This window comes from Sylvia atricapilla, chromosome 4, assembly GCF_009819655.1.
Source record: "Sylvia atricapilla isolate bSylAtr1 chromosome 4, bSylAtr1.pri, whole genome shotgun sequence".
Lineage (NCBI taxonomy): Eukaryota > Metazoa > Chordata > Aves > Passeriformes > Sylviidae > Sylvia > Sylvia atricapilla.
In genome coordinates this window covers 47162332-47299344 of record NC_089143.1, presented here as the reverse complement: position 1 = coordinate 47299344, position 137013 = coordinate 47162332, and the positions used below count along the sequence as shown (strand labels likewise).

The 137013-nt window shown below is 42.1% G+C and overlaps 1 protein-coding gene and 1 long non-coding RNA gene across 6 annotated transcripts; both read right to left on the bottom strand.

Moving 5' to 3' along the window:
* Positions 1–38148: 38148 nt before the first annotated feature.
* On the bottom strand, positions 38149–113746 carry ELOVL6 (ELOVL fatty acid elongase 6). 5 transcript variants are annotated; one of them, XM_066317821.1, is made up of 5 exons: positions 113656–113746; positions 113437–113498; positions 63606–63737; positions 42469–42620; positions 38149–40550 (listed from the first exon to the last, which is right to left on the bottom strand). In XM_066317821.1, the coding sequence occupies exons 2-5, from the start codon at positions 113448–113450 to the stop codon at positions 40126–40128; spliced, it is 723 nt and encodes a 240-aa protein (XP_066173918.1). In that variant the 5' UTR covers positions 113451–113498; positions 113656–113746; the 3' UTR covers positions 38149–40125. The 5 variants fall into 5 exon arrangements, with proteins under 5 accessions (XP_066173918.1, XP_066173916.1, XP_066173919.1 ...); XM_066317819.1 differs by having other exon boundaries at positions 113437–113732; XM_066317822.1 differs by lacking the exons at positions 113437–113498; positions 113656–113746 and adding an exon at positions 99335–99735.
* LOC136360513 (uncharacterized) lies at positions 97675–99234 on the bottom strand. The gene is made up of 2 exons (XR_010743467.1): positions 98990–99234; positions 97675–97906 (listed from the first exon to the last, which is right to left on the bottom strand). It is a non-coding gene; the product is annotated as an uncharacterized lncRNA (long non-coding RNA).
* Positions 113747–137013: the final 23267 nt, after the last annotated feature.

Sequence of the window (137013 nt, the reverse complement as noted above, 5' to 3'; positions counted from 1 at the left end):
TCTGTACTAATGAGGATTATCTGCTGCAGCTCACCTGTTGATCCCACCTTGAATATGGTAAGTTTTCATTGATATTTTATTTATATCTTCCCATAAACCAGTAAAATCCATGTAATCCTTTTTGTTCACATTTAAATGACTCTTAGGAATGCTGCTACTTATTCATCTGGAAATACTATCCATGGCTTCAGATTATGTTTTCAAATTGGTTGCCAAGATGTTCTTTTCAGGCTTTACATGCAGGTTAGTTGAAGTAAAATAATTAAATCCTGGAGGTTGCTCAGTTTTTTTTTGCTAAACTTTTTTTATAAAAAAAGCTTTTCAAAATTGTTAGAATTTCTGTGTATGTAACAAACTTAGCACTGATCTTAAATCCTACTGTTGTACTCTGACTTTTAAAAATGAAATTATCTTGTATTATATTGAGCTGTAAAAGAGGAATTTAGAAGCATATTGGGAGAAAAGAATGACAAGTCCAAAGTGAGAAAACCATGGGCCATTTTAAAGAGCAAAATGACTTCATTTAGTTCAGTAAATCTTTACTTGAAACTAGCATTTCAATCCTCTAAAGCTATTTTTTCATTGTAAGCGAGTGAGGAATGATTCATGCTCATTCATGAGCGACACTGGGGATGCAATGGTTCCTAGTCATAGAAATGCATGACACACCTACTTTTATATCACTTTTTCCAGTCACTTGCAGCTTTGCAGACAAAAATTCAGACAAAATTTTTCACCTAGCTGATCTCTTTTAGAATTAATACCTTCCTCCCCACACAAAAAACAACAACAACAAAACCCCCCAAAATACCAAAAAAACAAACCAAAATGAAACAAAAATTCTATGGAAAAAGTGGAAAGTTATTCAGAATGGGATTAATTAGGGGAAGGCTATGCCTTCTCAATATGTATCGTGTTTTTGTCATATTGAGAGTAATTTTATCTCATGTTGTTTCAGGATGATGCCTACAGAGTTCCATTAGTCTTCAGGACACACTTGGTGTTATTGCTTCACTCTCTGATAACTGGCCATCTTTATCTCTGTGCATGTGAAAAGAAAAGAAGTTAGTGGCATTAGAAGCCTCCCCCAGAGCCCAGGAATGCACCCCAAACACAATCTGCAGGGGTGATAGCCTAATTTGGCTTATGTTTCTCTGATCTTTTATTGAGAGTGCTGCTTAATGCCAGTTTTGATGTGGACCAGAACCAGCTAACTTTGTGAAGACCATTCATCATGGGATTAACTTTCAGGCACTCCCCAGTATTGAGGTTCAGATCCGTGAAAAGCCTTAGTCCCTTCTAACCAACCTAGGAATTGTTAATATCCTACAACTCTAACATTTTGGAACTTGACTTTTGAGGCAACTGCTGCAATAATCATGTATAAAGATGTAGAACTCTTTTTGTAGTGGGTCTGTGGCCACTGTCACCCCTTCCTTCTCAAGGTTAACACTTCTGGTGTTACAACCAAAATGCCTTCTCCTTGCCCACTTTCTCTTTGGAGAGGATGGTTATGGCTCTTCCATTCTATTAGGTGCTAGCTGAAGCTAGCCCAAAGCCTAGAAGGAATATTTACACTTCACAGATTAAGACCCTGTAGCCTGGCAGCTGTCTGTTTTCCAGGTAAGAAGTTAGGTTATAATCTCCAAGAATAATTTTAATCAGAGTCCTAGAACTATTTTTGCTTACGCTCGCTGCTGCATGCATACTGTTGCCTTTCCATGTATCTGGTTTTGTACCACTTCCATTGCTGGAGCTTCAGTTCACAGATAGTCTTGTCCGTGTTACCACTGATCTGTTCCTGTCAGCCTGACCCTCACTGCGGGTTTTGGGATCCTGTCTGACAGCCACTTTTCAGTCCATGTTGCAATATTGATCTCACCCGTGTGGTATTTATCCAAAGCAATTTGAATTGGTTACAAAAGAAAGTCAAAAGACACCGTGTAAGGGAATGACTCACTTTTATGTGAGCAGATATTGGAAACAGAACAGCTGGAATCCTGGTCCAGTAATAAGTTCCCCAGGTATCAGTATGATGCAAAAAATGAAAAGAATATTTAATAATTTATAAAATAATTAGCTGCTCTGGGATCTCTATTGATTAAAGACAAGAAGCTTTATGGGCTACATTCAGTCCACAAAACAGTGTGCACACCTAAATGGACATGATCTTTGTTAATATTGATTGCACCAAATAATACATTTGATTGTGATGTAATAATTAGAAAGAATGCACAGTTGATACTTCATGAGTCTATTAACAGTAGTTAATAATGATGTAGTAAAAGTAGTGGAAGTGTGTTGTGTATAAATTTATAATTTCTTCATTTAAAAAAAATAGAAATATTTACACTAAGATTATAAAGACCATTTTACTGTTTACTTCTTCTTTACAAAATAAAGTTGGACCCAGCTCCATGCAGCCTTTGCTCAATGTGTGTGCCTGTAAGTTAGTTAAGAAGAAGAAATGCATCTTTTAAATGGCTCTTGAAAGACAACTATTTGAAAAAGAAATCCATTAACTAATTCAGCCACATGCTGAACATCTCACTGGAGACCAAAATAATTAATAACTATGGGAGATCCAAGGATTCCTATAGCATTTGTATGAAATAATAAAAAAGTTCAAACATTTCCGCTGACCTAAGTGTTGCTCATTAAAGCTTTTAGTAGAGACCTGGATACAGTTGCATTTAAGTGAGGTGTTTGGAATTAAAATACAGATAAAAGGAAAAAGGTTAATCCAGGTCAAGGGAACAGACCAAAACTGGGATTGCATAAGATTATAGTATCTTTCCTCATTTCTCCAATGGTCAACAGCAGTTAGTTTTAAGTAACACTCTTCTCTGCAAGATCTCTTAAATGAGAGCCTAAACGTGGTATTAACTGTCCATTTTTTGGGAGTTGTCAGTGTCTTTAATCACTATACAATGTTTTTTTACCTCTAAGAGAGTTTTGTTGGCCTAAACGCAGAAATGTGCTAAACACCACCTTCAGCAGACAGAGATATATAACAAAACACCCCCTATTGCTTATTATATGTTGTAATCATAATAGTTCTTTTCTCTTTTCTCATACCTAATAATCTGTATGAATTGTAGGAAGCACATCAAAACACACTCTGAGCCCACTTTCATAACAGAGAGGTAACCTTGACCCTGGAGCTGAACACTACCAAATGCTGAGGCAGCTGGACCTGGATCTTGCCTTGTGGCTGAATATAGAAATAAACCAAATCTAAAGTCTTCATCCAGCCAGTGGTTCATTACTTCTTTTTCTGCATCTCGTATAATGTTCCCTCAAAATGCAGATCCAGGGCTGTGTGGCTGAGGATGCTGCTACCTTAGAGAGTGCTTGTGAGCACTCAGGAGCTTTTGGTTCTGCTCCTCCCTCCACTGCTGAGAGGATGACATGAGGCAGACAACTCAGCAGGTCCTTGCAAGCTTCCTCTCCACAAGAAGAAAAAAAGACATGGGAGGAAAGAGAGAGAGAGAGACAGAAAGAGAGAGAGAGAGGGAGAGAGGAAGAAAGACAGAGGAGGGATGGGGGAGGGAGGGAGAGAAAGCAGGACACAACAATTTTTGCCTATATTGTAATAGCTCTTGGTATGATAGTTGGTTTTTTAATCTTTGAAAGAAATTCCAACAGAAGGGCTACTCTTATAAACAAAGCTAACGTTCAAATCGGTGGACTTGGAATCAAACTGATTGAGATTTGTATTTCTGTCCTCTCCAGGGACAGACTAAAACCTGTTTGCAGTGGATGCAGTTTCAGCAATGTTTCGTTGGCACATTTTACATCAGATTTGAATCTTACCCCCTTCTCATGTTATTATGTGCAAACAAAGAGTATTGTACACCTTAACCTACCAAATATTTTATTTTAAAATTATGCTAATTAAGCTGTCTTGATAAAACCTCAGCCCTTTGTTTAGAGCCTTAGAGTCCAACTCAAATCTTAAAACTGTGCTAAACTGTAGTGTAGAGGTGAATTCACCCTCTGTTTATATATGTAAGCAGATCCAGATCTAAGATTTTAGAAATGCTTTACAGAAGTCCTGAAGCCCTGCACAAGCAGCTTCAATAAGCAAAACACAGGTATGTGTCCCTCAGAGTGTCCTTTAGGACAAAGGGAGTACTAGAAGCATTTGGATGTGTCAGATCCCCAGTAACACAAGGCACTGTGAAGTCTGGTTCAGGAGTCTTTCCAGTCAGAGTTCCCAGCCAAGCCCACGTGTGTCAGCTGGGGTGTATGCATGCCTGTGAGCCACCCAGCTTGCTCCAAGCAAAGGAGAGAAGGGTGGCTGGGCCCTTCAAACAGTTGGACAAATGACAACTGACTCGTTTTGAAGTCTTAGGAAAGAATGTGTGCTAGAGTGCACTAATACTGGCAAAGAAGGGAAGAGAAACGGATATGGCCAAAAGTTGGCAGACCTTCTCTTGGAATGCGAAGGAGGTGGCGGGGGGAAGCCAAGAATAAAAAAAGCTAGGTGTTATTCTTTCCACATGTGTTTATAGAAAAGGGATAGATTTCACATTTCACCTTTTTCCAGTTTAATGTGTATTTTTTCTTCTGGTTTGGTTTTTGTTATTTTTTTTCACCACCTATTGTTCTGTTACAGGTCATTCAGCCTTGAATTTAGATGGCTTAGTAACTCGGGTAGTATTCCTCTGCTTCCCATCTGCAAAATCAAAGGGTCGTGTTTGGTCACATTTGGTCATCTGAAGTATTTGCATTTATCCTGCATGCTGTGCATAGATAACAGGTGTCCACAGTTGCTTCCTCAAAAACATAAAAGCCAAACAAATGCCCACAAGGACTGGAAACAAATGGCAATGACTGGCAAGTTTTGAATCTCATCATAAAAGTTAAATAGGAGTTTATTTATTCTGTAAATGCTCTTGAAGAGACAGCGGGGATGGAGAAACAGTAGTTAAAGGCAGTGGTTAATCAGAACTGCCTTTCCTGAGACAAACCTAGATCATATCTCATGTGACATAAATTAATGTAAACTCTTCTTTGCAGGTCTCTCCTCTTATCTCCACTTGAGAAACTGCCATTTCTAGTACAATGTTTTGAGGCTCTTCCATATGTTTGTGTGTTTCTATCTTTACATTACCACACTGTGAGTTAGCTTAAATGGGTAACTCAATATTTTCTGTCCTATCAGGTGAAAGGGCACAGCAGTGAAACACTGCTTCAGTGTTTCATATGTTAGGTGAAAGCGTCCAACTAAGGGTGCCCTGAGCAGTATGATACATATTTCTTTAAAACTCCGAGAGGTAAATATAATTGTGAGTGTACAATTTGCCTACCTGGCTGCTGAATTGAGAAGTGACAGCAAGCTTGAGGTAGCATCTCCCTCTTGATAAACACCTATAATCAATGTTGCAAAAACGGAGAAGCTGGCTAATTATCTGCAAGATTTCCAGTCACAGCTCAAGTCCTGCAGTATATGAGATGTTCAGGGAGGTTTTGCAGGGGTATTTTTGGCCCCTTCAGGGTTTTCTGAAAAGTTATTTCTTGCAGAACCTTGCAGATCGCAAGAGTTTGGCTAAGCTTCAGAGAAGAATTATATTAATGTGTAGCATCACAACTGAAAGGAACCTTTGAAGGTTCAGATATACTTAAATACTCCATTTATTTTCTTGGGAAGGGTTTTGGGGCCAAATTTTTAATCAAACTTGTAGCTGACAGCATGACTTAGCTGCAGGAAAAGAGAAAACCTAAAGAACAAGGACTAAAATGAATGAGAGAATACCAGATATATTGTAGAACAATTACAAAAGACCCCTAAATGAAAGCTCATTTATTCACTAGAAAAGCTGATCAATTGAAAATTATTAAATGGAACAGTCAGAACTCTTTGCCCAACATTATTTCCACCACTTCATTTATGTGCATTTATTTTCTTTCCTTCTATAGATTTTTGATTCACTCATGAACAAAATTATTTAGAATAGATTTGCATTAAAAAAAGATTATTTTTGTTCTCAATTCTGATTGTTTTTTATTGGCAAAATCCCTAATGAGGTTTTAGAGAAAAGAAGCATTAAATGAATTTAAACAGAATCTTACAAAGTAATAAACCGTTCTCAGATAGGACTTAGATTTGAAAGTTGACTTCAAATGTGCCTGCTTTGTAGCATTAACATGTTGTGTAGACTATTAACAACGATGTTCTGTGTGCTCTTTTTGTCCTGCTTTACTACCACTGTTCAAGCTGCTCCATCAGAAAGATCCAGAAAGCAGAAATGCCCCTGATAATGTAATTTAATTCCAAACCATCATGCCTGTTGTGCTTATCTTTCAGTAGGGGCAGTGAGACTTTTAAAGAACCTGTTCACATCTGAGTTGCAGAAGTCAAACACAATGAGTTTAAGAAAGGATGGAGTTCCAGCTAGAACAGTGAATTTCCTGACTTCTGATTAAAACCAGATGCTCAATACTGTTATAACACAGAGTTTTATGGGTGAGTACAGAAATATTTTGTTTCATAAATGTGTGCTTTACAACAAATCTAATGGGAATTGTAAAGTAGTACCTCACAATATCAATGTTTAAATGTCCCAGCATAGCATATTGAAACAATTGCAGTTCTGTGCTCATGACACAGCTGAGGTGCAAATCCCTAGGCTGATACCCTCTGTAAAATGTGTCAGATGGAAGACAGAAACACACTCTCCCAGGACAATATTTCAGGGCCAAATGCAGTCTCTCATGGGATGTTCTTAGAGATCAATTTCTTGGGGCTATGAAAAATAAATGTAAACATTCTTGCAAGTGTCTGTCAGCATTTAGGGATTTGCATTATGTATAACTTCTGTCCATTCATGTCAGAAAGAAACACCACAGTGTGTCATACAGATTTTCCTATATTGCATGCTAAATGTCGTATGGGTGTTTTAATGGAGTTCGGAATAAACTCTTGTCTAGCTCAGTGTTTGCCTTCTTGGAAAGAATTAGTTGCACATCCATGTCCTTCTCCAATGGAAAAATCCATGTAAAACACTTTTTCCCCCACCCTTTATTTTTCCCTCACTATTTCCTTGTTCTGGAAACCTGTCCAGCCATGCAGCAGTAAAAGCAAAGGTACTGAGGGATGCACTCCCAGCCAGTGAGTGCTGGAGCCAGCTGGGTAGCTGTCAATCCAGCTGCTGTTTTCCCTCCCTGACCTGTTCATGCCAGTGCCAGACCCAACAGCTCATACTGGAGACAAGGAGGCTTTGGCTGCCTCTGGGCTGGCTGAGTTTGGTGCTTCAAGTTTTAACCCTGCGTTATGTTTTATAGCACAGGAAACTTTTGCCTCTGGGGTAAGGTAAGGCTGGGACCTACTGTATAAACAGTGGGCAGAGTGCCAAAAGGTGTGATTTGTGACTGAAAGAGCTCTACCTGCAAAAATTCCTCACATGAATGCATATACACAGACTAAACTTCCCTTTAATTGGGGATGGACGTGTGGTGTGCTGCAAACATGGCTTTCTCTGTCCACCTTTTTTTTTGCTGTTTTGCTGAAGCCACTCCTTCTGCTTTCATTGATATTTCCCCAAACCCATTGTGAACACAATCATATGAAAGCAGAATTCAAACCCACAAGGTTTCCTGTGAGCAGATGTTGCAACTATATTGTTCACTCTATAATGCTTACTCCAAATATTGGAAGAAGAGAGCTGACACAAAACATTAAGCACCATTTTTCTTTAGGAATGATAGTCAGGACAAAGTCACAACAAGTAAGTATCTACCTCATTTCAGAGTTACAGTGGTCAAAAGGTTGCTGTGGTTCACCTGTAAGGATCAATTCATAAATTTGGCATAATGCTTTTGTTCCAGTTATTGCTGATATGGCCGAGATCAGTAGTGCTGGAATGGGTTGGTGTCTTCAACTTTTCTCTTAATTTTTGTGCCAAGGAATCTGTACTTCTATAGGGAGTGAAAATGAAGGCATTATTTTGAAGAAAGTCTGGTTCATCCTGGGCGAGGTCCATCACTTTAACCTTTTGATCTGTGGAGGGAAAAACCTGTCCTTTCACTTTAGATCTATTTGGTGTTTGTGAAGACATATGGAGTGAGAATACTGGAAACCACATGCCCACATTTATCTGAAGGTTGAGGATTACCTTCCTGACAGGTGAGAAAGAAGTTGTCTCAAATCTCATTCAAATGTTTTCTTTGTTTCAGTAAATCTTGGAAGAGCGACAAAGTATAGCAAACATGTAATTTTGACATGAAAAACAGTCCAAAAGGGCCTGAAATGAAACCAAAATTTCTTTTCAGCTAGGCACAGAGATTGAGTGTGACTCTTTTCAAATGATCTTTTCTTGTGCATTGAAATTTTAGAGGTTGGTCTCTCTCCTTCTTTTGTATATTTTTAATTGAAAAAAGCATCATTAACTCTGCTAGTCTCTGAAGGTATTAAGTCTCTCTTCCTAGTAATTTAAAGCAACCTTTTTACATTAACTTAAACATATACCAGTGTCAACTTTTTGAGGGTCCTGCATTCAGGTATCAAGCTGGGGTGCTTAATAGCAGGACCTCAAGGAGAGGATCTTCATATTCTGTCAAACTCTTTCTGACTTTGACCTTAACAGAACAAAAATGACCTGAGGGACTGCAAAAATCAGTGTGATCTAGCAACTCTCTGTTCTGGTTCCATGTTCACCACTTAACTGCTCTTTGATGTTGGCCAATGAAGTGTTTTATTTCTGCGTCTCCTGTTTGTACCTCTCAAGATAATCAGCTCTCTGCCCATCTATGCCCTGCAGTCCTGTGCCCAGAGGCTTGTCCATGTCAACCCAAGGCAGGGCCAGAGGGAGATCACCCAGCTGCTGGGGCAGGCAGGGCATGGGGCTGGACCATGCCTCTTCTGGGATGAGAGCAGAACAGAAGGGTCTGAATCCAATGCGGTATAGCCTAATAATTCCCTTGCTGATACACAAATGGTAATAATAAAAAGGATGGGGTTGCTGCAGGATGCAGCATGAGTGTCTACGTAGAAAAGAGATCATGTGGGGTTTGTTATCCACCTATCTCCCACTGAAACTGACAGATATGTTCTTGGTAGGAAAGAAGTGTACCACTGAAATACCTATAAAATGATCATTTGCACCAGCTCACTAGTCATTTTGCAAGTTCTAATGTTAAACATTAATATATTTTGGTGAGTGTCACCTGCCAGCATATTTTTCATTAGTTTATAGGCTGTCACATGATTGCACTCAACACTTGAAAGTGATGGCATTCTGAGACTCATGGAAAACTGCTGTTACTTTGTCATCCTGTCCTTCCCCACAGAAGGTCCTTTTCCATTTATTGTACCATTTGAACTTGGGAGCAGTGTTTTACCTTGTTATGGATTTACTTAAGGCAGACATTGGTGTGATGGGGGTCGGTGACAGACTCTGCTCACAGCTGTGATGTCACAGCAACTTTGTCACCACTTCACTTCTGTTTTCAGCTTCTCTGGCATCACCCTTTAGGATACACTGGGGAAAAATAAAACAAATCCAACCATAAAGTTCTTATGTAAGCAAAATAAGATGCTGGGTTAAACTGTCTGCTAGAGCTGACTGAAAGCTTTGCTGTAAGGGGCAAGCGGCTTGTTGGAAGGGGGTTGGAAACAGTGTGGGGAGGAATTTGCAGGACAAGACTGTACATCTGTGAGCTCTGTGCAGGCCTCTGGAGACAGGGAGGAGGTTTCCTCTTTTATTATCTGATGAACATCAGTCCCTTTGGTCAGACTGCTAGGCGCCTCCCAGAGCTTAACCTCAGATTAGCATCTGCTTCACTTCAGTGTCTGTCTGATAGTGATATCAATAAACATCATCATCTTACAGTAAAAACTGATAATTAAATCTGTGCCTGCTGACTCACTATCTATTGTACCCTGGGGAATAATTACAGATAGTGAAGATTTAATAGATAAGGAAATATATTTTTTATATCACTGAGTAATGAATATGAAGCTCTTGTAAGCACAATTAACTGCATACAACATGTATCTATAGATCATATGAAATACAGCCAGAAGCAGGCTGAATATCCTTGTGCTGTAAGCGGGTAATTCCTGTTAACCAGATTTGGACCTGTTACACCAGGATGGTACCTACAGGTCTGATCCATCTGCTTTCTGCTTTGCAAAGACCTGGAGCAACTAAAAGGCATATTGGAGGAAAACCATGGGTAAACCCCCTGCCACATTGCACCTACATTTGCAATGAAGGGCTCTTGCCTCTCTAGTAGGGCAAGCCTACCATCAGGCTTTGGTTGGACAGACCTGCTCTTGAGCTGCAAAAATTTTTCTTGCTTTTCCTCTAGACTGCCCCATGGTGTCTGGTAAACAGTCTCTTGAAGTGATGCAGCTGCACCTCCCACCAGTGACAAAGGGGTAAGAAACATCCTGAAGGGAAGTGTGAGGCACGAAATGCTGTGAGCAAGGAGAGGACTGACAAGCACTTTCTAGTGTTACACGTGAGGCCCTGCTAAGAACTCAGCATGGTTCAGCTGGGAGACTCCTGGCTGGCAGAAACAGCACTCCAAGGGCCTTGTGCACAGTAGTGGCTGAGCATCCTGCTGAAACCAGTGCTCAGCCCCCAGGAGACTGAGGGGGCCATGCTCCTGTCAGCCTCCATCCATCACTCTCTGTCCCTGCTATGGCCAATGCCTGGCTGAACTGAGGAAGACCAGGAGCTGGAGAGGGCTCAGCCCCCAGCCTTGCAGAGGTGGGTGTTCAACTCTGTGCTGTCAGCAGCTTCTTCAGTGGTGCTGCAGGCAGGTTCAGAGTCTTAAACTGAGGGGTTTTGGCTGGCCTATTGAGAAGAAGGAATGGGAAAAAGAGAGAGAAAGGCAACACTGATTCCAACTCGGTGTATTCTATGATTCTATGATTTTGTTTCTCTAAACAGACATATTTGTACCTTCAGGAAAAGTCACTCTCAAGAGATGAAAATGCGAAGAGTGAATTGGAAGAATAAAACAATGTAACTGTCATAAGTAAGAGAAAATGAAACATCTTTCTTGTATTTTAAATCAAGTTCTTTCCTGCTGGTTTGGGGGGAAAAAAAAGAGCAGGGAATGTAAAACTGTTTGTGCTAAGCAGTAATTTAGAAAGTAATTTTTAGTAAGTTAAAGAGTAAAAACCCGATAAAATGCTTCAGCAGTGTGCACATTTATCTTCAGTCTATCTGTTCAAGAAGAGTTGGTGTAATGCACCTACCTAAGGTAATTTCTTCTGGAGATGGACCAAGAGACACAATTTAATCTTTCTGTGATTGGGGCACCATGTCATCAAAACCTACATTTTGGTTCACGTCTGAAATAGTGTGTGCAGGGTATTTGGGGTGCTGCTACCAGCTGGTGTACTGGAGCTTGCAGAACCTGTACCTTTGAATTTGGGAATCTGCTCTGCAAAACAGGTCACAGAGCCAGTCAGAACTGAAACTCTCCCTGGAATCTTTCAGTATTTAATACGAGGGTCTAAATTCAGTGCAACTTGAATTGTTTATGAGCAAGGATATTTAAATAACTTTTCTAGACATTCCTAGATTGTAATACTTTAAAAGTTTATTTAGATTTAATTAAAAAGCCCAAACACTGACAACCCCTTCACCCCAAAACCTCAGGATACTACACTACAGTGACTCTCAGATGATTAAAGCAGAGGGAGGTGAAATAGCACAGTGCTCTTATGTGAGAACACACAAAATAGGGATCTGGGGACTCATATTTAAGGAATCTTTAGAGAGCAGAGATAAGCTGTTACTACTTTAGCTGATCTCTTTCATTAAAATATGCACCTTTATCACAGATTAACACATATCATATTATTAAGCCATGATCCTGTTAATATCAAAGGTAATTTGGCCCTTGATGGGCTATCAATTCAGTTACAGGAATAATTTGTATTAAAAAATTATCTATAGCTCTTTGTGTACATTTAATGCAGAGATATAACCAGAGATCAGTGACTTGCACCAGTATTTTACGCAGTGCTTCAAACTGATGCCAATTTGGTAGTGAAAAGAGGAAAGACAATAGGACACATTTAAAGTTTTCACTGGCAGAAAAAAAATCTCCTTCACCAAGGTTTACACTAAAAGCTTTTGCTTTCACTTTTCCCAGGTGGATGGTCCTTGTGGTTCAGCCATGTGCATTAACCCACTCAGCTGTCCAAAGGTGTCTGTTGAGAGAAGGGAGAAACTTATACCCTCTCCACAGACGAGAGAGGGGACACTTGAGCTTTGTTTGGCTTAACCTCTTTATCAGGGTACTTTGCATTAGGAAAAGAAACTTCGTGTTTATTGGTAGGTGAGAGTGGCAAAAGCTTTGGGGAGACTGTGGGTGGTCTCAGAGTGTCTGAATTTTGAATCATGCCTTGCTGCAAATTCATCCCACAGAGAGGTCCTAGGCAGCTTGGAGGGAGCCAAGAGTTCCTTTCAAGAATTTTGAGCACATGGAGGCACCTTCAGTCTTGGCTCTCAGGGGCATCCTCACCTATAATCTGGGGTTAGGGCACCAGGGGATACACGACCCCATCCTGGCTTCTGCTGAATTTGATGCCTGGACAAGGGTTTGCCCTTTCTCTGGGTCCTGCAAGCTGCTGTTGAGTTTTGCTACAGAGCTGCTTTGCAGGCCAGAGAGGGGAAGCTTCTGCTTAGTGGCCTTGGAGGAACCTGCTAGGAAAGGTGGTCTGTGGCATGGTGGAGCCCCATGGGCAGCCAGGTGGGCTCGAGGCAGCTGGGCAGCATACTCAGGGTTGTGACATCCTTCCTCTTCCTGGCAGGGGCTGCTGAGCCATGCAAAAAGATACAGAGCTGGCCAGTGCAGGGCAGGGCAAGAGAATCCCAGGGAGCTGGGATTAGTTGGGTAACTTGTGCCAGTTGCTTTGAACATAAGAAGAGATGAAAAATGCTAATTATTACTATGAGGTGTCTAAGAGCCCTTTTTAATTTACTGGTTGATGTTTTTTGTATTGTGGATTCATAAACAGGCTTCTGAGAAAAGGGACTGCTATTTTTAAAATTTAGAAAGTAAAATTTTGGGTTTTCCAGTGCTGTCTTTGAAAAAATTATATAATTGCCCAACAAAAGTGAGACCAAAATTAATGGAGTAGGACTTACATTAATGTAGCAGAGCCATCTTACAGCCTTTGTTCTTTGAGGCATTCTGAAGTACCTGGAAGTACAGAGATCATCCAGAAACTATTCTACAGTATCTATGTATTTTAGTTATGTTTCTTAAAGGAATGATCTAATTTCTGTACAGGAATGTGTAACTAGAGGGGAAAAAAAAAAAAAAAAAAAAAAAAAAAAAAAGAGGGATTTGGAGAGTTTGGTTTAGAAAGAAGTACTTTTTCCTGCAGAAGTTGAAGATTTGTGCTGGGCTCTGTGTGGTAGCCTAAGAAATTTTTCGGGAAAGCAGGGGCCCACTGAGCTGCCACCTGGGTAATCTGTCCATGAACAACCAGAAGTTAACTGTAACTGATAAAACAGGCTTTAAATTGCCAGGGGGTTCAGTGTCCCTGGTTTTCAGAGTATCTTGCAGAAAGATCAGGAACGAGGCTCTAAACGCCATTGGAGTCTTGTCATGTAGTTTTTATTTGTAAGATAATCATGCGCTGGAGTCTGGTTTTGGGTATTTGTACTCAGTGTTAACATCTCCTTTCATTTTATTGTCCAACTCTTTTAGATGTGAGGTTTTACATGGATTAAATTAGGATATAACAGTTGTTTAGTCTTCTGTTCAAAATAAGTGCATTAAAAGGAAAGAAGCTTTAGCATTTAAATGAAGGGCAGGAAGGAGTGCATACCCAGAGGGGCTGTCACTTCAGATAAGTGTGAAAGCAAGTTCTGTAGCAAGCAAACAGTGAGAGCTGGTTTCTTCACGTGTTAGTTTTGTTCATCACTCAGTATAATCAGGAATCCAGGAACTGTTCAACCTGACTCAGAAGAATAAAAGCTCTTTTGAAGCATGCTGTATAAGAATGCTGATAGCTTTTCAGGATTTATTACATACCTTGTAATAGAAAGGAAAAAGATTACTCCAATCTGCATTCAGCACATAACAGTAAACGCTAATGTTGTTATTTACCATCTTCTAAAAACATTTACATTCAGTAATGACATATGGGCCTGGATGACTGGGTTAATCTTTACTCCTGGATTTATGAACCTGTTAACAAGGCTCCCTATTCTCTCTGAAGGAGGGGGACATAAACACTGTAATTTAGTCATAAGGCTTTTGACCTTGGCACTATCTATGGGACTCCTTGTTGCTCACCGAGGATGTACAGCAGTACGCTTAAAAGTCATTGCAAAAATTGCTATGAACATTGAAAAAAAATATTTTGCTATGAATTAACATTTGAGTGAATTTTGGCAGCTACTTCATGTCTGGTTTTGTCTGTTCTCTTGTACAAAACTTTATCTGGAATATCTGAGAGGAGTTGCATTCATGCTCTAAACGCAAAAGTATTCAGTGAAACAGAAATACATATAAACTACACAGTTACTCCTGCTCTCTCAGCCAAGGGCTGGAAGCAGTCCCAATCATTGCCCATAATAGCTGAGCAAACCTCAGTCTGGAACATAAAGTATTTCTTTGCACTCTGACTTAGTAGGTAATTATAAATTTACTTGTTTAAGTAATAGATAAATTAAGCAGTTGCATAGATGTTGGCAGAATGGTGTTTGCGAATAGAGTTTTGTAGAACAAAATAATTCTTTTGGCAGTGGTGGAAAGCAAAATACATTCGAGAAAACTACAATTGGTCTCAGATATTCTGCAGATGGAAAGAGACTCTCAAGTCATGGGATGTGTTATTTGTTGAGAATCAGTTTTTCCAGCTCCAGTTGTGGATGAAAGAGAAAATTTAAACTGATTAAAAATTACACAGAGCTGTAACGTTGATGTTTAAACTTCAAGTAGGTGGACGCTCAGAAATGAAGAAGAGCCATTTCCACATGGCTGATTTGAGATAATGACTAGGGATGAAATCCCTTTGGCACAACCTTGGTTTGAGCAAGGAACTGCTTGGAGGGATTGAAAGAGCCAAATTTATGGAGTGCATAGGGAGAAGGAGAAGACAAAAGTGTAAAGTTAACTGCACTGTTTCAGACCTCAGCAAAACCTCTGGATGTCAAGGAGATGCATTGTGAAAGCTTTGGTCACACCCTCTTCTGCCAGATATTTCTATTATCTCCTGTTTCAAGAGATTTAAAGAGGAAACTTTGGAAATGTTGTGTGAGCTAACACTGCTGACCAAGATTTGTGGGGGTTTTTTTGTCAAAAATATGGCGAACTTTAAAATTAAACTTTGGAGGGGGTTTTATAGATCTGTTTGATTTCCACATGAGTTCAAAGATTGGCCATCAGGGACAGACTGTGACTACAATAAGAAGGCAGCAAACACTGCCTCCTATTTTGTCTCAGAGGGGTAGGATGTTCACGTCTGGAGCAGAAGGCCTCTTAAGACTGCTGTGTTAATCTCTTTCAGGAGACACCACTGTACCTGAGCCCTTGCAATATTAGAGTATTTATCTTTGAGAAGGTCTGATAGAGCAGGATAGTTCTAATATTCTCATTTTACAGATGATGGAATCAGGAAGAGAATGTACTGTGACAGAAGCATGTTTGAGGCAGAAAGGTGTATCATTATCTCACAGTTTACCCACATGGAACACATGTTCCAGGAAATAAGTAGTTTGGGGGCTCAGATTGATATACTGATTTAAAATGTGTTTTCCAAAAGAAATCAACATTATTTATTTTCATTGCTTTCCAGGTGTGCTGGTTCACAGTGAGTAGTTTGGACAGTTTTATGGACTGCTCCTTCTCCAACCCTATGATACACTTCCATGAAACTATGCCACCCCTTCCACACTTAAATCACTCTCTTCTCCCACCTCTGAATGCCTCTCTGCCATTTTTACCTGCACTAAAAATGTTGGTTACATTTCCTGTTGTACTAATTACTCCACCTCCAAAAAAATTTAGTTGTGAGCTTTCTTTGAGTATCTTGGCTTACACGCTTTCAACTTGAATCTTCACAAAATTACAAGGCTCCTTTCTCCTCAGTCATGTGATTCAGCAGCTTTTTACTCTCACCTCTCAGTGGTTTGCAGACCTTTCCCCTCCAGTTCTTCCCTCTGCTCACTGGGGATGCTTTCTCTTTTGTCTTTGTGAGGTGCTGTCACACAGCTCCAGCAAGCCATGTGTGAGAGAGATTCATTGCAAACTAATGATAGGCCCTGTGTTTATTTGAGTTGCTGTCATGTTTAGTCTCCATCAAGGCAGAGTGAGTGGCTGCATCACTGCCTCTCACTTATGAGCTTGTGCTAAATGTCATTTTCAGCATGTGTTATAAAACACCACATGGTGAAGATAAGCCATTTTCTTAGTTCTGAAACTTGAAACCGCTGTCACCAGACACTGGAAAGAGCCCTACATAGGTTGTATAAATGACTGTTATAGCCACCCTAGATGCTGAAACCCACCAATTTGTGCCATTGTTAACTGCTTAAGCAGAAGTGCCTGGCAGGAAAATTCACACTGACAGCACAGCATAACTTGATTTATTATGAAGTCAGGTGGTAACAGCATCCAGTTTTGTCCAGCAAGCACCCACAGCTTCTCCCCCTCCTGCATGTTAAAAGGTATTTCTGCTGCAGACAGCAGCTCATGGACAAAAGCCATATTGACTGATGCTCTAATGCATTATTGAGTAGCTGGACAGGGTCATCCCTGGGTGCAGCTTAGATATTGGGTGTGGCAATAGTAAGGAGAAGGGGCAGTTGGCAAGCTTTCATTGGAGTCAAGATCCAGCTGAAAGGGGACAGCTTGTGATGATGGTGCTTGTCTAAAGAATCAGATAGGCATGAGAATATCAAAGGTAGCTGTGGAGCTGCTTTGTCTTCTGTGGCTCATGAGTCAAGGGGACATAGACAACACTCAGCTAAACTAGAGCAAGGAAGCTGGGATGCAACACATTCATTTCTCTGTAGCTCTCTGAACAGAGTAAATAACTCTTCAACATCATGTTTAAGGAAATAATAGTCTTTACTGTTGCTCCAGGACTTCTCTGATGCTGAACGATTTCACGGTGTCAGTGTAGCCTGCTAAACTCACTGGGACACTGGTTTCACTCCTCAACCTTCCGACATGTCGCCCAGTTTAGGTGTTCCTCAGTATTAAGAGGACAAAGATGAAAGGATTGGCAGTACTAAACATCTCTTGAGGAATGGCATTACCCTCCAGGAGGTAAAAACTTTCATTGGCAGTAGATCAGGAAAAAGCCTGAAATCTGGTGATCCTGCATACTTTGAAGAAAAGGCGTTCTGTCCACCTCACGTGTGGGACAGGTAAGGTGTATGTTCATCCATGCTGTGTTTTAGAAAACCCCTCCTGCGACTGACATTGCCTCAGTCATGGCAAGGGCTCCGCAGAGAAGGGCCGGCTTTGGAGGATTGCTTTGCTGGCTGGGTTTTGGGAGGAGGCGGTTTGCGCCGCCGGCTCCCTGCAGCGCTGTTTGCCCGCCGGGAGGCTCCAGCAGAGGGGGCTTTGACACAGAGCAGAGGCGCGCAGGAAACACCGTCTGCCCAGAATCCACTTACAGTACCCAGCATGTAAACACAGCCATGGGCTTATTGCATTACATTTGCCACGCAGGAGACATTTCCCATTTTTATTTGTGGCTGGGTCAGCCATCTGATGCAGAATTGTTATGTTTGTTCACAAAATGTTCCTCTATTGTCTCTCCACCAGTCGCAGGATGTTTCAACAACTGCTGTAAAATACGCTCACACTGATGAAATGCAGCAGCAGTGAGATGATCTTGGAAGAAGCAATTATACAAAATCTCAAAGTGTTTTAGAATTACATTTATGCAGCATCTAGAATTGACCCTTTATAACAAAGACTCTGACGTCTTTTTTGATTGTTAAGTTAGATTCCTACACATGAAAAATTAAAAGCCCGTGAATTAAAATTGTTCGTCTGTGCAAGCAGGGCCTCGGTGAATAAGAGAAGCATATGACCTCAATTTTGACTGCTGAACACCCATTCCTTTCAGCCAGCCCCACGATGGGTGCATTATCATCCTCAGATTTCATTTATAAGAAATCTGCTTTACAGTAGATTTAATGAAATCTAAATAAAGCTTTACAACAAGTCTTAGCTCCCTCTCTAGCCAGATAGTCTCTGTGCAGAGCCATGACCAAGCTCTTCCTTGCCTATGACTTGCCTTTATCAGACATTCACCCATTAACACTTTTTTAAAAAGCTGATTATTTTCTTTAATGCAGAAGCATATCTGAGTAGTGGCCAAAAAAAAGAACGTATTTTCACATATTTCCAGCATGGTTGAAAGTTTTACATAGCTAATTTTGGGTGCAGAGTGAGAAATGAATGTTCTGCTAAGGTGGCTTTGACTCTGGAGCAAGCCTGGCTATTGATATTCAGATATGATTTCCACTGGCTTTGTCTGTCACTGTGCAATGTGTATTTTGATCTGATGCTTGTAAGTGAATAATTTTCTAAGACTTCTATATCTTGATCCATAAACAGCAGTAAGCATTGTGGGTAGACTCATCTCAGCATTTTACTCTTAATTTTTTTGTACTTGCTAGTTTTGATTTGTGGGGGTTTTGGATTTTTTCTTACAGTAAATGAAAACTTTTGACTTGAACTGTTTTGCAACCTGCACTGATTCCTCAAACAGAATATTATCAAATAACATTCAGGAAGGAGAAAGTATGATTTAAGAGACAAGTATTTAGAAAAATATATTTTGATGACCAAGTAGGAGGAAAAGAAGGAGAAAGGTGTGGGACATCCTTAAAACTCTATCAAGAGAACTGTGGGAAGGCCATGGCTCCTGCAATGTCTAAGTGTAGATTGGGAGGTGAAATCTACATTCCATGAGAACTTCCTCTGCAACTCTCAGAGCGACCATTTTTTTTCCTGAACATTTCTGTGAATTTGATTTATTATCAGTTTGGCAAAACATTTAATCACAAGGTTTATGTACTGATGGAAAAATCCAGGAAACTACCTGAGCCTTTGGACTCAGGATTCTGCAAGGCAGAGGAATTTATACAAGGGAATGCAGGTGAAATAGATTAAGTCTGTGAGCTGCTTACACAGTGAAGAAAGGATATGATGTCTAAACTGAGAGGGAATATGCTTTCTTGGGAACAAGTACTTGAGAAATTTGAATTTTTTGGCACACCTTAAGCATTTGACTCCCTGTGACAGTGTGAAATCTGGATTTGTATGAATTATTGCCCAGCCACAAAGAATCACAAGTTAGCACATCATAGTTTTTTCAAGTAATCCATATCTAATAGTGTTTCTCTTAGCTTCTTTTTAAGGACAAATTTTTCCCTCCTATTAAGGCATGTCCAATATCAGTAGCAAAACTCCACAACTTCCTGTGTGAGTAAATAAGTAACTGAGCTTTATTCATTAAGCGTGTTTCTTTAATATAGCAAGTTTTCAGTGATGAACAAAGACTAAATTAATGGTAATTTAATATTGGAACCAATTATTCAGGTGCAGTCCCATGCTATCAAAATTGTGGTAGTGGTTTATTCCTTTTTCTTCACAATAAATCTCAGTGGGAAGACACCATTCTGTTAAAAAAAAATAAACACTAATCTTAAACTTTAACACTTGCTATTGGAAATCCATATAAATTCTGCCACCATCAGTGGTAGAGGGTCATCACTGGAAAAATACTAGTTGATTTTTAGAGAGTTACAGTTTTTCTATAATTTTGTGTATGTGACAGAATGATTGATTATGTTTTTAATACCATTTTGCCTAGTAGCCTCTGGAAGATTTCTTTTGGCGTTTTTCAGCAAGTTAAGTATACTTTCTTGGTCATATATAATCCCCTGGAATAAACCCCATCTGTTCCTATTTAGAAAGTGAATTTTACAGCTTTGTTATTGACCATACGACTTGGTAATTGTGAGTTTTATGTTTCTTAGCAAATACTTTGTACAGCTCTAACTTGGAAAAAATAATTGAGGAAAACCCATTGAGGGCTGCAATAAAAATCATAGCAGAACAGGCTTGAAAGGCAATCCAGTAGCTTGCTTGATTCTTTCTGCTGCAGGATAAGAACAAATACCTTTATAAAAATACTGTATTCTCTTATCACATTGTATCTTCCTAATACATTCTTCAGTATTTCCAGTGATGGAAGCACCACACCACAGCCTTGCCTGCAGCACACACTGCAGTACTTGTCTCCCTTTCCCACTACCCTATGTCTCACCTTGAGAGAGTGTGAGCTGTAAATCCTTCAGTCAGTCTGTGGATGCTTTGAAATATTATGGATGAGCCCCAAAAGGTCAAGCCACACATCTGTTTTAGAACAAAACACTCAGACTGACCTTCCTCAAAATGGTGGGTTTGCAAACCAGCATCACTGAAACGGTGAGGCTTTCTGATTTATGAAGAACCAGGAGTCTGATCAAGAAACACTATTTCATTTTAGCTTTTGAGTATGAGTGGAGAAAAATGTCCCCCCAAAAGCCTTTGTACATGCTATGAAATGAATAACAAAATGGCAACTTGCATAAATGTACACATTTATGTCTGAAAACAGGATTAGTCTCTTCCAGAGAAGGAGATCCTCTGTGGTTTGCATGCTTCAGCAAAAACTCTGTGAGTGATATTCCACAAAGTTTTGAAATTACTTGACAGCATAGAACAAGAGGTTCTGCTGTGCCAAATAATTTTGACTGAAAGACACTGGAATATTAAAAGCTATTGGTTCCCCTGAAAATTTCTGCCTTTCCCCAGAACATGTTTGTAAAGAATTAAGGGAAGCAGATCACTATAAAAAAAAAATCAAATTTCAGCCGATACATAAATAGTTAATCATTCAGAGTTAATCTGTAACCTAGGAAGAGCAGCAAACCACTGATCCCTGTTTGCTCTTTACCACACTGTGTAGTGGTTGTGTTTGGACAAATGGGAATAACTTTGCCAAGATTTTCTATAAGCTGTTTTTGTGGTTTGATACTCTAAGGGAAGAATTATACCACAATGAATTAAGAGAAGAGCTCAGGCTGTGTTATGTCTTGGTGTGCTGAAAGGATGCAACTGTGAGGATGGCCTACCCTCAGCGTTTTACATAAAACCAAACCACCTACATTTGGGCAACGAAAGACCTGACCACCTTGTAGCAAAGCCCAACCAGCCCTACATCTTAGAAGAGGCTTGCAAATGCTATTCAATGCAGGCATGAGGCATCTTCAGCACCTCAAGGTTTTCTGGGCAGAGTGTTTTCTAGAGCCAGAAAGTTCCTCCTGAATAAACCTCTCAAGCCTGGCACCGAGAGCAAAGACACTGGCAGAGGAAGAATTGAGAAATGTGTGTCCAGAGCCTGGCTGAGCTGGTGCAGCCCTGCAGTGTGGTGTTACTGTGTACTGCCTGGCTGGATTAAAATTGAAGCCCCACCCCCCCTTACCACTGCCCCAGATTACCCACCAAACTCGCACACTAGTGTGCTGCAATAGCCATCTGCTAGGAATAATAGCAGGACAGTGGATAGGTCTGGAAGTCAGATCTCCTCCTCTTTCTTACTCTTTTTCTGCGGATTAAATATAAAAGGATAACAAATCTTTATAAAACAGCATCTAATTTGCTGTTTTACACATAGATACTGTAGTTAATGCTGTGAATTCAGTTCTAGTAATGCTCTTTGATCTTCCTCCATTGGTAAGATTTTTACAGTCTCAACTGAAATTGAGTGAATTGTCATAGAATAAGGATTCTTTTGTCAGTTTTTAGCTGACAATAGACATTTAAAGCATTTTTTGGATCAATAATATAGTGCTTTTTTTTTTTTTAGTGTAGCTGCTGAAAATCCCTGTGGTAGTCAGGCTGTTAGGAAAGATATATTTGTTTCAATATACTTTATGTCAGATTCCTGGAAAATAAGTAACTGCACCATGAGAAAGAAAGAGGGTAGATTCAAGAGTCTGTCTTGTTGAAACCTCTGAGCATCCACTTTACTTTGATTGTGCATGTTCATTCTTTCTTTGATCACCTCATTAAAGATGGAGAAATGATTGATTTGCTTTACTTTGTTCTGGCCCTAACAACTTTGCAAGATCTGTGAGACAAACAAAGACTCCTCAGAAAGGAGAAGAAGGAAAATGAGAAGCAGAGAAAATGCTGAAAGGTCTCCGGGCTTTGTGAGTCGAAGCAAAAAAAATTGATTCTGACAGTTCTTCTTGTGGCAAAGCATAGACCTGCAGAAATTAAGTGTTTAACTTCTCAGGAGGTTGGTCTCCTGGCTGATGTATTGCCTAACAGCAATGGAAGCCATTCATGCTAGCCCACGTGCTCACCATGCTTGTACTGATCCTTTCTGCAGAGGGAAAGATCAAAGATCACTTTCTCAATTCTGAAAAAAAATTACTTAATCCCGCTAAAATTCCTTACATCACTGCATAACTGCTTGCCTCTCCTATGGAAAGCAATGGCAACAGGGGATAGCAATTTGTGCTAGTTGGTTCCCTGCTGTGAGATGAACTCAGGCTCCCTTGGAGGCCGAGCTCTAGTCGGAGTCTCTGCTTGCTCTGCACACTGCCCATCCCCACATTTATTTCAGTCTCAGTGTATCTGTCTTCCCACTGGCTGTGCAGGATTACAGTCCTAGAAGATTAGACCACTTCTGTCTTCATCATTTCATAAGGACTAGTCTGTCCCTTTGGGCTACTGACTTTCTGGGTGGCTCCTTCAAGGACAAGGTTTCACAAGGCCTTATTAAGATCAGTGTGTAATATTGATGGATGAAATGTCAATAAATCTTTAAAAAAAATTTAAGAGACAAAGTGACATTGAAATATTTAGTCCTAGTGAATGGAAAGAAGATTAGGGTTTTTCTCAGTTTAATTTTCTGAGTCTTCTCAAGGGCATGCCGCCATCATTGCCAATTTGCATTGAGTAAATAGTTCCTCATTACCTTCTGACTGGCCTGTATCATTTATGTGAACACCTCCTACTCTGTCAAACATTCCCCCAAATCACATAAACATCACATTTAATGTAGAGAAAACCCTAGGGCTAGTTCACAGTTTGTAGGTTTGGAAGATTAACTCAAAAGCACGAGTGATGTCCGAAATGTTGTTTTGTGCATCTGATGAAAGAAGGGTACCACTGAATTGACTCATCTACCACCTATGTGCAATCAGCCCCTTGCAATCAGACCCCAATCAGGTCTGCTTGCCTGGGGCCAATGGATAGGAGCAGTGAGAAGGGAGCTAAGAGGAAAAGGACAACAGGTGGGAGTGAGCATGTGCCTCTGAAAAGCAGATTTAGTAGGAGTCATGGAGGAGTTGACTGACACACCTGAGAGTGTTTCACCATGCTGCCAGCTCTAAGCTGATACAGGTTACCTTGGCTTGCAGCTGTCCCATTGGTGCTCTGAATGCTGCCAAAGAAATCAGAGCCATGGCTGTCTCTGGAGAATGGCTTTATCCATCCCCTTATGGGCAAGAAGGCTACACCTTTTTTCCATGTCCTACTGCCCTTTTCCTTAATGGGCCAAGGATGCTGCTTGGGGTGGCACCAGAGATGCTTCCCAAATCCAGAGCTCTGCTGGGTGATCCAGCTCCTCAGGGGCACTGGCAGAGAGGAATTCCTGGTACTCCCACCTGTCTGGCCCATCTGTCAAAGAAAGGCAACAGGGGGCTGCTGGTGCAACTGAGCAGGGTGAGAGCATGGCTGGTGGGCAGGGCTTTCCCAAAGGTGTAGAAAATGCTGCTTCCACACCGTGCTCTGCTTGATTTATATCAGGATTGATAAGGGAAGGCATCTCTTATCATCTCTTCATCCATCAGACAAGGTGTACTCATTGAAGAGACAGTGAACAGAGCAGGTTTTCTTCATAGCTCCTGCATTCCCTTTTGTATACAAAATATTTTTATGGGAGCAGGAATGTGAATTACGGGCATTTACACAGGAAAACCAGATCCACCAGGTTACTGAGTGAGCCTCTCCATTGCAAATTCTCTCTGGTTTTCCTAGAAGCAAATTAAACTATCCAGCAGGAAGCAGCTAGTTAATGGGTGTAAAAGAATGGAAATCAAAAGTGCTTGGGGAAAACTGTGGTACAAGTGGCACTAAGCCAGCCCTTACCTGGTTCTGTTCTCTGGATTTGTCATGTTTGTCTCTGGTGCTTGTCACCTTGTACTGTTACATGAAGATTTAGAGAGGGAAGTCAGTTTAGTTAACCATTTTTTCCAGCAGAACATCTGAAAACTCACTTAAGAGAAGTCTGCAGACAGGAGGAGTAACATGGTTTTTTTTAATTTGAAGGCTATAAATTTTTCTTCGGGGGACCAATGTTTTACTAGGTAGTGAAGCAGCCTGATTAGCAAATTCAGGAGTCTTGCACTTGTGGAAAACAGAAACAGAGCAGCTATCACTTTTCAGACCCACATTACTTTTAGCAGGATCTCTACGGGCAGGCTGGTGCCCCACAGAGCATCCAAATTACTTTTGTGCTTTTTTTTTTTTGCATTTCAGACAGGTTGGACATGGCACGGCTGACAGTGCTGCTATGACAGAGCAGGGCTGTGGCTGCACTGCAGCTCAGATAGGTGATGCTCACCTTTCCTGGGGAGAGCCTTCAGGTGGCCACCAGGCTGTGTAAGGCAGGAGTCCAGAATTGCAGCATACATCACTCACTGGTTTTAATTTCTTAATTTCCATGGCAAAGTAAAATAAAGATACTTTCCTTCTCTTGAAATGTCCCCTGTGCTCCTCTTGAGGACCACCTATCTGGATGATTAATGAAAGCTCCAGAGATGTTCACTTTCTTCCCATGATGTATGTCTTGGCACAGATATTTTTTATTCACTCATTTGCAGTCACTTCCTAGTTCCCTCCTGATCTCAGCTCTCTTGTTTAGAAAGCAGGAATTTTTGGGAATGGGAGATTTTTTCCCCTTATTAGACTGACTGAGAGGGTTGTCAAACAGGCATTTTTCCCCTGGAAGCTATGCAGCATTAAGCAGTCAGGTACCCTGCAAGAAATTTTCTCTCCCAGTTTTTGCACACACCTTGCAGTAGGCTTGGCTCAGAGAACCACGGCTGCACAGTGGACATGTGCTCAGAATTAAGTCTCACCCACACCCTCACAGGACAGCTTCATCAAAACACAGTCCTGGTGGAAACTTGTTTCTTTTCCTTTCCTTCAGATCCTATCCAGAAAACCTCAGACAGGCTTACATGTGAAGGAAGAAAAGGAACATATGAGAGAAAACACCCCTTCTTCCCTGCTGTGTTCCCAGAGAGTATCCATATTTTCTTCTATCAGGGCTGACTTTTCACATGAATATCCCTTTACCTACCTGAAAGCTTCTACAAATGCAAATATATGACAATCCTTTTCTAGATCCTGAGGAAGTCTTCTTTCCTCTGTCCTGTAAGTGAGTATCATGAGACAGAATAAGAAATTACATCAGGGCAGGCAAACCAAAGCCCATTAGATACCTACTCCAGAGGTTTCTGTACAGGCTTGCTTGGTCTCCCCTTGCAGGCTGGCCTGCCCAAACTACTCAATTTCCTTCTCTCTCTGCAAACCCTGGACTCCTGACTCCTCCACAGTCTGGCTGGAGCGCTCGCTTCCTCTCCTCCTAAGCTGCAGTGGCAAAAGCCTGGGCACTCTGTGATTTTAGGATTGGTGCTCTCTTCTTGTAGCCTGGAATTTAGTAGCAAAATGTATTTCTAGGGAGAAAAAGTACTGGCTGATAAAACCAAAGGCTGCTATTCCAGCCCACAGCGATCCTCACAGCTGCCAGGTGCCCAGATGCTGCTGCTTCTGCTCCTCCCTGCTCAGGGAATGGTGACACAGGCTCTGCTTGCAGGCAATGGCCCAAGAGGCAAAGCTTTCCAAGTGCTAAGGTACGTGTTTGTGTTGACCTGCTCATCCAGGCTGACACAATCCATGTGCTGCCAACAGATGATGGAAGGCTGGCACAGAAGGCTTCATGCTGTGTGGCAAAAAGGAAGCTGAAGCTATGAAGGGCATGGTATTTCTCAGTTGGAAAGCAACTCAGGAAAAGAAAATATCTTGGAAGCCAACTTCTTCCACATATTTAGTGTTTGAAGTGAGTCCTTTGTCTACAGATCTGTCACCCCTCTGGTGAGCTGATCGCCCAATCATGCTCTCTTTTGGCAAGGAAATCCCAGGAGTTACTTGATGATTTCCTTCATGGGAACAAAGTTGGTTCCAAGCAGGAGTAGAGACTCTTTTCCTTCAATTTTAAAGAAAGACATTTTTTTCAAAGTTTCCTTTAAAACCTGGTGCAGGAGGAAGGGGAAGAAGAGTTACTTCAAGAACAAAACAAAGCTTCTCATAAAGTTCAGGCTGAGAAAGTTGAAAACCTAGAATCCAAGCTTGTGACGAAAGCTGGGAAGGTTTTTTTTTTTTTTCCCAAAATGGCACATTCCAGAAATTTTTAAGATGAAATAAAATTCTTTTTTGTTTTCCAGGTCCAGCTGGTAGAAGGAAGATAAATTACCCCTCATCCCTCAAGATACCATCTCTGGAGAGAAGGAACTTGTGAAGAGCAACTGCCGCTGATCAGTCAGGTGAGATCCAAATGTAAGATCACAGGCCATGGCAGCACTCAGTGTCCTCTTGGCTAAGCATGAGAACAGGCAGATTGCAGCAGAGTGCCTTTGACCCTCAAATCCCATCTTTGGGAGGACTGGAAGACACAGAGAAGGCAGGTCAGTAGAGGGTCTGTGTGATGGACAGTGCATCTGTGGTAATTTTGTACTGCAGAGCAAAGACTGGTAACATCACCATGGCCTCTCATAAACCAGGAGAGGTTCTTCATGGCATTTCTTGTGCACATCTTCTTACTCCTCTCCAAATGGAGAGTTGTCAGACTAAGTGAGGGCATTCATATCCACGTGAAACATGAGTAAAGTAATGAGTGCCAAGAACTTTGTTAAAAGATGGTTCATGCCTAGAGAGTAGGTCACACAAATCCCATAATTACGTACTACCCTCTAATCATGACATCAGGATTTTCATTTTGTGTCTTTGAAAATGTTTTCAAGGTTCAAGTGTCCTAATGCAATAATTATCCAAAGACATAGAATTCATAACAGTCCTGCTGGTGAAATACCTATTTTTAAGAAAAACACTGGCTCCCATTCTTCCATGGACATGACCAATGGAGAGATTAGCTTTAGCTAAAATACAAAAATACATTTGTCTGGATCTTTCTTTATATTTGTTTTGGAAGCTTTCCCAGTTAATTATAGCAGTATTCAGCTCACACTGTAAATGTGGACTTAAAGAACTGATGAGTCATTCCTTACTGAATGCTACTTTCTCAAGTTAAAGATATATAGTTTAACTTGATTTTTTTATTCTAACTATTTCACCCTCTACAGAGCTGTAATCCCTGTAAGGTATATTATTGCTTAACAGCATAAATAGTCTTTGTGAATTCAAGAAGAACTATTTGTATTCCTCTTGCACAATTTATGACTATTGCCATGGAATGGCTCAACCAAAGAGCAAGCAGGACTAGAAGTTTCACGCTTGCAGCTCTTGTAAAGCATTGTGAAAGGTGGTGGATAATATTATCTTACTTTTTGGAACTGGTGAAAGGCATCTAATTGGAGCATGCCAACAAAAAGAGTAACAAATGATGGAACAAAGAAGTATCTTGCAGAACTTGGAGGAAAAGTTAAGTAGCTTAAGCTCTGGAGACATGTAGAATGACTACCACTTCTTTAGCCAGGTGGTGTCTTTCTTATCTAGGCAATCTCAGTAAAAAATAAAAGTTTAGCCTGTCTAATAATACTGGTTGTGAGGGTACAGCTTTGGTTCAGTACACAAACAGGACCATCAATGTTGAGAGCTCATCAGCAGCTGCACTGAAGTCCAATGTTATCAGGGGGACAAATAGAAAGAAATTAACACACAAATCAAATCAACAGACATATTGTGGCTAACAGCAGGTTCACAACTGACCAGCCACAAGCACTTACAGGCATCTCACCAAGCAGTCAGTCATTAAGCAATAGATATAAACAATCTTAAATGGAGAGTTTGGTAAATGAACTGGTTCAGTACATCACAATGCCACAGTCACATCTCTGTAGGCTACTGCATGTGCAAAGTCTTTCCTTGTTGCTATTCTTACTGCTTCCATTTCCATGGTTTGTTTGGAGATATGCCTAAGACACACATATTTTTAACTCTTGCAGCAGTGAGGACACAAGTGCCCAGCCAGCCTAAACCTTTGGCAGTCCTGGCATTGGAGGCAACCAAATGCCTGTGAGTATCTCCTCAGACTTGTGGTGACTTAAAGTGACTCTTTCACTAGCTCACCAGGGATCATTCTGGAAAAATAATTCAAGTCCTTCCCCTCTTTTCTCCTCTTTTAGGCTTGCCAATGTATTAGAGAGGGACTCCACAAGGAGAAGCATTTGCTCAGAGCCAGAGGTAACTTGTGTGCTTCACTCCAACTCAGATGGGCCACGTGTAGAATTACAGCAGGGAAGAATTTACAAAAAAAAGATCTACAAAAATACATTACACATCTTAAACCCAGAGTGTCTGGTGTCTGTCATACTGAAGGATGAAGCTTATCAGTACAAGAAAAGAACAGTTTGCTTCAATCATTATTGCTTAATTTCAAAATTAAAAAGTGACAGCTGCAGAATTACCAACTTGTTGGTGTCTGATATACGCTCTTCACTCTGCAGGCAGCTGACCAGCACTGTGGGGTTTTGACTGCTGAGAACTTTCCCACTGAAGAATGAATTCATGAAGGACTGGCAAATGCATGCTCCATACGGAGTTATACAAGTCCTTTTTGAAGGCAGAATCAGGAACAAAACTGTATTCTTTAACCTTTACAGTTGGTTACCATTTCACAGCACTGCTTGTAATACTGCAAGTTCAAAGTTTGCATGGCATACTTTCAAGCAGTGAGCTGTTATTCATAATGAAAGTTATATTTTCTTTGAAAAATCTCCCAATTTTAAGAACGAACTCAGTTCCTGCCTTTTAAGAAAATAACTCCAGGAAGTTCTATACATAAAATATTCACCTATGAGACCTTTGCAGTTAAAATATTGGTATTTTATATACGTAAATGCCTATATACTTTTGATAAGTTTTCTAGATTTCTACAGAATTTGAGCAGCAAATTAGCTCCTGGTTCCTCTTCCTGCCACTATCCTACACACAAAGGAGTTTGAGAAAGTGAAAAAGAAAAGAAAGAAAATAAAAAAAAGATCCCACACAGTTGAGAGCAATTGGATTTTCTAGAGACATTCGTACAGTTTGGACTTACTGAAGCTGTATACAACTGAAGTTCACTCCTTTACACGTGTGGAAAGCTCCCCTGCCAAGGAGAGATAGACATCCACCAGCCCTGGGCAGGCAGAGAGCCCAGAGAGCTGCTCGGCCTTTCTGGGACTCACGGGTGAGCAGAGACATGACAGTGTGTCCTGGTTTGCCAAGGTGTGGCAGAGGTTTTTGGTCAGATGTGCAGTATCTGAAGTTATAAAAAAGGCAGGCCTGGGAAAGTCAGGCTGGGTAATGATGACAACCAGTTTGTCCTCTTTCAAATACCAGCAACTTTTTCTTTCTGTTTTACATCTGAAGTCAATTTTTTAGAAATTAATTGCTTTTATTTTTAAACATAAGACCCTTAAGCTCATTAGCCCTGCCCTATTGAGGGAGGTGGAATGGAAAGGAGCCTTTCTGTTGTCCAATTTTTGCTGTCTCCTTCACTCAATCCTCCCTGTGGTGTTGTATGATTTTAGAAGACAGAGATGTCTTTGTTCCTGAGGCTCCCATGCCTTGCCAAGCTTGCTCTCCCTGAGCCATGCCATTTTGTGTGGTGGCCTGGAGCCATGGGCAGCTTGCAGGACCTGCCAGCGGCATTTCTGCTGCCCTCCAGGGCAAGTACACAGCATAAACACAGCAGCTACCTCCTCCCCTGCTACAAACAGACAATTTCCTTTGCTCAGGGAAAAGCCCTTTACCTCACTCACTTGTGCACAGACTGAGGCCTCACCATGGGGTGGCAGAATAGGGAGTAAGAAGTATTTTGTCAAGGCAGTGCAAGTGAGCAGCCTCTGAGTGCTAGAGTGCACTGCCACCTCCTGGGGCACCCGGCACGGGCCATTCAGTGAAGGAAGGTCAGGAGTGTTTACACCTGCATGGAAGAGAACAACCCAGTGAAAAGGCTCTGTAAGTCCATGGTAGCTGTCTACTTGGAGTTTCTGTGTGGTTTCCTCACACTGGACAAGCCAGGTGTTCCCAGCCTCTGGATGCAAATCCCTACAAGCCACCAACATTATATATGCATGCAATGGTCCTGGCCAGCTGCCATATCTCATTTCTTTTGTTCTTCTTTTGCTTGAAGGAACAGGTGTCCTGATTTAATTCAAACAAGTCTATGATAAAGCAGGGAAAATAGCAGCTCAAAGGTGTTCTCTCAAAGAGACATCAATTGCATAGGAGCAGATATTCTGGAATTTTGCTCCCTGAGTGTAGTTCATACTTCAAACTCTTAAACTCATGCAATTTTTTCTCTTGGCCCACATGGGGTACTGCACTGGATGGTTTAGTACTGACAAATCTGGCTGCAAAAGCAGGGTGAAAGCTCACAGAGGACCTCAGATAGGACCAAGTCCTTAAGCTGGAGTCCTTGAGATTTTCCCAGTTTTCTCTTGAATGTTCCATCAGCTAAAAGCAGCAGATGTTTTTCAGAAGCCAATTTTCCTGTATGTTTTATGCTTTTCTGTTTTAAAGTAGCCCTGTGAAGTTATTAGCACTATCCTTGTATGACTTTCTGCACTACGGTCAACATTCTGCAAGAATTAACAGCCCCACACACACTCTGGATCTGCTAGCTCCAGGAACTCTCCCTGACTGGGCCATGGTCCTCTTCTGCCAGCCTAAAACAACAGCTACCTGGGGCAAGCTGAGGGCCAGAAATCCCACCAAGAGTAGCCCACAGAACATTGTGGTCACCAATGGTCCAAGGCTGTCTAGACCTTCTCCAAGCTCCTTGGGAGCACTGGCACCCCTCTGGGGGAGACTCACTGCCCACAGACAGGGCAGGAACCCCCTGGGATGGGTATTTCTCACAACTGCAGGATGCCAGACCCAGCACACCTGCAGATGCACTCTCCAGCTTGTGTGTGTGTGTGGGTTCAAGCCCCATGCCTGCACCAGGCTGATTGCCATGTGGGACAAAGGAGTTCATATCTGCTTGGGGCTTGCAAAAGCTCCACCTGAAGCAACAGTTTCATGAGATATGCCTGAAGTGATTTAACATCCTTCCAGCCTAAAACTCTGTGGACATCAACAGCTGTGAATTAAATACTGAAATGGCACAGAGTTGCCATCATAAAATGCATAACCCTCTTATGTGATAACAGGCCTGAACAGCATTTATATCCCTAGACAAAGAGTCTGTTACACAACAGAAAAAACATTGCCAAGCAGACAGCACACCCCCAAATAGCAGTGATCTTACCTGTCTTACAGATGCTCATCAGCCTCTGTGGGCTCAGTTTATCCTGTAAGGATAAAGCCATCTTGAAAGAAAAGCTGTAGTGAGAAAGCAAAAGAGGTGAACAGCAAAGCCTTTGTTAACTGTATTTTGTTTTCTAACAAGTACTTACTAAAAAGGTTTTAAATGCTCTTAGCAGTTCGAGTGTCATCATTTGTATGCAAGTGCCAGCATTGCATTGGACAAACCTCAGATCCCTGGCATTTCTAGTAAAATTTTAAAGGAAAAAATACTGACCAAAAAAAATCCTTTACATGTGACCTTTAAGGTCCTCAAAACCTGTATTATTTTCTACTACCATTTCCATTATTGCAACTTTACCTCCTGCCATTTCTGTGGTTAGATTTTCTTAATCAGTCACCCGGTGGAGGTGCCAGCAGTGCTGGGGGCAGCAGCTGAGATGCACTGGTGATGCATGAAGAATATGAAGAATTACAGTGACCACAGCAGCAGAAAGGATTTGAGCACTGAATTGCAAACTGCAGCTGGCAACAGTGGGATGGGGACTGGAGCAGGTGGATAGAAAAGTCCTCCTCTGTTACACAAAGCAATGGATTTCAGCCTGGGCTGAACAGACAGACGGTCAAAATCCTTGAAGTCTCAGGGCCTGGGGCTGTGTAAAGCACAGAAAAAATGTGAAGAGCAGTGTAGATGAGGGGCAAGGCAGAGCACTGTGCCCTAGCAGAATTCATCTGGCATCATCTCACTCCCCCACATCAGTAATTTAGGCAACAGAGCCTGCTTCATTGCTGTGAAAGTCATTGTCAATAACTCCTTTTAAGCCTTCTCTGGTGAGCTTCTGACAGACCAGCAGCAAGAATTTGCTGCCTGACAAGTTCTCAGGCCTCCAAAGGGCTGGAAGATGGCAGAGCAGGCACAGCTGAAGGCATGTGGGAGTTTCTGGCAGGGATTTGGTGGGCAGATCATTCTGAGGGAGCACAGAGGTCACCAAACCACTTGGAGGAGAATGGATAATGAATGGTTATTCAGCATTTTGACATTAAGCAGTGTAGCAAGGACTCAAGAAACTTCTTGGTTAAGTCCAGCATCACTGTAGAATCTGTTATTGCTTGCATGGAGTTGCTGTGAACTTTGTGAAGTGTTTCAGCTTTGTCTTTGAGGAAGTTGCTGTGCATGAGGGACAGAGCATGGCAGAGCTGGGGCTGTGCCCTGCACAAGCTGTCAGAATGTCAGCTATGGCTCCACAGCTCCCCTCCACTATGGCTGGGCTCCTGCATGCGCTCAGCTTACAAAAATGTTTCTTCTTGCTGGGGTGGCAATAAACAGCACTGCTAGAGCCATGTGGTGATGAACCACTGCCTGTCCACTCAGTGCTAAAGGACAAGCACAACACAATTTCTAAATCCCAATACTCCTGGGTAAGCAGCATCCCACATTTAGTGGATGTCCCCAGGATGACTAATTCTGCTGGAGACTTCTAAGCACAAGCTCACTGCAAGCCACAGCAGCTTGACAGAGGAAACTAGAAAGAAGAGCTGATTTTTGTCCTTGGGGGCATAGACAGTGTCACAGGTACCTGTCAGAAGCATGGAGAGCTGAAGGAAAGAAAATGTAGTTTCTGCCATAAGCCTGAAACAATCCTACACTGCCCACATCCTGGTTTTTTTCTGCCTGGTTATTGAACCAGTTATTGAGCTGTACTTACCTTGGAAATACCTGTCAGCTTTGCTTCATTATTCGCTCTTTCACTCTCCCTGTGATAATATCGAAGATGGTAGGCAGAACTTCCCAGTCTGTACGTGCAATTCCCTCTTCTTGCTGTTTCATTTTCAGACTGCTCCTTGGGCTGATTCCCAAGCCAGTCCTCAGGAAGGTCACCAGCCTCTCTCACATGCCCATGGGTCCTTGCTGTGGGTTTCTCACTCCGCTTTACCCTCCTCCCTCTGCCTCCAGCTTCTGCTATCTGCCCTTTGTTGTGGGGCTGGGGAGCCAGCAGGGGAGTGGTGAGGGTTCAGCAGGGTGATGATGCAGCCCAAACATTTTTCATTTTGGATCTGCCTCAGAATTCGGTTAGTCCTGTGATGGATGCAGGTAACTTCATTGCTTTGTGTATATAGGACAACAAAGCTTTTTCTTTATAGCCTGCTTTACCTTAGCTCCAAAAGAGAAGAGCAGAACAAGCCGTGAACTGCTCTTGCTGAGCAGAGTGGGGACGGCTGCGTCCATCATTCAGCAGAGGCACTTGTCTGCACAAGTTGTGCTGCCAGCAGAGGGATAACTGGGATGTTCAGGAACAATGGACACAGGATTATCCAGAAAATGGCTGGTGCAGAGATGCTGCAGAGCAGTCAGTGCCATCAGTATGGCAGTGACAGCACAGTACTGGCAGGGCTCACTGGCAAGAGCTGCTCTCCTGTTCTCCCAGCACAGACGGTACCATGATAGACAAGGATCCTGTTTCTACACAGACAGAAAGATCATGGTTTCCAAAATGTAAGCATGTACAATCAGGACATTTAAGCCCTTGTATGATATGCACTCTCACCACAGAGATGCATGTGACACACACACAAAAAACAAAACAAAACAAAACAAAACAAAAAACCACAACACTTCTGTGTAGTGCACAAAAAGATGAACTTGGTAGAGATCTGCTGGGAAGTGACACAGTAATTATCCTGCAGCCTCATATCTGGAGAACCAATTCTCTTTTTCAGTAGATGGACTTGGTGGCAGTAGAGCGAAAAAAAAGGATGTTACAGATTAATAAGACGCAGACAGATTTTATTTTGAACCAAAAGTTAAAATTTATTTGGAATATCAATATACTCCAAAAAAATAAAAATAAAAACTTCCTTTTATGTAATGAAATAGCCATTTGAAAATGGTAAAATAAAGATATTTCTCATACTATTCTCTTCTAGTTATTGTACACATATTAAGGTTGTTTTTCTTTTTCTGAATATAAATCTAGCTTGAGCTTTAAGGCTCCAAAAAGCCTAAAGCATGTAGTGGCCCTTTTTGAGAAAGCAGATAAATCAATCAGAGCTGCATTTTTTCAGCAGACAGGCATGTTTGAAGCTGTCCAGGACTGGACAGAAGGGAGATTTCTCAGGAAGGTCACTGTTTCAGGGAAGTACTATTTTATACCCATTGGGAAATACACTCTAACCCCTCTTCATGCAGCGTTTTACATTTTGATGTCCTGGGGAGGGCCCTGGTTCCCCTTAGCTGTCAAGTTAATGTGCAGATCCAATCTTACTTGTGTTGGTACAGTTGATTTAATTTAAGAAATCAAATCCTACCCTGTGGTGTTTGCTCTGCTAGAAATTAAATCAGTAACAAGACCCTGGTCCTGCCTTTACCCCTGTAAGCAAAAGCCTGTGTATGGTGCACTGGCTGCAATGGAGCATTCATGATAGCAAGATCAGGGACTTGTCCTTTAGTTTGCTTTCAATAAAATAAATGGAATGGAAAATGTATTGAAATAAAACTGGAAACCCACTGACAATTCTGAGTCACAATTCCTCCCTTGTAGAGGGCTCATTGATGCTAGGATGGAAAATATGACTGAAGACCCACTTCAGGGCTGAGTAATGCCCCAGATGGTTCATGTCACCACTAAGCAAAAAGGGAATTTAGGTCTTACATCACCCTCTGCAACTGGGCTCAAGCTACCTGAAGTCATTAGACATCTCACCAACGATCTCACTTTCAGCAAGCATTGGATCAATTCCTGAACTTATGCAGTATGGTCTGAAATTGGTTTTGATTTCTTCCCTGACTAAAGTCATCTTCATTACTTTATGTCTGTGTTTATGGTTTCTATACGAAGATGTTATACTTCTGCTCCTGCTTCAGAAGTACAGGATAAGCTACAACTACCAGGGATAGAACTGCACTACTGCATTATATCTGGCACTGCTCACAAAGGCTGCTGTTTCATGGTCACAGTAATTGGCCTCTTATGCTCTTTGTTTGCCTGAAACCACCTGAATGTTGCCTGAACCATGAGGTACCATTGTTTTCATCAAAAATGTCCCAAGTTTTTACTTTCAGGAGAAAAAAATAAAATACACCCAGGACTCAAACAAATTATCAGACCATGGATGTTCCCCCAAACAAATCCACAGACCCACCTTTGCACTCAGGGAGCAACTGCCTAAGTAACTTCTGCAGGAACGACCCCTATATGGAAGATTTATTCCTCCAGCCACCCCATCCTGAGAACCTGGCACTGTGCAGCCCACCCTCCTTCCATGTTGCCTTTCCTCACCCTGGAAAGGAGCAAGTGTTCAGCCTGGAAATACTTTGTGCTGGGATATGGAATACATCTCCCTCTGTGTCTCTCCTGCAACTTGTACCAAATTATTTTATTCCTGCTATCTTTCCTGACTCTTTTGAGTGATTTCCTTTGCACACTTCAGGCCTTATCTTTCAAGTAAAACTTGTATCATTTTACTGTGAGATGCTGGTGAGACGTCTCTTTTGGAGCCAGCTGCTCCTAGTTGGGTGTTATTGGTGAGCCCAGACATAAATGATTTGTGACTCTGAGTTACAGAAGGTCTGTAAGAATGAGGGGTTTTCTTCCCATCACAGGCAGAGTTTAAAGAGGCTGCAAAATTATCTAAGCTTTTATTCTTTTAGTAACTAGCTTAAAATATTTTCCTGAAAGGGTTCACTACACTTTAGACGTAGTGTTAAGGAAGAGCCAAATTCTGCTGATAGCTGCCTAAGCATAAATACAGACCGACCTTTCTGGTTTTATTTCAGTACATAGGATTAATGCATCAAAACATAAAACACAGACTTTGACCCTGGCAGAGTGACCTCGTCACCAGTGGAACTTTCCTGACTTTTAACAGTGGATCCCATAACAGCATTTCTAGCATCTCTCATGGCTGTCGCAGGTCCTATAATCCTTGGTAAATTTATATAAAGCTTGAATTCCCCATGGCATGTGTGAATGCAACAGAACTACAGATTTCTTTAAAATAATTAGGGAAAAAGGAGTTCTGGTACTGGACAGAAAAATCTAAAAATATGACTCCAAGACTCAAGCCAGGGGAAATAAGTAGGACTCAATTAGCTCTGTTTGTATCTTGTGGCTCAAAGTGTGGAACAGCAGGAGTTGAGGTGTCATTACCTTAGGGTTGACAAGCTCAGTGTTTAAGTATAAGCAGGTGGATTAAATGTGATGTCTAAATACGATGCATGTATCTTTCAGGGGAAGAAAAGTAAGAAAAACAGTGTCAGCTGTTTTTTGTCTTTTTGTCAAATTCTTTAATGCCAGTCACCCCATTTGGCTCCAGTGGAAAACCTGAGAGGAAAAGCCCAGTGGTACAACAGGGCCATAGGACCTGTGTAAATGCGTGTGTGATGTTGTAATTTCCTGAAGCAAATGGCAGTGTCACAGCCAGTTCCCAGCATGACAACAACTGTTCCCTAATTTGTCACTGTACCTTACATGTCTGATCCTGCTGCCACATCCCTAAAAGCACGTTTGTCTGCAGCCCAGTCACCTGCCAGGATGCCCCCTGCATTTGGTGCTCAGCTTCCCCTGCACGTCAGGGGTGCATCTGCACTGCCTGCTGAGGAGGTCACTCGGGCTGGTGACTGCACTGGAGCTGCTTCCCAGGCAGCAGGGGAGCTGCCTGTCCCACACCCAGCCTTGTCTGGGAGGGCAGTGAGCATGGGCAGGAGCAGGTGCTGGGAACGGTGCAGAGGTACCCATGAGGGCTTTGGGAGATGGGAAAAGAGCGGGTGGATTTCTTGCTCTGCTGAAATCAGCGTTGGCATTGTCAGCGTTGCCATCAGGACATAGAAATGTAGGGGTTTGATCCTGTGCAATTAAGGAAAACAGAGTATGAAACAGGGTAGACTGCTGTTTGCAACCCTACCCTGTCTCATGCCCATGTTAAAGTTGGGCCACAAGTCTTTGCCATGCTGTGATGTCACTTGCCATTGATAAAGGTTTTGAGTCATGAGCCATAAGCCTCAAATTTGCAGGAGATATGCAGGGCTCCTTCCCCTCTGCTCAGATAAAGGCAGTCAGGCACACCGGCTCTGTTCAAAGTACAGCAAAGCCTACACTGACTTCAGAGGGTCCAAGATTTCTGCTCCAGCTTCAGCTCCAGACACTGGACCATTTCCAGTCCCTCTTGCTCTGTCTGAGAGACTTAAGACACAAAGGACTGAGGCTCTAAATGGCACAATGGTGGGCTTTACTAATGCTTTATCAGCTAATTGCAGTTAACTTTAATTTTGCCTTTTCCACTCTTTACCGGTCTTAACCTGCTTTTTAGCCAGGGCAAAATTAAACATGAGGAAAAAGGCTTATTCAGCATTATAATTATCTATTCCCAAGCTGTATAACAAAATGGCTTACACATTTAATTGGTTTTGTCTAATATTTCCACGTATACAGTAGTCCTATTAATGAATATCATAGCTTCATTACTGCATATCACATTTTGCTATGTTTTGTACCATAAAATAATGTCAGCACATCAATAACTTAAATAACACAAATGTAAACTCATTTTCTGCTTGTTATAATTACGATTTGAGCCTGAAAAGGCCTTTGATTTGTAAGACCATTCACATAATATGGAATGTAACTTTATTTGTTTTTCTTTTGTATATAATGAGACACCGAAAGCCCTTGTCATCTCTTAACAGGATACTAAAGCAGCTCTGTTTCATGAATGACAGCACAATTAAAGCTAAAAATAATAATTAAAAAACCCCTTTGTACTGTACAATCTCAAATTAAAGCAAGAAAGATAATGACAATCTTTTGCATTAGCCAGGAAATGTGATTCTCTGCCACTGGGCTGGTTTTTTTTTTTGTTGACAATTCACAGAATGTGTATATGGGTGTAGTTATAGGTGTGTGTATATTCTATGCAGAACAGCAGTCCCTATTTTGTTGATCTAGTTCTTCTAATTGTTTAGTTAAACTACCTAGCTGTTACAATTTAGAATACTACATTAACACATTTAACATCAAGTGTACATACTTGCGTCTTTGAAATACTAGGAACTTTTACACATTTTATTTGGCTTTGTAAGGACTGGAATATCACAGATAATGCAATCTACTCGTCTTTGAAAGAATATGGCTGTTCTCAACTAACTCTCTAAGGTTCAGAGTGAAATACATTTCTCCTTAAATCTGTAGCTGACTCCAGAGAAGAAAGAGTGTCTTCTTAAGCGGTCAGTCTGATGTTACAGTACAGATTCTGCAGAGATATATTTATTCAATGAAAGAGAACTCTCTCTGGACTTTAGAGTCAAGCTGTTGCAGCAAAATTACTTCATTTAGACTAATTTTTTTCTACACAAATCTCAAGAAAAACCTATCCCAAGTATGTTTTGTAGTAGTATCTCCACATGACCAGAGGAGGGCACTTTGAACATCTTTGCACTGCCCAGGAGGCAGATGCAGAAGCACAGTGATACCCAATGTCACACAGTCCTGCCACCTCTCCCAACTCAGGCAGGCATCCTCGTGTCTGCAAAAACACAGAATCCAGATTGTACCACAGGGCTCTGTTCTGAAAACAGTGGGCAGATAAATCACTCTCTTCTCGCTAACTGCGATTTCTCCCGATTTCCCCCATTTAATTCAGTGTTGCTGCAGGCTAAATTAAGAGTAATGGATAATTCCTAAAAATCTCATGAGGGAAGTTGTCTCCCTCTCCTTCCTGAATATCCCTCCACTATTAGCCCCTGGTAATTTAGCAAATATTGATTGATTTAACCCTCTATGACTTATCCTGCTGCAGAAATTCCTTGCCTCTAACTGAAAAATGCACTTGGAAAATGCACTCTCTGAGATATGTATTGCAACAGTGCATCTTTTCACATTAAACTCTTGTAAAAGTACTGCTCCTCTTTCCACCTTCTGAGGGAGGTCACTCTGTGTCCCAGATCTGCTCTCCTGGCAGAGCACACAGCAGAGAAATCAATCTCTTCTCTTTTCCATACATAACCACAGTGTGGAGTTTCAGCCAGTTTCCATGCAGGAAACATATTTTTGGGTTTCATTTTGGCTAAAGGTATCAACCTTCTATGGAAAAGATTTTAATTCTGCAATCTTGTTGTTATTATAGACAGATATTTTTTGTCACCTCTGCTTTTTTTCTTTTTTTAATGCAGAGAAATTATTAGAAAGGATTTAGAAACCTTTTTTCTTTTTTTAAATTAAAGTCTCTCCTCCACCTTGGGGAAACACACTGCTTGTTTAACGTACTTTTTTCTCCCCCCTTAACATTAATCCATTTCTCTTTTCTTCTCTTTTTTCTTGATTTTTCTCTTCTTTTCTCCTTCCTTTCTAGAGCAGAGAGGTACAAGAAGGAAGTTGTCTTTCATCAGCAGTCCTTTGAGATAGAGTAGAATTCAGTGAGTCCTCACCATGATAGGATCATAAACTTACTGGGTTAAACCAAGCTAACTTTCCCTAAGCTGCCAAGTTTTAGCTGCACCATACATATATGTGTTTCCTTGTGCCTTTTTTTTTTTGTCTTATAATTTTGTTTGTCTTGATGACCCTGAGCTATGGATTCTCGCTTCTACCACTAGTCATCCTTCCTCTCTTTTCTGGTTTTGCCGATATAGGCCTCAAAGAAAAAATGGCAGAAGAGCACAAAGTAGCTGAGGTACATGAGAGAGGACCAGATGATGTTCTGCACGTGGGAATGGCACTGGCCATGCTGCATCCAGGAGAAGACCAGGTAATTGATCACGCAACCGATCAACATCTGAGTGATCTGCGACAGGGTGATGAACATGGCAAACTTGCGTGAGACCCTGAAGCCAGCGGCCCTCAAGGCATAGTACGAGTACATGACGGCGTGGACCCCGTAGTTCATGGTCATGAACCAGCCACCGCCAGCCACCATGTCCTTGTAGGAGTACCAAGAGTAAAGCAACACCGTAATGTGGTGGTACCAGTGTAGGAAGATGAGCTTCTGCTTCCTAAGGATAATGAATATTGTATCACCTGTAATAAGAACGAAACACAAAAAAAAAAAAAAAAAAAGAGGAGAGGAAATGAGAAACATATCAAACAACTCCATAATTAATGCAGCGCTCTCTTCCCTTTGCTGTTGCTGGAGTATACACTACTTTAGAGCATGAAATCCACCTCATCTCTAGGCCCTTTGAGAGGCAGTTTGGCTCCTAATCTCTATGCAATCTTTAGCAAACCAATGCACCTGCCTTTTCCTGTAGGGAAAACCCTGTCTGAAAACTCCGTAAGTTTACTTGGTAGCCCTTTGCTGCAAACATTATCCACAAAGGCCTGCAGTGAGGGGGGTGGGTGTGTGTGTATCGTCCTAACTGTGAGACTGCCCATCATACACTGTGACTGGAAGAGAAATGCAGCTTGACAGAGAGCAGAAAACCTAGAGGAAGCAGCACAGTATCCTCTGATTCAAATGTCTACATGCAAACTGAACCTAGTTAGAATCAGTTAAAACCTTTTGAGGTAATACACAAAAAAACCTGTTGCATACGCAACCTACTGTACCAAAAAAGATGCTTCCAGAAAGAAATTTGGGTTATGATGAAACACACATCCCTTTTTTACAATCCTGCAAATCTGCATCTTACTATTGCAGAAAAGTAGATATTATTCCTCTGTCTCACTTTTTTCCTTCTGTCTGCTTCTCATTATTGCAATGAGCCATCTCAATTAGATATATATGTATGCTACTTGTTTTCTACTGTTATACACACAGTGTTTCCAAAAGAATTTCAGATTTGAACCTGGGAACTTAGTTTGAAAATCTAAGGAAATCTAAGTCATGGATGGAAGCAAAACTGCCCTGTCTTTACAAGGTCTATAATAAACCATAATGCTGCTGTTCACTTCATTAACTGCAAGATGTTGACTCATATTTTAATAAGTAATCCTATGTTCAATTTTTTGTTGCTGTGCAGTTCTAGCTGATGTTCCTCATTTTAAACAACTATATTTCAGTGGGTTAGCAGCAATTTAAGCAGCAGGGAACCAAAGGATTATGACACAGCAAGGCAACTGGTGTCTGTCTCATTCTAGTTTTAATGCTGATGAATTGCTATCCTCTAATTTGCTGAACCAAGTCACCTGCTGAAAGGTAAAGTCTTATTTTTGCTGTACACCTGTACACAGTGAGAGCTGCAATCCTTTGGGGTTTAATAAGGGCATTCTCCAAAATGAAAGCTGGAGGGCTACTCCTTTCCAATAAAACAACCCTTTCTTACACTAATAAGCCACAGATGAGAACACATGAAGACTGACTTTCAAGTTGGCTTTCACATGTGTATCTTAAGTATCCTTATCAAGAAACTGCTGGAGAGATATAAGTTTATAAAAAGCAGGACTGAAAAAGCTAGGGATATTATGAGAAATTGGTTTCTACTTGTAGGAAGCAGACAGCCACAGCTTTCATAGTCTAGGGAGGAAGCACCTTACTGTTCATAATTGTACACTTAGATGTGTATTGAAGAATGAAAGCTGCAAAATGGAGGCAGAGCCTGACTCAAAGCTTCTTGCTGGCACAGCTGCAACAGCCCACCCTCCACTTCTGTAGCCACAGGATGTGCCAATTATACCACTGATTTGCCTACAAGTAGTTCAGGAAGAGGTATGGACCAGATTGCTTTTACTTCTTGACTGCCCTGCTGTGTATAATCACTGCAGTTTATTCCTGGGCTGGGAGAGGTCTTATTCAGCTGCACTTTGATCTAACTTCAGCCAAGTTGGAATTGACCTCTAGAGACTAAAACATGTAGTTTGGGGTTGGTTATGCTTACTCAGTTTTTCTGAGACTTAAATGGGATTTTGACAGTGATGAGACCCTTCTTGTGCATCCTGCATGGACATTTCTTCTCTAAAATACACAAATGCATACAACAGAAGGAGAGAGGGTACTCACCTAGTTCAGGTGCTTTGCTTAGCACAAATGCATATGCCCAGAATTTGCTGACAGGTCCAATGTAAAAACTCTGGTCACACACTGACTGCTTCAGGCCTTTGGTCATCAAAATGTACAGCATATAAGCACCAGTTCGAACAGCACCGAATATACTTTAAAACAAAAAGAGAAAATTAGGAAAGGTCAGAGGACATTTGAAATCTATAAGCAATCACTTCAAATCATTATGAGGAAAAGGCCATAACTGAAATAATAAGTTTGAGACAGCTTGAAATTTGGAGAAATTCTGCTGGCTTCTAGGAAGTTACTCTGAACTCAGACCTGTAAATTGGACTGCAGCCACATCCCCTGGTGAAAGTCTGGAATGATAACATCAGCGTATTTATTTCCTTACCACAGGAATGATCCTTCAGTTTTCAGGAGCAGGGAAACGCTTATTTCAGCTCAAAAGAACATGCAGAGTTTTGAAACCGATGGCTGGGAAACTACAAAAATGAGCTGATAAAATGCTGTATTAGCAACATAATCAGGACCAATTCACTTTTCTGGTTTCCTCAGAGTTTTCTCTCATCTCTCCCTGTATTTGCTTCATAGGAGCTCTGAGCACAGCCCTACCCAGGTAGGGCACTCAGATTTTGATGAGGAATCTCAGTCAGAGGCAGTGTTTCGGTGCATATGCTTGACTTCATCCATTAGCAGGTCATTGTTAACAGAGGGAACAGGTAGTTAAATCAAGCTGTAAACAGCTGATTCACCTTCACCTCATCAAAGCCAGATGCAAGGTAACAGTGTTTTGTAAATGAGAAAGTTCCAGAGATTTGTAACAGTATTAATTAGTGCAATTACAGAAGGGATAGGTTGACATCCAGCTCTTATCAGGAACAAAGGCTTCTGTCTCATCACTAGAAACTCTGCAGAAGTTTTGTCTCATTGTTTTATGGCAAGAACACGCCTGCCTGTTGTATACCACTGTAGCTTGGTGTCTACACATAAGCTGTGATGAATACTGTGTGAAGGATGTCGTTTTCAAAAAGAACTCAAGCAAAGACAGACACAATCTGTTTTGGAGGTGAGTACATCTTACTTTATGTCTACATCATACATACTCATCCCCCTACCCAGCTCCATCTTACCTCCCCTCTAACTTCTTTGTGACCTTGACCTAACCTGGTTCCCACTCACAAATCTCTCATGATTATTACATGGCAGCAGGCAAAACAAGACACCTAAACCTGGTGTATAAACACACGTGGGTAATGGAAGCTACCACTTATGCAAAGCGTGCGAAAGAAGGAACAGTTCCTCTGAAGTTATAGATTCCCTGTTAATTGTCCTTGTCTTGTGAAGTCAGTATTCTGTAAAAAACATGTTTTAAAATCATTAAGGCAGCCTCAAAAGCTGAGTTCAATGGCAGTTTTTATGGTACTTGGTCAGACTAGATGGTTCTAGTAAGCCTACTGCATATAAAAACTGCTGCCTAGCATATATAATATGCACAGAATATTTAGGTTTCCAAATCTGCAGCATTGATACACCCAGTCAAATCTGCCTGCTGCCAAGGAACAAATGCATCTTGCTCTCCCCTGTCTACTGCATGGAACGTGTAGCCCAGAGGAGTGCCACAGTGCCTGCTGCTCTTTGGGCTGTGGCATCACAGACAGGGCTCTACAGCCAGGTCACACCCATGGAGAAGTGCTGCATCCTGGCTCCTGCACCATTACCTTCTGATGTCTGAGGTTTCACTGCACCATCAGGAAACTCAGACTGTGAGCACTTACAAAGCTACTATTATTATCTGCTATTTGCACAGTGGTATTTGCTCATTGGCTCTGTTGCCAGAGGAGTCCTCTTGTGCTATGTGCAAGTAAAAAACCACCCTCCTATGGTTTTCAGGTGTGATGAAGTTTAGCTGACTCTGTGTTGCCCATTAGCATTGCCCAAAGCAACACACATATTCCCAGGCTTAGGCAAGAGAGCCACTGTAGTCTCTCATGTTCACCCACCCCTGCATGCAGAGGAGACAGTGCAGTGCTCTCAGTATCTACACAGCTCATAGTGCATCCTCTCCGTGTAGGGTTGTTTCCTTGCAGAAATGATCTCTCTGCATCCTTTTCTCACATCTTTCTGGCATCAGTCATTTTAACTCAGCTGGGAGTGCCAAAACCTGCAGGAGGAGTTTTGAAACGAGGTGCAACTCATTCTGTGTCTTCTCTTTGGTGTTTAAAACATGCCTCTTTTTTTTTTCCTTTTCTCCCAAGAAGACAGAAGATCCTGACAGAGATGTGATCTGATGACATCCTGAGGCAGTAAACTCAGGCTAGCTAGGGCATGCTGCTGCCTGCTCCTATGTTTTGGGTGGTTGCAAAACTGGGTGGAGGAAGTTCAGGCAGAATACCTAATGATACACTGGTTCTCCCATTAGCAAGTATCTCAGTGCTGACATTAAAATGAAGGGAGAAAAGGAAATTTTAAATAATGAAATCAAATAGCTGCAAGCAATATGTCTTTCTCTATAAAGAAGCTGTATTGCTTTTCTAACAAATTGTTTGTTACTTAAGTTTTAAAACCAAAGAGAATTCTGTGCCATGAACACAAATGCCAATGAAAAGAAGACTTGTTCAAGCAACAGGCAAATGATCTAACTGTGATTTGGTATGGACACCCAGGAATGTAACCTGGACTGATAACAGAGCCACAGAGTCTGTGCCTGTTGGCAATTGCAGTGTCTCTTTGCTGTTTTTGTGATTATGTTGATGTAATTCTGCCTGTCTTTCCATTTAGCAACTACTACAGAGCTCCCCTTGGAGCACACATGTACCAATTCCCACTCACACACTTTTCTACAATTCCACAGGATGGCAGCTTCCTCTAGTTCCGTGACTCTTGAAGTGACCCCAGTTACAGCTGTACATGGTGTGACTCAGACTAATCTGTATTTTTTTTATCAGCAGAAACCAAGGTACATTTTCACATAATTCACTGTGGAGGGCTTTATGCAAAAGAAGGATAGCAAACTCCAAGTAACTGATTCAATTACCTAAATAGACACCATGAGCAGGTAGCTGCCTATGAGAAGTGCTGCATGCCAAACCACTACCTTGCCAACAAGTATGCGCCACCTGAGACTGAAAAAGACCTAAGGCATGTATGCAAATGTCTTGGAGTCAGAGAACTATGACTGCTTTTTGTGCCTCTGCCACTTGATCTTGTTTGTACTGTAAGGTAAAATCAACCAAGAAATTTCTATCTTGCAAAGACATGATGTGCAGCAGAGTGATGACACTGCTTACTCAGTAAATTACTTCTGCTTCATTCTGTCCTCATCCTGCTCTCTGCTGTAGCTTTTGTGAGGTATTGAAATGAACTGCTTACCAAAGCAGTCTGTCTGGTGGGAATCATCTGCAGGGATTTTGAAAATAAGGTAGCAGTGAATTACTGTACAGTTACAGTCTTTTACAGCTAGAGAGACTGATCAGAAACAAACTGCACCATCTAATGCAGCTTTCTTATCTATTCAGGCTCAAAATGTCCTACATTCTCCTCCCTTCAGGCAGTAACTTCTCTGGTAAGTTAAAAAATGCCCAACTGATATTTTACTGTCCATTGTATGATCAAAATATTAAGTAAAATACAAAGTAGTATTTTTCCCTCTCAAACATGTTTTTTGAACAGGGGTTGGTGGGTTGATCCTGGCTGCACTCCAGGTGCCCACTAAAGCTGCTCTATCAGTCCCCTCCACAACTGGACAGGGGAGAGAAAATATAGACTCCTAGGCTAGGATAAAGGCACAGAGAAATCACTCACCAGTTACTATCAAGGGCAAAACAGAGTCAACTTGTGGAAATGACTTTATTACCAACCAAATTAGGGAAGCATAATGAGAAATAAAAGCTAGATCTTAAACACCCTCCCTGTCTTCTCTTCTTTGTGGGTTTAACTTTGCTCCTGAATTCTCTGCCTCCTCTTCCCCAGTGGCGAGGGGAGGAGGGGGAGGAATAGTTCTCCTGCTACCAAAACCTGGCCACAGAAATCCAGTACTCAGAGGGCCTCAAAACACATCCCATGCATGGGTTAGATGCAGAATTAGGAAGGGCTGGAAAGCTGGCTGATGGGAAGACAATGCAGCTATTACTGTCTGACAAAGATGGGGAAGACAAAGCAGCTATTGCTACTTTCTGCTGTCTCCATCCTAGCTGCCAGTAGGAAGTGAAGTATTTGTTTGTCAAAAGCCCAAGTGAGCAGCAGGTACCTCAAGCCCTCAGTCCAACCCCAGCTGGCATTGTAGCAGGCTCAGCTGCTCCTTATAGTGGAGGTCACTGCCCATTTTTGCTAGGGCTGCTTTCTGTGGAGACCTCTCCCTGCACTTGGCTCCTGACACCTCTGGACACCCCAGTCCAGGATCACCACTACAGAACAGTTCTGCAGGGAATTCCAAGACTGACTTCCAAGAGAGAACAAATTTAGAGGTGCAGCATGGAATATAGCCACATGTCCTAAAAGACAGTCACACTGAGTAGAAAGTCTCTACTCTGGTTTTAAAATAACTTAAACAAACCATGCAATCTGTATATGCAATCTGTATATGCAGTGCCCAGCTGGTTCAACCAGTTTCTGAGGTGTTGGACTACAGTGTGCTGTGGGTGTGCTGGGCTAGTCCAGCAGTGAGCTAGCTGGCCACCCAGACAGAGCTCCCACAGGTCCAACTCCAGTTCCCAGCCTGAGGCCCAGCTGGAAAAGAGAAAAAAAAAATTAATTCTTGCCCAACCTGCTTACATGGTGACTCACAGGAGTTTGGCAGGTAAGTCTGTGCCCTGGAAGCACAAGGCAATGGCAAAAAGCACAACATCCTCCTTTGTGAAAGCCACATCAAGCAGCCAGTGGTCCTGGGAAAGCAGCTGAGATGACCACACTGACACAGCATGCTTGTACCATAACAGCAAGAAAAGAGGGGAAGCAGGTTCTTCAGTTGTTTATTGACTTTTTTTTTTTTTTTTTTTTAGATTTTAGCACGTGAAATATTTACAGAAGGAGCACTCTGAAATGCCTAAAGGGCAGCAGGTGAAGATGTGGAGCTTTCTACACCGTCCCCCATGACAAACCAAAACATGTTCACCTTCCTGTTATGGTCAGCAGCAGTACTTTGGCAGTCATTCCAAGCTTCCCTTCTGCTGTGGAAGAGTTATCTCATAACATAATAAAATGGCCTTTCTGTGCCCTTCTGATTTAAATCCCACAGTCCTCAGGAAAGAGGAAGGAGTTGCACTGCTAATGCTGGGTCAGCCCAGGAGCGTGGGAAGTACAGTGACCCCTCAGTCTGTCAAGGCAGCAAGTCTCAGGCAGCAAGGCAGCCCTGAGAGCACACCTAGAGACAGCAGTATCTGTAAAAAGGGGCAGCAGAGTATTTCTGTGTTTAGCCAAGCAGCAGAACACACACAAACTACAAACTGATACTGGGAAAATTCAGGGAGGAAGCATGTGTAAGAAACAACTTCCAGAACTCATTTTCAAGAAAGAAATTCAGCCTCATCAAGCACTGCTCAATTTTCCAACAGTACAGTTGTCAAAAGAGTAAAGAAACTCAGGAACTCCTGGTATTACCAAGCACCATGTACCAAGGTAGGTGTGCCTCCATGTCAAAGAACACTGCACACCATTCAGTCATTCCCATGCTGTGCTTTTTAACTCATTCCTAAAAATAAGTTTGTAACAAAGCAATTTTTCCACGAGTGGTAGGCTTGTTTGGCAGTCCTCTGGAAGTATTTACAGTTTTTCTTCTCCGCCTGGGAAGGGTGAGCTTCTTTCCAATCACCCCTCTTCTGCAGTCCGAGAGTAGCAGCCCATAAAAGATGTGCACCACAAAGATAACACAGCAGAGACAGGGCTAGGTGACAGATTTTGTTGCTGGAAATTAAACTGTTTGTAGGAGGTTTCTATCCGTCTCTCCTAAGACCCTCCTTTGGCCATGTGGGAAGGAATGGTAGTTTTGTCTGACCCAGTAGACACTGCGGCACCTCCAGAGCATGCAGGCATTGAAGGGGGCACTTGCCAACCAGCAGAGAAAAGGGTTTTTTCCAAGTTTGTATTATTTTTTCCTAGGTGAGTACAGATAAAGCTGGCAGACCAGTGTTAGGGAAATGGCCTATTCCAGGAAGGAAGGACATGATGACATCTCCTACCTAGCAAACAGGGCAGGAGTTCTGGCAACATGCATTTGTATGGCGACCGCATACTAAATATATATTTACAGCTGTACTGTAGAAAGATAAACCTAAACTATTATCTGTGTAGACAGGTGAGGTAGTCAGATCACAGTATGCTTGCTGCATTGCTCTTGCTGTGGTGATTATACTATCAGCCCAGTGGGAAAGAGGGAAGATTTAATGAACCATTGGCCTGCTCCTAATCTAAAATCGGTCTTTATATTTTATAGTGGTTTCAGGTCCTCTAGGAGCAGAGTACTCTGAAAAACTGCTAACCTTAATGGCAAAAAGAGAAGACAGTCAAACAAAATTTTACCAGTTAAATCAGAATGCTTATGGGAGTGTGCCCTCATCATTAGTTGAAAAAAAGAAAAAAAAGAGATCTCATTTTTTTTCAGTTCTCCCAGGATGTGGCTATAGAGAGAGTAGTTTCTTTTTAAAGCTGAGCAATATAAAAAGCCAATGTCCAGGTTAAAGCATTTATCTGGGTAAGAACAAATGAGGAAAGGATATACTGTGGTCTAGTTTGTGCTGACCAGAATTATGGACCAACATCCTACTGACCTTTACTGGTGTCTCGGTGCTTATTCAGAGCCTATTGTTCCAAAAGCTTTTGTGGACAGATGTGCCAGACTGTGTCAAGGCTGGGAAATGAATGAAGACCACAAGAGTAGCCTCCTTAAGACCCTGTCCAACAGAGACAGCATTCCTTCCTCCATGGGGAAGGAAGGATGAAAAACCTGGTCACACACCAACCTTCCAGTGTACTGAAGCAAAGGACAAGTGAGAAATACATTTCCTGGCTATTAAGGTTTCCTTAGATTTTTGCGTCCATGGGCACGTGTTTACAGGGTATCACTAAGAGAGAATGTGCGTCCTGCGGGCCCCACTTTCTGGAGAGTTGACACATGCAGGAATATGGCAAAGGAGCAGCACAACCCACCAGAATTTGCAATTGTTTTGATCTGATTTCTGATACCCAAGCTGCTCTTGGGTGTTTGTGGATTGGTTAGATTTCATTGCAGCTGTTACTCCACTTTATATAAATCACCTCTCAAGTCTTGTTGCGATTTTTTTCCACTCTTGGACGTATTTGTCCACATCTGGCCAGCTCTGCAGGGGGAAGGGAGGAGCAACCCCAAATTCACTGGGCAATGTGCAATATATGATGGTGCAGTACTAAAAAAAAAAAAAAAAAGTTGTATTTTCTAGATGGAACAAATCCTCTAAAAGAGAGAAGGAATCAATTATGCCTAAGAAAATCTTAATATATAGTGTCACAAAAAGGTTGTCAGACCACCTAAATGCTATCTCAGATGTGATTGCTTTCTTAGTTTCTCTTGACGGTATTCAATAAAATTTAAGTTACATAAATTCCATGAATTACCAAAAGTCCTGGATCTTCCTGTATTTAAACTGGTGTACAAACTATATGGTTTCTTTAGACTTATTCTTTGATTGCAAAATCATAGTAGTTGTACTGTATGCTGAAAAGCCAATCATTAAGCACAAAAGAAATGTGACCAACGACTGAAAACTATCATTTGACTGTTGTTCCACACAGTGACCTACATGGAATTAATGGCTCTTATTTTGATTCACAGAGTTAATGAGATCTGTTGTTAAGTCACTGCAAAATAATACATCCATGAAACTCACAGAAAAGCAGCCTGGAAAAGGATCTGGCACTCAACATCCTAAATGGTCAGTGTGACCCAAGGGCAACCTATATGAAATATTAATTTATATTAATAACTGACTGGAAGAACCAGCTTTATAAGTCTGTGCCTAGTTATTAAAAATATTTTGCTAGGTTTGTGGGAGAGTGTTTAACTTTCCAAATTAAATTAATCAGTTTCTTGGTCAGTGAAGAATACACAGCGATATGGTGCTCACGAAAAAGTCTGAAAAAGAATGGTATTGAGTATGGATTTGGTCACTCTCAACTCTAAATGTAGTCTTTTTGAGGTGTTTTATAAGCATTTAAAAGACAGGACTTCTTAACAATGAGTTACCTTGAAATCCTAGAGAGAAGATTTGTTCAAATCACAGCTGATGAACTCAGGCCAACTGTTATTTTGTAAGAAATGGCAAAGAAAATTAATTTAATTAGGCTATTGTTTCATCGCCTTTCAACATTTTCAAAGTGCTTTCAAGTAACGCCAAGATTAGTGATGAAGATGGAGACCTGTTCTTGCAAAAAGACTGTTAAGACATTTGTAAAGCACTTCTCTGTTTTAGCTCCTAGAACTGATCCAGGTTCCTTCCCATAAGGCTCTGCCTCCTCACTGAATCCACTTTAGATGGAAAGAAATGTCCATTCTCTCCACAGAGCAGACCTTCCTCTGCCATTCCAAAACCTTGGTCTTTGCTTTCCAATAGCCAAGACATACCACCTCCAGCCTGGGCTGTCCCAGAATTATCAACCTAAATAATACTCAGGCCAGCAACTGCTTTAGGTCAGACACTAATGTGCGAAGAACTGCTAGGTACAAAGCTGTTCATAATGAGCTGGGGTCTATTCAGGCAACTTCTTTCAGACCTCCGTACGTGTTGGCATCTCCAAGGCCCTTAACGTTGTATGCACAAATTCCTCACAGAACTTTATAGCCTTTACTCATGTGATAGCCTTGTAAAGTGTTTAAGCAAAGAACCCATTTCAAAGATAGAGAGGTGGGGCAAACTGAAATTCAGTTGACCTGTCAAAAAATCTGTGTTCGAGAGGGAAAAGAAATGATGTGCAACTTCATGAGTCCAAGGTTGTGGGTTCAATCCCCATATGGGCCATTTACTTAAGAGTTAGACTTGATCCTTGTGGGTCCCTCCCAACTGAGGTTATTCTGTGAATCTCTGAGTTCTGGTTCAGTGCCCTACCCATGACATCTGTTTGATGTAAGCAGAAAGAGGTCTGAGCTCACTCTTTATCAGTGAAAACAGTATAGTTAAAAAAACAGTAAACACACTCCAGTATGAGGAATTTTCTTTAGACCTTTGACCTACTGCAGATTTTCTTTTCAATTTTTAAAGTTGTTCTCTAAACCTTCCAGTCCAAAGTCCTTCATCTTAATAACCTAAGGTACCTATATCTTTCAAGATAAATAGTTTATAGACATAAAAGCTATTGGTACACTTAACAACACTTCATTGCTTGTACCTTTGATATTTTGGCAGCACACTTTCAAGATCTAAAAATACAGAGTGGTGTGCAGAGACATACAGTGCAAATTTACAGAGATGTGCTGTCCTAGAAACACCAACAGCTGAAAACGTTCCGACCTAGCCTGAACACCAGATGTGCCTTTCACAGACGCAGTCAGACCCTTGCTTTCCCTCTATTTTCCCTTAGGAAAATATCTTAGGCAAACACCAGATTTGGCCTGACACAGCTGGACAGATGTGACAGAGAACATGAACCTACAAAGTGAATTTCAAGAGCATCCGTGCTTCTACCTTTTTCCCACTGTCACACCTGCTGAGTTTGCATAGGACCAGACATCAGCAACTGACCATAACTGTAGGAGAAAATACTTGGATTTTCTCCCTCATGGAAGTTTTGCAGTTGTTTTAAACTATTGTAGTTGTTTTGCACCAGTGAACTCCTCAGAATAAAATCAGGTATGGATCAGAATCCATGAAGGGATGATTAACTCCTTTTGACATGAGCAGATACAAAAGTGAGGTGGAAAATTTAATGCCAATATTCTTAAAAACTCCTGCTCTCCTTTACTTATGCCTTCAATTGATAAAACTACAAACACGGGGTTTTAATCCTATTCAGCAGCAATGGAGTATGTGGGAAATCCATTTTTAAAAGGCCTCTATCCAGCCAAATCTATGAAGGAAAAGCCTGAAGACATAACCAGTGAGTAACCTATGGACAAAACCAGAACCCTAAACTCTTCATTTTCTCACTAAAATGAAAAAAGACTGATTATTTTGAAGTCAATCAGATGCAATGCCTTTTTTTGTATGTTTGGGATTTAGGACTATCACAACATTACCAAGCACCAAAGCTGAACTCCTTTCTGCTCTTTATTGTTTGCATTTCTCTGGAAAAAAAAACCCAAAAAGCAACAGACTGGCTACAATTTTCTCACATTTTCCATTAAGAAAAGTAATTTTGGGCACAGATGTGAAAAAATGCTACCAAGTTTTCTCTAGTGCCAATGAACTATGGTAACTATTTACATGCTCATTCTGTATCTAGCAATTTTAGTGTAAAACTGTTAAAAAATGAGACTTTTGCCAGCATATTTTACCCCTTGTTAACTGTGTTTAGACAACCATGTGTTCAGTTACTACAATTCAGTTGCAGCAGATAATTGAAAGCACAGTAACAGCTCCATCATACCTGTGTCCTCCAAGGTCTAGCCTATAGATAAAATTATTTGGGATTATTTATTTATTCTCCTTTATTTGGGATTATTTATTTATTCTCCTACAACATGCCAGAAAAAGAAAAAAAATATGAAATAAACAGCTTGGTTCCATGATACACTTTTTTCTTATGGTAACTGAACACCTTTAAAAGCGCTTTTAAAAAAATTAACATAACAATCATTTAAGATCACTTATGTTAATCTCATTCTTTAAAAAGAAGACAGAACTCATCCCCTTCAGTCCATACTCTGAAAGGCTGCAAGGTATCTATAAAATGACTAAACCATTGTAATTAAGAGCACAATTTTCACAAATATTCCAGACTAGAAAATGTCTTTAACTTCCTAAACTGCCTGAAAGCCTGTAATGACTAATGCCTTTGTTCTCACTTGCAATTTTACCTCTCCAGCTGAGAGAGGAGAGGAAATGCACTATTTGAAAATGTTCACCTTCTTTGGGGAGGTGAATGGGCATTCTCTGTGGCTCTCCTCTGCTCTATGCTCCTGTATCCATGCATCCCACAGTGAGCTCCAGCCCTCTCCTGTTGGAGCTATCCTATCCTTCCACCCATCCCAGAAGCAGGTGCTGCCTCCAGCTCCTTGCTGCCCACCCCTCTGTGCTGCTCTGGCTGGCTCCACGGCCATGCCATTTGCCTGGACTTGTGAATGATGCAGCTAAAGTAGTCCCTCCTCCACTTCTTAATGACATGATTTCATTGCTCTCATTCACAGTGGGGAAAGGCAGGAGCCTTTCTAGCCAGCCTTGGCACTAGAGTTCAAAACGTGGCACTGTGCTCTGAGCAGCCACTCTGCTCTAGGAAGCCACTGAAAAGGAATTTAAGATAGTAGCTGGCATCTCTGCTGGATCTTGTTTCAAATATGCTCCTTTACAGGGTGACAGAAAATCCCAAGACTGACTCAACAGCTTGGAAATACACAGGCCACGGTTGAGAAAGCAGGAGGAACTGTACCAATGCTGTATTAAGTACACTATGTTTATTACAAACTCTATAATCCACTGCTCTGAATAACAGAAATGGGTCTCTCCAAAATGTACACAAATGCAAGGGCATGAGAACACCCAGAATTTAACAACAGTAAAACCTTCCTTCTGATGTTTTGCTGCCTAGCTGCTCCTCAGCTTCTCCTCCTGACCCTTTCCTAACTGAGAAGGAGAACAAATTGATCTTGCAGTTCACCCACACAGTCCTTCTTAACTGGACTTGAAGGTGAAGGAGACTCATTTAGGGTGAAGCCCTAGCCACAGCAATGTTAAAAAAAAAAAAAAGGTAGGAATAGGGGAAGATGAGGAATAACAATTTTTTTTCAGTATGGTACTTGCTTATCATAAAACCTGCTGGTTAGCAGTACTGGAAGTGTTTTATAATGAGGTTCTCTGGCTCTCAGGACCATGTGTATGAGCACAACTTGTGGTGATCCTTGGAGTTATTATCAATCCTTTTGGCAGAAAACTTCTTGTTGCATAAACTCACACATGCTTTGACGTTTGGGCTCAGTCCTATCAAAATCCCAAAGCAAATTTGAGAGATTTCCCCTTCCACTTCTAAAAAAGACCCCTACCCCTGTACCAAGCACACAAGCCTTGCTTTTCAGACTTGTCTACTGCACTGATCCAGATGCCTTCCTAGAAAGCTTTTCAATGCAAATGATTTGAGTTTTCTGTTGGGACCAAAACCTGAAGTCAGGCCAGCTCAGACTGATTTAGAAATTGTGTAAATATTTTACATAGCTCCAAGAAATAATACATCATTTGTACAGCTTTACAGACCCATGAGCATATGCATGCATGCGTGCCTGGGTGGTGTTAGGATCCCATGTGATAAATTTTGGGGAAGGTAACGAGGTCTATGAAAGAGATCGCTCACTCTGTGGTTTCCAAGTGAGGGCAGATACTGTGCATCTTGCACCAGCCTTTTTTTTTTTTCTTAGCCATAAATCCCTCAGTGTGGGCCCACCCCCTTCAGCCCTTCCCTCTTGTTGACAGATTACGTAGTCACAACTCACCTGGCTCCCCAAACCATTTCTTTGTCCTTTTAATCGACAAAACTGTAAGGAAAGCCAGATCTAACTTATTTCTTTCCCTCCCTAGGGACCTCATTAAGCATACCCAAACATTGACATCTCTGCAGGGCTCCTGATCAATGGACACTGTCATCTGGAGATTTTAAACACATTAACACCACAGCAGAGGAAAATCCATCTGACTCTCCCTTGCTAAAGTGGCAAACTCAACAATTCTGCCAGTTGCTGCAACTACTACTCATAAGGCTTATTTGTATGTGTGGATAAAAGTCAATCTACCACAGGTATTGCCTTCCAGTCACTCCTCACAGAGCCTGAATAAATGTAGTTTGATTCTCCAGATCTGCCTTCCTTATGACTGGGAAAAACTATATTCAGGCAATCCCGAGAGCAATGCACAAAAAGAAAATAATCCTAAGTGAAGCTTTGTGAGCTGGTGGAAGAACTTGAGCAGCTTAAAAAGCACAGCAGAAAAAAACCCATAATGCTGGGTCTAGATCCCTACCAGTAGTCAGTGCAGCAGAGGGGAAGATACCACTTTCACTGGTGAAAGTGAAAAGAGTTATGCTTGCATGGAGAGCCTTACCCAGAGCCCTCGGCAGCTATGCAAGGCCTGCTGGGTTTTGGTAGAGATAAGCAGGGAGCAATGGTCAGGCTGAAGGGCAGCTGCACTCAATCATCACCCGAGGAACACCAGAGGGACACTCTTGTACCCACACGCTGCTGAAAATCACGTAACTGTTTTGGTACAGAGAATGAAAAATAATTTTCCAGCTCTGCCCATGCATCCTTGTATCGCCTCTGATTTCCAGATAGCCAGTTACAAGCTAATCAGTAGTAATTACCTATCACCTGGTTTTACTCTCTTCAGTGTGCTGCTATTCCTTTCTCCTGCTGGCACATGGAGGGTAAGAGCTTGCAGGAACAGTATTTCTTGATGAAAGCTGTTAGTTCTCCAGCAATACCATCACTAAATAATAACTGGACTTGGTTGCAGCTGAAATTCCCTGGCAACCTGTGAAGGTTGCATACTCAATGAGATATTTTTCTTTCAAGAAGTATTTCCTAGTTCTTGGATATTTATTTCAACAAGTTTGGACTGTGGCTCAACTACTAAAAAGGAAATAAAAATCAATTTTCAACTTAAGCCTTATGTTTGGTGCAAAATCTCATAGGAATTAAGGAATCCATCTGAGGATTTCTAAAGTAGCCCATGAGGATTCATAAGCACAGTGTGCCTCTTAAGCAATCCTTAATGAATGTGTCAGGGGCATTTGCACTTGTTCCTGTGTTGTTACTGAAATTATTCTCAGCATCCAATATCATCTCAAGGAAATCTTTGAGTAAGTACAGAATTGCAGTGATTTAAATGATAATCCAAAAAAATGGCATTATCTAGTTCTGCAGGATAAATTAAAGATACTTTCAGGATCAAAAGCATCAAGTTGGCAGAGTAACTGTCATGTATAGCACTGAAATGTATGTATTCAGGAGTTTGAAATTATCCTATGCAAATAAAGCCAAACAGTAATAAAGTAAAAGATTTAGCAAAAAATCAAGCCAATGAAAGAAGCCAGCCATCAGTAAAGCTCTAAACCTGGGAGATAACAAAGTAAGAAAAATCTAAGTTACAGGGAAACACTAGCATTTGACAGAATAAAGGAGGCTTAAAGAAGCTGGAAGTTATAATACAACTGTAATGAGCTGCTCAGATCCATAAATTTAATACCAATTGCTGGCCTGGAGCCACTGATCTTTTTCATTCTGTCCTCAGTGGGATGATAGTCCTGCAAGCACCTACAGAAGATCACATCTCAGGTATTTGCCTACAGTTGGCAAATAATTTATTTTTCTTTTTTAATTCAACAACCTGGGCTGCGGATGCTGAAGGACACGGGCACAAGGAGACATGGTGGTCTAGAAGAAGCTGAACTTGTGACAGAACAGTGACTCTGCTAAAGCATGGGCTGACACCCACAGGCAGCCCAGCTCTGCGTGCGAGCACGGCCGGGTCTGGCCGTGTTTATTAACAGCTTGTCCGCAGACGGAGCGTTGGATTTGATAGGTCATGCAAGTTAACACCTCTCAGAGTTGTGTTCCCGCTGTCTCCAACAAGCACAAGCTGTCGGGGACTTACTCAGAAGAAAAGACATGGAGACACCAGTTCCCCGGGGATTTCTGCACGGAGGAGGCCCTTTTACAACACTCATGACCCAAGTATTGAGGCTGAGTAAAATACAGAAGTGCCACATGGGCAGAGAAGGGAGGTTTGATTGATTCCTTTTAAATTAATTATATACGTTCTCTCTGGTATAGTTCCCTGCTTAAGCCACCACAGACAGATGTTCTTTATTCCTCAAATGCACACTTCAGTCTGATCCCTGTATAAAACTGAGAGGCAAAGTTTCACTCTCAGGGGCTTTGCTTTGGGTATTTTATTCATGCTGGGTGGTGGGTAACCTGTGAGGGCTCCCATGGGCTGGGACAAGGTGAGCTCACAAGAAAGGTGTAATTCAAGGTGACCTTCATTGACTGTGAGAGAGGGGAAGGAACAAGGGCAAAATGAGCACAACATCAGTTTTTCAAATGACTCACTGAATTCACTTTGCTAAGATGTTAATTTTCCAGCAATAAAGACAAGCAAACTAAGTCAGAGAAAAAGAAAAGGTTTTAAAGAAAGAAGGCCCAGCTTAGCACCAAGAAAAGAGATTTTCATAATAGTTTTTAGACAGTCCTATCCATATCTCGTGTAAAGCAGAATCAGCCAGGTCTCACAGGGACTCCTTGGTTTACTTTTAAGTAGGCCAGAGTAGGCAAAACCAGTAAAATCAGTTTACATTCAAAATTACTTTGATGGACACAGGAGCCCACAGGACTAACAGCGGAGTGAACGAAGGGGTGAGATTTTAGAAGACGGGCACAGCACTTTGTCACATGGCACCACTTACAAATCTGAGAACAAGGATAGTTAGAATAAATAATGTAGATATTGGAGATACATCTTCATGGTCGCTATTTTTATCATCTACACAATTTTTTAATGCCAGCTAGATTTTGTTTCGCACTGTATGAATTCACTCCACACAACACTGTTTGTATTTTCCTACTGGAATTACAATAACTTACGGAAAAGAAACTTTTCTTCTTAATCTGTTAAATCTCATCCAATGGATTTTTGTCTTCTCTCCAATCATTCTGAATTTCTACTGTTCACTCAACCTTCAACTTCATCTCCAAAATGGTAATTTAAAAGATGTTTCTTTATCTGTTGTGTAAGAAAATCAGGTAAGTATGTAAAGATGAACATGGTCCTAGAGAAATAAATCATTAAGTAGGCGTATATTAAGCCTTTTACTGGTTTGGAATCTGAGAAATGTCCTGAGAATATGCATTAATGCTTTACAAATACAGGGAATGTTTCACTTTGAATTAATTTCCTTTTAAGTTTATTAGTGAGAAGAGTATTAATTCACCTTAAATGCTGCTTACTAATTTTAATGTTATTTGGCAAACATTTCTCTTTTCAGTAATTATTTTCTCTTTGAATGTACTATCAGGACCTTATAAAATTTCAGTGTATTTTAAGATTTTGATGGGTTGCTCAGCAACATACAAAATTAAGTAATGTTTAAATCTCCATGGTAAGTATCTGTGAATACCAGTTCTTACAATGGGACATAAATTTTAGTCATCTTTCATTGATTTTCCTACTTACATGCATGATAACTAAACTGCATTTCAGAGTCAAAAATCCAAGCAACTGAAATCTTTTCTTTAAACATATGTTTTGTCTTTTCTGTTTAATTCAGCTCAGAACTGAGCTCTTCACATAAAGGCATGTCTCGGAGTACCTTCTCAGGAGCTGTCTGTGGGTGCAAACCGCTCTACACGTGCTACTGTGCTTCCAGTAGCAAATCAATCAACACCAGTTCTGTAAAGGCAAAGCGAGTCACCTTCCTTTAGTGAGTCGTTTTGGGTTTGTCCTTCAAATATAAGACCTGTTGTTGAGGGAATTACTTTGCTTTTGAGGCCCTGGTTAGCTTTGTGGCAAAGAGCTAGCAACCTTTTAGCTACATTTGATACTATTTCTACCCCTTAGACAAAGTGCTTACCAGGAAAAAAGACACTTGGAAATCCTGTACTGACATCAACTAAGTTCCACCACTGCTACAAAGCATAGCTGGGTTTGGATTAGTGTCTAAGTGATCTCAGGAGATGATAAGAGCATGACAGTGGTATGGCTTGGCTAGATGATGAGATATTCTTCCTCTCACTGCACTTACCAGCCATGGTCAAGCTTAGCCTGTGCCTCTGCATCGTGTTAGATATTTCAGCTTCTTTGCCTCCTGCATTGATGTGACAGTACTCCCTGGGAAAGACAACCTTTTGCTATTATTAGTTAAAGCCTTGACCCTGAAACTTCTGTTGTCAGCCCCTTAAGGATGCACAGGAAAATGGTGCCATGCTGCTGTCCTCTGTGACGACAAGGAGATCAAACATGTTCAAGCTCCTTAAAAGAAAAGCTACCCATACACAGACCCTGTGGCCTATAAAAGGAATTACAAAAATCCATCTGAGATGTAAAGAAAACATGAATTAGTGACTTTGTATCCTTCTGTTAGTCCTGGCCTCAGCTTTACTGATTTCTACGGATGCCAGCGTGACCCTTTCGATAGACTCCATGTAAAACATTCAATGAATGGCCCAAACTTTATGTTCAAAGTGTCATGAATACAAAACTGGCAATTCAGGTTTGATGGGTTTTGCAGATTTTTAACCCCAATAAGTATTCAGAAACAAAAGACTGACTGTCACTTTGATTCTGTAGATGATACAGAAATGGTTTCCTGCAGGTCTTATGGGACTGACGAAAAGACCTTTTGTGTAGCTTCCTAACAGCAGGTTCCTGTTACCACAGAGCAATGTGGGACTGCTCCCCCACGACCTCAGTACATAACCAGGCTGGGTAAACACACTTAATTAAAGTGTAGAAAACAAAACAGAACAAATCTTCACTGACTGAAACAACAAACCTGCTAGGGACCAAAAAACCAAACCAGCCCAGCAAACCCAGTATCTCAAAAACTGATTTCTCAGTAAAAGATTCCAGGAGATGATGTTTTCACAACGGTTTCCAAGTGAAAAGCAAGATTTACTGCCTTTGCTCCTACTGAAGTTTCCAATGACAAAATGTTCAAAACTAGTCAATGCTTTCAAAGGGAAATAAAGCAGCTTTTTTTCTCAGAAAACCTGCTGGCTGCCAGTGTTGACACAAAACTCGCTCTTGACCAAGCTCCTGAATGCTCAGCAAGCCCAGCAGGATGGTGTAATTGTTTTGTTGACTTATAAGCGTGGCAAGTTTCCTACTGTAGCAGCTACCACATTTAAATGATCTTGGCAAGTGCGAGGGCATACAGGATACTTTCTGAAGAAGGACCATGTGATTGCCTGGCAGGCAATTTCCTTTTCTTTTAAAGCCCAAAACACATCTTTTCAGCCTCTGCTAAGTGTTACTATTTCTGAGGATATTTGAAGCAGGTAAAATGGTAGGAGTGCTAAAAGGGAGATAAACAAGGAGTCCAGAAAAAAGCCTCACACTGACCTGAGGCAGAATACTGAAGACTCTCCAGGCAGGTTTTTCTTCCTCAGTACAACCACTCATGGCAGACAAATATATTACTTAGAATTTCTGTAAGGTACTGTAGAAGTCAGAGCATTTTAGCATCCCAGAAAGCCAAAGAGGAAGTCTTTTGAAATTTAAGGAGCAATTTCCTGAATCCATAATAGTAAGTCTACAGTCCTCTACATGTACCTGAATCGACCTTTGGAGGAAGCTGGATTGCCTTTCAGACCAAGCGTGTATAAATGCAACACCATGTTATGACAGGAGCCAGCAAAAAAACAAATCCAAGTTACTTGAAAAGTTTACAGCATTTCAAGCGCTGCTTGCTGAGACAGTCAGTAAGGCTGTGACCAATGACCCCAGAAAGGACAGTGGTGCTGAAACACCAGGTAATGGATGTTCCAATGAATGCTTCTGTAAGTCTCCGTCTGACATTTTAATGAATTCTTTGTCACTTCTCTGGTTTTCCGGGAAAGAAGTCCAGTGGTTTTATATGGGATTGCATGTTGTTATGGAAGCTACAAAGGTTTCATGCACTGTCTTACTTGGGGCTGGTTTTCCCCCTTCCCTATTTCACTCTTCTGCACACTACTCAGCACCTCAGAAGAGGAAAGCATAGTCATATAATTTTCATTATCAACCGATGCCCATGGCAAATCCAGCAGGTTAAATGCACAGTGCTTCTGTGCAGGCCAAACATACACCCCCTCCTCTCTGCTGTCTCTTTTCCTAACATACAGAGGAAAGGGTGAATTCTGCAGCTCTTGGGGAACCATTGCCCCTGAATGGTGTTATTTGAGTTGATGGAGCAAGCAGATGGAGGAGTTGTGAATCCCATCCTCAACTGTACCCCTCTGGCCAATGCTTCTCATCTGCACAAGCCAAGCTCTCCTCGAGTGCCTGCCCTGAGGTCATTTCTGTGGCAGATCCATTCTGGCAGCTTGTAGCTTCAACACATGAAGTCCACATTTTTTTATCACCCAGCATCACTCAGCAGCTCATGCTGGCCAGGAGTTAGCTATTTAATATGATTATGATGGGAAACTCCAAGTTTCATTGGAAACTTCCATAACTTCAGCAGGTAATGAAGCTGTTGATTTCAAAGTCCATCTAGGCAGTGTAGTGTAATTTCATGCTCTTCATTGATCACTTGTGATTTTGGGAGGAAATTAGCTAGTGAAATTGCTTTAAAACCCCACACTGTAAGTGTCAGCCACATCTCAAAATAATTTGATTTTTAAATTTGCCCTAGACATCTTATGTAAAAAAAAGTTCCAAAATCATGCTTCCCCACCTCAGATTGAGAATCAAGCTACAAATGCTTTGTGTAACCCAGCTAGTTCCTAGTGTCCACATTCAATAAGAAAGTACAATCAGAACTGGGATCCTGCTGGCTACAAACAACTTTACAGACTGATACAAAACCAAAATGCCATCTAGGAACCCATTCAACAGCTGCTGAGATTCAGCCGTTTCTGGAACAAACAATGACAATTGCTTACAGGACCTTAAAACTAAATTATGTTAGACACACAGCCAGAAATAAAGCACCAAGTGCAATCAAATGAAAATTACAAACTTCCACAATGTTAGAATTGCTCTCAAAGCTATCCAAACTACTAAAAGTTTTGTCTGCTCTGAGATATTATTTAATGTGCTGATGAACTATTAAAACCAAGCCAAATTTAAGTTATTTTTTTAGCATGTCCTAGCTATTAGAAATACAACTTATTTTCCCCTGCCAGAGTTTTGGAAATTTTCAAGGCGATACAAAGTTCTTCCTTTTGGAGAACAAAAGGAAAAGTTATGAAAAAAGCCAAACTTCTCCATTCCCGATTTATTTCCTTCTGTAGAATCTCTTGGCAAAAACTATTCCCATCCTGTGAAAAGTAAGGTACCATTCACACCTGCTCAGTAAAGCAAACGTGTTTTATGTAGTTGTGATGTAATATAATCAGTAATTATTATATTGATATTAGAAAGATAATAGTAGCAGTGTTTGATAATGGTTTGGGGATTGTCTATATGTTGTTCAGTGAGTTCTAACTTACAGTCCCAATAGTCCCTGATATGAAGAATAGTCCTCAAGTCTTCTGTGTACTAGTACTAGTAATTTGTTTCAAAAGTCATGTGTTTGTAAGGGCTGTTTTTATAAGCATTTGTTTATTCATTCATTTATCTTCAGCCTCATTAAAAATTAGCATATTAAGCATTTAAAGTGGAGTTCGAGTTGGTAAATTTTACTTCTGACTTCATCAACTACCAACAACTTAAACATGACATTCCCCATAGTAAATATGGAGTCAACACACAGCTGAGAGATGTGAATCACTAAAAACCAGCCTTTCCCTGTTGAGCCACCTTATTGCTACAGTCACAAGCAATTTGTGATGGAATAACCATAAGTCAGCTCCTGATATCAGCTACAGTGGTCAAATTTATCTGTCATCAAAGCACTGACTTTTGTTTTACCTCACTGTAATGGAGATCAGAGTCCTGATTAATATTCCATATACACACACCACATAAACATAATACTACTAGCATGTGAGAATAAGACTAACATCTTAATGTGTTTATTTCCATTTGTAGCTTGCATGGTAAATGTATTGCAATGATAACTGCTTTTTCTCATGTTCTCCTTTATTTTCACCTTTTCTCTTCAAGAAGTTTATTGATTTGTTCCCCTTCTAATGCTCTATGATCTGGTAAGGCAAAGGAGATCATTTCAGTGTTAAGGAGCAGATCAGGACACAACCCTGAATAGCAGAAGCAACGAAATACCACTTCTGTGTGAGCCTGTTGTTCCACTAGCAGCGCTGCTGTATGTGAAGAACCCCAAACCTGTTCAGGGCCTGATGTCAAAGGCAGATGGTGTGAAGAAGTGCCTACCTGAAGACGGCGAGGCTCAAAGACCAGAGCACTAGCGGCTTCCTCAGTTCAAATTTTGCTCGTTTGTTCATTAGGTGCCGACCACCAAATATAAAGGCAGCGTACAGAGCTGAAAACAGGAATGATTTCTTCCTGCAAAACAAAACCAGAAAAAAAACATCTGTCAAACGTTTAGCTAGTATCAGATACCCAGCAGAGTCACATATGAACATCACTGCTAAGGGCTTGTGCGTTTCCTTGAAAGGAAACTTTTGGAAACATTCCTGCATTCCAGCTGAGCTTATCGTTTCTGTATGAAACTACATGGCGGCACACACTCAGGGCTGGGTGCAGGCAAAACTGACCCTGGGGAAGTTCTGGAAAAGGACAGAAAAATTTGGCTCCCATTCTTTGCCGTTTTCAGAAGACTGAACTGTGAGGAATAGAAAAGATATTGCAGAGCCCAGACACGCTTCGGCAAGCAAAACACGGCTAGTACTTTAACCAGCTGAACACATTTTGCGCCTCGTTTATCGTTTTCATCCAAGTTTTTGTTTCCTGTAGCATCCTCCCTACATGGCAATTTAGTTTCCCATTGTTTCCCCTAAAAAGACACTTAAAGACCATGAGCACTGCAACACACCATGATGAGTCTCACAAGAGGCAGAGAATCAGTGAGGAGAGGTCAATAGCCCCATTAAGCAGCAGTACCATGCTGGTTGGCATTGCCCTATGGCATCACCCTGCCCGTTAGTGCTGGTTCAGGAAATGCATGCATTTGCTGGAAAGTCAAGCAGGGAACTTCAATTATACTCTCCAAATTGCAAATTTTATTTTTAAAACTGCCTGAGAGTAGTCCAGCTCAGCAATAATCACCAAATATTTGAACTTCGCTACTATAACTCATTGTAAATCAACCATTAGAGGTCAAAAATAGACTCACCCTGGGATTCCTTCCCACAAAGCACAATATTACACTGACTAAGGCTTAATGATGTACACCATTAATGGTGGCCTAACTGGAAAAGCATGTATTTAAGAATAGAATTTTCTCTACATAATTTATCATTACATTCACAAATATAGGGTGCACTCTGGCTTTGAATCAGGAGGTTCCTATTGCATGCCAAGAATGACAAATACTCTCAAGAAAGGTAACTACTTCATTAACGTGACAGAAAAGCCAACTACAAGACCTTTAGTTCCTTCTGACACTGGAATCCCAAGGGCAGCAGTGGCAGACAGGCTTATGATCAGGGCATAGCACACTGCCCACGCTTCCCATTGGAAGAGAGGCTCACCCATATTGAGGTGTTCAGACTTTACATAGAATTTTCAACTGGATGTTTAAATGCCAGTATGTTGCTTCACCTCAAGATAAAGACAAATACGTGTCGTGGTGTCAGTACTGGTACCAAGCAGCTGCCACCTCTGGGCTCTTCCATTGTGACCGGCCAGCAGAGGTTACCCTGTGGCAAAGGAATCTGTCCAGCACAGCATGGTCCTGAGGGCCAAGCTGTGTGGCGTAGCACAGCATGTGCCTGCATCTCCTCAAGGCAGCCGGTAATGGATCACAACACCCTCAGTGGACAAGGGTCTTCCTGGAAGGTTCAGAAAAACTAAGAAAAGCTGTAGCACATCAGACTGGAAATACAAAGAAAGCACATGCAACCTTCAACCAAGATAAATGAACTGAATTTTATATAAGTTTGAAAGTGAAGTAAAAACTATCTCCAAATAGACAGATGCATATCAATATGCATTCTGCAGCATGCCATTTTCTGCACACTGAGAAACTCTGTTTTTACCTATGAATTTATAGCTCTGTGTTGTAAAATGCAGGTAACTGCATGAAAATACACCTGACACTCTGAGAAGGGAGGACCCTGTGCCTGTAATCCACTGTGTGAGCTTTAGCATCCATGCTGGCAAAAGCCCCAGAAGACCAGGGCAACCACAGAGCCAGCACCCTCTCACCTGGTGCCTTGAGATGGTCTAATTGACATGGCAATGGTTATGACCAGGTTTTGAAAATGACAAAGCCTTGGCCCTTATTCATATCATACAGAAAAACACATTTCTTTTCACTTCACTGGTCAGGGAAGCGACAGAATCTCCAATCTGAAAGCATGACTGCACTTTAACTTGGCTGGAGATCAGTAAATATTTGTTAACCAGTTTGGGTAATGATGAACCACCTCAAGCTTGCTCATACTGAACCACCTAACACGAGTCTTGTTTACACAAGACTTATGGGTTAAAAGATAGAAGCAGGCTCTTCTTAGTGTGAGTCTGGACTGCATTCCCATCTCCTTCCCTCTGCAGCCTTTTCAGCAGCAGTGTGAAGTGCAGCCCACTGCCACCCTGGGCATGGGTGAGGTCTGTCCTGCCCTGATCCACGCATGAATCTCCAAAGCAACAGAGAGCAGTGCAGGGGAAAAGACTGCAACGCAGCACTGCCATGCAGCTGCCAGCACAGCACAGGCTACACAGGCTGGCACGGGGGTGTCAGGATTCAAGAGCAGTAGCTAGAGACACTTTGCAGGAAGGCAAGCTAGAAACAGCTCAGTTCTAGATCAAATACGGCTGAGATTTCAAAGTAATGGTTCAACTTCAGTTCCAGTTCAAGACCAAAAAAAAGCAGCCTGAATGAGTTAGCAGTTCAGGTATATGTTCTGTCTGCCTCCACTTCTTCCCGAGCCAGATAATCTATATATTTACATCAAGTAACATTTCATTTTGCTTCTTATTACTGAAACTATCTTTGGTGAGTTCTATCAATTTATTGAGGTCAATAGTTATGTTACAGTAATTAAAACAGATAAATTTTAGGTCACTTTAGAGCTTTATAATAAGTATAGCATTATTTACAATGATGGTAAATGGTACTCCCAGAGTAGGCAGCTTTGTATCAGCAGTGACAGACATGGCAAGACTTGACTGCATACATGATGTGAACTGCAGAGAGCAGCTGTAAGCATTTTCACACAAGAAGGGAAAGAGTAGCATTATCGCCCATCAGAGGTAAGCACAATACTGAATAATGATTAGTCTGATCTTGAAATCATCCGCTGTTTTGATGCCTGCTACTTTTGGCACTCAAAGGGCTTTGAATTTTCCCCATTTTTTTCAGCCTAACAATGGTTAAAAGAACTAGGCAGGCCAGGTGATAGAGTTACAAAGGGGTTGCAGAGGTATGTACTCTTAAGATAATCTGATAAACTCCATTAGACTGGTATCAGCCAGTTTCCTACCACTGTTTTTATGATGGATTTTCCTAAAGGTTCATACTACAGTCAGGTCCTGGGTTAGTGACATAAAGCAATGGCAATCTGACAGAATTCAATTAGGTCTGGTATGATTTTAGCCAAGGGAGAGTAATATTGAACAAGCATTTTGAAAGACAGAGGTTTGGAGTTGTTCTGGAGTAATGTAACTTTTCAGTACTATTACATGAAGAGAAACTAAATAGAGCAGAATGATGACAAAAAAATTTAATCTTGAAACTAAAAAACTAAAATCCCTCAAAGTAATTCAGTAACAGACTTGCATCCAATAACTTAAATGTTAGCACATTCATATGTTTGTCTTCAATTCTGTTCTGCAGGGTAACACAGTAGATATAAAGACAGGGCTGCCAAATCCTCCACATTTTTCTGGCATTTCTGTTTCTCACAGTTGTCTCCCACCTTCCTACATTTTCAGACTTCAGGGACTAAGTACTATCTCTACTGAATACAACTCCATGTTCCTATGACAAAAGTTGCCAGCTCTTTCCCCCTTTATAGGTTCTGGAGAACCTATAAAAATCTATATTTGGGCTTACTACAATTGAGGGAGGCAAGAAGGGCTCTAGGCTTAAGATGTGAGACAGATCTTCCAGGACAGAAGCAGGGATGGCAGTGTCATGAGGCAAAGGAAGAGGATGGAGACATGATGAGAGACATGATGGGAGACAGAGAAGTGAAAGGATGAATAGTAAGCAGGGCAGCAAACGATGGGAGCTGGCAGCCATGAGATGGACATAGAGCTGGGACAGCATGGAAGGCAAGGAGGCTTGAAGTACTTTCTGTGCTGGAAACCCTGGAAGGATGCTTCCTGCATCCATGGGCACACCTATGGCAGAGGAACAGAAACAGGAAAGAGGAAAAGGATGAGAAGAGTGAGGCAGAAACTGAGAATGATAAAGCAAGAGAGGAACAAAGCTTCTCCTCATTTCCAGCCAGGGAGTCCCACGTAGGAAAGCCCACCCAGGCACCATGGAGTGACAAGAAGAAATCAGCCACCCAAGCTTCAGGCAGGAAAACAAAATACTGAGAAGAGGCAGCAAAAGATGCAAAGAGGAAAGCAGTGGTAAACAAATGGCTAAGGATTAAGAAATCCTGACTAACTCAGAAGCACTTATTTATAAAATGCTGAAAATATAAGAATTACCATAGTGGTCTAAAATTAGGGGCCAAAGCCTGAGGGTACGCCTCATGTGCAGCAGCGTGAGATATCCCCCTGTCTCTGATGCAAAGTGAAATAGCCCTGAATATTGCAGTACTGCTGAAGGAGGTGCTTTCGAGCCCAGATGCACTGTTGCCATTTTTTCCCCTGAAAATAGCAGACTGAGTCATTATTGTAGAGTTCTCTGATGTTAATGAGTAAACTGAAAAAGATATATATATATGTGCGTTATAAAATTGACTATTTCCACAGGATCTTCCTTAATCATTATGGAAATGCCCAAAGGATAACCTTACCACAGATTGTTTAACTATCTTTTATCATGTAATACAGGATTATCTGCATAACAGCATTCAGTAGGGGAGTAGTAAAGTGGTGTTAGCCCCCTTTCTAAATTCTATACGATTTTTAAAGCTTTTATAAAATCAAGACATATTTACTTTGCACATTCAAAGCTCTTTTTTTAATTTAGTACTTCTTCATCTGTTGTAAAGGAGCACAAAAGGTTAAAAAAAAAATCCCACTGCAGCTGCCAGAGCAGAGTATTGCTTGAAAGTAAACAGGCAGTTTCAGGTTCCTGATGTTTTTCTCTTGACCTTCTTCATCACCATTTTATTGACATAAAAAATAAAATAGATCTACTGAAAAAAAAAAGAAATAAAAGAATGTTTGGCTTTATGAAATATAAAGGAATTTTCCTACTGTTTTCTCCCAGCTTTGAACAGACAATAACAACATTCACTTGCGTTTATAATCGAAACTACTAACTTGAGAGTCTAGTTCAAGTGCTTTAATCTGAACCCATGTGAATCACACACCATACCCATGTCCACACATCAGCCAGCAGGGTTGGTAGCCTTGGCAAAGTTACTCTCTCTCTGGTGCTTATTTAAAAATCACACATTCTGTATAAAAAAGGGTGTGAAAATGCTTCTCAATCTCAGTGTTTCTACCTCAGAAATACTGTCAAAGCAAACATTTCTCTCTCTTCACTGATATAATTTTGACAGAACCCACAAGAATGGATCCAATGTGTGGATATGCCAGATCTGTGCATGAAAATATCACCTGTACTCTCTGGCTTAAATTTGAGTTCCTGCAGCTGCTTCCCATGGACCATAGCAGCCTTTATCATAGAGAGAGAAGGACACACAGAAGAAGAAGACCTGTCTGATACACACATGCCAACAGAATCTGATTTATTCCTACAGCTCAATATCCTTTGACATTTATATTTAGCACAGCAATGATGACAGTCACACACACACGGAGGTGATTCACTGATGATGGCCTTTGACGTAAAAAGCTATCAGAGAGTAAATGCAGACGTATCTTGTACCAATCATCTGATCCCTTGATTTCTAAAGCCTGTGTCTCAAAAGGCCATTCAGCCTCCTTGTGACAGGTACTGTTGGATGCACAAGTCTGTGCTTCCCACAAGGCTGGAGCAACTCTCCAGGCATCTCTCTCCTGTCTGAAAGAAGGGAAGGGGAGTCAGGGCCCTGGGAAGACATATGGGACAGGGACTGTTATTCCCCCACATGTGCCTTCTCTCTGGGGTGCTGTTCCCATCACCCAATTCATGTCATTACTGCCACACAACACTTGTGTCACTGCCCCGACCCTGTAACCCACACAAAGGAAAGAAACACGGGGCCGGGAGGCTGCCAGGAGGAATGCTGTGCAAACTGTCCCAAGCACAACGTTGCTGAAAAGGATGGAAGATTAAGAAGACTTGTGTGTGCACTCTTGCTCTATGAGTGCTAGTGGCTGAGCTGAGGGGCAGCCTGAAGCCCAGGTCCTCCACTGCCCAGGTCAGAGTGCCAAAGGTGAGAACCATAAGGGCAGCAACCTCTGAAGAGCACAGGAACTATTTTTTTGTGGTGTATCACCAGCTCATAGCCTGCTCTGGTCCAGTGGAGATAGCCCCAGTTCACCACCAGCCAATTTGTATGAGTACTGACCCAGGAGAGCAAGAGGCTGTGCCCATCTGAGCCTCTGCCCACACTGCATTCAGTCCGACTCAGGGGCAGGAAACCACTCCTGCATTGGCAGGACAGCCAACAGCCCTAAAATTACAGAGAGGAGAAACAAGGGCATGGAAGTGTGGGGGCATGGGAGAAGGTGGCTCATGTCCTGTACCTCCCTGATGGTTGCATCTGTTTTGTTGAAATGTCTGCCAGTAATTTGTAACACTCATGTTTGTAAAACATACGTGTTATAGAGTATTAGGCATGTGCTTGAAAAGTGGGCAGCTAGGGACAAAAAAGCAGCTTGTTTTCTCTGTGAGTGGGAAAATATAAGAAAAGCATAAGGGTGAGAAAACAAAGTTAAAATTCAGGAACAATTAGTTTGTTTGCTTGGTTTTTTCTTTTTCATATAGAAGGGGCAAAGTCAGCTCTGAAGCACAGTCCCCTGTTTTTTATAAATCTCATATAGGCTTGATAGAACAAACCATAAACCTGTAAAAAAATATTAAGTTAGAATCCCAAATATAAGCCCTGTCACAAGAGAAAAGAACCTCTCAAGTAGAAAGCATTTCAGAAAAAAAACTCCAAAACAAGTTCCAAAACTTTGGGTTTTGAAATCAAGTTGCCAAAATTATCAGTGAAGGAAAATCAGCTTCATCTCCAGCTCTGCCCCCAGACTTCCTCCACTTACGCTTTGAATGGAGACCCACCCAGCGGAGATGGCAGGTGAGTGTTCTTGCCATGACAACAGCCACCCATGAAATTTTCACCTGGCACAGACAGCAGTGGAAGTTGCAGCCCAGTGGGTTGGGTGACTGGGGTGAGCCACACCATAACCTCCTACCCAGTTGGCATCCCAAGTGACATGGTTCTGCCTAAGTCAAAGCCTGCATCAACTGATCCTCAGTTGCCACCACACATCCCAAGGATGGGCCACATCCCAGGGATGGCATCTGACCCCACTGTTACTGACACTGACATTGTGTAGCAACCACTTTTGCACAACCCCCTCTTGTAATCTTGGGATTTACAGTGCCAGTGCTAAGAATTTAGTCTAGCCCCACAGGAAAAATGACCATCCCTGTCCCTGTTAAGAGCCTTTACAGAAGCTCAGAGTAGTCTGAGAAACTCCTTGACTGGGAGCCTCTGCTAAATCCATTGATATCACTCTGATAACATATATAGTTCTTAAGACTAAGATTCGGGGTTATAACAGGTGACAAATCAGGGTGTCCCAATTCCCCCTGGACCCATCATAGGTTTTTCCAGGCTTTGCTAAGACTTTCAGGCAGTTGAGATGGTGGAGAGATGGCAGAAAGCATTGAAGCTAATGTAGGTCATAGGCACTGCAGTTCTGATGAAAAGCTACAGTACTTTCACTTTTAATTTCATCAATGTAAATGTAAACCTCTGGCCTCCACAGTAAAAACCTGGAGCTAGTAAACACAACTGTAAGTGAACTTCGGGACTACTAACCTACATCCTTCTGAGCTGAAGTCATTCTATTTGTTCTTACCTCTCACCTGAAAGCAGTCAATGAAGAAGCTAATAGAGGTATGTCATAGAGACATAGCATGGAAATAACTAGACCTCCAAACTGCCTTACTCCTTTGATCTGCTTCATCTGATCAAAATATCAATGGTTATGACATTTCATAATTTTACACTTAAAGGAGTACGCCAATGTAAGTCCTTCAGATCCAGGAAAATCTCTGAAGAAACTGAAGATGTAATTTCTATAGACAAGTGCTGCTTTTTTAAACTGCTTAGGCGATAGATATTTGTTTATTAAACAGGACAAAATACAACTCAAGTAACAGATCAATAAGAATACTTCACTGAAGCTGCCTTTGCCCATGCACCTGCAGAAAGCCTTAGTACCACACTGGCAAGCTCAGGTCCCTCCATCATTGCAAAAGCAATTTATAAATATTCTGGGAAAATGTCTGTTGGATCTCAAAAAATATTTAAGTAAGAATAAAAGCAGTCATTCAAGATGAAACACGGAAAATGGAGGGGTTGCAAGCAGTGTGTTTTTTTCCATCTATCTGCCCTAAAAGACATTCCAGCAGACATTGCTTCCTTCCAGCCTTCTGCAATATGACCTCAGAAAATGATGTTGCTACAACTGTCAGTGGATTGCAAAACACAAACAAATAAAAACTGTTCTGATTTCCCTGAGAGCATTCTCAGCCAAAACAGACACGCACAATTTTCCCATAGAGCAGAGTTCAATGCTAGAAACAAGACAGCAAAAAGTAATGCACAAGTAAGACCTTACAGCCAGAGCTTGTTGATTACTTTATAGAAAGCATCACCGTAAAACTTTTTCAGTGCTGGAAAACAATAAATTATCCTGGATGAAACCAAACTAAGGGGATACCTGAAAAGCATAATAATTTAGAATACTGTCCTGGCTCTGCCCATGACACCAGGACAGGGCTAATTTCAGGGTATCCAGGAGGGGACATGGCTCAGACCCAGAGGTTATCCACACTTTGTGTCACTGCTGAGGCCAGAGGTAAGGGAGTCTCTTCTGGGGAGAAGGGGTTTTTGGTCAAGTGAGCTTGGCAGGGGGAGCTGTCCAGTCCTGTCTGCTGCTGGGGGTTTTCTATGTGAATCCTTCCTTTGCTGTCATTAGTATTGTTGCTGCTACTATTTGTTTTCTCATCCACTGTTCTTTCCAGTAAATTGTTCTTATCTCAACCCAGGGTGACTCCAATTCTCCTCTGCAGCAGAGGAGTGGCCAAGAGGATAGTGAGTGAAAAGAGCGCAGGTTTTAGTAGGAATTCTAAATTGGAATATACCATTCCTCAACCATGTCAGATATACACCTACTCCCCTTTTCTTCCCCACCTAAAGACCTAAAACCATATACATGGATGAGAGCAAGCCAGCAACATCATTTGTGGGCCTAGCTTTGATTAAAAGGGGATACTGGTACCAGCGACACTGCGGTGATGGAAGTGTGGAATAAAATGTCTTGCTTACAGACTTTCTGAATGTCCAGGCAACCTGTGGAAGAGAAAGGAGCAAATGGAACTCATAAAAAAGGACATTTTGTTGGAGAAGCAAATGGAAGAATATCTTCCAGATCCCCTAGTAAAGAAAAATCAGGTCATCTTCAGAACAACTGCTTGCTCTGACTGGTCCCACAGTACTTTTTTATGCATGATGTCAAGGACTGCTTGATGTATCTAACAGAATCTTGAAGGACTTGTGACCTTTGTCTGTGGCTGAGAGATCCAGTGATAAGGGATGCTAAGGGACATGCTGTAGCGAACGCAGACCTAACTCTTGACCAACAGGAAACTGGCAAAATCCAGACAAAAAATGTGACAATCTTTTGATAATCTTTTCAATTACCTCTCTAAAACAAAGAGCTCTGCCCAACAGCCATTTTCCTTCTTAATCAACTGGGAATTCTGGAACAAATAGAAAGGTGTTTCAGCAGAGGTTAAGACTTGCAACAGGAAGCAGTTTGGAGTAGCTAGGAAGTAGGTTTACATGCTGATACCTCCTTCCAGCACAATGCTTTGCCACTTGTCCAATATGTCCACTGGCAGGGAAGGTAGCATTATCTGACTATGCTATCATTACCAAACGGTATTTTCATGAACTAAACCTCATTACTACTTACTTACAAATTTCTTGCTCTTCATTCCCAGTGGAGGCTTCAATAACCCAGAATAATCGGCTAATAAATTTCCAGGTACTTCCAACCTGTCACAAGTCCCTTGTGATTGACTGTGACCTATAGCTTCTTCATTAAATACAGAATTTTTTTACTTGAAACCAGTCAAGGCAGTATCTTTAAAGCAGACCCTTTCATATGCAAAGGTAGAGGCAAACTGGCCTGAATCCAACTGAAAGTCTTTGAGGAGTATATTAAACATCATGAGAAATACTGCAAGCAATAAACTAGTGGAGATAATTTTCTTATTACTATCAGAATTTTCAGGATCTGAGGTGAACAAAATTCAAGAAGCAGGCTGACATTTCTAAACCTGAAGTGGAAAAAATGGGACAAAGGAACGTAGCAAAAACTGAACAATCACCAACACCTGTTCCTCAACTAAATATCACAGCCTGGCTGTTTAATAGCCATTTCCTACAGAAATCCCACTTGTCCTCCTGAACAAGTCCAAAACAATTGGCATAAACCAGCAGGAGTGGCACAAAGCAGTACAAAGTACATGGCATTAATGTAGCTTATCTCTGTTCTGTCAGCAATATGGTTGTGACAGCTTGTTCTGGCTTTCCACCTCTGCCTACAGCATCATGCTTGGCACACGCCCCTCTGTCTCTTTCAACAGGTGGCAGGACACACTGGCTCTCCCAAACTAAAGAGTCTGAGTCTCTTTTCGCTTCCAGCCATGAGGGTTTGACTGACTGCATTCTGCCCTTGGCCACCCCCTCACCTAATTCGATGGGATACTAAACTGCTTAGCCGTATTTCACTTTCCATCGCAGCATAAGAAGACCAGGTTACTAAAGGATTAGGACTATAACATTAAAGTGTTATATATACAAAGAGAGTTGCCTGTCCTAGTCTCTGCTAAATCTTGCTCAGAGGGGACCTGTTAAAAGACAGGAGATGCCAAAAGGAAAGAAATCACAGACAAAAGGTAATGAATCTGGACTACGGTGGAAGTGGCTGCATACATGACCCAAGAGAAGGAAAAGGAGCATTATGAGGAGAGAGAAGTGCATATAGCTCTTCTAGACAGGCAGAGAAATGGAGCAAGCAAAGGGCATAAATACAAATATTTTTTTTAAAAAAATTCATATACATCAACAGTTAGAATTTAACGGCTGTGGTCACTAAGGGGCAAAAAGCAGAACCAGATCATTGCAAATGAATAGGAGAGCCTGTTAGCATGTCAGTGATCCTGCTTCAGATTCTTTTCAAACAGGAAGCAGCCTCTTGTGAAGGTAGAGAACTTATTTTAAGTTACCTGACCTTGGTTTGTTCTCAAAAGTCACATAACCAAAATTTGTTTTACATCTCCTAATATATTCCATTTGCTGTTCTTTTCTTCATTTAAATGTACACTGTAACTTGTGTATTTTGCTCAAAATTTCTCTCCACAGCAGATTTACTAACTGATGGGTCGCCTATAAAGAGGTTAAAAAAAAAAAAAAAATCTGTTCCAGTCAAAAGCTAGGCTAGTCCTACATTAATTTCTGTATCACACAGCTACTATAGCAGAATACTCTCCATTCTCATCACCTATGCTTACCACTTTTCTTTTACAGGGCTGTGGTAAAGTCAGCAGTGAATCCGTCTCCTGTATCTGCCTACTGTTTCTCTCATGTTACGATCAGACGACACATGAACCCATTTGTATCAGTATCTAATTCAAGGATGCTCTATTCCCTTAGCAAACAGAATACAAGAGTCCCTTGGCCCCTGCATGCAGGATTTGGTGGGCAAGAGAGGGGGAAGAAAGTGATCTTCCCAAAGACACTGTTTTCTCAGAGGATGCCCCGAGGTACTCCAGTGCTTTCCAACTCTTCCACCAGAGCCCACCAGCTGAACAAAAGCAACACCCAGACACTGGTGACCCTCACTGCCCCTGCACCTGATGGCCCCATCACAAAACCCACACGTACAACAGGGAAATATCTGATGCTTCCTTGCTAAACCTGCATGATCCAAGCACCTACCACTCTCCAGGGGTGGGGCACTCCAGTTTCTGGGCATTAAGTACACATTAACAGTAGCCTGCTTTTATGAGCCTCTCCTCTGGAAGGTAAATGCTATCTCTTTGAGGTTGGTAATGATCAACACAACTGCACATTTGCCACCCAGCTAACCTAAGTGCCTGGAGAAGGTTGCACAGCTGTGTATTCAACAAGTTTTTCCACTTCCATGATACCCTAGAGCAAATGGCAGTTTGCTAGTGTTTACTGCTTTTGGTTTTGCTTCCTCTGCTGCTGTAGCTTGCTTTGAGACTTATGAGTGTAAGCATGCTATAAATACATATTAGAGACTTCCACAATTACTCTGCATCTGGACTGACACTTCACTCCAGCTTGTTTTCCAAACGGCAGACAGTCTTGGAATTGAAAGTACCAAGGGGAAAGAGTTTACTCACATTTTAGGCAGCTATGCCAGTGATTCCCCTTCTGCATCATTGCAAGGGGTTTTCTGCTTTATCCAATTTCTCCAGATCACTGGGACTCCAGCTCACTAAAAACAAAAGCATTTTAGAGACCTTGACCTGCACCACCACCAAGTGACCACCAATACAGACACAGGTGCCCCTGTGTTTGCCTGCATCCTGGCCACACTTCTGCAGTGTTGCAATCAGCCTGTACCTGCACAGCAGCAATAGTCTCAGGAACAACCTCTGCCTTGCTTCTTTGAGGCTCCAAGCTGCTATGTCCACATGGCCAGCACAGTGCAGGGGTGCACCAGCTCAGAGAAAGGTGGACGTGTCCAGTGCAGCCCTTCATTCTGGTCCTTCCCACTAGCCTGAATCACTGAGGTGACAGCAAGTACAGAGGGACATGTGACAGATAGAAACCTCTGAAGAAAAATACTTGAATACTCGAGTCCTCTGTCTTTTGCCAAGAAAGAACAACACTCATGCTCAAAGTTTTGGTTCAGCAGTTTCAGTACCATTGGTAGAACAGGTTGGGTCAAGCAAAACCAGTCAGTTTGTGATTCATTGCATTTTTTTTTTTTTTATTTCACCCTACAGTTTGTGTTTTAGTCCCTCTACTCATCTATTCTATCTGCAAAAAGAATCAGCAACCCCCTGCCTTAGACATTTAGCAATCTCATAGGACCCTGCTGACTTGCTCAAAGATGTATTAAGCCTGTAGTTGCAGAAGTTTGTTCTTTTGGGGACTGAATTCTCATAAATACAGCTTTGAGCTTCTCATCCACATTTCTGAAAAATGCGGGATCTGTGTTACAGTTGCCACTCCACCCATCCTGCCCCACCCCTGGTAGCTTTTGCTCTAAATAAAACAAGGATATTAGCGTGGCTACAAACCAGATAATGGACATAACTACACTCCAGTCATAACTGTATCAGTTGTTATAACTTAAATCAGACTGTGCATCCTTTTTCTTCTGCCTCTGTATTTAAACACTGTGCTGATATATACCAAATTCCCTATAGCACTATAACACATTTTATTCATGTCTCACATGTGCTTGTTTGCTTGGATGGTGGGAATAATAAATTCCACTTCTACTCCTCACTCATTCCAGTTAAATAACACCAGCATGATGGATAAAAATTAAATACTACTGATAATACTACTACCGGTAACATGCTAAATGAGCCTTTTAAATAATAATTAAAGAAAATAGATTTACTCACAAAAGAGGTAACTGGTTGAGAATGTGGCACCACGTAATTGAAATTTAACCCCAGTGCTATTACTTGCATTCACAGAAAGACCATAAACTTTGAGTAAAACTATATTCAAATGACTTGCCTAAATTTGGTGCTCACAGACTGTGCTAGGCTGACACCTTTCTGAGAAGGCTCATGAATTGATTCCATTAGACCTTCTAAAACCTACCGATGACAGGATGTGTTAATAAGCAATGGTTTGGGAGCTCCTTCAGACCAAGAAAAAGCTGGTAATGTGTCTGTGTGAATTTAGTGGCTGCACTGATCCAAAAGAGCAACGGTGCAAAAATATTCTCAAGCAGCTGCTTCTCTTCCTCACCATTGTACACCGAAGCATTTTAAACCACAGAGTTGTTTAAACTATATGGGGTGGAACATTAAGTACCCTTCCGGCATATGTCCTGCAGCCAAAGTGAAAATGTGAAAATCCTGGTACAAAACCTAATCCTGCAGCCAATATAAACCTCATCCTGCAACTAATGTAACTGGAAAGTGACAGAACAATGTCTTGATGTCCCCTCATGGCTTATTCTTGTATGCTAATGCACTTTGGAGAGAGTGAGCAGTCCTGGAAAACTCTCTGCATCCAAAGCTCCACAAAATGACCAGGACCAGGGCTCCTTCACAAAACAAAGGCTCCTTTGCTATTTAGTTAGTTTTCCAGCAAACTTTGTGAGCTTTCTGAATGGTATCTCTGGGGACAGAGTTTCAGATCTAGAGCTGCAGTTCTTTCCTTTCACTAGTCAAAAGCTCATTATGAGATGTTTCCCTGATTTCAGGTCAGCATCCTGCAAGGGAGCTCATCCCAAATGCTCCCAGACCCACTGCCTTTTAGTCTGTCTGGAAAAAATATCTCTGCTTCCCCCAAATTAAACATTTTACGGAGAGGTAAAATGGGCTGGGGAAATACTTGCCTCTGACGGGTCTGAGGAAGAGGAAGCCAGACAGGCAGGGAGAAGGTTGGGAAATTAAAGTCCCTGCAGCTGCCTGCCAGCAATGGGCACACATCACTGCTCCTGTGGCTCCCTGGGCTGCAAGTGTGTGTCGCATGAAATAAGTCCATACCTGACGATTCAATTTCTAAATCATCATTTCCATGTGGTGCCTGGGGGCAAAATACAGGGCTCTGTCATCCTTCCTGGAGCTGTCAATACTAGGCCAAAAAAACTGGAGGAAAAATGTGGAAACAAAAAGCTGAAGGAAACTAAATTCAGGTCATGGCTGTGTGTTGGATCAAGCAGCTACAGAGTGAAGGCAGGTCCTTTTCTTTGCTTTCTTTCCCTGCTCAATGCCAGACTTGTTTAACAAGACTCTCCTTGGTGAATTTTCTTTTGTAATTAACAAATGAAAAGGAAACATGCTTTTCTGCATTAGAAGAAAAAAACAAACAAACAATACAGCTGCCTTTGTAATCCATTTCTCTTTTTAATACTAGGAAAAGGTTTTGCTGCCTCTGCTTAAGTACAGTCTTACTTTTCAGCCTTCTCTAGTTCAGGATGGAGAGGGGAACAAGCAAGCATCTTAAATGACTGAGGATTTCTGCATTCATATTAAATGGTAAACACTAACAAAATAACAGTGAGAAACAGTTTCTAGCACGCAGGCAGGGCAAATCTATCACAACAGAAACAGCGGGTGGCTGATCTCACAAGGTCTGAAGGATTATCTTGCTCCTCAGCCTGCACTTAGCACACATGCTTTAATTTTTTTATTATCTTTTGATGCTTTACATAGGTTCACACAATTCTTCCCTGCTTCACGTCTATTAAAAAACACTGGCAGGTTGAGTTTGCTCTCATGCAAGAGGGAAGGTGAGGAAGGTATATAATCGCTTCAGTTTTCTTGGCAGCAGAACAAACCCACAGACGCCAGCCACCACTGAGTGTAGGCAGGAAAACGACTCCCAGGCATTAGGACACCCAGACTATGGGAGACTCTGCTTTCCAAGTGCAAAAAAAGTCTGTCTGCTTCAAAGATGGGGCTTGGCAAGTTTGGGGGAAAAAAATCATTAAAGACTAGGTGATGGGCTGCATGACCCTTCAGGCTCCTTACAGAATTAAACTGGGCTTGGGCACTCCCACCCGCACCCCATCACTTCCTGTATGACTGTGCTGAAAGCGATCACTGGGCACACAGACGAGGAGAGGAAAAGCTTGGTGGTGCTGGGTACAGCTGGGTGTGATGCATAATGGTGGCAGACAAGTCTCACCTCTACCCTACAACAGACTCTTTCTGCAAACAGAAGCACGCAAGCCTAACACCTTTAATTTGCAAAAGCTTCTCCCTTGCCTTCCAGCACTTGCAGTGCCAACACAAATCCCCCAGTCTGCAAGGCTGGGACTTGTTGAGCAAGATGTACACAGTGAAACTCTGACTGAGACTCCTGCACAGCACAACAGCATAAAAATGATACACAGTCATCCATTCTATGGGCAGGAAACTTCCTACAAACACATACCTAGGAGAGCTGCAGAGCTATCAGCAAGGAACGGAAATCTAGAGAAGGAAAGAAGGAAAGGATAAGTAAGTTTGCAAGCATTAAGAGACATAAAGATCTCCCCTTGCATAGCCATATAGTGACTGTCAGCCCAGCCCACCTGCTACATCATCTTCTGCATCCTTTTAGCCCAGTGACAAAGGATGGTCTCTATCTCCTGGGCCCCTGAAGACAAGTGCTGGCTAAACCACTCAGACACAGAGACCAGGACCTAGGATGAGGCTTGAGAAAATCTTATTACTCTGGACCTTGAGATGGGTGGGAGTGGCTGCAGTGGCAGTGGGATCAGCAAGGATATCCTGAAGTGGTCCCTGTCATGATATCAAGCCTGCCTTCAGCGCAGTTCTCTGTAGACCCAGGGGGTTTGGCTGCATTGATAATAGCTGGCAGCTCAACCCAAAACTAATAAATTAACATTAAGATTCCTTTGGGGATGACTCATAGCAGAAATGTAATCTTTTACTGGCCTGTGCTTCCTTTCCCCCATGTGCTTGCCTCCCTCACAGCAGAACGGTGAAGAACTACAATTTACCAGTGAACAGGCTCCACACTTCCCCAAGCCAAGCCCAGCTTTGCTCAACACTCCACATCCTGCAGCTACACAAACAGTTTAAAGGCAACTCCAGTTTAGAAGGCAACTCAGAGCCAAATGTTTAAACCCCTTACTCAAAAAAGCTCACTGAGCACTACCCATGCACAGATTCTTCCTTCTTTTTATTTGTTTTTCCGAAATGCTTTGCTGCATCAGTGCACTGACTGGGCTGACAACACTGTGTTCCTGGGAACTAAACAGTAAAATATTTGCTAGCCCACTCCTAGCAAACATATCACTTGTAGTAAGAGCATGTTTTTTTGTCTGCCTTGGTTTGTATCAGTGCCATTTGTTATGCATCACCACAGAACAGAAAGAGGATAAAGATTTAATGTTTTGGCCCTACACTGTGGGTGCAGAAAGGAGAGAGAAAGCCCTGAGTAACATGTGCCTGGGTCTTAGTGATAACAATATTTATCTGAGCTCGAGGCTTGGTAAGTCTTGGAAGTTTTTACCAACTGATGTTGACAAGTCTTTTGTAGTTTCATCCCCCTTCCCAAGGGACATCCTTAAAGACAGCCTGGCACTGCACTGACAGCACTTGGCAGCTCAGCCATTGTGGCAGCCGACGCCAAAAGGGCTGACAGGGAATTAACTGAGTCACTCTCTCACTTCAGCTCAGGTCAGCCCAGGTCACGGCTGAGGTGATGTAGAGAGACCTGCACTGATCAACCTGCAAGGCTGGACAAAGGGCTGCCAAGCTGGTGTTTGCTCCCAGTGCTAAACGTGCTTTTCCACATAATTCTCCAGCTGGAACCATGCATGTATCAAGAAAAAATAGAATCATAGAACCTTTGAGGTCAGAAAAGACTTTTTAAATCATCGAGTCCAACCATTAACCCACCACTGCCAAGTTCTCCTCTAAACCATGTCCCAAAGTGTGACATCTACATGACTCTTAAAACCTCCAAGGACAGCAACTCAACTACCCCCTGGGCAGCCTGCTCCAGTGCCTGTCAACCCTTCCTGTGAAGAAATTTTCCCTAATATTCAATCTAAACCTCTCCTGGTGCAACTTGAGGCCATTTCTTCTCGTCCCATCACCTGTTACTTGAGAAGGATGTAAAGAGATTAGAGCTAGATTCCTTTTGGTGGTGCCAAGCAGCAGAATGAGAGGCAATGGGTAGAAACTGGAACACAGGAAGTTCCATCTGAGAAAGAATTTTTTTACTATCAAGGTAACTTAGCACTGGAGCAGGTTGCCCAGCGAGGTTTTAAAGTTTCTTCTCTGGAGATATTCAAAAAAACCATCTGGACATAGCCCTGAGCAACATGTGCTAAGGGACCCTGCTCGAGCAGGGAGGCTGGGCTAGATGATGTCCCAGGGTCCCTTTCAAAACAAACCATTCTGTGAAAAAAGACCACCCCACAACTCACTGCAACCTCCTTTCACATGGTTGTAAAGTGTGATAAGTCACTCCTGAGCCTCCTTTTCTCCAGGCTACACAACCCCAGCTCCCTCAGCCTCTCCTCATGGGACTTACCCTCTAGACCCATCACCAGCTTCACTGCCCTTCTTTGGACACACTGCTAAGTTAGTGCAACTTACTGGGCAGGGAGGGTAGGGAATAACCCTTGCTTAGGGCATAAGCTGGCAGAAAGCACCTATTTCTATGGCTGAGAAACACAACTCAGCAACTCCAAGCCAAACATAAATGCTGCAGGCAAAGCAGCTCTACTGCCTGTCAAAGAACAAACACATTTGTATCCTGTCCTTTTTATCTGCACAGCCCCAGTGGGAAATAACAGACAGAGGATGCCAAACACTGCCAAAGTATGTGGTGGTGAAACTGCACAGAAGCCAGAAGAGATTTCACCTCTCTCTTACTGCCAGAGAAACACTTAGGTCTGGTCCAAGCTTAGAGGCATTAATGGAAAATTCCTTAAAATTTCAGAGCACTTTGAAAAAAATGCATATTAATTGGTGGACCCTGTTTCTGTCATTTAACATCCCTAGTCAGACAGCAAAACTCAAGAGCTTTAGCAATCTTATTTTATTTCTTAGTCCCCCAAGTCCCTACCCAATGCTTTTTATTGATAAGCAAACTTTCTTAACGGACTGATCAGCTTTCAGGGATCTCTCTTTCTATGTGACTCATTCACAGACAAAAGTGTGCTGAACATCTATTCCCCTTCCCTGGGTTACTTGCAGTACCTCTGAAGTGTTTTATTCTTTTATTCTTTTGTGACTGGATTGGCAAGATTACCACTCCCTATTATGGGTGTGTTGACTATATCTATATTGCATAGTAAGTTAAAAAGAAACAATTCAAAAAGCTATTCCTCATCTAAAAAATTCACGCGGCCCAGCTTTGAAGAGTGGGTTAAACAAAGGTATCTCAAGGGCGGAACGACACATCTAACCATGCTCCTGCTGTGGTCACCATTTGGAGCCAATTCAAGCCATTTACAGCCTCTGTATCCTTACAACAGGCATTAGCTGGGAGCCAGAAGGGGATAGACATCAAAGCAGGCTTGGCTTTCTGCTTCCCTGCGAGACTCCCACTCACTGCATACAGGTCGCATCATCCCTGGTCCCACTACAGCTTAACTTCTGCCCAAGAAAAACTGGACGTCCCCAGGCTGCTGAAGAACATTCCATAGAAAGTAGGAGCAAGTTGCACCCTACTAAAGAAATAACCTAGTTTCTCTCTTTCTATTAATTTTTGGCCTGTACAACCCAGCTGACCCCATTATGGTTCATTTCATTGGCATTTGTGGCAATGCTACAAGACCGTAATTTGCAATGGTGCCAGGTAGTCTGCCTTGTGAATCTGCATAGTACAACTGCATCTTATTGTACACATATTCTATTGCAGGTTTCTCTAGAGTATGTCTGAGGAACACAAATAAAATCAGAACTTATTAGGAACAAAAGTAACTGAGTTTCATCTTTGGTTTACAATAGCTCACTGGATGCAACATGTATATTACACATCAAAGAACCACCTCATGAACTTCACTGTAGGTCACTTAAGTATCTCAGTTTAGTTATCTAGAGGTAAAATAAATATGTAATTATATTTTCTATGTCTGCATCATCTTCTTAAAACTTTGGAGACCCTCACCTCCTGCAATGTCCTGGAACACAACTGTTTGCTGGAGCCTACTTACAACACAAATATCAGAGATAATAAAGCCCAGAGGGAAAACTATCCTCTTCTGCTCGTTTTCATACCTGTGCAAAATGCCACAGCATTATGAGATACATAAAGACATGTTAATATGGACAGATTCACAGTGACAACTACCCATATACAGTATGTGCTCTAACAGTGGACTATCGGTAAACGCAGCTGACTTCAGGCCATAAGTACTATATAAAGTGGTTCATCTACTTCAAATGCCTGCATAATCTCATTACTGCTCGTGTTCTTCTCAGACACTTTTTTTACCTCAGTCCAGAACAGGCCAGTGCCATTTTACAGACAGAAGACTCTGTCACAAAAATAGGCTTGGCCACAGTCTTACCTGTGCTTTTGAGTCTCTTCTGTGGTGGAATGATGCCAATGGCAAAACTCAGCAGGAACAGACTTTAAGACTTCCTCCCTTTTCTCTCTCCTCCTTGACACACTCTCATTATACTTAGGTTTCCATATACCCAAACTAGTCTTGATACTGGGGTGCATTTGGTTTTACCCAAGTCAGTGACAATCCTCCTGCCCCATAACCTTTCATATCTTGCAGACTTTTTGGTGTCTGTGGGAAAAAATAAGGCACGAGATATTGCCCAAGACCCTGTCTCTACTCAAGTGCACCTCTGATTATTCACTTCATTAACTGACTGCATTAGGAAACTGCAGCATCAAGCGCATCATATGTAGGACACATCTACCTCCTCCTTTTTAATACATCTTTATGATTTGCAATGTATTTCTCTCATTTAGAAGCAGAATATAATTTCCTAACAGACACTGAATTTATTCAGATGCACAGAAATCAGTTGTCTTTACCACTGACAGATGCACTTCAATGTAATTAGTTTCATGACTATTAATGAAATAACTCATTTGAACTTTTGCCACTAAAATGTTAATGAGTAAGACCAGATAGTAGCTTGGTAATGGGATATAGATCCTTTTACAGTTTGCTAGTTTAGATCTGGCCCATGTCCACCACGACCAAAGGTCATTACTACCTGAAGACTATTTGATAATCTGCAAGAGACGAACTGGTAGCACTAAGCCCATGCTTAGTAAGAAACAGCCTTATCATTTCCTCTCAGCAGAAACACAAAGCTGAACAAGATCACTGCTGCTTTTACACAACTGTGGTTCAGAAAATTTAAGACAGTAGGACTGTTTACCCAGCATCTTTCACCAGCAATGCATTCAATGAAGGCGAAAGAGAAATAACTGGAGTTGAAAAAGCTTGCAGATTTTTTGTGCTGCTCTGTGACTCACTGGCACAGTTTGTTTGCTTTTAGTACACTTGTGAAGAGAACAGGAAAAATAAATAAATACTAAACCCAGAAAAAACCATACTATGTCTAAGGTTTAGCTGGTCACTCACTAAGTTCAGAAGTGCATTTAGTGATGTGAACCATGTTAATCCTGGTATATTGTGCCCTCTTGTCAGTCAGCAAACCAAAATACACACCACTTTCAGCAGTAGCCAACACATACTGTATCCACTCCTTTAAAAATTTATACTCTTCTGTTTGGTACTGATACAATTCAGCCCATACATAAGCACATACCAAAATTTAAAAAATCACCCTGACAGCATTCCAGTGCAAGCCTTAAAATATATTGCTACCTCTTCACAAACAGTAAAATGTGACATGGACAAGCTACAAAATTATTTGCTCAAGGACTTAAATGAATAGGGACTTATTAGATTTTCATGGGGAACTTTAGGACGGATAGGCACAACATAATTACTCAAACAGAAATTCTAAACACTCAAGCTGGCAACCCTTCTCTTATGACTGCACACAGGCTTGACCAAGTTTATGTGTCTCACTGACAGGATGATACCTCCAGCACCATGTCCCTAACTCTTGCTTTTATGTGGAGTCACAACAGACACACAACGAATCCTGAACAAGCACCCTCCCCAAGCACTGATTTTGACAAAATAGGCAATGTATGCAATAAATGCAATCCCCTAGCTTACCTCAGCTTTCCCCTTCTTTAGTCTCCTAAGAAGAGTTTTATTTGGACTGGATTATCTTCTGCAAGAGATTACTGGTGGGGGATCTCACAAACCCTCACCATTGTTTTGGCCATGGAAAATGAAATTAGAACTGCTGAGTGGCACCCAGTCTGCTGTGGATTTGGCACTATGATCAGAGCACTCTTTCAAATGGAGTTATAGGTTATGGCCTTCCAATGTCCATGCGTGCAGATGTAGGATAAACTAAGTGCTTGCAGGGCACTGTTATCCCATGAATTTTTAAAGAATAATGATCAATACTTAGCATTTATTCATATCCTATAGGATAGTAATTCTAGCTTACTTGTTTTAAAAAGAAAAACGATTGCAGCTTGGGTAAAAACCAGTCACTGATCTAACTGGGAAACTGTCATATATTTACATTTACGTATTTTTGACTGAGGCTCAGCAATTGGCAATACATGAAAGAACCAAGAACAACTTTTTGAGCAGTATTGTCTTACACATCACAGGGGATAGTGACTGTAAATGCTTGTGGCCAAGATCTTGGCAGTCTGGTTTTCAGAGCAGACTCTCATAAGGTGTTTCTGACCAGGAAACTCCCAGGGAGATATTATAACTATTAGTCACTTTGAAAACCTTGAGACACAGTAGATACCCAAGACTAAGCGTCTCACTTCTTACACATCTCAAAGGGAAATTTTCACATTACATAGTGCAGCCTTAACTCCATAACTACTGGCCCAGTCTTTTCCCACCATTCCCAGATTTCACAAAATATTGCAGCAGAGTAATGACTGTCATCTGTTAAGATTCAAACAAATAATTCTTCAGTTAGTTAAGAACCCTCCCAATTCGACACCACATAAACAAACATGGCTTTCACATGCACTCTTCAGTAACAACCCAGCTGCTCTGTTGCTTTCACTTGCTCATCTCCAGCTGGGACATGGAGTCACCTCTGCCGTCCTTGCACAAACACCTGCTTGCACACAGACAACCTTCCTAGGTAAAACCTTCAGCACTAAAAAAGGCATCAACCAAAAGAGCCTTTGACACACTACAGTGTCTTGATGAGTGGCTAGTGCTTTACTCTAGGAAGCCACACCATCAGTCAGTGCTGTCATCTTAACTACAGCCACATTCGAATGATTTGTTTTTTGACTTTAATAGTTATTCTAAACAGATTGGATGGCAGCTTCCAAAACATATTGATATTAAAAGGCAAGGGCAACAGAAGAATTATCTCAATGTAGCAAAACCAAATCTGTCTGAATTCAGAGACTTGACAGGAAGAATGTGCACTTTTAACAGCACTGTTTGAGCACAAAGCTTTGATTCTCTAGAAATGGGGCACTTTCTTCTGTATTTATATTTTTGCTCAAACAGCAAGGTATGGCACTGTTGTACTACTGACAGATCTTTTCATTGTTTGCAATGATAATTTCTTTTTTTCAAGTATTGGGATTCTTCTAAAGTGGGATCTTCTGCATTTCCCAGTGACATTCCTGAAATAACTTTGAAGAAGAAATAATGAGCCTCCCCTTACTTTACAGGTTCTCTAATACAACATAAGCAGCTTTACAAGGCTTAGCTAGTCTCTGCTGACCTAACTGCATATTTTACTCCTACAATAAACTAAAATAAGCAGCCTGGTTCCACAACAATTGACTAATTGACATAGTGCCTTTGTTAGTTTCTTCATAAAAAACAATCCTAGTCTTTCAAAGATCAGACATACCAAGTAACAGTGGAGATTACTAGAAAGAGAGAAAGAAGCACAAAAGGCACACACATATCTCAATAAGCAGATCAGTGCATTACGGTTGTTGTGTGGGGTTTGCTTTTGGTTGCTGGGTTTTGTTTTTTTTAAAATTTCCGGCCATTTACGGTGTTTTTTTTCATTGCCTCCGATTCATTTTCTCAAGCGCAGACCCTGTTCAAATCCCTGCTGGCTGCTGTGTTTGAGCACTCCGCAATCAGCACTACGGTGTCTGTATGGGATCTGTCTGCTCCTGAGTCACTGTGTCCCTGCAGAGAGCACGAGGTCACTTGCTGCTAGAGCAGAGCACTCCCAGGGACTGCCTGGAGCTCGGCTGGACTGGCGAAATGTCTTTTACATAAGAGACAGGCTCCTGTCTGCTGCCCACCATCAGCTGTCCTGCCTCTGCTCCAGAAGCGACCAATAGTGGGTTATTTATTAACACAAACATTTAGGAAAGACAAGCTTGCAAAACATACTATCTGGAACATCTGGGTCTCTTGCACTGTGCAAAAGCAACACCAACACACACCCTATATACATACCCTGTGCATACTGATATTGGGATGTATGGGGAGGAGAGGGAATTTAATTCGAACAAATCCCAAAACTGCTTTCTCAGACCCAGCCCATCACACCTGTGACGGCAGGCAGTGCAGATGTGACATCCCCAGTCTACTTCTTTTGTGTTTGCCCACAAAGGAATCAGCAAACAATGCTTTTAAATTGTTATCATTAAACTCTCAGAACTAGTGCCTTATGGTTAAAAAAAAAAAAAATTGGCAGTATTCAATTCAGTTCAAGAAATGGAGCAGAAAACAACACGTTGATGCAAACTTAATTCACAAGGGTTTAATAATTTTTTCCAAGTATTTAGTTATATTTTATCTGAAAATTTGGTTTCTGAAGCCCAAGTGACAGCTCTGAGCAGCAGTATTTGATCAAAAATTCTGTCATCCTCTGGCTTTACTCACTGCAAACACTTCTCCTTTTCAGACAAAAAAAATGGTTTGCTACCCCTACCAAAGCTCAGTGGCATCAGTATTTTTAGTATAATTTGGTCATCAAACAAATGTGATAATCCAGTGGAAAATGAAAGGCAATGGTGTCTCTAAATATTATTACATCTACAGCAATAAATAAATAAAACTAACGTTATAAAACTATACAGGTTACAGACTGAACATATATTCAAATTGATCCTGTGAACAACAGTGAGCAAGAGTAAAGAAGAGTATGCATCTCACCTCTAGCAGCTGTTTATTTGACAACAAATGTGACAATGAGCTTTATGTCCCAGAATGCCATCATCAACACTGGCAACACATGAAATGGTAAAAATGAAGAACAGTGTATGGCAGTTAAAGTAACACAATTTCTGAACCTTGTTTCACTACCAAAATTCCAGAAACTCTACATGAAAAGCTTCTTCCTAGGGACTTACAAGAATATCTGCCTTTTCTTAAGATGTGCCTATCACAAGAAGAACTGACAGGAAACACTTAAGGAAAGCACAAAATTTTCCTAGGTGCCAAAACATTTTATAGTAGTCTCCTTATGGAGGTTACTAATTTGTTCCAATGCACAATGAAGCTCATTACCAGCCACAAACGCTGTGCATAGGGCTTCACTTCTCAGGCACAGACCCTTGTTCATCCTCCCTTTACAAGATGGAAGGACTCTTCAGTGCTCAGTATTCTCTTTCTTTTCTGGTGCTAACATGACAATTTTAGATAAAATGATCAGATAAACGCTTAAATTTTACCTCAGAGGGCATCCTCTGTGGCCCTTGAATCATCTGAACACTCTTTCACAACTTCTCGATCTTTGCAATACTGTCAACACATAATTTATTTTTCAATATCCAAAACAATTTTTTGACTTTATTGCATGCTTGTCTCTTTGGACATTGACTTGAGCACCTTCTGTGGAAGGAAAAACCTGACCCGTCTACAACAACAGCGGATGCACTGGCACAACCTCTAAAAGAGTTGTTTGAAATCAGAGGACCCCAAGCACATTGGATGTACCATTAAACATGGGCTGTGTGTGCCTGATTTCTCTATAAGGCACTCCACCAAAGATTAAAAACAGTCAAGAAAAGATGAGATTTCCTCCTTCTTGCTATAAAAAACAAATGCCAAAGCACTCAGAGGCTGAGAGGCACAAGGCTAACTGCAAAATGGTTAAGCTACCCACAAATGCTTCACTGGAGGTCATTCTCAGCCCTTGGGAAGAAATATGAAAGCAGGCAAACTTAGAATGGCTACAACTAAAAGCACCACTTGAGACCTTAACCACTGCCTCATCAGAAGTAAGCACCTTGGCCCAGAAGAGCTCCAAACAAAGTGCAGCTCAGCTCTCATTTAACACTTTTTACATTATCTTTCTTGGGATATGATGGCTGAAGAATCAAAGGAAATGCTTTGCAACCAACTCACTATGCAATTTTCAGGTGAAATTTTAATTGCACAAAAATAAATGCCTTTGGCATTGTTATTACAAAATGAAGTTTATCTTTGTCCTCTTGCCTTGTTTGAATCACCCTGGATTGTGCAAGTGAACAAATCACCCGGTTGTGCAAGTTCCAGAAAGGTGATATTTATTCAGCAAATACATTTAAGAAACTGAACTTCCAAAACATTAGATGCATGAATGTAATTGTTTGTTTTCTTGTAATTAATCCAGGCTGTAATTTAAATATCACCCCTCCAAATACAACTGTATAAAAAGCATAAATCTGCAACATGTGCTTAGATTCAAAAGGTATTATTTTCTATAGCTATGGATATTTTATCAATCCAATCTCATATTTCATGTTGGAGGATCATAATTTTTTTTTAAATTAAAATTTAGGGGGCAGAAGCCAAACTTCTAATCCAACCAGTGATCTTTACCTCAATCACACCAAGAAGAATCGTCTTACCAAACACTGCATGTATCACCAGCCAGCCAAAAAACCAAACAAATATAAAAGAATTGACTTTAAGTTTGACCACGTATTTATTTTTTATTTACCTTTCTGTGGCTTAAAGTATTTTTGGCAGTAAACCTCATACTGTGTCATTTCATTGTTTCTCCATTAAAATTGCCTTTCAGAAGTTTACGTGTATGCGTGCATCCATCCCTACAGCACAGCTACATATTCTGCATAATCCAAATGAATAATCCAGCAAGTATCACAAACCCCTATAATTTTTAATTGCAGATTTAGAGCAGGATTGAGAAGAACTGCTTGCACCTTCTTCTGAATCAGCACTAGAAAGATCTGGAAAGATCTTAGTCAATTCTAGAAACTTGCAGTGTATATGCAGCCAAATTCATTGTTTTGATACCTCAGAACTAATGCATCCCTGAAGGCAAATGAAAGAATGACACAATTCTGAGATCTCCAACAGTGATAAAGCTCACCAGTGGCACTGAGTCGAGTTTGATAGCAATGAAGCCTGCCTCTGGTCTTGCTCCTTCTCAGTCAAGAAAACGGACAAACCAAGCAGTTGCCAAAACAAAGCCAAGACCAATGTTAAACTGCTGCTCTGCTTTCCTTACTGCTATTAATTATGCACAACTTCCTTGAACTTTCAAGGGGTTATGGATACCCTGAGGTCCCAGTTTTATTTTACTGGCACTCACTAAACTTTCAAAGGATTTGTCTGCCTCAGATGGTCTCTTCCTCTTCTGATTTGAGGTTATGCCATGACTATTACTACAGCAACATGGCACCAAACAGAAAGCCCCTATTTGTGCCTGCCTATTTGTGCAACACACACAACTTCATGTGTGACCAAAGTGGAGGTCAACCACAACACAACCACGCAGTGTGGCTACCCGCAACCAGTGGAAGCCATAATCATGATGATATTTCTCTGGGAATGCCTGAAGGGAAGATGGTGCCAAGCTCATACCATGCTCTTTTCATCCCACGGCTGGCAAGAGGATCACAATTCCTCTGCAACTCATCTTGCGTAACTGAGGACTGACTTTAGCCCCCAGTTCTTTTAGATAGCAAACTGAGCTGAAACACCATTCATTACACAAGGCAATTTGCCCTAATCACTTCCAAGCAGGTGTGTGTGTGTGTGTGGGCAGGTGTGTTAGGTAAAATCAGCTATAGAATCACAGAATCAGTTAGGTTGGAAAAAACCTCTGGGATCATGAAGTCCAACCTTTGAACAACACCGTGCCAATTACACCATGGCATGAGGGTCCTCTTGTCCTGTCACTTGTTGCCTGGTAGAAGAGGCCAACCTCCATGAGGCTGAACCCTCTATTCAGATTACTGTACAAGAGAGCAAGAAGGTCCCCCTGAGCCTCCTTTTCTTCAGGCTAAATAACCTCAGCTCCCTCAGCCGCTCCTCATAGGATTTAACTCTCCAGAGTCTTCACCATCTTCCTCTGGACTCACTCTAGCACCTTAACACCTCTCTTGTAGTGAGGGGTCCAGAACTGTATACAGCACTTGAGGACCTCATCACTGCCCTGGTCCTGCTGGCCACACTATTGCTGATACAGGCCAGGATGCCATTGGTCTTGGCCACTGGGCACACGCTGCCTCATGTTCAGCTGGCTGTTGACCAGGATCTCCAGGTCATTTTCCACAGGGCCACTTTGCAACCTCTCTTCCCCCCAGTCTCTAGCACTGCCCAGGGTTGTTGCGGATGAAACCTAAGACCCAGCACTTGGGTCTTGTTGAAGCTCAATCAACACGTCTCTCAAACCCAAGGGTGCAATTAAGGGGAAATTCCCAAATGGCTCTGCCCACATCATTGCACAGGAAATGCAATGGAAGTAGAGCACTGTTTTCTTCTCAAATTGTTTCCTGTTTACACAGCCCAGCACTGAATAGACCCTATAAAGACAAACCCCATAATTGCTGAGAATGACCTTTCTTTGCAGACCTGATTAACCTGGGGAGCACTTGGGGCTCCCCAGGTTAATTAGGTCTGCAAAGAAAGGTCCAGACTATGCTTCACAGGCTCTTCTCTTCTTCTTTCTACTTGTTTCTATCCTGGACTGAAAGAAAGAGGTTAAAAAATACATAACCCTTTTCTACCAACCACTAAGCAAATTCAGGTTTGGCCATCTTTACACTTTGGAGCCATAAGGAGTGATGCAAAAAGATCAGACAGAATACAAATAATTCCTTTCGGCCTTACAGGAAACGGCAGCTTGAAGTTCTTTGCAAATAAGCTAAATTTTTAAGCCTCTGAGATGCTGACCAGGCTTTGGGGATATATTTTTTCCCTGGACTCATTCTCCAGTCTTCCTGTTTATTTGCCTGCTATTTTAACTGCCTAAACTACACTGAATTGAAGTAAATCTAATATAGAATTATGTAATCATTCTAACAACTGAAAAGTACAGGGCTAGCTGATTCATTCATTATGATCTTCTAAAATGACTTCAAATTCTGCCTTCTGTGAAGACTGTGACTGAGCCTAAAAACATTGCAAACCTGTGATTTTTCTCTCCCCACATAGACACTGAAGTGCAGAGAACAGATGGATCTCTGCACAGTTCTGCAAGCATGGGAATGAGGAAAGAGCATGCAGTGTCTACATGAGTTTGCAGTTTGGGCTGTCCATCATTCTTCTACTGTAGTAAGGAACAGTATAATACCTCTAATAGGTAGTAAGGAACAGCATTATTGTCATTCTGTATCAGACACTCTAGTCTAGTCACACCAACCTGTGCAGGCTCCTGCATCACCTTTTATTACTGAGGAATAGCTTATGAAAATGTTAAGATATCATTTCATCAACGTCTGAAAGCTCACCATTTAAATACAGAGTCTGTCTGTCTCCATAGTTAATTCCAATGTGAAGTCCAGTGGAAAGCACCCAGATTCCCACACAACACACGTTGAAGCTTCAATGCCCTCAGGAATTTGGCTACCTGATTTTGCCTTATTTGATCTGTCAGAAAATTGGCAAAACACTACTGTGCCTGTATTTGGTCTGCTACATCTGTTGTATAATAGGACAGTCATTAAGGTCCCACCTATAGAGAGCAAAAAGAAGAAACACTAAATAAGAGAGCCTTGGTGTCTCAAGCAAAATTATTTTGTAACTCAACAGCAATTGCATTAGAGATTAACTGTTAGTAGAAAAAAAAATTACTCTAGAGAATAACCTAAGGACAATAGGGACCTTTCTCTAGAGAGCTTTTGCTGCAAGGTAAGAACATTACATCTCAGTAAAACCTGTGCTTTTTTTTTACTTAAACCTTTGTACTTTTTGATTCTCAAAGTCTGTACTTGGTACTGTATTTCCTACTTACTTGACTTAAAACTTGGTTCTGAGTTACGAATCTATTTGCAGAAGATGACAAATCTATAATGCTGAAAACTCTGCTAATATATTCCAGACCACATTGCTAAAATTACAGAAGTTTGAGAATTAGGTCTTCTAAATTAACCTCTTACCAGACTTAGAATATCCAAGTAATACCAGAAATGTACTGTACATAATGGAGGAAGTCACAGAATCATATACAAAAGAACAGTAGCAGCATCGTTCTATATTTCACTTGGAAAAAGTAACCCTGAAAGGCTTTAAAGCTTCTCTGAATTCAATAAAATGAACTTACATGAACTTATAAATATACAGCATGTTGGAATTTTAGACCTAGTTCACATTCACTACTGGACATCAAGAAGAATCTAAATCAAGGATTTTCAATATTCAAAAACTCAAATATAGTTGAAGCCTGGGGCCTGAATCCTGCACTTTTTGCATGCAGATTTGCTGCACCTTCACCCTGAGGTGAACTGGAAGCAGCTCCCAGAGTGAGAGAAAGGTTACCATCTCATGCAGGACCACAGTTCAGGTGGGTACCAGGTAAAATGCAATGATGTACAAAACACAAGAGTATAAACCATGCATAGTGAAATGGAAACAGGGGTTATCCCCATGTGTCAGTGACTGCAGGTGCAATAAGTCTTTATGAAACAATGCTCACTACATTTGCTTTTGAGCAGTGCCATAAAATTGAGACACTGCATGATGCAAGGATGCCACTATTTTATACTCAAGGGTGATAAAACAATGTCTGACATTAGTGTGACTGGAGCCTACTGCATAACACACTAACCTTTGGTGAGGAGTCCAAATACAGTTATTTGTCTAACCTGCGTTAGAAATACGATTACCATTTAAATGCATTTCAGTGTCTACTGGGATAAGTTATTTCACTAAACAGTTACCTAATGGCACAACAGACTCCTCTCTCTACAAAGCTCTTGACACATTACAGAAGTGTTTATTGCTCCTGCTTACAAGCCAAAGATTAAAAGATATCTTGAGCAAATAATAACGTGCAAAAGTGAGAGGCAAGTCATGAAAGCCTTACAGACAAAGGACTGACACCAGGAACCAAAGACTACAGCTTTGGTTAGATGGATTTCTTCATACATGCCTATTCACTGAATTTAGCCAGTGAAAGTGCTGTGTAGCCCTTTATGAACTAATAAGCAGCCTGCAAGAATTTAGACGAATACTAATTACAGTGTATTTATGGAAAAGCATAGAATCACAGGATGGCTTATGTTGGAAGAGACCTTAAAGATCATCTATTTCCAACCTCCTTGCTGCAGGCAGGAACATGTTCCACTAGACTGCCTTACTCAAAGCCCCATCCAACCTGCCTTGAACACCTCCAGGGATGGAGCATCCGCAGCTTCTCTTGGCAACCTGTTCCAATGCCTCATCACCCTCACAGTAAAGAATTTCTTTCTTAGATCCCATCTAAATCTACACTCAGTTTAAAGCCATTATGCCTTGTCCTGTCACTAAATGACTTTGTGAACTGCCCCTCTCCAGCTCTCTCATAGCCCCCTTTAGGTACTGGAAAGATGCTCTAAGGTCTCCCCAGAACCTCCTCTTCTCCAGGATGAAATAGATCAAACTCTTTCAACCTGTTTTCACAGGAAAGGTGTTCAGTCCTCTGATCATGTTTGTGGCCTCATTTGGACTCACTCCAACAGGTCCACGTCACGTACCCCAATCAGCACTCCCACTTGGTAATTTGTCATAATTAAACAAAATTTGTCATGTGCGAGTACCTGCAATATGCCTGCAATACATCTGTAGGGTATCAACATCCTCACTGCTTGAGACTCAAGCAGATGTAAACAAACACTGAGATGGATACTCATAAACCAGTCAAATAAATTAATTCTAGAATGTGCACCCATTACTTGAAGTTACTAAACAATGAAGGCTGATCCAAAGTAAGTCAGCAGACATGTAGTGCCAACATACACTAAAGAAAACAAGAAACAGAAAAGCTTGACAAAATATTTAGGGAAGTCACAAAGGAATAATCTCTAATGTATGAGAAACAGGTATTTATATGGCCTAGAGGCTCTTCTCTTTTTGAGTCACCATTCTTTTATGGTTCCTCATGTTACAGAAAAAACTTATCCTATGGCATTTGTGGAAGCTTGTACTGGGTTTGCTTCCTGAAACACAACAGCAAAAATGTAGCAGCCAAAGGTAATGACTTACCAACTGTTTTTACACTTTTCTGATATCAGCCACAAAAGATGCCCCCTGTCAAATGAAAAGTACCCTAATTGCATTGCTACAGTTATACAATTATGAGTAAATCAGAAAACCACCTACAGTCCTTATGAAACTTTGATTCTATTTTTTTTTTTTTAAATAAGGTGTAGATGTAATGTGTATTTAGTTTAAAATCTGACTTAAAAGATCAAAATACCTGAATCCTGGAGTGCCACCAAATCCTATCTAGATTACTTTTTAATCACTGCAAATCAGGATAGAAATTGCCAGCTAGTAGAAGGCAGATTAAATGCTAATGTAGTTTAGAAACTTTGAAACTGAAAACTGAATTAGTGGAGAAGCACTTTTAAGCCTAAAGAAAAGATGTTCAACTAACACAGAAAAAAAGTGGTGGTTGATACCTATTCTGTTGTGCTCTAGCCAGCAGGACGTTTCTCCCAGGGAAGCTGAAGAGGGCTGAAAGCATCTTGTGCTAGGCTTCACTTCAGTGAACAAGGTTGCATGGTCTGTTGGGCAGCTTCTCAGACCTCCTTGGCTGGTAAAATATTTTATGCCTCATTTGAAACAAACCAAATCTTTTTCTTTCTCTCTCAGTCAGTCTTCCAGCCAATGCCTCTGCCTGGCAGACATATACAGGCAGGCACCATTTTCAAAATCAGCCATTGATGCCGCTTACAATGATAGCATCAGGCTCCTTTCTGCAGATAGCTTTACATTTTAGTCCAAATGCAGATATGAAGTCTATGTTGGTTAACAGCAGCAGAAAGAAATTCATCCAAGTATCTGGGAAATACAAGTACTCTTTCAGAGAACTGCCAAACCTGAAGCTTTAAAAAGTATCAACATAGAAGGTAGGTCAATAAGTAGTACTGGATTAAACAGGAATGCTAGAAGTCTATTAAAATCATTAAAATTAACAACTTGGACTTAACCTCTGCGTTAAGATGTCTCAAAATGCTTGTAAAATAAACAGCTGGAAAATCTGATCTAATTATCCATATAACTAATATATGGATATTTCCTTGACTCTGTCTGCAGCCTAAAGTACCTTCCAGAGGTACAAACCTCTATCTGACAAAAAAAGCCAAGTGGCCAATTTTGGGCTGAGGAAGACATATGGCACAAAGCTGAAGGGTCAGCAGTTTGGAGGCCAACCAGGGTGGGAGCAGGCTTAGAGTTTACAGCCTATTTGAAATTCTGGTAAGGCAACAAAGCCTTCCCCTCAGCTCTCTAAAACAGGGGATTTGAAAGCTGGGTGGCAAGGTCCTGCTTTCAGTTTTAAACTCTGCACTGACACAGCTTTTCATCCCAGAAATTTGTCATCCAGCTGCACAAAAGAACATAAAACGTTAATGGGAGCAGGTGCTGCAGTTTGGAGGTGGAGAAGAGTTCATCTGTTCCAGCACCACTGCTCACAGTGTCTTGTGAGAGTATGTCACGCTGAAGAAAAAGCTTACTGCTCACCTTAGGCAATAGAAATGAAGAAATATTTCAGCAGAGCAGACCTGGCCAGAATACTCACTACCACTAGCTGATAAAGATAAGGCATCTTTCTTAAAGCTCTCGTATTATTGTCTGTTCTGGAACTGGCTTCTGTTCACTTGGGCAAAACAAATCTAAATGTATGACTTACAAATAGGTCATGCCAGATGCTCTTTGCCAGTAAGTATAACAGAAATTCAGAGGAAGCTGGGATAGAGAAAATTTAATGTAAAACAAAAGCTCTGCTCATCATTTAGTTCTCACTGTATAGGTTCAATGTGTCAGGCACTGCTTTTGAGACTCAGTAAAAACAAGTGGCTTTCAGAAAGATTTGGACAATTTTATTCCCTTTTTCAAAAACTTATTCTGCTTTATTGCCCCGCACAAAGGTATCATCAATGTACTGCAGGTGTTCCAAAGCTTATTCCCACTTCAGTGTAGTGTGGGTAAGTCCCTGGCAGATGGTAGGGCTCCATTTCTACACTGGGGCAGTGGATTTCAGCGGTACTGCATGCCCCTCCAAGTGAAAGCAGACTGTGGCCTTCATTCTGCTGTCAATGGGATTGAGAAAAATGCATTAACAAGCATACAAAAATATGTGTATAAGCACACATTATCCTGATATTGTTTGAATATATACTTGGTCCATTTTGTATTCAGAATCAATGACAAAAATGAAAATCTTAAAGTGAGTAAAGCTGGGCACAAGTCCTTAGCATTGCCACTGAAATGCCTGGAGGTTTTTCAGAGTTTGATTCAAGAAGCTGACAGTCATTTCCACTACGAAGAAATAGCTAACAGAAGACATCAGAGAAGCTGCATGTTAACTCCCTCCAGCACTTAGAAAAGTCACAATCAAAAATGCCAAGATTTTTCTGAAGTTTCTGTTTGCAAATGCTAAATATCACTGATCTCACTGAATCTGAAATACTGAAACCTGCAATAAGAAATCCTATAAATACTGTTTAACTTGAGAAAAACAATCATGCCTAAGAATAATCAAAAAGGCAGCCCTTTCCAGGCTGAAGTTCCTCAAAGCATTCAGGCACTCAGAAGCCTGGCTCTGTTCAGCTGCTGATGTGCAGAACCAGCATAGAGAGGCTGTAGTTTCAACACAGGGATGGTTTTGAAGGCACCATGAAGCCAGATTCCTCTTGGTGATGCTGGGGAGCACTGTCTGTCCGCACCTAGACTGACACAGAAGTGGTGAGCAGGAAGGAGAAGGCAGAGAGGCAAACAGCATGTTTTGTTTACAGCAATGCTGCTGCAAGGTGATGCTGTGTGGTATGATCTCATGGGAATGCATACATAATGCTCTTTGAACCATGAGGAAGAAGCTACTAATTAGCTCCTTGGTAATTGGCCATGCAGTGTCCTTGCATGAGGACTACTGGGAATACACTGGACATCATCTGATTAGAACAAGAGAAAGAAGCATCATGTGATGGCAACTTAATGAGATGGGCTCCAAACTAGAACTAAACAAGCTGGACAAGAAAAATAAATGGGGGCTTATTTAGAAGCCCTTGAGAAGACAAGATAGTTGCAATCATCTGTGCTACTCATACAAAAAGTTTAGGAGCCTGGGATTTAAAGGGAAAGAACTTGAAGACATAATGTCCTTGCATACTAACCCGGACCCTCAAATATTTCAGGATCATCACTCAGGATCACTGGTATTTGAAAATACATGTCAGAAATGAGCTGTACCTCCAGAAGTATATGAACATTGCGTATCAAGAACAGGCATTCTTTGAAGCAGCAAGACACATGGACACTTAATGGCTCTGGGTGAGAGATCAAAGTGGGAAAGCACACTGGGCTGTGAGCATGCAGGGCTGCTGCAGCACAGCTGGTGAAGAGCAGCAAGATGCAACCTACAACCAGGGCAGGTGGTAAGCAGGGCCTCTGATCACCCATACTTCTAGAAAAGCAGGAGAGTGGGGACCCAGAAGCTCTGCTGAGGTTCTCAGCCATACCCCTGTACAGCTCCCACACAGAAAGTGCTTTCAGACACAGGCTGCCTGTGTTAGTCTTCTGCAAGTGAAAACGTGAAGCTGCCTACAGGCCATTCATTGAAGAGTTGGACTTGATGACTCTTGTGGGTCCATTTCAGCTCAGAATATTCTGTGATTCTGAATTTAAATTCATTGTCCAAAACAGTTTGAGGAAGCAGGGCTTGAAGAGACAGCAAGACCGAATGCAGGGGTTGTGTGAAATGCCAGGCAGAGATGCTGGGGATGGTCCTGCTCAAAAGTGTCCCTGCCCTCCTTCACATGCCAGGGGTCTTCACTGCTGTTATTCACTTGCATGTGATTGGTATTAACGTTTGTATCCAAATGTAAATACCTCCCACCGACACAGGAGCCAAACACAAACACGCTGATTATATAGTGTCTGGGGCACAGCCCTAGTAACAGAGATAAAAATCAACACATCCAGGGAACAAGAAAGAAAAGGCAGTGCAAGAGTGAGTCAGCAAATGTAAGCAATATGTTAGTCAGGCAAGCGTTTCTGAATGCACCACGAGGCTGCTCACGCTGCAGACAAAGTCACAGCCCCAAAAACCTGGAGGACCATCCTGGTGTGAGGGCCCCCACCCTTTTGCAGGGGGGACCTCTACATTTTCTACTCGTTTGGGAAGTCTTTAATGTACATTTTTTCCATTTCCCCCACCCTCCCCCTGTCCTTAAGCCTGAGAAAGGAAAAAATCTGTGCCATGTTTAGAAAGACAGAGACATGAGCATGGAAATCTGATAAATCAGAGGAGGCTGGTTGTGCTGCTGTGTCAGGTGTCACGATAAAGGCTGCAGGTTTCCAGGATTAGCCTGGTCACTTTGCAAGCCATGAAATGCTCCACTGAGCCTGTTTAGCCTGTGGTTTGGCTCTTTCTCCTGCCAGCCTGCTTTTTCTGCAAAAGAAATGGCTGAGTGCCTCAGAGCACTGCTGTGACACGGCCCCATCAGCGCTGAACCTGTGCAACAGCCACGGGGAGCGACTGCACCACTCCTCTCTGGGGCCACACACAGCACAACCCACCAAGTCACAGGGACACTGCTGCAGAAGGCAGAGAGCACTGAGGGAAGAAAAAGCATGGCACAAAGCCAGGAAGTTTTACAGAAGTCACTGGATTTCGCGTCACCAGCAAACTTACTTGCAGCTTTTCTGATCTAAATCCTGTTGTTCCGCCACTTTGAAAATGCAGACTCTAATTAACTCACATGCTTATATTCTCTGATGCCTGAAGGATACTTGCTTTTGAAAACGATATTTATAAAGCAAGAGCTATTTAATACCTGCTTAACATATATCCATAACCTTCAGAATGTCTCCTATGAGTCAACACAGCCTGACTTGAAATGACATCTTTCCCATTTTTGTTCTCTAAGGCTTTCTCCAGTGTACAGCCACTACCTCAAAGCACAGCAGAAGGCAGCCTAAGCCACTGCTCATATTAACTTGTTCAACACTGGGTAGTTTTATTCTGGAAGAGGAGTGCTTGCACAGAGAGGATTGCATCTAAGGCCATCTCTGGGAAACAGGCCCTTTTCAGTTTAGCCTTCATGCTTTCTAGTGATCTCCCATATGTAGCCATTTACTCCATAGCTAGATCCTGCATTTAAAACTTTTCATCAGTATTTCTGCAGGATGCTGGAATTCTTCACAGTATTTCTGTGTGATACTGGCTTAGTCCAACTTCAGCAGCACTCAGACTTCTGTCTGCACCAAAGCTACAGGTAATGGTAGAGACACCTCATTACTCATCTCCAAAAATTTACATCCTCTTCCCATTCCCATCACAGATATGAATCTCTGGCCCCAATTTTAATAATGAAGATCCTTGACAGCCTCTAGTTCTCCAGACAGGTGCCTTACCCACTCTTTGAATGAAGCGGGTTGAGCAGGAATGTCTAGGGATCACACCACATGACATTATCACAGCAGACCGTGGGATCCAGTTAGAGAGGGATGTTTGTCCAATTCACAACTTAAAGAGTGTTTATCCCCAACCCGGCAGCCTTAACAAAACAGCTCAGACTGCATGGGTGCAACATTTTGGGCACACGAGCACATGAGTATAGATGCCATGGTGGGTAGTATTTAGGACACATCACCTCCATGCTGGGCTTTCTCCAGGACAGCTACACAGGCAGCATCCAGGCAAGGCAGCTGGAGCAGTGTGATAGTTTACTGCCTCTGCTGGTCCCTGCCACTCTGCCACAGGAGATCACAGTCTCAGGAGGAGTCATGAAAGGCAGCTCAGTTTACCCAACTGTGGTAAACTTCCACGTGTGCTTCATGTAGTAGTGCTTCCACGTGTGCAGTATGGGGCCAAAGTTCAGCCCTGGGAAGCTACTCCAGTGCCAGCAAACCCCAGGCAACCCACCCTGATATCATCCCCTTGTGCAACCTGGCTGACAGGGAGGCTGTCCCTGTTGCTTCATAGACTGGCTGACATTCAAGAGGGAGCATTTGATCCAGCAGCCAGGAAAAATGCATTATGGTACCAAGTTTATGTCTGTACATGCAATGGGAGACCCTCCAAAGTTTTGGGAACCAAAGTCTTGCTTTCTTCTAACGTCACACAGGACTTGGGAGCTAAGAACAGATACTTCAGCTGAAAGTCAGTGGAAATGGTCATTTTAATCTGGGAAGACTTCCAGCTGCAATGGCTTTGGGCAGCTCTCAGAGCAACCCTTGTGGCTGTGCGGATCCACCGCTTTCAAGGCATCCTTCCTGTTCTTAGAAATGCTACATTATAGAGCTTTTTGTCACTCACCAAGATTGTGACTGTAGGATTCTGTCTTGATCTTAGCAAAGGGAAAAAGGATTCTTAAAATACCATAACTTCATGGTAATACAGTGAACACAAGTGTCCCTCTTTCAACATGTAGAGCTATTTTACAACACAAGAGCTATCCGAAACTCCATCAAGTCAAGACTCATTCTTGAAAATATAAACAAGGTAAGTGGGTTAAAGGTGTCTGAAGCCAAATTTGTATCCCCTGTAAACAGATATAACACTATCTAGTTTAATGTAAAGGAGTCTAACTCTCTGCCAGCAATAAATACGGACCGTAACTAAGGTCATCAGGACACAGCCTATGAAGACAAAATGCTGGGCCATAATCATAAAAGCATAGGCAAGACACCTGTGGTCTGTCAAAAATCTCCCTCGATCTTATATGTTATTTTATTGGAAGCAATGAAAATTGCTCACAGTACTTGCAACAGTCCATTGAGATACACCAAAGGACCACCCACAGTATCTTACACACTTACTTTGCCTACCTCAGAGCCACCAGCATTCATTAGGGAAGATGCTCCATGGCACCCCAACAGCTGAAGTCATAAGGACTGCTAAGCCAAGAACACCTGGAAAGCCAGAGGCCAAAATCTGCATTCCCAACTTTCATGCCAATACATGACAGATGCTAACAGATCCTGTTTTGTTACCCTCGCCCAATTTTCTTCTCCATCAAGGGCATGCCACTATAGAAAGCAGAGGAAGGAGCTCTGCTTGTTCACCCCGCAATAAAAAGCTGTGGTAGCTCTTCCAGTTATGATTTCTCTCCAATCTCTGGATGGCTCACATTATCAACCTGGTGTATTTTTTCTTAAATGCAGGCACAACTTCTTTTCTCTTCATTTTCTCCTAACATGTTTTTCAATTATTCCATTTACAGTAATGACCACTTCAAAATATGTGAATTGTCATAATTGTTTTACATACCAGATGCTACATTACATTTAGCCAACACACATTAAGTTTAGGAACTAAATATTTTACACTGAAGCTAACAGCCATTTTACTGTGGACTTAACTTAGTATTTTTCCTCTCAGTGACTGGGAAGTGGCTTTTACAAGACAGGGCCCTTTTATACTAGTATATGATGGGGCTGTGGAAAGGTACAAGCAAGCATCTTTCTTTGGTTATTACTGCTGTATTCCAGAAGCCACGGACCAAGTGATTTTATCAAAAGATGGCAGTGGGACTACCCTGATGCAGTGCTTTTTCTGTCCACCCAGAGACAGCTCAAGGCCAGGCCTGTGCTGCCCAGCCCCACCAGTCCAACACCAAAATTTGTACCAACTGTTTCCCACTGTGCAGGATATTCTATAGAAACATCCAGGGCTTCCCCAGCCATCTGTGCTGCTGATTTGACTGCTCCTAAAGGATGAAAAGATATACAGAAAATGAAAGAGGAATGGGAAAAGGGTGATAGAAAGTAAAAACCAAATAGACATCTGAAAAAAGAAGAAAATGCATTATGGTGGAGAAGAAGGAAGAAGGATCAGGAGAATTAACTATGGTCTAGTTTGCTCCCCGAGTTTGTTCCTCTACATTTGGTAAGAGAGAGAGCAGGTTTACAATAAAACTTCTCTCAGCTGCCCACTTCCTGATGACTCAGACACCTTACATAGCAGGCATCTGTGGTCAGACAAATGTCATCACCAGAGCCAGCAAGGTGCTCCTAGGACCTGACTGAGTGAGCAGTAATGTGAACTGTCTGTAATCACTAAATAACAGACTCTCAGACATTAAACAAAACATCCCGAGCAAACACCCCGAGCAGGACAAAAATGCATATGTGGAAGGATCTGGGAAGTGCATCCACTGTAACAACCATCTTTATGCAGGGCATCATTACACAAGGACCACCTCTCACAAACATCAGGGGACTGGTTTTCATAATCTTTCTTTCAGCAAAACGTTTTCCTTTATTTCCTAACAAGTGTGAGCATCCTGGATAAAATAGCCTTGAGACAGTCAGGCTCCAAGTGTTCCAATAGGAATAGCTGGTGTTGATACTATCTTTCAAACAAAATTTTGAAATTTGTCCATGATCTAAGCACTGATATAGAACAGGAGCTCTAGGAAAAAGCTGGAAAGCTTATCTGAATTTCTTAAAAATAAAAAGGATGCATTTCAGTCATGCTATTAGAAGTTACTGAGGATTCCTTTCAGTGCTATAACATTACTTTTCTTTGTGGTCTTTGGCTGTTTAGAGCCATTCTCTCTCCGATGGAACAGAAACAAAACTACCCACTGGGTCACAGAGATAGTGGCAATGTACCTGCACAGATCTGGCTCTCATAGTTCAAGCAATAATCTACCTAAACTTCTAAAAAATAGTGAGTTTTGTCTGTTTGGGATACTTAAACTAAACCCCAAGTCAGGGGAAAGACAAGAGTTTTTCATTGCATCCATGGGCAGTGCCTTGCCCAGAAGGAACCTTGCCTAGCATGAGACTCCCAAGCAAGATTTAAAAATAATGTATTTAACTCCAAAGTATTTACAGAGTTCTGAAACAACAAATGATGGCGTAACAAAATAATCTGATCATCTGTGTACACTGCCATTGCAAGAGGCAATGTCACTTCCAGACAGTTGTTGTGTGACCAAAAATAGTATTTTCTTTTATCAGGCATGTGATCAAAAAAGGGTATTTAAGCACACAGGAGCAGTCAGGTCAGATCAAAGGTTGAATTAGGCAGTATCTTGTTTCAGACAGTTTCAACAGCAATATTTTATGAAAAATTATAATGGGGAAATGCCCTCACAAAATAAACTAAAGTCAACATTATGCATCCTGAAATACTTCTACCTGCTAAACAACCTGTTCCATCATGAACCTGAAATGAATGCTGCACACTCTCATCAGCAGTTCCACTTAGCACATCCTCACAACTTTTGCTTTTACCTAGGAAAGGCAGTGAGATCACCTACGGGTTTGGGCCAGACACCCATGTCCATGGAAGATGCCACGTACACATGAAACAGGATGGATCCTCACCCACAGCTGGGACTGGGGCTAAGGTGCAAACAGGGTCCAGGGCAGCCAGCAGCCTCGGGGATACTGTGCCAGCAGAGCAAAAGTCTTTGTGAAAGCTGAGGTAGACAAGAGCATTTAGACATCCATGTGGTGCACAAAACAGCTTGGAGCTTTCTGCTTGGCTGTCAAGCCAAGGCGAGTGAGGAAACAAGAAGGAATTGAAATGTAAGGTGTCTGCATCATTTCCTGCTAGTAACTAACATTTCTTTTGCTTGTGACCTGCAAAGACATGGAAAAGGAGTTGGACAGCCAGCTCCTCCAGGGAGAACAAAAATGAAGAAAAGCCACAGCTTTCAGCTGCTTGGAGATGATATATGTTGGCAACAACAAAATTCTCATTAATGTTTACAGAGGACCTGCATTCAGAAGAATCACATCAGGGGACCTACAGGCTAAAGTCCCAATTAAAGCTAAAAGGAAAATTACGCGAGGAAAAAGACATTGTAAACATTTGTTAATAAACCCACTATCTGAATGGCACAGTGCAGCAACTTTGGCATCCTGCTTTTGCTTATACTTAGGGGATTTTACTGCTATCTTAAGTAGCTCTTAAGGCCTCTAAATAAATAAGTAAATTTAAAAAAAAAAAAAGAAAACTGAGACCCAGGAAATTTTATTAGTCAAAAGATAAGACTTCTCTTTTTTGAAAAATTAACTTGGCCCATTGTTTCTCCCCCTTAAAACATTAATTGGTACTCGCTGTGATTTCTCTTTCCAAGTGTATTTATCCTCCTGATGGCTCAAGACATACAGAGCAGACATTTCCCCTTATAACACTCTTGACTGACCTTAAGTTTTATGTCCAGGGATAACCAAGGCCATCAGATACCAAAATCAACACATTCAATCTGACGAGCTCACAACTTGGATAATATCCAATTCATTTTTACTGAGTTTGCAGACTTCACACACTGAAACTAATTACCAACAAATTTTAAAAATTCTATTTAAAAGTTATCATCAGATGTTGAATAGTTTGAAGTTTTATTGGACTATTTGAAGGAAAGTTCCTTTCATAAATTTGCAATTAAAAATAGTCTGGACTTTTGCAGTTTAATCCCATGATACCAACACTGAACTGTCTTGCCTCTAATATTACAGCAGCTCTTCTCAGTCCTCGGTTACCACAATCAAGGAGACAAACTTTGCCCCACATCCTTGGCAAGAATAAAGAATTCTTCACAGCCAGTATAAGTGTAAAGCTGCATAGTAATAGTACAAGACCACTATGTTTTCTGTACTGTATTACTGTAGCTATATACAGGTCTTACCACCTCAGGATCAGCTTTGTGACATGACAGAAAACCAACTTTGAATATCCCCAAAAAGGAATTTATCCCTATTTCACAGTGGAGGAACTGTGGCACAAAGAGAAATTTTCAGAGATGACACAGGTCCTTAATTTCCATTGAAATTATGGGACCCAGTCAACCAACTGATGCCCAACTTCTAAAAAGTGGCTATGGCCGCCTTCAGTTTGAAGTCAGGCTGCCCACATCCTCAGAGGTCTCATTCTCCTGCATGCCGTGCACTGTATTAACCACTGCCTGTGCTCTGCAAGGTCCCAACTCCCCTGACATGAGGTAAAGCACTCCCCTGCATCTCCCCCTCTTCTTGCCCACTCTGAATACCAGCTCTTCCCACAGGAGGTCAAGGACTGCTCAGCAGATGCAAGCTCTGCCCATCATTTCACACCATGTCTGCTCTGTGGGACCTGGGCCCCTGCTCTAGGCAAACTGAGGTCATGTTGCTTTTGGAGTCCTTCCACTTTGCTCCTAGTATGTAAATAAAATTCACAGCAAAAATAGTTTGTGTCCTCACAAAAGTCAACAAGACTTGCAATTGACAGTTTGCAACAGAGCACAGAGTACAGGGCACACCGTGAAGGGCAGTATCAGGTACCATTGCTACTTTGGCTCTGAAAGCAATCATAATATTTGCAAATCTTGCACACAAACTGGTACAGTTTTCTCCTTCTATTAGGCTGGGTGCAGCCACAACCTCGCTGTTCCCTGTTCTGTCAGCAGCCTGTGCACCGTTACCCTGGGTGTCCCTGCAGAGCTCCCCAGGGGGCTGCAGCAGCCTTCCCCAGCAAATCCAGGAAGCCTCAGGAGATGTGATGCTGTGATGCACACAGGAACAGCATGGCTTGTAGCAGCAGCAGCAGACCGGGACACTTTGGTCAGTGATGGGGCAGCACAGTAGAAGACAAAACCCTACCACTCCAACCCAGGGCAAGGCTCAAGTGGGCTGACAAAACTGTTGGCAAGAAAAAAATTAGTGGGTAGCACTACACAGGTAATGTGGTTGCACAAACATCTCACATGTTGATATAGCTTAAGCCAGTGAAAATTTTATTTTATATTTCAAACAACGCTAATTTACAATTAAAAATAATATTTTATTCTCTGCTCTTTTCCATTAAAAAAAAACCAAACTAAATTCTTATCAAAGCTTTCCAAAAAGTGTTTTGGAACATCCACCTTCCTGAATGTCATATTCATTTCTGAAAATAATGGCATATTCCTAAATTACTTCTTGCTCCACTCCTGTAAGTTTATTATTCCCAGAAGTATGTGGTGTTTCACAAAATGGAAGAGGAGTCTTCACTCTCAAGAGGTTTAAAATCATGGAAGCAACATGATGACAAATGTGTTCATACTCTAGGGACAGAGTAAACACAAGGCCAATGCCTACATTTCAGTGGTAGGTTGAATCAAGAAAACACAGATGTATTTTCTTTAGGATGACATTTTGGTGTCCACAATATTTTTTGATTTTTTTTTTCCGAAGCCCATACAGACAGAAAACACCCAAACTATGAAAGGACATATGCTATTATTCCTCATAGACTCCATCCTTCTATTTTCAAAGAGCCAAAAGCCTGTGATACTCTAAAACATCAGTCTTTGGCTCAGAAAGGCCTGCAGGATGAAAGAAAGGCAAAGAAGTGGGATCCTCTAATCTCTGCTGTGCACTGGTGGCCCTATCAGCTTTATGGCCAGTTTGCACAAGAGAGCAGGAAAAATCCCCTCTGGAGAATGACATGTGGAGGAGGTATGCTAAATTTTTGTGCCAACTGAATTCTGCTCAAGTGAGACAGTCTCTCTGTTGAAAAGAACCGTTCACATCTTCCCTTTGAGTCCTTGCTGCAGCAAAGAGGAAAGTACAGGGTGACTGCAGCGTCCCTCTCTACATCCTTCACTTGGCATCTAGCAAGAGCTCAGAGTGGGGGGGAAGTAATTTACATCAGTTTTTGGCTGCTACGCACATATGCCTGGAGAGATATGCTCACAGCCTCTCACTCTTGATTTCTGCATGAGGTAAGAGCAGCTTAAGTGGATGAGGAGAGCTTGTTCTGCATTTAGGAAACAAACCTGTCTAGGATGATGGTGCTTGTGTGAATTATTAAAAGGCAAGTGCACTTACAAATCCAAATTAGCTGACCCTCTGCCCTTCCACATTTATCTCTAGTTTTGACTTGAAAGAAAATCACACCAAAGGATAAATTCTCCAGCACTGGTTCAATTTTCTTCCTCTGCCACATTTAAGTTTTGCTAACAAAAGGTTAAAAATAAACCTAAAAATAACTTCCCGCACAGATGTTTTCTTTCAAACACATAAACATTTATCTTCATCTAAGGTCCACTAAGTTGATTTCAGAATCAAGTTTGAGTTGTCAAATACCCTTAAAACCAAAAAATTCCCAGCAGTCCTTATGCAGTCCTTCTCTCTTTACTGAATCATGACTTCAGTTAATGATAACAAACCCAGCCACTTTCTGCAGCGGAGCCCAAGAGCATCCTTAGGGAGTAACCAGTTTCACTTTCATCCTGCTTGTCCTCCTCTCAGTACCTGCAGGCATGCTGCCGGCTGCCAAGGGTTAAACCTCGGCTTTTTAGGAAGCAAAACAAGAGGGGAATGAGAGAGAGGGGACTGAGGAGAGCCTGCCCAGGGCAGCAGCTGGCAGGAGGACATGAGGCTGGGGCAGCGATGTCCGGAGCGCTGCAGCAGCCGGCGGAGCAGCAGAGGAAAAGTTTCTGTGATTTTAGGCAAGCCCCGGTGTGACGTCAGCTCTCCCAGATAATCTCAGCACAGTCAGCACAGGCCTCCTGCCTCCCCATTGGCGAGCCCCTCGTCAGCAGACATCTGAAGATAATTATTATTGGCCAGACAATTATAACAGGAACGACTGTCACTTCGTGCTGATGCCCGAACCTGGTGCTCTGCAGCACGATGGAGAAGGACTCCAGCAGTCACCACTCCATCCAGGCACTTCTGTCACTCTGCCTTTCCTGAGCACCAGCCAGTTTTTGCTGCCTCACTGGCTGCAGCTGGGAATGGGGATCTCAGTGCTACAACACTTTTTGCTGCATGTCTGACAGAATGGTGAATTTTCTCCAAAAACATTAATATACTTACCATTAGAAATAAAGGACTAGAACTGCATTAATTCTCCCGCAACAGTTCAAAGAAAAAAATAATCCTCTGCAGACTATTTACTTCACACCACTTCCCTCTTTGAAGAAGTTTGGGAGGAGGTGCTGAGAGAGTTTGATTAGATAAGCCATTTTAAGCAATTATTTTAATAAACATTTGACTTAATCCTGAAGGTACTGAAATCACACCTCTCATGGTTTGAGCACAACATGACAGTATCTTAAAGTGATACTGTATTTTATATTCAAAGCTAGGTGATGGCACTATACTTAAACATGTATCAACAACAGCTTTACCACAAAATAAAGTGTAAGGAGTTTCATGACAGTAAACAGACCTACTGTTCCTTCTTTAGCCTTCCGAAATCCTGCTATTTTTAGTTTAGGATAGGTAACTAATTGGAAGCTCTTGCCATTGGAGACCAGGAGGCTGTAGGTCCATCTTTGCAGCCTCCAACCTAGCTCTACCACTCCTGCCTCCCTGCAAGAGAACTTGGCAGTCTGGGGACTATACCATAAACGCGTGCATAAATATAAAGCTAGGCATTCAGGGAGGCATGAAACTCACCAGCTCGTAAGTATCAGGCAACAAACTATTAATTTCTCCTCAGAAAACAGCACTCTCTTTACAGCACTGCTAATCCAGGCCCAAGCTTTTAAGAGGTCTCAGTGCCACGCATGTTGCAGCATGGGGTCCCCCATACAGTGAAGGAGGAACATCTGGAATGAAGCAAGGAGGACCTCATTCACTGCCAATGGACCAATATGCCCTCGGATGGGATTTTCAGGGGTAAATGGCAGTAAGGAAACAAGCCCTAGGATGGGAAAGAAAAGACTGTGTGCCAGCTACTGGCGAGGACAGAGGACATGCACTTGCCCCAGGGAGTGATAGAGTGTGGAGCAGGCTCAAGGGACCAAAGCAAAGAGGGGCAAACCTTGGCTGAACAGAACCAGACCTTGCACCTGCATCCTTCCTGACCAACCATACCAGTACCTAGGGGTGCATGCCACTACCCCTGGGCTTTGCATTCAAGCTCTTCCAGCTTTAGGCTTACACAGTTTTAATTAAAAGGGCTTGATGGTGCTTTAACCAGCTCAGAACTCAGAGGACATGTAAGAAGATTCACATTCATCCTCAGACTAGGCTACATCTTCATATTCAACCTAGTCAGACATCTCAAAATCCAAAAGTCAGGGTCAACTCTTAGAGCCAATTCATGCCCCCTAACACCCTACAGGCTTTTTTTTCTGGGTGTGCGTATGTTGTAAGGTAACAAGACATACTTTTGAGATGAGGTAAAAAAGCAAATGCCACACCTATAGAATTTGTTTACCTTCATATTAGACATTGTAATAGTATTGCATCCTAATTTAAATAAGAATTACAGTAAAAAATCCTGCCATAGTCTTTCCTTAAGCAAGTCCCCCTAGTCTGTCTTGCTGGTCAAAGAGCGAAGGAACATGTTTATCCCTACATACTTGACGACCTCATCTTGGATGGCTCTTATGTTAAGGATGTGTACATTAAGGCTGCACCTACAAAGTGCAGGAGCCATGTACTGCCACTGATATCTGCATACACAAACCTATTGAGTCATCCCTGATAGGATGTAAAAAAAGCTGCTGTCTTTTACCAGTTCAGATCCCTGCAAAACTCAAATGCTTGAACAGGACCTGTTTTGTTAAGCAAGAACATTTCTTCAAGATAAAAATGCACAATTTAACCTGAAACTCGGAAGAGTCTTCAGCAGTGTTTTCAGGAAAAGCCTGCCACAATAGAGACCTCAGAGGCCACAACTCTATTTAATTTCCAAAACCATTCCCAGGACACAGGAAGATCATACTCCTTCACTCTCACAAGAATCAAAGATATTAATTCATCAGTTCCCTCAGAGAAGGTGAAACTAGACTGAAAAGCATGTGGACATGTACGATCGTGTCCCTTTAGCTGTACAGCAGCAGCGTAACGCTGATGGTCTCCTCCTCTGAACCTGGAAAGTGGGAGCTCGGCATTGTGGAATCCCAGCTGGCAACCTCTGCAGTACATGAAACTGTCAGGAAGATTTTAGTAACACTGCTTAGTACTTATGGAGTACCTGACATCTTCAAGGCACTCGGCAAACATTACCTAAGTCATTAAAGCACATCATAAGCGCATTTCAGCATTATTATTCCCCACTCCCCTGGTCTTTCTTTGCTGGGGAAACTGAGGCCTATGAGAGGTTATGTAATGTTCCCAAGGTCATATCATGAAACACAGGAGAGTCAAGGAGAAGATGCAGGAGGGCTAGTTGCTAGCTCTTTAAAATAAACTGTATCTCTCCTGTGTTATTTGACTATTATATACACTCACGTATCACCCCCTCCATCCTCTTTCACCAGCATGTCCCATTCCGATGCCAATTTTCTTCTGGAACATGGGCAGAAAGGGAAGCATCCAATACTCCCAGCCCAAGAATATCTATGTGGTCCCCTTTCTCCTGAAATGAGCGACACCAGGCACCCTTTAAGAGGTGATGAACTCACCTGCAGAACAGAGGGAGACATACACGAACTCAAATGGTAATTTTAATTATACTGCTCTTAAAATTTCCCAGACAAGTCACTAAAGGAGTCTAGCAAATCCCTGGCTTAGATCCACCTAGGATCCTGGACCATTCTGCACTACAAATGGAGACACCAAAGCCTGGGCCCAGAGGCAGTCCTACCCTACCAGTGTCACATGAGGGTGGCCTGGGGAAGGTCCCCACTCAGGAGCTCAAAAGGGCAGACAGCCCTGCCACGGGAGGGCATGCAGGCAATGTGAAAGTCGGGGGCTAGCTGGGGAGAGAGACCACAGGAGCAGCAGAAAGGGCAAGACTGAGCACTAGGAGAGTGGTCAAGGACAGTGCATCAGCAAGGCACAGGTGAGCGCGGGCAGACTGTGGACACAAGGCCCGTGCAGGTGGACAAAGCCAGGAAAAGGAGTGGGGCAAGGTGGGCAAGTGTCATCGAGAGAGGGATCCCGGCCCCGAGGGCAGCTCAGAGGGCCCCGCAGAGGGGGCAAGGGCAGCTGGGGCGCTCTCTCCATCCTCGTCTCCCTGCTGCCTGCCAAGGCCCAGGGATGCCCCTGGGGCAGTGCCTGGCAAAGAGCAGCCTCCCGGCGCAGCCACTCCCGTTCGGCCAGGCTGTGTGCGAGCGTGCGTCCCTTTGCGGGACCGTCAGGTTCCGGCTCGCCGCCACCCGGGAAGCGCCGACGAATCCCTGCGCAGCCCCGGTCCCGCCGCGGCTCGGCTCGCCCCGGCTCCCCGGCCGCACGCACACGCCGGGAAAGTTAATAACCGCATGGCTGCAAATGAAGTTTAATACGAGCTGGGGGAGGGGAGGGGGAAGGCAAAGGGGCTCCGCGGGGAGCGCGGGCAAACGCGCTACTTGTTTGAACGAGGCTGCAGCGCGGGGAGCGGCAGGGTCGGGCAAGGATGGAGGCGAGGGAGGCCGAGGGCAGAGCCGGGGCACGTGTGCGGCTCCGCGCCGCCGGGCCAGCCGGAGGGCCGGGGCGCGGCGGGAGGGGGCGGCGGTGGGGCTCGGGCCCCGCGGCGCACCGCACCGCGCCGGCGGCGGGATGCCCCGGCCTTGTGTAAGCCGGCGGGGTGGACCCTGCCCGGGCGCTCAGGTAGAGCCGGCGGCAGCGCCCGTGTGCCCGCGCACGGCGGCGCAGAGCCGAGCCTGGCCGCACCGCGCCGGCCGGGCGCGACCCGCGCACCCGGATGGGCTCAGCGCCTCCCCGATCCGGGCGGGCGGCGGGGCCCGGGGGAGGCACTCACCAGTTTTCCTGCATCCATTGGATGGCCGCATGCTCGTTGAACTGCTTCTCGAATTCGTATTCCTGCAAAGTCAACACTGACATGTTCATTGGCCCGGTGGCTGCGGAGCCGCTCCCCGCGCCGAGATGCTGCCTGCCGCCGCCTCGGGAGCCGGGCCCCTGCTTGCCCGCCGCCGGAGAGCCCCCGCCTCTGGCCTGGCCCGCCCCGCCTCAGCGGTACCCCGGGTTTAACATAGCTCCGCTCCCCTCCGCGCCTCTCCTCCCGGGCCCGCCGGTCTCCTCCTCTTCTGCGGCCGCCGCGCAGCGCCCGGGGGCGGTGCGGTCTTAGTGCCCGCCCGCCGCCGCCGCCGCCCGGGACACCCGCCCCCCGCCGCCCCTCGCACGGCCCTGGCGCTCCTCGGTGGGGCGCGTCGGGGTTGCGCTCCGGGCAGGGAGGAACAGCCCACACACACACACACCAGGCTGTCAAAAATAGCCACAAAAATAGGAAGCCCCCACCCCTGTGCTCAATCCATGCCGCAGCGCCCCGCGTGTCCCCGCCGGCTAGCCGGGAGCTAAAAAAGCACAAGCTCAGATTTAGCCAGACGAATACAGTCCCTCAGAAGCCTACACACCCCCCGCCACGTCCTCTTTTACATTTAGATCCCAGCCCACCTGTGCAGCCTCCTGCAGCGGGAGAAGGCTCTCTGTCCCCCTGCCCGGTCGGGTCCAGCTTGCTGCGGGGACACGGGCTGCAGCTGCGTGTCCCCATGCGGGGGGCACCGTCCTGCAGCCAGGCTGCCCCGAGCTCCCTGCTGTGCACTGCCATGCTTTTGGATGTTACAGTATGCATGGGGCTGGTGGAGCATGGGGCAGAAACTCCAAGTCTGACTAACCATCACTTGCTGAGCTGCTCTCGCAGTTGGGTAGCCTTAATTATGTAGCCTTAATTTTCCTTCCCGTCTCATCTGCCTCTTGCTGATGTTTCCAGCTGAGCTCTTCCGACTCCAGCAGCATCCTAGATGTGCGCTGCAATACGAACCGAGCTAAAAGAGTGGTCCCAGCCCCCACTGAACTTGCAGTCTTAAGGCAGGAGGAAAACAGTGCCAAGGAAGTCAGCCTAAGTGAGCAGGTCCAGCAAGGTCAGCACACTCGACTCTCCTGGACTTCAGTTCTCATTGACATGGAAGTCTGTAGTATCATTAAACCCAAGCACTGAGAAAGTGAAAAAAGAGAGCCCTCAAGTATTGATACATCAACAGCTAACCAGTCTAATGGTCCTGCTTGCATTTGGACTACTATGCTCTCCAGAGTCATGTTTTTCAGCACATTACCTCAAAGGTCTGAAGACCTGCTCCCTTGCAGTGGCAGCTACCTAAAGTTGGTGTCAGAGCTGGTGTAGTGCATAGAATGAAGCTGGAGGTTATGAAATGTTATGATTAGGCCTCCTTTGGGGCTAGGATGGCCATGAAGCAAGTGAATCTTACTTCTTTTCTTGTCCTGCTTCACTTGGAAATTTCCCATAGCACGTTGCTATCTACAAGTTAATCCTGAAGCTTGGGGTCACTTGCAAAATCTGTGTGAGTGTTGGAAGAGCATATAAAACCTTCTTAGCCTTGAGGAGTTTGTAAGACCTACTTCTAGTCGATTATACTGATTTCAGTCAAGAACAGTAAACAAAAACATATAGTCTATTTTAAAGGAAAATAACTTTTATGTAACCATTTTTGGAGTAATTTAATTAGTTCTTACATAAAGGCAGAAACTTGGAGTGAAAGCAGGAAGTGCCTCTCAGGAGAAAGGATGTGGGGAGAATGATGTGGTCTCCAGAGACAGGGAGTACAACATTAGTCCCTCTGTGCTTGTTCATGTGCATACATCTATATTGTTGTGGTTTTTATGGGGTCCTCATCTCGTTCAATAAGTGGATAATTATTGAGCATTACTTTTTATTCTCTTTATTTGGCATGTCTCCTAAGGCTGTGTAGAAGGTGTAGCAGGTCAATGATACATTTTCTACCATATGTATGTTTATGTAGTTTCTGGTTACACAAGACCCTTTGGTTGAATAATGCAGGCAGCTTCATTCAGGATTTACAGATGACTCTCTAATCAGGTTGGGCACCTTACCATTATCATTTCTGCTACTAAGTAAATACTTTTCTCCCCGTATCATAGAGTTAACTTATTGCAAAAACCATTAGGCTTCTATTTCTGTAAGAAGTAATTCTGAATAGTTTGCCTTGCTGGTGTATAGCTAGGTCTCAACTAAACTCTTAACAGCTGCTGGGAAATAAGATGCTATACTGCTGACAAGTCAACATAAGGTATAATAAGTGGCAATGAGAGTTGACATTGTGATTTAAATGTAACATCGATTGCTAAAGCACACAAAGACTTGAAGGAGGCCTGTATGCTCAAGAGCTTATTTCCAGCTGTATCAATTAATACATCAAAGGATTTAATGTCTCTGTGATTTTGCCATACTTGAAACAAAAACAACATGCAATCATGGAAGTCATGGAAAACTGAGTTCTTCTATATATCTCATAACCCAGAAACGACTCGGTGATGCTCTTGGATAAGGTAATGGGAGTTAGTGTAAAGAATGAAGATTCTTGAAGATGAAAGAGAAAGATTTCATCAACTGCCAGCCAATGAAGAAAAGCTGGCCAAAGGATGTTTATGGCCAGCCCAAGTCTACCTGGCAACTCAGGACTGCAAACTCTGCCACTGCATTGCTCCTGGTCTCAACCATGGGCAGCTGGGAAGCTGTCTGAGTTGATTCCATGCTAAGTCTAAGCAAATCCTGTTAACCAACTGTTGTACCAAGAAGCTTGAGCACGCAATAAATTAATAGTAAACACTAATCTGAATGACAATGTTACAAGGAAATTTAAAGCAGAGATGTTGTGTCATCTTTAAGGTCTGTAAAATAGCCTATGTCTTAGTGTATTCACTTTTGTCATGCTACAGTACCCAGGGACTTCAACTTGATCACATGCTTAGAAGTCATCTGTATGCTCTGAAACCATCTAGATCTGAGCTCTTCTGAAATATTTTTAGTGCAGCTTATGCCAGCTACCACAGAAAAGATGACGGGCAGGAGCAAGCTGCAGAGTACACGCTGGGCCAGGCAGCAGCTCCAGGGTGCAGCCCTTGTGGGTAGCTCAGATGGAAATCTGCCCCTCCTCATTGTCAGGGCTATGGTTTAGATTGGCTCCATAAAAGCCTACTGTTGTAAGCAGGGTAATTTTATCTTTGTCTTCGCATGGTTCACCTCCTCAGCCCCTCTCACTATCTCCTTCACAGCCATAAGAACCAGAAGCATTCTTCAGTTTGAGCTGAAGCTCTAGGCCGTGGTTTGAAGCAAGAAGTGGAAAATATCTATGGGTTTGGATCACATGACATCTTGTATGTAAAGCACAATCCAACAGCAAGATCTCCCTTCTTGCAGCCATTTCCATATAAATCACTAAATTTGTATTCACTATCTTTGCACACACTAGTAGCAGTTCTCAGTGTATCCCAGATGGTATTCATTCATAGGCAAAGACACGAGTCTTTTTCTGCATTATCTGCCAGTACATCTGCAGACCTGTAGAGTGCTTCATCTGTACAAGCTGGGGAAAGCTCAACAACAATGGCATCCTTCCTTCTCTACAAGCTGGAGTAGGATGATACCAGTAAATGAGAGAGAAAATAAATTGACTTTCATGTTCAGAGCTCAACAAAAAGAATCTGTTTTGTAAGGCAAGGAGGCAAGATGCAGAAGCAAAAGGTGAAAAAGTTCAAATATGGGCACATAATTTTGGAGCTGGATGCCTGTGCTGAACTACCTTTTTGCATGCTGAGATCATGATAAAGGTCTATGGCAGAGATTGGAGTAAGAACTGACTTATGGTATTTGATGTTATCTTGACATTCCTGTGTATTACTTTTTAATGGAATTAAGTTAAAAATGGAAAATATGGTTGAAGTAATGGGGTCTGTACAGTCACATTCTAAAGAATATTTTAATTTTACATTACAGTACAAAAGAGACAGAAGCAGAAAACTTGGCTTCAGATGCCTAGTGGTGTTACTGCAGGTGTCTGGGTAGGTATGCATGTATTTTGAGTGAAAAGTGGAAAGATGTAAACATAGCAACAAGTGTGCATACTTCAATATTTACTTTCCATGAGGTTTTTTGTAGTTTGGATTTCCTGAAAGCCTGTTTCTGCATATTTCATGATCTTGGAAAGTGAGCTGACAGGTGCTTTGATAAAGTGGCCACAGAGCAAAATACTGGGAACCCTAAAAATCTTGTGTCTGGGGTTTTTTCTTCATGATTTCATCCTCCAGCAGTGAGATTGCCTGCCAGCTGTGGTTAGGAAAGTGTCATCAAACAGGCCTGGACTTTTCACCTGCTACTGCTCTGTGCAGGTTCAACTGCTTCCAGAGCCAACACAACTGATACTGCTATCACTCCTGAACGAATCAGTTTACTCCCTTCCACAAAAAAAAACAAAACAAAACAAAACAAAACAAAAAAAAAAACACAACCCTGATAATGCAACAGTAGCATTGCCAAACGGCTTACAGGCTCTACCCCAAATGTTTCAGCTTGCAGTACAAACAGATTGCGATTCTGCTGCAGAGTTTTGTGCTGTATCTTGCAGTGGCTCTGGAAAGACCTGCTGGTCTCAGCAGGGACTAGATGTGGTGGCACACTTGCTGTCTGAGATAATGGAGTCAGCAATGGGATTTGGAAATGGTGCCCACTTGCTGCCTATTTGAAGATGAAAATTATCACTTGGGCTCCTTCACAGCAGGAAGAGGATTCATTCCTGTTAATTATTGCTTAACTGTTAAGGTTATGATTACTTACTACTGTTATTAGATCAAATGTGAATGTGCTACACAAGTGCCACGTAGAGATTATTAAAATGAAGGACAGGACTAAGTCATAGGTATACGGCATAATCTTCCTGCTTCTGATGAGATCATACAGGTATGCACAAAGGCTCACTGATTAGAAAGAGGAAAAAGAAGGTCTTGCTCTTCCATTTAATAATGAGACATTTAACCATTTTTTGATTGTATTCACTTTTAGGGAGTTATCAAAAAAGTAACGGTGCCTCAAATAATGCTTAGTCTGATTCTTCAAGACTGAAAATGGGAAATGATTGCTGAGCTTTTCTCTTGTTTATTCACTTCATCAGTCAGACTAAACCCTGCAGTCAATGAGGAAGGGGGTGCAAAAGATGAAGAAATCTTTATAGTCACCTCCTTTAAAACCTTTAGTTCTCAATAGCAAAGTCACTTGCTCTGTGCTATCTGGAATCTGTGCAAAAATAGTGTAGAAAAGAACTTTACTTTGCATTTTAGAGACACATGCACTTTGAAGTACAAGAAAGAAATGCTTTATAGAAACAGTTTCATAGTTGTACAGATAAGCTGTCTTTAAAGGGCTTCTTCTAATTCTTAAACATATCTTTAAACATCTTCTGCACATGTATTTTTTGGCTTCATAAGTGCTTTTTGTTGGCATAAAAAAGTGGTCTGTGATAGCATTAGAAGAAATGCTTTCTTATACATGAAGAAAGATGAACAAATTATGATAATAAAGCTACAAGGATTTTTTGTAGGAAGTCGGTGGGGTCAAGGGTAAGTTTTTGTACCCAGCTGTGTGTTAAATCTGCTGTCACTATTTCAGAGGTTTGGGGAAGTCTGTGGGCAGGCTGTGCCCCTGCTACTCAAACCCTGAAGTATCCTATATCCCAGCAGTTTCATCAGTGTAGCTGGAGCTATGTTGCCTCATGACTGAGGACCCTTACCATAAGTTGCTTCAGTCTCGACTCATTTTCAGAGAGATGGGTGTCTGGTAATGCTGTGTGAGATATCCTGCACTATTCTTCTTGGCCTCTAGCAGCTGTTCCCCTGAATCTCATGTCCTCTGTACCAGCCCCAGAAATGTGCTGGATACCCTAGCCTACCTACCCATGGATGCAGTCACCTGCAGTTGGGCACAAAGCCATGCCTGTGTGGCTCCAGCTGTTTGCATTCCAACAGAAGAGCCACAGGAATGACAGTTGTTTGGAGGATGAATGCTATTTGGGGAGTGTTCCAAAATAACAAGTCATCTTGCTCTCTGCACTCTGAACAATTGCCACACTGGCAGGAAGAGAGTGCCTGGGTGGAAGGGCTGAGCCAACCTGCTTGCCACAGAAGGGGAGTTTCTGCTCCTTGCTCTCCCGTTGGTTGTGCATTCCCCCTGCCACTGCAACCCTGGCACTCCCTTGGCCCCTCCATCAGCTGATGCATCTCACTACAGTGGGTGGGTAATTAATCTAAAAAAAGAAAGGTAAATAGCTTGTGCAATGAATTGTGTTGGCTCCTTGAAAGGTCAGGTCTGGCCCATACGAAGGGGGGAGTAGTGTACTTGGTGGTGCAGCTGGAATTGGGATGCTACCTTGCACTCTCTCAAAGGGGCCAAGTGAGCCAGCAAGTTGTAGTGGTCACCTCTTGAAACACCTCCAGGGGCTGTGGGATGGACAGGGAAGAAAAACCACCTGCTAAGTATGGCAAGGGTGCTAAAGTGTGAAGGGTCAGTTCTCTTTGGGTTTTATGTATTACTGAGCAGACAAGTTGTCCCTCAGTTGCAGCTATCTGCTTGTTTTAATCTTGTTTTACTGCTTCAGTGGTCATCTATCTACCAATCTGTAAACTGGGAAATATGTATTGCTACAGCCAGGTGCTGTCCAAGGATGAGCCCACAGCATTGCAAGATTATAGCAGAAACAACTTCTCACTCAGAGAAGCAGAGTGCTTGAAATAGATTAGCCCTGGGCTAAGTATTCCGACCAGAAAGGGGTAGGTTCAGGTTTTATCAGCTTAGTTAACTTGTGCTCAGTGTGGGAGAGGGCTCTGTTTAAAATTTGGCTCTCAACTGGAAATGGGGGAGTTCTGGTACAGAGTTACAAGGGTCATTAATAAGTTGTTACATGGACATAAAGTAGGACATGGTTATATCAGTCTAAGTAATACTGAATAGGAGAAAAGGGTGATAAAATCTGGAACTATGGGGTTTTTCTCCAACATTTTTAAAAGTACACATATTGGGAAAGGTCCTTCCAGGGATAAGAATTGCTTTCCCATAGGAAGATACAGAAATATACCACTTTGATATCAAAATCCTTTTTCCCGTCATTTCTCTCTGTCTTGTCCAGAGCAGTCCAAAGAAGAGAGATGAAATTTCCAGCATGCTTATTTAACTATTGGATGAAGGTTTAAATAGGTCAGATACGAGCACTGATCAGCATGAGGAACGTACCAGAGGGAGATTCTTTGCATTTCCATATGGGGCTCTTCACTAGCTTCCTTAGGAAGGACAGCAAATCAATTTAATTCCTATCTGAGCCCCTATCATGTTCCAATCAACACCCAGAAGACAAGAAATTTCATTGCTTGCTTCTTATAACTTGTGTCATGGCATGGCCTCTGAAGGTCAAAGTGCTGATTCTTTATTATGGGAATCAACAGAAAATTTGTTGGGCTTCAGTCAGGCCCCAGAAGCAGGCATGTGCAAACACAATTTATGGTTACACCCCAAACTTGTGAACTTTATGTGTTTTATTCATTAAGATTACATGGGTCAATGGCAGAGTTTCCAAGATGCTTCTGACAAGTCACTTCTCTGCTTCGTTTTCTCTCTAAGGAGAAAATCTCTCCCATCACAGCTGATACAGAAGGCTAAATTCATTACTGAGTTTTAAATGTAGGGAAAGCCTTAGAAGGAAAGTGTTATTTCATGTACAAAGCATAATTGTTGTGTTGCTTATCTGTTACATACGTTCCCATGTAATTAAAATGTACCCTATTCGTACTGTTCATAGTGTCAATGCTTGTCTGTGATTTGTGGTCATCAGTGAAGAAAGACCTGGATGCCATAGTGCTATAGCTAGGTGTTAATTGCTGTCGTGTTGTATAATATAACAATTGCACTTGCCACGATGCTCTGCTGAGACAAACAGAAAGCTCAAGTGTGCTTTTAATCACGCCGCAGAGGGAGAGCCCTGACTGGGGACAACATAGAGCTAAAATGAGCACTGGGAGGCATCACAGGAGGAAGAGGTCCCTGAGCTCTCCCGTGCACAAGGAAGGAACATCTGATTTGTAACTCCCTGAAGGACCTTTATCACTTTCTCCTCACATGTTGGCTTGAAAGGAGGAATGCCCTCCCTCTGCTTTGGTCCCTTTGAAATGCTGCACAGACTAATAGAGAGGAAAGGAATCAGAGCTTCCTTGGAGAGGAAGGGCCTCCATGCACCACTTCACCTCAAGCCCATGGCTCCCTGTTGAACTAGGCAGAAAAACTAGTTGCAGGTTAGAGCTCATGGGTTTTCTGTTTTTTGCAAGGCAAGCACATTTCTAACCAGGTAACTCTCAAATACTCCTGAATCTAGTGCCTGAGTTTAGTGGGAAGAAATGGTAAACTTCAGCTGCCGGGTCAGGAAGCCTGCCTGATGCACACATCCAATATAAGATCAAACATAACATTAAAAAAAAAAAAAAAAAAAAAAAAAAAAAGGCAATGTTCTGGCTGTGCTACCTTCCTTTCACCTGCCCAGACCAGGTGCTCATGTGCTCTGGCACTAAAAACAGATGTTGCGCCTCTGGAAGTGGCAGAGACCAGGGTGTTTTCAAAACAAGACCCCAGCTCCTCTTTGGGTGCATCTGGGATCAGCAGGAGCTAGTTCTGCTGAGTGTTGAGATTTCACCAGCCATATGAAGTTCAACAAGGGAAAGTGCCAGATGTGGCACCTGGGATGTACGTACAGACTGGGGAACTAGAGGCTGGAGAGCAGCACTGCAGGAAGGGATCTGGGGGTGCTGGTCCATGGAAAGTTAAATACGAGTCACTGAGCCCTGGTAGCCAGGAGGGCCAACGCTGTCCTGGGGGGCATCAGGCACAGCTGGGCAAGGGAGGGGATTGTCCCACTCTGCTCTGCACTGGGGTGGCCTCATCTCAAGTGCTGGGGGCAGCTCTGGGTGCCACAATATAAAAAAGACATTGAGTTGTTAGAGAGCATCCAAAGGAGGCAATGAAAATGGTGAGGGGCCTTCAGGGGAAGCCTTAGAAGGAGAGGCTGAGGTCACTTGGTCTGTTCAGCCTGGAGAAGACTATGGGGAGGCCTCATTGCTGTCTCCAGCTTCCTCATGAGGGGAAGAGCAGGGCCAGGCACTGATCTCTTCTCTGTGGTGACCAGCGACAGGACCTGAGAGAATGGCCCAAAGTTGTGTCAGGATTGGTTTAGGTCTGATATTTGGAAAATGTTCTTCACCCAGAGGGTGTTTGGACACTAGAACAGGCTCCCCAGGGTACTGGTCACAGCACCAAGGCTGACAGAGTTCAAGAAGCATTTGGACAATGCTTTTAGGCACGTGGTGTGATCCTTGGGGATGGCCCTGTGCAGGGCTGGGAGTAGGTCTCGAGGATCCTTGTGGGTATCTTCCAACTCAGCAGATTCTGTGATCTCTGCTCCCAGGAACATCCTGCTGCTCTTGCTGCCTCTGCTGCTGGCCCAGCTCCTTGCTTCTGCTGGGTGGCTGTGCCCTCTGCTGGAGCCTGTGTTTTGGACACTGCTGGGTAACAACCAGACCCAAACCCAGGCTTGGGCAAAAGGGCCAGACAGTGCTAAAATTCAAGTAAGCTCTCCACAGCCCCCCCTCCCAGCAGTGTGTGCCGCTGAAGGCTTCCCCAGGCTGCTGATTCGAGGGATGGGGCCAGTAGCAGTGCTCCTCCTCTGGTTTTAAGGTCCTATTGGTTGCAATGGTGTCGCTGTTGAATTTGGGATAGATACTGAATAAACCCTAGAGCCAGGCACCTGAGCTCTGGTGTTTTGCTCCTAGGTAAATTTTAGGTGCAGAGCACAAGAGCACTCACTATTGGTTCATTTCTGCTCCAGTGGAAGTTTAATTAATTCCTGCAGTCTGTACAGCAATTTCCAGCCTGTTAGCAGGCTTTCTTCCCAAGTGCCAACTCCATTCCTCTCCACTGAATAGCGGGATGGCAAGCACCAGCCTTAGGACTGAGAAACCCTGATACGTGGGTCCAGCTGCTGAACCAGCTTTTAATGTTGCTTCCTCCTCTATTTGGCAGGGAGAATCAAGACTCTTGCACCAAGAGGTAATTTGGAGGTTGGCTCTCTAAGTTGTGGTCTGTGAGAGGCTTTTGTCACAGCTTCACTGGATGTTTGAGCTATGCTGAGTTCGTTACTCAGTGCCATCTTCTGTACTGACCTGAGTATTGTTAGGTACTTGCAGACTATTTCCTGCTGCTTCCATGCAGCCAAATACAACTGAATTGTATGGAAATAAACGAAGCAAATACAGCAAATAAGATGCTGTGCTTGTGCGACTTATTATTTATAAACCTTAGGGGAATTAATTAACTAAGTGAAATGTATTCTACTGAAGGATGTCTTACTCTGAAAAATATGAGATAGGAAGAGGGGCACAAGATAGATAAAGGTACTTCATGAAACTCATTTGTTAATAACAGACAGATTTGGAGGAGGACCAGAATTTGGGGCAGATTTTTACCACATTAGCTGTGTGGAAGTCAGTGAAGGCAGCAATGTAGAGAAGCACTCCATATCACCTCCACATCCAATGTAAACATCCCAAATCACATTTTTCATTAAATGGTTTTGCAAAGACCCCTGAGAGATCAAAATGCATAGTAGAATGTGTAACTGACTTATTCATTCTGAGATGCCTTCATTGACACCTTCATTGATCTGCATTTTGGGAATAGTTTCTGCCTTCACATTCAGGAAGGGTTGTGGGTTCACCTTTAATTTACCTTAGAATAATTAGGCATTTTTGAAGCGCGTCTCCTTGTTAGGGAGACTGTACTCAAATAAAGATAATATTCATGCACACACACAATTACTACGGTCTATGCATAGTGATGGGAGAGATTTTGATCCAATTAGGGAACAAAAATGGAAAACCATCCCATATTACTGACTTTCTGGCATCTATAAATGAAAGTCTGTAGACTGACTCGGTGCAGACAGGCTGAGGTGTTCCCTCAGGAGCCCTGAAGAAAGTGCTGTATGTGTCCATGTTGTGGTTTGGGTCTAAACAAACAGATCTTGTCCTGTCCACAACTTATGTAGGTCACAGTCACTGTTTTGCTCAGATAAATAGGAAATACAGGCATGTTTTTTCCATCTTTGTTCTTCAATGCTCTGACAATAGCAGTCCTTTAGGAGTTTTTCCTGGTGGTTTACTTCTACAGGCTTTCCAGTTTCATTTCATTTCCAGATTTACTGACCTGAAACTTGTCACCCAAAACTAGTAAGCCTCAATTTTGGAATAGTTGAAGGAATAAGGATGACAAATTGCACTACGTGCTGCATAGAATAAATTACTACTCCAAAAATTTAATAAAATAAACAAACAAATACCAAACAGAGCAGAAAGAAATCACATCTTTTTACCCATCTGCACACACATGCCCTAAAACCTTTCAACTGAGCTTGGCATTTTGTACTTCTACACCACAGATTTCCCTCAGCATAAATACATCCTCGCTATAACTCCAGTGACATTAATGACTGCCTTTCAATACATTTAACCTCAAAGGCCTGATGCACTTGTTGGGATCAGCTCCACTCAAAGAAGATCCTCATGATTTTCAGTCTCAGGCAAAGTGGTCAGACTGGCTGTAGAGACTGTACTTTTGATTTCTATCATCTGGCTGAACCTTTGGAAATTTCCTGTGAAATGCTGCACCTGAGTGTATTCAGAATAAAGCCCTGAATTTCCATTAAAAGCTCCTAGACTGTGTGTTTCAGCCCTTACCCTTTTGTTGTGATGGCCGGGAAGAAGATCTGGAGTCAAATCAAGTCCCTTTTGAAATCAATGGCAAAAGTCCTTTCATCTGTTTTCTCTGCAGGGAAGCCATGCTTTGAACTAGAAGAAAAATAGCAGGGACAAAAACTGGTGAGGGTCTACAAAGAGCAGAGAGAAAGGAAACTAGAATAGAAAGGGAATTATTTTGAGGTGAGTGTTAGATAACTATACCCATTCAGCTTTGTCACTACTGATTTTTTGTATGGAAATAATGAAAAAATAAATTTCGTTTTTATGCCTGTGTTTTAAGCTACTATGCACCTTTCTTTACCATACACATTATTAACAATAAACAGCATTATCCCTCAATGTAAAATAACTCCGAGGAATTTTTAAAAATGCAACGTAACATGCAACAAAATGACATTGTGTGTATTGTAACCTGTTTGTAACGCTGAAGTGGGACCAGAGATCAATTCAGAACTGTGTGTGCCTACATGTATCATGACTGACATAGACATGCCTTTTATTTTCGGCAGCTGAAACTAAGGACAGTTTTCCTGCTGCCTTTCCAAAGGTATTCATCTGTAATTCCAGCCTGGAAGGTCACCACCCTCTTTTTCTAACAGAACAAACTCTCTCTACAAAAAGCTGTGTTGTAGCTCAAACTGCAGGGAAGACTGAATCAAAGTACAATGCAAGCATGATGATGAAAATGCAGGTTTCAGGCTTTAATAGCACATCTGTAGCCCCTGTCCTCCTGCTGGCCATAACAATCACCTCCAGGCTCCAACATCTGTTTCTTCACTGTCTTCACATTTTCAGAGCCTGGCTGACAAATGTTCACCTCAGCCAGATGTTAAGGAACTGGTTGATATCCCCTTTATTCAAATAATTCATAAATACAGGTGACATAAGGACCTTAACTTCAGAAGACATTTTAAGGGCAAGTCCTAGTATATAAATTATAAGCTTCTCTCACCACCCAGATAAAAAATATTTCATGGATCTTCTGGCAAGATTTGTTTAATTTGCCCAAAAATATGTGTATTTACGGAAATCAAATCTTCAAACATGCAATATATAATTTTTATAGCACCTTTCCTTCAGCATCTAGAACTGTTTCATATCAGAAATAATTTTCATCTAAATAGTAAGAAAAAAAAAAAAAAAAGAGTCCAAATTTATAGAAATAACATTACAGCCAGACATCCACATGTGGGAACTATCTAGGTTACAGCATGAGCATAGCTGTACCATAAACTTTAATTATTAAATAAAAAAGAAGAAACATGACTGGATTAAACTTTGCTAGCAAATGCAGCTAGAGTGTAATAGAGAATTCATTCTGAAGTGATCACACATGAATTCAGCTGAATTAGGTTGGATTCTATGTCTTCCTCTGCCCCAATAACATATTTTAGGATAAGCCAAAATTTCTTCTCAATGCCTTTGAAACCTAAAGATTCAAATTTTTATTCTGAATTTTTTTTTAAATTTCTTTTTCAGCTTATGAGTAAAATTAAAGGCCTCAGTTACCAGAAAACCAGAGAAATATTGATTTGTTTCCCCATTCTCAAATGGGGAGGAAGGGGAAGGAAAAAAACCTCCAGACAGATGATTATAAATCACCTTCAAGTTTATTGCTTCTGTTCCCACCCTCTCTGTGGCCCTAAAGGTCTGGTCCCCATGATGCCATTGGTGGTCCTTCCCTGCTTTCCAGTTGCTTGGCCACATCTCAGGCCCTTGCTGCTGCTACCCTGGATCTTTCAACCTGTTCTGTAGATAATACAAAGGGAAGCAGTGACCAGTGTTACTGCAGGTCTCCTTTCTGTTTTTCTACTCGCTGTAGTGGAAAGGAGTCTTTTTATTCTCTCTTGCCACATCGAAATGTTGGGAGTAGGCACTGCCAGAGCCAGCACTGAAATGGCTCAGCTCCCCTGTATGCAAATGAACCTAATTGAGCCTGCATACAGGTACAGCTATAATTTGTGAGATGTGCACTGGAGTGTGCAGGCAATGATCCCAGCATTGCAGCTGACAAGCAGAACAATTCAGGTGTTCTGTGCAGCTTGGATGCCAACAACTTTCTCAGCTCTGCTGAGAAAAACAGTAACTCAGATTTTACAAAGCAGGATTTTACTGCTGAAGGTGCCAGGCTTTTAAGAGGTACATGAGCACACCTGGGAACTGACAGAGTTGAAGTATTGTTCTACTCCTACTGCATTATTACAGGGTACTCAGTCTGTAAGGGTTATGTTTATGTGGAGTCAGAGAGTTAAGAGTGTGTGTGGGAAAACATGTTTTTCTCTTGCAGGAGCCATTCCCCTCCAGCAAGTCAGTGAGGTGTCTTTGAGAGCCTCAGATAGGACTGAAGGCAAGTCATCTGCCTTCAGAAAAGAAATATCAAAAGCAGTATGTATGATCATGCTGGCCTCCAGAAGTGGAAATGCAGATCAATTTCCAGCTACATCCCTTCCTTGAAAATGCAAGTAAAGCCAGTTATGGTGATCTCTGGACCTGGACTTTTATCTCACCAGAGCCTGGATGCCAGAATTGGCCATGTGTGCCAGCAAGCAGCTGTCACACAGTGATAAATTCTGGCCACTAGCAACTGGAATTAAATTTAAACAAACAACTTATAATGGCAAGATCTTCACTCCTGTAGTCCCCTAAAATGACCTGAAAAACCTCAAGTTTCGTAAGTTTCACAGAGACTACCAAGGCTCATCAGAAGTGAGGTCAAGGACAAAACCTTCATCATTAGGTGTTATTACTTAGTAGAAGCTGGTCACTGTGTAGCCCCTTCCTCCTCCTCCTTTACTTTTCCCTGTGCATTTACTATTATGTGTGACTTTGTAAGGGACAATCAGCAATCAGTGTGTTGCTGAAATGCTTTTTTAAAATTGTAATTTCATTAAGGTATTCTGGTAACATTTCCAATCCATTTTCTGTATTCATTATCTTTCCATTCCCAAGTAATTTAGTTAGTTACAGCAATGCCACTAAGAAGAAAAAACTCAACACTTTGATCTCAGCTTCTTTTATCAGGCTCAGAAATACATATTCTATCTAACCTACCTCTAAGGACAAAACAGTAGCAATTAAAGGTAGAAATCGCAGTCCAAAATATCTTCTGTTCCACCCTCTGCTCAAAGGGAAGAGGGGAGGTCTACCGTCCACAGTCACTATTTCAGTAGAAATAACACTGTAATGTGCTGGTTTTAGCAACGACAACAACAAAATAGAAAGCATAGCATTCCTGTTATACAAATACAGTATTTACATAACTTTCACAATAAAATGCTCAAGCTCAGCATGTGCTCCTTATGCTAATTATGGCTGATCCATGATAAATACTCTAAATTTATGTCTGCTGCCTCAAAGGCATGAGAAATTATTCTTCTGAAGGACAATTCTGTGTTTCTTAACATACTAAGTCTCAACATTTGAGTGGCTGCTACACGTACCTGACTGTGAAGGCAAGAAATTGTGTCTGCACTCTTAGGCAAAACCAGGACTTTGTTTCTTCCTGAATTCAGCCTGTTCTGTGTCTAGTAAACCGCAGAATGAAAATGTTTGGCAGAGGAAGATATCGGCCAAGAAATACGGAGAATGGCAGCCCTGTTAATATTGCAAAAGTCCGTGTTCTAGATTCAGTATGTCTGAATTTTGCACAATTCTCACTCATGTCTTTAAAAATTATGTCTAAAAAGCAATCTAACAAGATGCACTTCTCTGGGAGCAATGGTTGATGCAGTTTCCCAGACACAATTTATGCAGCTATGCATTTGCAAAAACCTTCCAGTGATTCTTACAGGAGACAGGCACTTGAATTCCATAGCAAGGTGGCAGCTGGCAAACATTTATTTTTTCCTTTGGTACCTATCTTTTCTGCTTTAATTGACTGCTTGGGAATGCACTTGGAAACCCAGCACAGAGCACTGACTCTGTGGTGCTCTGAGATGGTGCCCATCAAAACCATTCCCTTTTTAAACTTGAGTGGCAGTGGGGGAAAGTTAGAAGATGCCTCATTGGAAACAGTATCGTCTATACACGTGATCCCGTGGGGAAGCTGCAATTTTCCTCTCTCCTTTCCTTTCTTTTCCTTGTTTTGCTCTTTTCTTCCTGGGATCTACCTTCTTTGAGGTAGAGGGTGTTATTACTTTGATATTACATAGCATAGTGCGACTGCCATACAGAATTAACAGAAACAACACCACTACCAATAATAGTAACAACAACAGAAGCTTTCCTGGAAAAAAACCCCACTGACTTCCCAGAAAACTGAGTTCTCCTGTAATAAATAAAATTACTTCCTCCCAAGCTGAATTTGGCCTATTTTGAAAGATACTGAAACAGGAAAATAACCTAATTTCTTCAAGTATATGCATTCCGGTGGGAAAGTTTGCAGTCATTACCTTTTAAAAATCAGGCTATGAATTTTTCTCTTTGACAGTTTCTAATGAAAGTTAATGCTCAGTAATTTTAGCCATCTTCTGGTAAGATTAGAACCACTGTGGGGAGGGCAGAACAGAGAAAACTCTCTTTTCACTGCAAGTTGCTGAATTAACTGAACCTGAAATGCTTTGCAAATGTGCGCCTGTGCCAGTAAAATTTAAAAAGAAAGGAAACAAACAATGTCTCTTCAGCAGGCTTCTTGCATGTCCCATTTCCCAGTCTGTTGGCAGCTGTCTTCAAAACAAAAAGATGCCAGGTAAGCTAAGTCTGCCTGGTGCACAGATCTCTGGCAGGCACAAATTTTGGGTACTTTTCAGACTGAAGGCTCTAGCGATGTCTGCTATGCAGTTAACGTAGGTCAGGAGTAAGAATATCTTCAAGTGTTGACATAAAGACAACTTTTTGTTTTTCCACTTGAATTAGGACAAAAACCAAACTGTGTAATCTACAAATCCTCAAGGGCATAGCATTACATTTCCTTGCATATGTTTGTGGCTTTGGACAAATTACACAGTGGATTAATAAGGGATATCTGAAGATGGTCAGAAAGACAGAAATGTTCTGCAATGGGAAAAGCTTGGCTTTCACTATGAATGCTTCACTTGCTTGTCAGCAACCCCCTACATTCAGCATATTGTATATCAAAACACAAGAGTGCTTGTATAGGCCTGATTTCCCCCCAAATTTAAAGGTTATTCAACCACAGCAAAACAGAATTTCACTTCTGTAACAAAGGCAACAAGATGACAACATAAGTTCATTTTCCCTTATTATTTTCTTCCAGTGGCAGTGCTGTCAGCACTGCTGGGACAATAAAATATGAGGGTTCATTAAACCAGTACTAAACCTAATAGTTGTGGGAAAATTGCTCGACGAGTGGCAAGACCATGCAAATATTACTGTTAATGGAATATTCTAACCATTGGAGAATCTGAGAAAAAACATTTACGATTGCTTTATACTGCTTTTGGGCAAAGGCTGCTTGCATGCTGCAGTGACAAGCACGGCTTTTTCAGCCAGTCTAGGGTGTAGGTACATCAGGAATGTTAACTCAGTGCAACAAGTGTGCCACCTCTTTCTGTTTTAAGGCCTCTGGCATCTTGCTGTCGATGGCTGTGCAAACCGCGTGCCCTGGTCCAGCGCCAGTGCGGACGTGTCCGAGTGTGCCTCAGCAGCTGCAAACAGTCCAGGGCCAGCACACAGAGGCCTGTGTGGCTATGAATATTACCCTGCTGGGGACGGGCCTGTGAATAATAGCGACTGTAACTGCTTGTGGCAGATCTGAAAACTGATGAAATTGTGACTGATGATGCGGTAGAAGTTACTGCTATGGAGGGAGCGGCAATTCAGCCTTGTGCTCCCATGACAAGTTTTGGCCTCATCAGTATGTAGGGCAAAGCAGCTGCTGTAATCACAAATGACGACTTGGGATTCCTGGGCTCCTGAGGTCTCTGAGAAGACTTGCAATCACAGGCTGGCCTAGTTTCCCCCTCTGCTAGAAACGTGGAGCTCATATACCAACGCTTGCCTCAGCAATAGTGGGGAATATCAATCCCTATCCTAAAGCCCCCTAAGTGATGAGGAGACTCCTTCCAGTGATTGCTAGACCCAACCAGGAGTTGTCAGGGTGACCCATTAGCGATGTTCAGAAGCTGTGCCTGTGCTGCTACAGATCACATTTGTACCAAAACAGCACAGGAAGGCTGTCTGCAACTTCTCACATGAGGAAACAATACTTCTCTGTGAACTTACCATCAACCTCGTGTCACATATTCTCCTGCTTTTCTCTCCCTTGAGTAAATTAATCTATCATATAATTTTAAAAGTATTGAACAGTGTGAATAGTTTTAAAATATCTACCTAATTTGTTTTTTTCAAAGCTGCATTTTCTCACATGTATTAGACAGGCATTAGGTGGCAGTATGGGCTGGAGACTTTAGCAAGGGGCAATGGGCGAGATACGCATATTCTTGATTGCAGCTATGAGATGGAAAGAGTCTCTAAACTTTCCCTTCTGCCTAAAAAATAGAAGTGTGAGTAATGGTCCCGTGACATCCTGTGAAGATTAATTAGCTAATGTCTTCACAGAGTTCTCTGCATGAAAAATGTACTCCATGAGTAGAGAAATAGTCAAGTAAAGAGTTTTTCTTTTACATCAGTTTAATGTCACACATTTTGTCCTTGGTTTCTGCAGTGACACATTTGATCCATAATTCAGCCCATACATTCTCAACTATTCTATTTTTAGATTTCAGAGAGACAGATTGGAATTTATAGCTAAATCTAACTTCCCAAACCATAGTCTGATAGGACAGATCAGAGCTAAGTACACAGTACTTAGTGAAGAGCTGACAAAGTGCTTTCATAAAGTTATCACAAAGGTAGAAAAAACCCAGTGGGTATTTTAATTCATCTCTTTGTCTCTGAAAAATTTTTCTTTATGGTATAATTGTACAAGGGCTGTATCTAGGATGGTAAAAATGTTGTTAGAAGTTTTCTAGGGAAATGCCCTGTCTGACAACTAAGGAAGACTCAGATTTCCATATCAGTTTCAGAATTAATTTTCTCCAAGGTTCAGCCTGTAGCTTCCTGAGCAACATGCCTCACTCCAATCTGCGTCACTTTTCAGTGTGCATATGGAGGCTTGGCTAGAGCCTGTCCAATATCAAAATACCTCCTCCGCTAAATTCTGATCCAAATATAATTTGACCCATGTCTGGACCTTGCTCGAACTAATTTCAGTGACTCCAAAATTGCCTTGTATTATTGATATTTCAACTCACAGCATGGTATGTTTTTTTGCCAAGCAAACAACATTAGGAGGACATCCTCACCTCATGCTGTGCTTTGGGCCTGGCAGCAGACAGGTCTAGACTCCAAGCTTGTGTTTTGACATAAGAAATCCAGAACTAATGTCATCTTTTAAGCTACCATATCACACTGCAGACTCATTTCACTGGCTCTGTATTTCCATCTTGCACATTTCTTATCTTTCAACATAGCTGCTCTGTACAATTTTCCCTTCCTTTGGATTAATTCCATCTTTTCCACTGCCTCAATGAGTTAATTTACATATTTTCACTCAGAATCTCACACTGTTATTCTGTGCCTCTGTTATTATCCTCTACCACTTTTTTTTTTTTTTTTTTTTTTTTTTTTTTTTTTTTTTTTTTTTTTTTTTTTTTTTTTTTTTTTTTTTTTTTTTTTTTGTATCTTCTTTTATATTTCCTCCAGGGCAGTTGCTTATACTTTCACATCATCTGCAGTTCTCCTTACTCTCCCATTAATGTGAACACCTGTATAAAAACGGAGCCTAATACAAATCCTTACCTCATCCATTTTTCTTCCAGGATTAATTTCACCCTCATATGTTGTATAAAACCTCACTCTTCTCAGACCTCCTTTCATGGCAGGGAGTTACTTGGCTTCTCTGCTACTCTCATTGCTGCGCACATTACACGTTATTTGCCCAACCAACCCTTTTCACTTGCAATATTGAATTCCTTTTTCATTTCAGTCTCAAACACTGGAACTTTCTTACCTCTCTCTTGACAACCAGTTTTCTATGTACGTATGAGCAGTCTAGAACAATTTTCTCAGTATTCAAAGCATTTGGTTTCAAGTAAGACCCTGATCTCATGCTTGTATTTATGGCTCTGTATGGATGATCATGCAGTTTTAACTCACTTACTAATTCACTTACTGTTTGAGATACTTACAGTATTTTTCTTAGATTCACGGCTCCCAAGGCCAATGGGGATGACTCTTGAGTGACCCTGTCTTGACTCTCATTAAAGTGTAGCTGTAAGGAAAACAAAGCAAAACAAACCAAGAAAAAAAAGTTTTACAGTTGCTACCATAACTTTTAATGAAAGCCTTACTATTAGATCCTGTGCCATGCTTCTGGTCCCATTTTTCTGGCATCAAGGCTGCAGGAAGCCATCACCAGGGCTTTCCTCCCTGGTAAACTAATGGATTGCAAATTAGGCACCCTTTAACTTTCTTTTTATAAAATACACACTAGCTCCTGGATTTTCTGCCCATAATAAGTATTTTCCAGCTTCTTAATTGTTCTCTAACTCTTCTCTGAACCCATTTCAGGTTGCCAATATCCTTCTCAAATGACAGAACTGGACACAGATTCCATTAGTGCTCTCTCCAGTGCCAAACACAAATATCATTGCTCCATTGCTATTTAAGCTACCTCTGTTTATACATCCAAGGACTGCATTAGACCCTATGCTGTCAAGGAGAAGCTTATTACCCCAGCAGCTCAAATTACCCTTCCCATCCTTTACAGAGATGCTGCTTTATGGGATGCAGGAAGATTTCATCCCCTCACTTATTATTATAAATTACACCCAGACCATTGGTGTTTGAGTAATAAACTTCAGTTTAAGAGCTACACTGTTTAGGTTATTCTCAGTTTATTCAGAGAATCACATTGTTCTGTCTGGCTTTTAAGCTCAGCATTGCTGTCATTGTAACTTCTTTGGTTTCTGGCAGTTGGTCAATGATTGGGAAGCAGGCACAAGTTGACCACTCTGGAAGCTCATATGCTTGCTCATGATTACCTGCTCACATGTCCTGAAGATTCCTCACCCATCTTATTTTTTAAGATGTGCTATGGTAATTTTGTGACAGTCTTATTTATTATCAAAATGTTACGTAAGACCTAATCAAACTCTTACCAGATGTCTGAGCACATTATATCCCCTGATGCCAGCCAAATTTATCCTTTTATCTTGCAATCTATTTCAAATATGAAAGCATGTATTTAAGCTCTTTAATAAATAGCAAGAAATAATAATTATAAACTCATTAATTCTCTCCTCTATTTTATTATTGTATCTCATTTAAAATATTTTATCCAGAATGAATGTCAGAATGAGAAATAGCAGTTGAAAGCATCTGAATCATTCCATCTTCTGATTGTAAATATTGGCATAGAGCTGAAGATGCCTCTGTCTCTAAATAGTTATTTAAAATTCGTCCTAGAAATACTGAGGTCCTCAACCAGCTCTTTTAAAACTCCTGGCTGTTGACAAAGCAAAATAGACTCTTTCTCTCATTTTAATGGATATTTTAAGAAAATTTTTGTCCTGTGTCCCAGACTTCTCTGGGAACAGAGTGAGATTGTCTAACAAAGTATCACTGATGGCTCCATGTTTCAGCTAGGTGCCCTCAAGATTTCTCTCAGTTGCCACCTATCTCTGGAAGCATTACAATCCCAGTTCTGTCTCTGAAACTAATCCCTTCTGAACAGTCAAACTGGTACTTTTGCTTGTGTATCATACTAACAAAAGCAGGTCTCACAGGTGTTATCTTAGCAAACACTCCAGGCATCTCCCAGCAGCCTCCTGAGCCTGCTTTTTGCACAAAGCTTAGTGGGAGCTCTGAGCCACCACACATGCCCTTTCCAGGGGGTAACCTGCAGGGTGAAAGACAGAGGCACCCGCTCCTTGGGGCTTTTCAGTTTGATTTGAAAAGATGGGAGCTTATCCTCAAAGGGCATTCATTCTTGGAGTGTCCCTAGTGGATTACCACCAGCCTAGATTTGAAATGAGGTGAAGGCTTCAAGCTGCACTCACTAAAGCATTTGTCCGCAGAGCTGGGCCCAAGGTCTAGCAAGGACACTCTTCCAGGAGTTGCTTATGGCCCTGCTGTCCTCACAGTTAAGGGTGTATGGAGCCTCACCAGCAGCATGCTTAGGCAGAGCCCGTAAAACACCTCTTAGAAATTCAGCCTCAGGGAAGACACTTTTCCCCTCCTGAACTGCCCCATTTAGTGCATGTCTTCTGGTGGGAAGTGAAGGATTAAAGAGAGATACAGACTTCTAAGTTGATATCTACAGTTAAGAAAAAAAACCAAAACCAGCTGTTCAGATCCTGTTTCATACATGACCTGGCCTCTAGCTTTATTCAGCAACTTCTATGTTAAGAAAATATTCAGTAAGCAGGAGAAGGGAAGAAGAGGGTTAGAAGCTTAAAGCTGTTCTGCTGCTACAGAAAAGATGGGTGTGAATAAATTATATAAAAATAATCCACCTAAAAATAATTACAAAAATAATGCTATTCTTATTTAGACTTGGTGATTCTCATTAAATGTTTTATTTATGAAATTATAATCCTAGAACAGTAAATACTACTATTCTTTATCCTTCCATGAAGATAATGTGGTAGAAAGAAAGGCATGTAGTATGCAAAAAAAAGCACATTAAAGGAAGGATTTGATCATGCAATTAAAAGAGATTTTTTTTCATGGAGCTTAAGAATGTTTTAAAACAGCATTACATAGTGGAGATTTCGAAGTGATTGCTTTCACAAAACACATAGTACAATAAAAATGGGGGTTGGGGGGGAACCCCAAACCTTTCAACTATTTGACACTGCACAAACACACTTTGTCAACTATAAAACCTATGGTTTCAGCTGAGACTTGTTAGTAGGCACAATTTCAGCTACTGCCGCTGAGAGCAGGCTTGTATATGCCTGTGCAAACGGGCTCCACACAAACTCCTCATTTGCTCCTCACTTATTCTTTCTGCACTAGTTCCCAAGAACTATTTAGCAGTCCTGGTTGCTCAGCAATCTCCTGTGGTTTCCACACTGAGGTAAACACCGTCATGTGGGGCTCGAGTCTTTGCTCTAAATGTGCTAATTGAAACTTGGCTTTGGGAAGGAAATGAAAATGAGGAGAACTGTGGCAGATCAGAAACCAAAGGTGAATTTTCCTGGCTGGCCAAAAAGGTGAATTTTTCTGGCTGAATGAGCTATGTCCTGATTTTGTGCCGAAAAAGGGCTCCAAGTTGAGCTGGAAAAAAATGTAAACATCTCCCAGAGTTTTGGTCTGCCACCCTGCAAAAAGCACATGATTGGCTTATACAAGTAAGACCCCTGTTCTCAGCTTTGTTTATCCAAAGCTTGATTGCACTCTATGAAGCAACAATTAGTGGTGGCACAGAATAAAGCAGATTTGATCTGTGAATTCAGCCATTATAATAGCTTCTGCTCAGAGTTCTCACTTTTATTCATGTAATAGTTGTGATTTTGGTTTGACATCTTAACCTGTGTGGTAAGGAATATTGTAAAAACACTTTCTCTCATAATATGCACCACAACCCTCTGTTTGCTGTGATGGTGTTATTTCTGGGAGAAGAATTTCTTGCACTTTTCCTTGTTCCGTGGGAGTCCACTGGCAGCTCCTCCATAGCTTTCTGCCCACACTTTTTTTGGAGGATATATTCAATGAGAACACCACCCGTGACATCCTTGCTTGACTTCCTGATCCA

Excerpts from the sequence above, each read along its gene's own strand:
- ELOVL6 (XM_066317819.1), bottom strand. The coding sequence starts at position 113,525 with ATGAACATGTCAGTGTTGACTTTGCAGGAATACGAATTCGAGAAGCAG. Across the intron at positions 42,621-63,605 it reads TTGAGCCTCGCCGTCTTCAG|TATATTCGGTGCTGTTCGAA; the intron begins GTAGGCACTTCT and ends TTTGTTTTAAAG. Across the intron at positions 40,551-42,468 it reads AAGCAAAGCACCTGAACTAG|GTGATACAATATTCATTATC; the intron begins GTGAGTACCCTC and ends TTCTTATTACAG.